Source organism: Pituophis catenifer, unplaced genomic scaffold, assembly GCF_029215685.1.
Source record: "Pituophis catenifer annectens isolate HBS135680 unplaced genomic scaffold, rPitCat1.0.hap2 SCAF_11, whole genome shotgun sequence".
Taxonomy (NCBI): Eukaryota; Metazoa; Chordata; class Lepidosauria; order Squamata; family Colubridae; genus Pituophis; species Pituophis catenifer.
The window spans coordinates 12,548,200-12,692,378 of NW_027256891.1; the positions used below are offsets into that span (position 1 = coordinate 12,548,200).

The 144,179-nt window shown below is 42.1% G+C and overlaps 3 protein-coding genes across 7 annotated transcripts; all 3 read right to left on the bottom strand.

Moving 5' to 3' along the window:
• Window positions 1-19,440: 19,440 nt before the first annotated feature.
• On the bottom strand, window positions 19,441-20,340 carry LOC139322914 (syntaxin-3-like). Its single transcript, XM_070952173.1, has one exon. The coding sequence runs from the start codon at window positions 20,338-20,340 to the stop codon at window positions 19,441-19,443; it is 900 nt and encodes a 299-aa protein (XP_070808274.1).
• A 23,729-nt stretch (window positions 20,341-44,069) lies between these two features.
• Window positions 44,070-99,654, bottom strand: BRWD3 (bromodomain and WD repeat domain containing 3). Of its 2 annotated transcripts, none has more exons than XM_070951666.1 (40): window positions 99,587-99,654; window positions 99,419-99,477; window positions 99,259-99,288; window positions 97,645-97,704; window positions 91,624-91,774; window positions 89,764-89,862; window positions 87,699-87,859; window positions 87,092-87,313; window positions 86,463-86,563; window positions 85,201-85,271; window positions 83,634-83,734; window positions 82,104-82,144; window positions 80,117-80,221; window positions 79,540-79,693; window positions 79,035-79,169; window positions 78,305-78,433; window positions 76,831-77,056; window positions 75,287-75,454; window positions 73,444-73,627; window positions 72,189-72,282; window positions 71,097-71,246; window positions 70,149-70,225; window positions 68,980-69,157; window positions 68,727-68,843; window positions 66,608-66,715; window positions 64,263-64,387; window positions 61,671-61,753; window positions 60,666-60,777; window positions 60,158-60,219; window positions 59,225-59,380; window positions 58,189-58,309; window positions 56,915-57,040; window positions 55,244-55,325; window positions 54,889-54,945; window positions 52,719-52,859; window positions 50,995-51,147; window positions 48,759-48,934; window positions 47,410-47,507; window positions 46,218-46,382; window positions 44,070-44,821 (listed from the first exon to the last, which is right to left on the bottom strand). In XM_070951666.1, exons 1-40 carry the CDS (start codon window positions 99,615-99,617, stop codon window positions 44,070-44,072), a joined length of 5,361 nt encoding a protein of 1,786 aa, XP_070807767.1. In that variant the 5' UTR covers window positions 99,618-99,654. The 2 variants fall into 2 exon arrangements, with proteins under 2 accessions (XP_070807767.1, XP_070807766.1); XM_070951665.1 differs by having other exon boundaries at window positions 50,995-51,168.
• Window positions 99,655-134,145: 34,491 nt separating this feature from the next.
• HMGN5 (high mobility group nucleosome binding domain 5) lies at window positions 134,146-143,819 on the bottom strand. 4 transcript variants are annotated; one of them, XM_070951979.1, is made up of 6 exons: window positions 143,230-143,819; window positions 141,372-141,401; window positions 139,848-139,883; window positions 138,420-138,470; window positions 135,430-135,573; window positions 134,146-134,873 (listed from the first exon to the last, which is right to left on the bottom strand). In XM_070951979.1, the coding sequence occupies exons 1-6, from the start codon at window positions 143,242-143,244 to the stop codon at window positions 134,826-134,828; spliced, it is 324 nt and encodes a 107-aa protein (XP_070808080.1). In that variant the 5' UTR covers window positions 143,245-143,819; the 3' UTR covers window positions 134,146-134,825. The 4 variants fall into 4 exon arrangements, with proteins under 4 accessions (XP_070808080.1, XP_070808081.1, XP_070808083.1 ...); XM_070951980.1 differs by having other exon boundaries at window positions 139,854-139,883; window positions 143,230-143,815; XM_070951982.1 differs by lacking the exons at window positions 141,372-141,401; window positions 143,230-143,819 and adding an exon at window positions 140,636-140,870 and having other exon boundaries at window positions 139,854-139,883.
• Window positions 143,820-144,179: the final 360 nt, after the last annotated feature.

Genomic DNA, 144,179 nt, shown 5'->3' on the forward strand with positions numbered 1-144,179 from the left:
CAATAAAAAAAAATAGTCACGAATGGCATGTTGTTAAGGCCAATTTGTTGGATTCTTGTTGTGTAAGTCAATAATACTGATTCCAAATGCCTTCCAAAATAAGTTTTTAACTCTGGTCCTCCACAGGATTTAATTTAGCCTTAATTCAGCATGAATTCTATAAACTAGGAGCCATGACTGAAAGTCTATATGTTGTGTAGTTATCGAAGACTTCTGTATGATAGTGTAGCCCAATTTATAATAAGGGAAGTTTCCCATGCTCCTGCTTTAATAAGGGAAGTTTCCCATGCTCCTGCTTTCTCACTATAAATAAAATCTGTACATGCTATCTAATCTTCCTTACGTAAGTAAGATGTTTGCAGACAAAGTGCTCCTGCTGAAGAATATAACAAAAGCTACTTGTTTGCTTATTCTTTTCCAGGATTAATTTCAGCTGTTGCTCAAGCGTCTCACCTTGTCCCTAAATTCTTAGAAAGATTGAAAAGTAATATAATCTCTGCCTGCAGGCTCAACATGTAACATGAATGAGGAGGTGATTTGAAAGCATTTTTGGCAGATGCAACTTTTTCAGGCAGAATTCCCACAAAGCATCTTTAGCAAAATTTATTGAGAGGGATGCGATGAGGTCACAAGAAACAATTAAATTATTTTTCACTCAGAAATAATAGGTCCTTATATGCATTATTGTAGAGATTTCCTTCCTTCCTATCTTCCTATCTTCCTTCCTTCCTATCTTTCTTCCTATTTCTCTTCGTCCCTTCCTTCCTATCTTCCTTCCTTCCCCCTTCCTTCCTATCTTCCTTCCTTCCTTATCTTCCTTCCTTTCTATCTTCCTTTCCTTCTTCCTTCCCTCCTTCCTTCCTATCTCCCTTCCTTCCTTCCCCTTCCCCTTCCCCTCCCTCCTTCTCCCTCCCTCTCTCCCTCCCACCCTCCCTCTTCTCTTACACAGAGAGAGGGAGAGAGAAGGAGAGGGAAAGGAGGGCGGGGAGGAAGAGAAAGAGAAAAATCCTAAATGGACCCAAGATTACAGAAATGGGTTTGTTGCAAAGAACCGGGAAGCCTTACATATAAAGAGATTGTGCGTATGATACCATATAGAAAATCGGCCTGCCATTTTAAACCTGCAAAGACCTGCCTTTTTGTTTTTTTGTTTATAAAACAGTTCTCTTAGCTTAAGAATCAGGAGGTTCAAACTGAGCAGCTTAATTCCAGGGACAGGAAAATGTGAAGCAGAAATCCTTCTCAACTGACACGAATCCCCCATCTGCTCTGATAACATTTACATTAAAAAAAAGAAAGAAAAAGAAATTTAAAACAAATACTCTAAGCCCCCTGGAATAATACCGAAAGCGAAAAGGCCATTTTGGAATGGCAAGGGAGATTATGGCACAACATTAGCTTGATTGATTCACAATTTTCTCCCCTAGAAATTCCAGTCGCTTCACTAGCCAGATCATCTTTCCATGTGACGCAGAGAACCAGCCAAGCAGATGGCAAACAGTACGGAAAACTGCAATATATCTCCACAGCAAAAGCTCTCAATTGTTCCTTCTGACGTATACCGGTTGTTTTACTGGTCCTATACTGCTCTGTGTGGGAGTTGAAATGAATTCAATCTGAACATTACAAAACATTCTCAAGCAAACAGTAAAAGGAAAGGAGAGAGAGAGAGAAAAAAAACACTGGGGGACGGCTCTTTTCTCTAAACCAATGAACTTTGACATCTCACAGTAGAGAGTTTTAGAGCAAACAGACAGTTAGTGCAGAAACTCTGCTATGTACTTTCAGGTGGATTAAAGGAAATTACTGTGGGATAAGAGGGAATGGGAGGGGAAAGGAGAGGAGAGGGAGAGGAGAGGAGAGGAGAGGAGAGGAGAGGAGAGGAGAGGAGAGGAGAGGAGAGGAGTAGAGAAAGTGAAGGGAAGGAAAGGAAATTAGGGAAGGGAAGGGAAGCGAAGGGAAAGGAAGGGAAGCGAAGGGAAGGGAAGCGAAGGGAAGGGAAGCGAAGGGAAGGGAAGGAAGGGAAGGGAGGGAAGGAAGAGAGAGAAGAGAAGAGAAGAGTGAGGGGAAGGAAAGGAAATTAGGGAAGAGAAGGAAGGGAAGGGAAGGGAAGGGAAGGGAAGGGAAGGGAAGGGAAGAGGAGAGGAGAGGAGAGGAGAGGAGAGGAGAGGAGAGGAGAGGAGAGGAGAGGAGAGGAGAGGAGAGGAGAGGAGAAGAGAAGAGAAGAGCAGAGAAGAGAAGAGAAGAGAAGAGAAGAGAAGAGAAGAGAAGAGAAGAGAAGAGAAGAGAAGAGAAGAGAAGAGTGAGGGGAAGGGAAGGAAATTAGGGAAGGGAAGGGAAGGGCAAGAGAAGAGAAGAGAAGAGAAGGGAAGGGAAGGGAAGGGAAGGGAGAAGGAAGGGAAGGAAAGGAAAGGAAAGGAAAGGAAAGGAAAGGAAAGGAAAGGAAGGAAAGGAAAGGAAAGGAAAGAGAAAGGGAAAGGAAAGGAAAAGGAAAGGAAAGGAAGGAAAGGAAAGGAAAGGAAAGAAAGGAAAGGAAAGGGAAAGGAAAGGAAAGGAAAGGAAAGGAAATTAGGGAAGGGAAGAGGAGGGAGGAGAGGAGAGGAGAGGAGAGGGAAAAGTGAGGGGAAGGAAAGAAAATTAGGGAAAGGGAAGGGAAGGGAAGGGAAGGGAAAGAGAAGAGAAGAGAAGAGAAGAAGAGAAGAGAAGAGAAGAGAAGAGAAAAGAGAAGAGAAGAGAAGAGAAAGAGAAGAGAAGAGAAGAGAAGAGAAGAGAAGAGAGAGAGAGAAGAGAAAAGTGAGGGGAAGGAAAGGAAATTAGGGAAGGGAAGGGATGAGTAATGGCATAATGGCTCATTGCTTAAGACACTGGGCTTGTCAGCTGGAAGGTCCATAGCCTTCATTCAAGATGCAATCATCACGGTGATAGGGTGAGCACCCATCTTCATCTAGCACCTAGCAGTTCAAAAGCATGTAAATGCAAGTAGATAAATAGGTACCACTTCAGTGGGAAGGGAGCAGTGCTCTGTGATGTTATGCTGGCCATATGACTATGGAAATGTCTTCAGACAGCACTGGCTTACGGCCTCGAAACATAGATGAGCGCTCCTCCCTAGAGTTGGTTTGATTAGCAGAGTAAAATCTGAAGGGACTCCTTTCCTTTCCCATATTTAATATAAATTAATTAACATTAAATAATTATTAATTAAACATTCAATAATTAAAACATTCAATAATTATCACATTATAATGTAATATAGGCTGTATCCTGGATCTCACTTATAGACATTAGTTAGGTTGTTTTATAAATGTATTTTAATTCCAGCTTAAATTTTATTTCATTGATTATCTGTACAAATTTTAAAATTATTTTTATCAGATTTTAGTAATAATTAACCAATGGAGCAAAAATACCATGTACTTCTATTGGTTTGGTGTGCACAACAGCCAATTCTGTCCAAGTAAAATTGGCCAATGCAAAGCAAGATAATTGTGAAGGTGAAGGAATCCAGTAGAAAAAGCTTCTTCCTCATGGATCTACAAGGATCTCATACAAATGTGAATGGGGAAGGAAGGCAGACACTCACTCAGAACGATGCTTCTCATGAGTTCCATTTAAAATACAGTTGAAATGGGCTTCAGAATAACAGAATAAGAGTTGGCAGGGACCTTGGAGGTCTTCTCCTGCTCAAACAGGAAACCCTATACCATTTCAGGCAAATGCTGGTCCAATCTCTTCATGAAAGCCTCCATTGTTGGAGCACACACAACTTCTGGAGGCAAATTGTTCCACTGATTACTTGTTCTAAATTTCTCCTGAGTTCTAAGTTGCTTCTCTCCTTGATTAGTTTCCACCCATTGCTTCTTGTCCTGCCCTCAGGTGCTTTGGAGAATAGCTTGACTCCCTCTTCTTTGTGGCAGCCCCTGAGATATTGGAACACTGCTATCATGTCACCCCTAGTCCTTCTTTTCATTAAACTAGATAAAGGTAAAGATTCCCCCGCACATGCGTGCTAGTCATTCCCGACTCTAGGGGGCGGTGTTCATCTCTGTTTCAAAGCCAAAGAGCCAGGGCTGTCCGAAGACGTCTCCATGGTCATGTGGCCGGCATGATTAAATGCCAAAGACGCACGGAGCTCTGTTCCCTTCCCACCAAAGTGGTCCCTATTTTTCTCCTTGCATTTTTTACGTGCTTTCGAACTGCTAGGTTGGCAGAAGCTGGGACAAGTAACGGGAGCTCACCCCGTTATGCGGCACTAGGGATTCGAACCGCTGAACTGCCAACCTTTCGCTCGACAAGCTCAGCATCTTAGCCACTGAGCCACCTTTTAATTTGACATAGATGGCCTCTTTAACCCCTCTTTCAAACCAGCGACCCTCAGTTCATGACTCTTCTCCCCCATAGATCAGGGTGCCCCCAACTCCCGGGCTGTGGACCAACACTGGTCTGAAGCCTGTTAGGAACTGGGCCATGCAAGCAAGCAAAGCTTCATCGGCACATGCAGAGGATCTAGGTAGCACATTAAATCATATCTCCTCCCCTCCCCCGGTCCATGAAAGAAAGAAAAAATCCAGTTCCTGGTGCTTGAAAAAGTTGGGAACCCCTACCCTACAAGGAAAAAATGGGGGAATGAATGGAGAATGCATAGCCACTCTACTGCACCCAGCATGTCTGGTTTCTGCCTTTCCTGAACTCTCCAAAGAGTTAAAATATAAAGACAGGGGAGTTATTTCTGCATTAGCCACTCTCCTATGTTAAAAAAATAAAAAAAAAAGTTTTATGCAGCTGCCGGGGGTGAATGCGACATCACAATGCAAACCCTTTTGTGTCGTGTCTTTTCGAAACAGCTTTCTGGGCAACTGGATCGTCTCTCATTTATAATCATTGAAAGTTGACATTCATGGCTTAGGGAAGCCTGATTCATTCTGACTCATTTCTCTGGTTTTGCATTGCCTTGTTTTTAAATTTACGCATGTGAAGAATGCTGCAGAGTCCACACTCTTGAGGAAAAAAGGCACGCGTGTTCTCTGTGAACATTTGTGGAGTTACACGCTCTGCCTTTTGAGCTCGAAGCTTAATGAAGAGTGCAGAAAGGATGATGAAGGGACTGGAGGCTAAAACATACAAAGAACAGTTGCAGGAATTGGGAATGTCTAGTTTAACGAGGGACGTGGTAGCTCATTGGCTAAGACACTGAGCTTGTCGACCAGAAGGTTGGCAGTTCAGCGGTTTGAATCCCTAGCACATATATGTGAGGGGAACCTTTAGCTTTACCTATGTCAAATTTGAACAGCCCTCTCTCAACAGAGGGATATGGCATCATCTATCTCCAATCTACAACACAGTCCTTTCAGCAGCCCCAAGAAGGCTCCACATCCATTTGCACCACTCAGGTGACCCTGAGGACACAGATAAACCTGCAGGTGGCCTCAACGACCCACTAAAAGAATGCAAATGACCAGCTGTCTGCAAGGAACATAAATCCTTCCGTTCCCCACCATTCAGTCAGAATTGAAGAAGCTTCTTGGATGAGAAGTGAAATGTCTTCAAAGTAAAAAACCAGAAAGCCCAGTTGGCTCTTGAAAAAAAAAAAAACACCTTTGGGACAACCAGGAGGACTGAGAATCTCCATAGACATTGAGCCATGAAGTGCTAAACTAGGTGATGCGTGATGATATTTTGTGTTTGTGTGTTGTTGAATCATAGTTGTAGAGTGAGGGTAATGAGGACTGTATCCATGTTACATGAAGAGGGAAGGAATTGTTTCCATACATGCCACTCCTGTCTCCTCCTCCGGGACCAGTAACTCCAACCCTTACTTGCAGATCCCATTCAAAAATTCCAAAGTTCCTAAGAAACAACCTCAGTCAAAGTTGTTGTTCAGTTGCTGAGTTATGTCTGACTCTCTGCAACCCCATGAAACACAGTGTCAGCGTCTCACTGCTGGCATAGAGAGGAGAGAGATAAGCCCTGAACTTTTGCCTGCTAAATCCCTTTGAAGCCCGGTTGTCGTGGAAATGAGGAGGGGGGAGACATTCCTCATGGGGTTGCAGAGAGTCAGACACGGCAAAAACAGGCCGTGGAGAGGGCACACCACCCCCCTGCACCCCATTTTGGGCCTAGTACACCTCCTGGGAGTAAAAACAAGCTGCAGGGGGGGTGCTGTTCCCCCTGCACCCTGTTTTGGGCCTAGGAAGCCTCCTTGCACTTACCTGGGGGCCAAAATGGGGCACGTGGGGACTCCTGGAAGGGACAGGCAGCAATTTAACTACCGGTTCACCTGAACTGGTCCGAACTGGCTGAATCCCACCACTGGTTGTCATGCTGTGTTCAACGCATCATTGCGTTGATGACACTATCTAACCATCTCATCCTCTGCCATCCCCTTCTCTGCCATCCCCTTCTTGTTTTCCAACATCAGAGCCTTCTCCAGTCAGTCCTCTCTTCTCATTAGGTGGCCAAAGTATTTGAGCTTCATCTTCAGTTATTTGTCCTTCCAAAGGACAATCAGGATTGATTTCTCTTAGGATTGATTGATTTGATCTCCATGCAGGTGAATAGTTTCTCTCAAGAGTTTCTTCTCCAACACCACAATTTGGAAGTAACCTCAGCCAATAGCACCACTGATTTACATTGACAGGACTAAGTCATTCAATAACAGCTAAGAATCTCCATCATTTGGATGAAGCTGCCCTGGATTAAAATAGGAAGTCCATTGTAAACTGGGTCTCCAGAATACGTTGTGCTATGAATCCTAACAGCCTGAAATCCGCATGATCAGATTGTTAAGATTATGAGTAAGGTAGTTAGAGGGGATATTCAGCCGGTTTGTGCCAGTTTGCGTGAACTGGTAGCAGAGATCACGGGTGGGCCTGCCCACACGCCCCGGCTCTTTGCCATCCTATTTAGGCACATTTTCGAGGCCGGGTGTATGCGCGGAAGGCCGGGTGCATGCACGGAAGGTGTGCACAGCAAACCAGTGGTAAGAATATTGGAAACCCATCGCTGAAGATAGTCCAATTCATATGGATGGTATCAGCATTGTTAAGCATTGAAAGCCTAAAAGTGAGGCATATAGTTATTCAGAAAAGTTTTTTCAAGGACAACCTCCAGAGTACACAATATGGGGGAACTAATGAGCTGTGAGACATCTTCTCTGGTGCTCGCTAAATTCCCTGCTTCGTCTGATTTTGAAGAATCCACGGGGAAAAAATGTGCTTCTTACAAATACTTTCCTCCCAGTGGTAGCTCAATCAGACCCCGAAGGCCACAAACGTTATGACTGAGTCAACTGTATGACATTTCACACTAGTGAAACAGCTCATTCACTCCAGAATCCACCGATTATCATCAGAAGGGTAGACTGAAGCTGATTTGATATGTATTTGAATAAGACAATTGGGAAAGATTTTGCTTCAGAATGTGTATGCATTCCTGTTCTGCTGAACTTAGCTCAGCTTTCACTGTGTTCCACAGTCAAGGTTTAAAGATGGCTTTATCTAGGCTGTGCATAATTAGGAAGATCTGATCAACATTCCTGAAGGACGTCACTGTAATGAATTAAGATTTTCAATGAATGACTTCTCTCAATGTGCATTATAAGCTCATTTATTTCTTTGTTTCATTTATTCAGCTATTCAGCTGCTGGTTGCAACTTCAGAACTTTGGGTGAACTTACAAAGATACAATCAAAATCTCCATAAAACAAAATTAATAGAGATAGATGATAGATAGATCATAGATAACTAGATAATAGAAGATAGATAGATGATAGAGATAGATAGATAGATGATAGATAGATAGATAGATAGATAGATAGATAGATAGATAGATAGATAGATAGATGATGGATGATGGATGATGGATGGATGGAATGGATGGATGGATGGATGGACGGACAGACAGCATAACACTAAAAAAGAGGCTTTACAAGGACCTGGAAAATAAATATATATTAAACTTTTTCCTAACTGTAGTAAGAAGGGTTTCTCTCTGCTCTCCTGCATCACTGCTTAATTCGTATAAAATTTTACTTATTTATTCAATTTCTATAGCCACTCTGTTCAACCAAATTATAATTAAAGTTCCAAAATAGGCTTAATATCTTTTTTTTTTTGGTTGTTCATTGAATCACTCAATTAAAAAAACAAACAAGCAAGAAACCCCAAAATTCTGGTTCTACCCATGTAGGTAATAGTCCTGGCCATTTTATATCCTGGACCTGTCCCTTGCAACTACTATGTACAGTAGGTCCCATCCCTGCTCTGAGTAATATCAGAGGGATAGAATCAGAGGGATAGAATCAAGATCACACGAAGTGTGAATACCACTTTATAATGCCTTGGTAAGGCCACACTTGGAATACTGCATCCAGTTTTGGTTGCCACGATGTAAAAAAGATGTTGAGACTTTAGAAAGAGTGCAGAGAAGAGCAACAAAGATGATTAGGGGACTAGAGGCTAAAACATATGAAGAATGGTTGCAGGAACTGGGTATGTCTAGTTTAATGAAAAGAAGGACTAGGGGAGACAGGATAGCAGTGTTCCAATATCTCAGGGGCTGCCACAAAGAGGGAGTCAAGCTATTCTCCAAAGCACCTGAGGACAGGACAAGAAGCAATGGGTGGAAACTAATCAAGGAGAGAAGCAACTTAGAACTAAGGAGAAATTTTCTAACAATGAGAACAATTAATCAGTGGAAGAACTTGTCTCCGGAAGTTGTGAATGCTCCAACACTGGAAGTTTTTAAGAAGACATTGGATAACCATTCGTCTGAAGTGGTGTAGGGTTTCCTGCCTAAGCAGGGGGCTGGACTAGAAGACCTCTAAGGTCCCTTCCAACTCTGTTATTCTATTCTAGAATGTATCCTGGAGAATATTAGCTTTCTCCATCTGCCTGCTTTACTCCTGAGAGCAGAATATGAAGTATCTATGGATATCTATGGATGACATTGTTTAAGAGCAATAGGAAGCAGATGTCCCAATCTTATCCTGAATACAAAGAAGTTCTAATCCAATAACACAGTTTCTCAAGCAGGTGGAACTGATTATCCACATTGCCTTGAAAGCACATTGGCACTCATATCTTTTGAGTTAACTTTCTTTTAATGCACCGTATTGTTATTCAGTGGTAGAACCACCCCCCCCCACCGTCCTTCTCTAAAATTAATTAATCTAAGGCTTTGAGCAGTGCATATTCCACTTCACTTATATGTCATGGAGGGATTATGCAAAGTTTGGATTTAAGAAGAAGGCTTGCAATGGTTGGTTTCCAGAGTGATCGAAGTTTAAGGAGGCTGTGACGTAAAAGAAAAGCACCTGCAATCTGCTATGTTTTCACTGAAGAGACCCTCCTCTTCACGGAATCGTGGTTAAGAAAGAAAATAAAAGTATCTCTAACCTCATGCATACAAGGCTAAAATTGGTTCTAAATGGGAAGTTGCTGGAATTCTTACAACCCCATCTAATGGGGGTGGGTGCAGGGAGGGGCTTCAAAAGTTTTAGCAAGTGGTTCTCTGCCCAGTTGCTGGGTGGTCATGACCATGGTGGGCGTGGCCTAGTCGGCCTCCTGCACCACGGCAGGGGGGGATGTTTTTTCCTTCCCTGGGCTCCAGAGGTTTATTCGAGCATCCGGGAGGGCAAAAACAGCCACCCCAGGCTCCAGAGGCACTCTGGAAGCTGGAAACGGACCCGAACTTCCGGTAGGCCCATTTTTTCGCCCTCCCTGAGTCTCCGCACATGTCCTACACTTACCTGCATCCAAAACAGGCCACGTGGGGACTCCTGGGAGGGGCCGGGAGGGCTGGGAGGGGCCAGCCAGGAGTGGGATTTGGGGGTTCTCCGAACTGCCCAGAATCTTAGCTAGGGGTTCTCCTGAATCCCTGCAAACTCCCAGCAGCCCACCCCTAGGTGGGTGTCAAAATCTTCAAGAAGATGGATGGAGCATTGAGATGCGAGTTTTTTTGAACTTCTTTTCACTGGATATATTTGAACACCTGTCTCTAGAATTTACTCTGGTTACCCAAATTCAGCTTGGGATTGAAGCTCAATCTCTTTCTAAATCAGGGGTCTCCAAACTTGGCGGCTTTAAGACTTGTGGACTTCAACTCCCAGAATTCCTCAACCAGCTGGCTGAGGAATTCTGGGAGTTGAAGTCCGCAAGTCTTAAAGTTGCCCAGTTTGGAAAGCCCTGCCCTAAATTATTCTTAGAATCTCTGTGTTGGACTTTGTAGTTCTCTCCAGTGAGTGGAAAAGAGGAGTAAGGAAGCCATCGGATTAAATTTCGCTCATATTTTAACTGTCCTCCATAGGCTTACACACTATTCTCATCCCTTTAAAATTTTGAATTGTTCATGTTCTCTGCAGTCTGTCCTCTGAGTAACTCATGATGGGCAGAGGAGATCATAGTTTCTCCTGGGAAAACTTGATTTCTTTAGAATGTCTTCCCCCCCCCCTCCTGCTAACATACACCTTTTAAAAATCTTCAAGCCATTTCCAAAGGACAATTGGCCATTGTCCCCCACCCCAACAAGCTGAATTATTAAAGGTTCCGCTTGTCCATGTTGAATGAATCAGCCAGACAGGCTGGACAGGAGAGATAATACAACAAAAGCTAATGACAGCTAAGCAATGCCTCTGAAGCCAAAAGAAAGAAAGAGAAAGAGATGGAGGAAGAGAGGGAGGGAGAGAAGGAGGGAGACGACTGCTTCTCATGAACTTCAGTGTGGAGTTACTTCAATGAGACTTGAAGTACATGAACGTTTTTAAAAACGGATACAATCAAGATCAAGGGAGGTACTAATACCACTCTATAAAGTCTTCGTAAGACCATACCTAGAATACTGCACCCAGTTTTGGCCAGCACACTATAAAAAAAGATGTTGAGACTCTAGAAAAAGTGTAGAGAAGAGCAACCAGGATGATTAGGGGACTAGAGACTAAAAACATACGATGAACAGTTGCAGAAACTGGGCATGGCTAGTTTAGGGAAGAGAAGGATCAGGGGAGACATGACAGCAGTCTTCCAATATTTGAGGGGCTGACACAGAGAGGAGGGGATCAAGCTATTTTTTAAGGCACCTGAAGGCCAGACAAGGAACAATGGATGGAAACTGATCAAGGAGAGATTCAACCTGGAAATGAGGAGAAATTTTCTAACAGTGAGAGCAATCAACCAATGGAACAGAAGTTACCTTTGGATGTTGTGGGAGCTTCATCCCTGGAAGCTTTCAAGTAGAGACTGGACTGCCATCCATCAGAAATGGTGTAGGGTCTCCTGCTTGGGCAGGGGGTTGGACTAGATGACCTACAAGGTCCCTTCCAACTCTGTTAATCTGTATCAAAATAAAAAGTAGGTACAGATAGTTCTCAACCTACAATCATTCAAAGGGACTGTTCAAAGATTCACTGGCACTGAAAAAAAGTTGCTTACAACAGGTCCTCCTCGCGCTTATGACCATCACAGCATCCCTGCAGTCATGGGAACAAAATTCAGGAGCTTAGCCTCTGGTGTGATTTTTACAATGATCCTGAGATCACGTGATCACCACTGGCTATCTTCTCAGGTGGCTTCTGACAAGCCAAGTCATTGGGAGAAGCTGGAGTTTCTGGACAACTGTGTGATTCACTTGCGGTGATTCACATAAGAAGCATAGCCAAAAAAAAAAAAAAAACCCAATAAAAGGGAGCATAAAATCAGACAAGACTCATTTACCAAACACCTTGCTTAGCAATGAAAATTCTGGCCCCAATTGTGGATGTAATTTGAGAACTTGAGAAAAATGTATTAGGAATCTTGTAGCCTAGAAATTCAGATAGCTAGATAGATGATTGATAGATGGGAAAGAGAAAGAGAGAGACAGATAAATAGATAAATAGATCAGTGGTGGGTTTCTACCCATTCGCCCTGGTTCGGGAGAACTGGTAGTGTTGGCGGTGGGAGGCTCCGCCCACCCACCCGGATGTCATCATGGATGCTCTGCACATGTGCAAAAACACAAAAACGCACACACGTGCTCACAGTTCCGAACCGGTAGTGAAGGTAAGTGTAACCCACTACTGAAATAGATGATAGCTAGCTAGATAGATTATAGATAATTAGATATAGCAATAGCACTTATATACCGCTTCACCATACTTTAAAGCCCTCTCTAAGTGGTTTACAGAATCACATCTTGCCCCCAACAATCTGGGTCCTCATTTTACCAACCTCAGAAGCATGGAAGGCTGAGTCAAACTTGAGCCGGTGAGACTCAAACTGCCAAATGGCAGGCAGCAGAAGTAGCCTGCAGTACTGCACTCCAACCACTGTGCCACCATAGCTCATCTAGACAGATATTGTAGATAGATAGATAGATAGATAGATAGATAGATAGATAGATAGATAGATAGATAGATAGATACTGTAGATAGAAAGATACTATAGATACAGTAGATAGATAGATAGATAGATAGATAGATAGATAGATAGATAGATGATAGGTAGGTAGGTAGGTAGGTAGGTAGGTAGGTAGGTAGGTAGGTAGGTAGATAGATAGATAGATACATAGATAGATAGATAGATAATTATTTTTTTTATTTTTTTTTATTATTCACATTTCTATGCCGTCCACTCTCCGAGGATTCTGGGCAGCTTACACCAAAGACAGTATACTAAATAGCATATTGCCCCCAACAATCTGGGTCTTCATTTTACCCACCTCGGAAGGATGGAAGGCTGAGTCAACCTCGAGCTGGTGACATTTCATCCGCTGATCTGCTGAACTAGCAGTCAGCTGAAGTAGCTGCAGTACTGCACTCTAACCACTGTGCCACCTCGGCTCTTATTAGATAGATAGATAGATAGATAGATAGATAGATAGATACTGTAGATAGAAAGATACTGTAGATACAGTAGATAGATGATAGATAGATAGATAGATAGATAGATAGATAGATAGATAGATAGATACTGTAGATAGAAAGATACTGTAGATACAGTAGATAGATAGATAGATAGATAGATAGATAGATAGATAGATAGATAGATAGATAGATACTGTAGATAGATACTGTAGATAGAAAGATACTATAGATATAGTAGATAGATAGATAGATGATAGATAGAGATAGATAGATAGACAGACAGACAGACAGACAGACAGACAGACAGACAGACAGACATGCCTTCTAACCTGAGCACCAAACTCATAGGGGTGCTCTTTCTGCGGTCTTCCCCCTTGATGTGGCTCACAGTTCAGTAAGTAAGAACTGAGCCTTCTCCATGAAAACCTCCCAAGTAAGGCACTTCAGAGGGGAAGAAGAGAAGAAATACAGCTGCCGTCTCTCAGATAAGAAATTCAGGAAGTGCTTAGCATACATCTGTGGGATGCCTGCTGAAAACCCATCTGTTAACTCAGTCCTTCCCTGTGTGAATGTTGAATATCCATGGTTTTTATTCCCTTCTCTTTTTAATGAGAATATATCAGGGCATTGTTTACGCCTCTTTTAATGAGCTGTTTATGATGTTATTGCAAGTCACTTGCTTCAACATAGGCAGCAGAATATAAATAACAAAAATAGGAAGAGAACAAAAATGAGGACATAAGAAACGACACTTCCAACATGTTGAACATTTTAAATCCCATTGTATCCACCGTTCGGCTTTTGTAAACAAAAGAGAAGGGACAAGGCAATTGCTGTCCAAGAAATGAGGCATTGAGGAATGAATGAAAAGTCTTGATTAACTTTTATGTTATGGAAATTGAAAAAGCTCGCTTTGTCAAAGGGCAGCATTTCAAAGTGCCAGAAAACTCTGGGCTGATCCTCCATGGAATACAGGAAGTTTTTATTTAGAAATTAGCAGAGGAATGTTACCCCTCCCTCCAAAAACAAAACCCCCAAAAAAGGTGAATGCCATTGTAGATTCTCCAATGGAAGAAAGACATTGTTGTTTCACCACAAAAAGAGAAAACTGGAATGGACGTTTGAGCTTCCTGGTAAAGCTCAAACGTCCATTCTTTGCAATCCTTAGGAGAAAAAAAATGAATGAAATGCAAATGATGAATGTGACTCTGTTGAAGGACAAAAGATATCACACGGTCCCTGCTATTCTCGGTAAAATGAGGAGCTGAAGGAAATCCGGAAAACCAAAGGGGGCAAAATTCAAGTTCAGCCGGACAAGTGGCCAAGAACTGGCACTTTTGGTCTGCAGTACCAGATTCTGTGATCTGTACTCAAGAATCATTCAGTAATTTCAGGAAACTTCAGCTGAGTGGGTATAATGAGGGGTGGGGTTTCAAAAATTTTAGCAAGGGGTTCTCTGTCCGGTTGCTGGGTGGGCGTGGCCATGGTGGGCATGACCTAATTGGCTTCTTGCACCATGGCGGGGGTGGGCATTTTTGCTCTCCCCAGGCTCTGGAGGCTTTTCTCGAGCCTCCAGGAGGGCGGAAAACGGCCTCCCCAGACTCCAGGGGCCCTCTGGAGGCCAGAAATGGGCCTATTTCTGTCCTTCCTAAACTTCTGGTAGGCCCGTTTTTTGCCCTCCCTGAGCCTCCGTGCGCGACCTGCACTTACCTACATCCAAAACGGGCCGCATGGAGACTCCTGGAGGGGAGGGGAGGGGAGGGCGGGGCCAGCCAGGAGTGGAATTTGGGGGGGTCTCTGAACTTCTCTTAATTGTTTTTAATGTTTTAATTTTTAATGTTTTTATATATGGTTTTTAAATGCATTGTAAGCCGCCTTGAGTCTTTGGAGAAAGGCGGCATACAAGTTGAACAAATAAATAAAGAAATAAAATAAACTGCACAAAATCTTAGCTAGAGGTTCTCCCGAACCCCTGCAAACCCCCAGCAGCCCACCCCTGGGTATAATCCTGACAGTTCAGGTTAGAGACTGGAATCTAGGATATAAACTCTGCCAGCTGGAGACCTACCCAATGTTGAAAGCAATCTTTTCATCTGCTGAGCAGAGGCCAAACCTGGTGCTGTGATCTTGAGGACTGGCTGCTTGGCTTGTGCACGAGCTCTGTTCTCTTGATCCCTGTTCTCCTGATTCAACCGTGAGCTTCATATAGTCTCTTCTAATGATTTTGAGAGTTTTTTTTTTTTTTTAAAAAATGAGATTGGTGGCAATTACAAGGATGCTAATGTAGGCTTGCAATGCTAAATCTACAATTCTTTTTGAAAAGCACCTTTGGGTGCGTGTTGGATAAGTTGGCCACCTTGAGTTATTTGTGAAAAAATCATAAAGATGGGATACAAATGGAGAAATAAATCCCTTGCTTTTATTCAATTTCCCAGCGGTGAGAATTATAAGACAATTCCTCCACTGGAGTATTTTCAGAGCGGGAATTGGAAATTATTTGGGAGACCCTGAACAGTTGCTGAACTATGGAAAGGGATGTGACTGAAAACAGCCCCAGCAGTAATACACCTTCAGCTACTTCCAATAATCCAAGTCACAAGCAATAGCACTTATATACTGCTTCACAGTGCTTTATAGCCCTCTCTAAGCAGTTTACAAAGTCAGCATCTTGCCCCCAACAATCTGGGTCCTCATTTTATCCACCTCAGAAGGATGGAAGGCTGAGTCAACCTTGAGCCGGTCAGGATCGAACTCCTGGCAGTCAGCAGAATTAGCCTGCAATATTTCCTTCTAGCAACTGCACCAGTGGTGGAATTGACATTTTTTTACTACCGGTTCTGTGGGAGTGGCTTGGTGGGCATGACAGGGGAAGAATACTGCAAAAGCTACATTCCCACCTCACTCCAGGGGAAGGATACTGTGAAATCTCCATTCCCACCTCACTCTGGGGCCAGCCAGAGGTGGTATTTGCCGGTTCTCTGAACTACTCAAAATTTCCGCTACCGGTTCTCCAGAACCTGTCAGAACCTGCTGAATAGCACCTCTGCACTGTACCTTTACAGCTCTTATATAACAATAGCACTTAGATTTATATACCGGTCTCTAGTACTTTACAGCCCTCTCTAAATGGTTTACAGAGTCAGCCTCTTGCCCCCAACAATCTGGGTCCTCATTTTATCCACCTCAGAAGGATGGAAGGCTGAGTCAACCTTGAGCCGGTGAGAATCGAACTGCCGAACTGCTGGCAGCTGGCAGTCAGCAGAAATAGCCTGCAATACTGCCTTCTAACCACTGTGCCATCATGGCTGCACCAAAACAAATAAACATGAATTTTAAAGCTTCCTAAGAATGGAGCAAAAAAACAAAGGGAAAAAAAACACAGATAGAAGGCATATTTTGGGGATATTATTATGCATCTTATTAAAAACTGTATGAAAAAAGGCAGCATGAATTTTTGTAGAGAGGACTTATTACTTTGCCTGCTTTGTTCTGAAATGGGCACATTTGTAGAAGTAGGTTAGATACAGGCAAGGTTAAAGTTTTTCTGCAAGGCAGCAATGGTGGGATTCAGCCGGTTTGGGCCAGTAGTTATATTGCTGGCTGGCCCCACCCCTTCCTGCCCCGCCCCTTCCAGGAGTCCCCACGCGCTCCAATCTGGCTCCCAGGTAAGTGCAGGAAGGTCTACTAGGCCCAAAATGGCCCCTGTGATCCATTTTCTCTCCCAGGAGGCTCCAGGGATGCCTCATAGGCCCAAAACAGGGCACAGGGGGTGCGGCACATCCTCCCCCCCACGGCCCACTTTTGCTCCCAGGGGGGTGCAGGAAACCGAGTGCTGCCTGTCACATCCCCTGGCCACGCCCACCATGGCCACGCCCACCCAGCTGGTCATTAGGGCAGAGAACCGGTTGCTAAATTATTTGAATCCCACCACTGCAAGGCAGGAATGATCAGGCATAACAGCTCCGTCAGTGAAACTGTCTTAGCTTTTCTTTCAATATAAACTTGTACCAAATTTAGTACCCTTTGGGGCTACCGTGGAACTGAATGATCAGTCAAAATTCTCTGACGTTTTGCCGTGCAGTCTGTTGATGCAAAATATCACAGGGAAATCTGAACAGAAAGCCCCCCCCCACCTATTCCTGAAAAGAACCTACAGGTGGGAAGACCTCCCAAATAATGCTTTTTACAAGGCAGAGTTAAAGAAAGGTGTAGAAAACCAATTTTAATGGGATTGTATCAGGGGTGGGTTCTACGTACCTTTACTACCAGTTTGCAACGGGGCCACGCCCACACACTCGCTTTGCACACACGCTCACTTTTGCGCATGCGCAGAAGCTTCCTGATGACACCGGGGTCGGTGGGCGGAGCCTCCCACCGGTTTTACTACCGGTTCTATAGAACCTGTCCGAACCGGGGGCAACCCACCACTGGATTGTATCCTCATCAACTAGCATGAGAATAACCCGTTTCCTTCTCCTTCCAGAATCTTTGAAAGTTGAGATCCCAACATTCTGGACTGCTGGAGACTAGAGAGAATTTCGTGATACTCACCTGAGCTATACCTGAACAGTTCAAATAAAAACTAGGCATAAACAGAACCGTGTGTAAATTCTATAATTCAGCATTGTTCCCGCAGGGTTTGGCCTTCAGGCCAGTGGTTTTTAAACTATTTGACCCAATGAATTCTTTTCCCAATCTTGAAAAAAAATAAAATAATAAATCCAGACTTACACAAGCTTGGCAGTATCAGTCCCAAATTAAATTCTAGACAAACAAACAGTTACATTTTTTTTCCCTTTATGCAGAATGGATTCCTGTCTTAGGAACCTCAGTTCTAAATCACAACAGTGTCAGCTTTGGAAGCTATATTAGGCCGGAAGCTTCCATGCTGCCACCTTCTCATGTGTGGGAAATAGGAGGGGGGATTTAGTAGAGTCCATCTCTCCTCTCTGCTTTTCAAAGAAGCACATTATAAAAAAAAAAAGAAGAAGAAAGCAAACACTGTGGAAACCGATTTCCTTTCTGCAAGATAGCCAAGAATCTGTGATAACACACACACACCTTTTAACTTTCTTGTAACTCCTCGACACCCTGAATTCACCTTCCACGTTATGCCAACTGTGTGAGATAACACAGTTGTAAATTATTTGGGTGAAATGTACGGTAAGCCAAGGCCTAAAACCCTGCATTACAACATCCAGGAACTGAAACCAGCAAACTCATTCATTATTTGTGTACACTCTGACACAGTGATCTCATTTTCCAGCTGAGGAAAAAAGATTGCCTGTTTCTTCGCACGAGCATAGATTAAAATCAATAGGAGATGCATTGCAAGAATATTAGGAAATCTTTTAGGCAAAAACAGTACGGTGAGAGGTGGGGTAGGGAAAACAGGGAGTAAGGGGATCCAGGATTGCAAAGATATTGTTTGACTTTAATACATTTTACAAATACATGCGCGCGTGTTCAGCTTCAGCATTTCAGGGAAGTCAGAAATAAGCGCTATTGCCACAGAACCTGTTTTGCAGCTCAGTATATTTTCTTACTTCTTGGGTGTCCTTCACCATCTGCTAAAACCAGTGTAAGATTGTGTTGAAGCCTTTAGATCAGGGGTGAAATCCAGGAGGTTCTGACAGGTTCTGGCGAACCGGTAGCAGAAATTTTGAATAGTTTGGAGAACCGGCAAATACCACCTCTGGCTGGCCCCAGAGTGGGGTGGGAATGGGGATTTTGCAGTATCCTTCCCCTGGAGTGGGGTGGGAATGGAGATTTTGCAGTATCCTTCCCCTGCCACGCTCACCAAGCCACCCCCACAGAACCGGTAGTAAAAAAAAATGTGGATTTCACCACTGCTGTAGACTCCACGACCTGCGTTTTGCCTGAATTGCGCCACCTGAAGCAGCTTGCTTCAATCCTGAGCCTTTTTTGAAAAAAGAAGGTCTTATTTTTAAAACACACAAAAGCATCAAAGACAGGAGAGAGAGCATCTGAGATCGCGCAGGGGCACTTTTCTGTCGTGGTTGGATGATTGTCACCTATCCAGGAATGTCAAAAGTCCTTCATCACAAATCCGGGCTTCTCACTTGTGGCTCAAGGGAACGGTCCAGGAGCTGATGAGACAACAGCTTTTTCATTGCCCTAATGACCTAGGGATGAACCTCAATGCCAAAACAGAAGACGAGAAGAACTGATCCGTTTGCTACGGTTCACCAGGTGGAGCAAAACAGAAGCTCCTGGTGTAGAAGGCAGCTGAATGCTAGTAGTTAAAACCTACAACTAGAGCCTGGGATCATGAGAGCTTGCATACCAATAGTCCAGAAGCAGTCGTGGGCTGCTAGAAACAAAACTGGAGCTGAGCTCTGCAGAAACCCATGTCCTATTTCAATAAGTCCCTTCTTCTGCTTTGCAAAAAATAAAGCAAAATATTCCACTCGACTCAAGCCCAGACTGCCTTTTTTGGAAGCTCCCATCAGCCCCCTTTATCCAGACTGACTTCTTCTCAGCGGTCCATCCAATGCTCCATGATGGTCTTGGTCATCATGGGGTTTCTCTTTCTCCTTGAAAGAAACAGCTCTGTCTTGGTTTGTTGTTGTTTTTTTTGTTCAGCGCAACACACTTGGTGTTGCCATGCACGATAGGCATGTACAACAGGCACAAAGGCCTACGAGCGCTGACAAGAGGGCGGACAACCGGGAATGGCGCTGATATTTGATGGCTTTCTTGACCTCCTCGTTGGACTGGGAAATGTAATCAGTGGTGTGCAGGACGTTGTACTCGATACTGTCGAGGATCTCCTGTTGTTCCAAAACCAGGATCTCCAAGTGCAAGAAGAGGGAATGGAGCTCACCGATCTGGGCCTCCAAATCCAGCAGCTGCTGGTGGCGAACCTGGGCCATGGCGAGGTGCTGCTTGGCTTTGAGCACTTCCAGGTCTTGGCCAACAATGCGCGGCATCGTAGGGCTCTCCACCAGTCGCTTGATGTCCTCCTCTTGGAGATGCAAGCCTGCCAGTTCCGTCTGTCTCTGGATCTGCTCCTTCAGCTTCTCCACATAGTGGGTTTCCTTGGCATAATGGCGGGTGATGATCTCACAGTAACGGTTGACTAGCACCGAGAACTGGCTGTAGCGAATGCGGCTGATGGCCAGACTCTTAACACCATCCTTGGCCAGGGTCTCCCGGATGTCATTGAGCCTCGGCTGGAGAGCCTTAGCCTCCCTGGTGAAAATGTCCTTCATGGTGCTCAGCTCTTTTTTCTCCTCGCCAATGCTCACTTCGGTGGTGCAGCAAAGCACCTGCTGCTGCTTCTTAGCGATGTTCTCAGAGGATTGCTCCAACTTCTCCAGAGCCAAGGACAGGCTGCTTATTTCTTGGAGAACCTTACTCACGGGACTGCTCTCGTCTTCTTGGAAAACGGGATTGTCGAAGGAGAAGGCCTCTTCCAGCTCCAGGGAGTCCCCATTCTCATACATGCGTCTCCTCAGTTCCTCCAGCCTGTCCTTCATCTTCGGCTCTCCTTGACGCCTGAAACATTTGCAGGGATGGAGGTGAGCAAGATCCACCCATCGGCTTTGAGAAAATTTTCGAAAGCAACTCCAGAAAGGTTTTGCGTCAATCTGAGCCGCTGGGGCTGGGAAGCCGGCAGAAAAAGAAAGTTAAGAAACAAACAAACAAAAAAAAAAAAAAAGAGCTCTTCCCTCCCTACAGCTACTGCAAATATTGACCATGGCAATCTGATTCTAAGCCAGCATTTACTCCAGCATCACATGGCCAACTCCAACCGGCTGGACAACATTCCATGCCAAGGGTGGGTGGCACAAAGCCCAACAGTAGAAGAGGAGCTGCCAAAATGAATCTCCAGAGAACAGGTGGAAGAAACGGCAGCCCAAAGGAGAGGTTTCGAAACAGGGGGAGCCAACTCCAAAGGTGACCCTCTGAACTCCTCTTATCCACAGCCGTTCTTGACCCTTAGAACTACTGGCGTGTGCAATCCGTGGGATCTATTATGCAGGAAGATGTTTCCCTTGGTTGAATATATCAGGTTTTTCAAACTGAATAGGCTTTGCTTGCTTTAAAAACCAAAACCCCAAAACAAAACAAAGCAGAAATCCAACCCCCCCCCCCAAAACATGCCGTTAGCTCTTAAGAACCTTTGGGAGGAAGAAATTAGATTCTTTGAAATAATATAGGTTCTCCTGCTTTTTTCTTTTTTCTTTTTTTTTAAATTTGATTTATATGCCGCCCTTCTCCGGAGACTCAGGGCGGCTTACAGTGCGTTAAGCAATAGCCTTCATACTTTTATATATTTTATACAAAGTCAGCTTATTGCCCCCCAAACTGGGTCCTCAATTTACCTACCTTAGAAAGGATGGAAGGCTGAGTCAACCTTGAGCCTTGGCGAGATTCGAACTTACTTTAATTGCAGACAGCTGATGTTAAATTACAGTGCTTAGTCTGCAGAGCTATCCAGGCTCTGGATAGAGCAGGGAGCTGGACTAGAAGACCTCCAAGGACCCTTCCAGCTCTATTCTGTCCTGTCCTGTCCTATTCTATTCTTTGCCCATACCTAAAATTTGTGCAACCTGTCCTCTCCCAAATGCCTTCAGAAGTTGTAGGTGCTTCATCACTGGGGGTTTTTAAGAAGAGACTGGCCAGTCAATTGTCTGAAATGGTATACGGTCTCCTGCTTGAGCAGGGGGTTGGACTAGAAGACCTCTAAGGTCCCTTCCAGCTCTATTCTGATGGATTGAATCAACTGATAAATAACTAGGCCTCGTGCAACCTGGTGGCACAATGATTAAGATACAGGTAACCCTCAATTTACAACCACAATTGCCCCCAGCATTTCTTTTGCTAGGTGAGACAGTTGTTAAGTGGGTTTTGCCCCATTTTACAACCTTTCTTGCCATGGTTGCTAAGTGAATCTTTGCAATTAATAATGCAGTTGTTAAGTGAATCTGGCTTCCCCATTGACTTTGCTTGTCCAGAAGGTCACAAAAGGGGATCACATGACTCAGGGAAACTGCATCCGTCATAAATACAAGTCAGTTGCCAAAAGTCTGAATTTTTGATCACGGAACCGTGGGGATGCTGCAATGGTCGTTAAGTGTGAAAAATGGACACAAGTCACTCTTTTCAGTGCCGTCGTAACTTCAAACAGTCACTAAATGAACTGTTGTGAGTCGAGAACTACCGTACTAGATGAGGACTGGAAAGTTGTAAGTAAGCCACGAAAACACGTTGGGTGACTTTGGCCCAGCCAATCTCCAAATCAGGATGGTTGCTTCAGGGGTAACATGGAGGGGAAATCCCACACTGTTTTCCACTAATGGGGGAAAGGTGCAATATACATCTTAATAGCACTGTAAAAGGAAGAGCTTTTGAAAGGCTGAGTGGTGCTACCTTTGTTTTGCTTTGACTTAGGGTGAAATGCAGAGGTGGGCTGCCGGGGGTTCGCAAGGGTTCGGGAGAACCTCTAGCTAAGATTCTGTGCAATTCAGAGAACCCCCAAATCCACCTCCTGACTGGCCTTGCCCACCCCTCCCCTCCCAGGAGTCCCCACGCGGCCCTTTTTGGATGCAGGTAAGGGCAGGGCATATGCCGCAGCTCGGGAAGGGTGAAAAACGGGCCTACTGGAAGTTCGAGAAAGCTGGAAACCGGTCCGTTTCTGGCCTCCAGAGGGCCTCTGGAGCCTGGGGAGGCCATTTTCGCCCTTCCAGAGACTCGAGGAAAGCCTCTGGAGCCTGGGGAGGGCAAAAATGCCCCCCCTACCATGGTACAGGAGGCCAACTAGGTCACACCCACCATGGCCACACCCGGGCAGAGAATCCCTTGCTAAAATTTTTGAAGCCCACCCTGGTGAAATGTGCATGGAATCCCTGTGCTTTGTGAACAATGGTTTACCATGTAGCATTATATGTGAACCACCCCCCCCTCCTCCATGGCTTGTTCAAGAAATCATCATCAAAACTCAACATGGCAGGCCAACCAATCTCATCTAAGGAATTCACAAAAATCCAGTGCACACTGGAGTTGGGAGATCATTATTGGCCAGAGAGGAAGCTCTTTCCAACTGTTCCTGGACAGCATGGGCCGATGGTAATGGTCAGTCTGTGAATACAGGATTAATGCAGAGTCACTAATTGGGAAGAAATTGAAGATAGTGTCTCCATAACTTCCAGCAGCTGACAGTTTGCAATTTTAGCATGTGAAAGCTTCAGGCCCCTGGGGCACGGCTCTGAGTAATGTTCCATAATTAGCTTGTTACAATTCAGATTAGCCCCTGGGTAGCACCAAAGAAGGAGTCCGTAGTGGCATTTGGAGGTGACCTTGGGAAAGAGGAAGAAGGGCTTCAGCCTAGACCAGGAGCCTGCAACCTTAAACTCTCAAAGAGCCATTTGGACCCGTTTCCCAAAGAAAAGAAAACACCGGGAGCCACAAAACCCTTCCTGTGCTGACTATTTCTTAAACGGCCACAAAACTAGCATATGTAGTTGAATTAAACATTCTGTTTCCTTCTGAAACTTTTCTTTTCTTGGATTTATCCATGGTTGGTCTATCAGGGGTTGAAAAGCTCAATAAATCGCGTGTCGGAGGGGGTCGCACATTGGCAGTTGTGATGCATATTTTGAGTGACAGGGAGCCGCAGCAGAGGGGTGAAAGAGCCACATGCGGCTCCAGAGCCGCAGGTTGCTGACCACTGGCCTAGACCAGTGATGGCGAGCCTTTTCGGCACCGAGTGCCCAAACCAGAATGTGCATGTGCACACTGGAGCACCAGAAAACCAAAGACCAGCTGGCCGGCACACGCATGCCTGTTTTTTGGCCGTTTTTGGCCGTTTTTCAGGCAGTTTTCAGACCGTTTTTGGAGCCATTTTCGTACCATTTTGGGGCCGTTTTCAGGGCATTTTGGGGTTGTTTTCAGGGTGCTTTGCAGGCATTTTTCAGGCCAAAAACACCCCAAAAATGCCCTGAAAACAGCCTCCAAAAGCCCTGAAAAACGGCCTGTTTTTTGGCTGTTTTTCAAGCTGTTTTCAGGCCATTTTCCGGCACCCGCGAAGACCAGCTGGCTGGAAACCAGAAGAGCAGCTGGCAGCCGCATGTGTGCCCACAGAGAGGGCTCTGCATGCCACCTCTGGCACGAGTGCCATACGTTCGCCATCACGGGCCTAGGCCATGAACAGATAAGAGGCAGCTGAGCCCACAGTAAGAATGGAAGTGTGGCAAACGTCTCAGAAGGAACTCTCCTTGGTGTTTTTTTTTTTTTTTAATTTTTCATTAAAGATAGACAAACATAAACAAAGTTTATAAGTTTATAAACATAAACAAGGTTTCTTAAGTACTGTAAAGGTGAAGGGGAGAGAGGTGTACTTTCAGATGTACAGGTGGCCCTCATCGAGTCCAAACTTTCTGTTGCTAAGCAAGACACTGGTTAAAGTGAATGTGGCCCCATTTTACAACCTTTCTCGCCAAAGTTGTTAAGTGAATCACCACAGTGGCTAAACCCAGTAACACGGTTGTTAACTGAATCCGGCTTCCCCATTGACTTTGCTTGTGAGAAGGTTGCAAAAGGTGAATCACGTGACCCCGGGGACACTTCAACCGTCATAAATACGAACCAGGGGCCAAATGTCTGGATTTTGATGGCGATTTTCAATGAAGCCAAAGTTCTAATGACAAAGTTAGAGAACTAATATTCCTGAGTGTGCTTTTAATTGGGACTATTTGCGAGACCGACAGCCTCTACCTGTGGCGTGAACAGTGGTGGGTTGCTACCGTTTCGCACCGGTTCGGGAGAACCGGTAGCGATAATTTGTCATCGGTCGCCAAATTGGTAGCGATGGCTGGCTGGCCACACCCCGAAACTGGTCCCCTGGTCGCTGCTCACTCACCCCGGCTGCCTGTTCATCGCCGCCATGTTCTTCACGCACGCACATCCCATTGCCTTGCAAGTCCAATGGGATGCGCATGTGCGAAGAACATGGCGGCAACACCAGCAGCTTTTTCCGGCGGTATTTTTCAGAGGCCTGCGGCCAACTGCTGCAGCCCCAAAGCAGCTCCCAAAGGCTTTTTCGCCAACCGCTTTCCACCAGTGGCGGCTGGCTGGGAGCCACCAAAAACTCCGGTCAGCTTGCCTTCTGGACTCTGGACCAGCTGCCGTGGAAGGTAAGCAGCCTGAACAAAGAGGCAGTGGTGGGGGAGGAAGTGGGGCTAGGGCCGGGGGTCACTAATAGAGGGGCGAAGGGAGGGTGGGGGTAGATAGGTGGAAATTCCAAAATTATTCCTACCTTTTACTGTGTGCGTGGCTAGGTGGGGGGGTGTCATGTGACTGAGTGGGTGGGGGCATAAGTGATGTCAAGTTAGCCACACCCACTCAATCACATGCCCCCACCTAGCCACACCCACTGAACTGGTAGCAAAAAATTTTGAAACCCACCACTGGGCATGAATTATTGCAAACCGGATGTGATAGTCCTGACCAATGGGTTAGAAACCACAGATGTTTCAAAAAGGGCCTTTTTTGGGGGGGTCCAAAGGGAAGTGAGAATGAGAACTCGGGGGATGACTGCTTTATTTAAAAGGCCTCCGTTAAGAAGAATACGCCAGTTCCATTTTTCAATGCTAAGAAATGTGGATTAGGGGCCAAGGGGTGTGGTGTGGACCAGATGTGATCAGGTGACACCACAAAGCAAACAGCTCACCTTTCCCACCTGACGTAAGAACGCATGACAGGAATCGACTTCCTCTTCTGAATAGGGTTCCTTGGCTTATCTAAATGTGCGTAATAGTCACAAGGAACAATGTGCAGCCATTCATTTCCAGAGTGCCACTAAGTCCCGGAACAAAAAGTTGGCAGATGTCCAGTTGTTTAAACTCTTTTAAATCCCAAGCTTTGATTTCCTTTAGGGCGGACAGTATTCTCTCCATGTTAATGATGCAAACTTACCACATCATAAGATTGCATTCTCTCTCTCTCTCTCTCTCTCTCTCTCTCTCTCTCTCTCTCTCTCTCTCTCTCTCTCTCTCTCTCTCTCTTCTCTCTCTCTCTCTCTCTCTCTCTCTCTCTGTCTCCCCTCTCTCATTCTCTCTCTCTGTCTGTTTCTCTCTCTCTCATTCTCTCTCTCCCCCCTCTCCCTCTCTTGTTCTCTCTGTCTGTCTCTCTTTTTCCTTTTTCTCTTTCTGACTCTTTTCTTTTTCCTTCTGTCTCTTTCTCTGTCTGTCTGTCTCTGTCTCTGTCTCCTGCTCCCTCCCCCTCTCTCTCATTCTCTCTCTCTCCCTCCCTTTCTCTCTCTCTCTGTCTGTCTGTCTCTCTCTTATTCTCTCTCATTCTCTCCCTCCCTCCCTCTTTCTCTTTCTCTCTCTTTCTCCTTTTTCTCTTTCTGTCTTTTCTTTTTCCTTCTATCTCTCTCTCTGTCTCTCTCTCCCCCCTCCCATCCCTCCCTCCCCCTCTCTCATTCTCTCTCTCTCTCTCACTCACCCTTTCTCTGTCTGTCTGTCTGTCTCTCCCTCCCTCTCTCATTCTCTCTCTCTCTGTGTATCTCTCTCCCCTTTCTCTTTCTCCTCCTCCCCCCTCTCTCATTCTCTCTCTCTCTGTATCTCTCCTTTTCTTCTCTCTGTCTCTGTCTGTCTGTCTCTCTCTCTAATTCTCTCTCTCATTCTCTCTCTCCCTCTCTCTTTCTCTCTGTCTGTCTCTCTCTTTCTCCTATTTCTCTTTCTGTCTCTTTTCTTTTTCCTTCTGTCTCTTTTGTCTGTCTGTCTTTCTCTGTCATTCTCTCTCTCTCCCCTCTCTTTCTGTCTGTATGTCTCTCTTTTCCCTTTTTCTCTTTCTGTCTCTTTTCTTTTTCCTTCTGTCTCTTTTCTCTGTCTGTCTGTCTGTCTCTTCTGTCTCTGTCTCTCTCTCAACAAAATACAGTGGTACTATCAAACTCATGTGAATAGTTTATTGCTCTATTTATTGCTTGCTATATCATATTCAGGAACCAAATCATGGGTCCCTCATGCAGAGTGTTATATAAAACTCTGGAGCAGAATATGAGCTGATGGTTATTAAATAAGTCCAATCATTTTTTTCTTGAATAAATGTAAGGTTGAAAGAAATATATAAAACATATGCATCCATCCTTTCTCTTTGGTCCTCATTTGGCTGAGGACGAATGTCTTTCAATAAAGGAGAATACAGTGGTATCTCAGTACACATCGGGAATTGGTTCCGGGTGGTGTGATGAGTACCAAACAAATTTTTCCCATAAGGAATAATGTAGTGAATCACAAGCCAGCTGACACTGAGAAATTCTAGCTTGTGTGTTGAGTACTAAACAAACGAGTATTGGGGCAAAATGTTAGCATCCATGTGTGTTGAGTACTAAATTTGATGAGTTTTAAAGCAGTTGAGTATGAAGGTACCACTGTAAAATAGAAAGGTTTGATGGTATTTAACTATCAGGAACATAAGGTTGGGCTACACAGTATGTCCATACTATATACAACAAATTTATGTGCTGATTAGCAGACAAAAATGACTTAGAATAGAATAGAATAACAGAGTTGGAAGGGACCTTGGAGGTCTTCTAGTCCAACCCCTTGCTTAGGCAGGAAACCCTACACCACTTCAGACAAATGTTTATCCAATCTCTTCTTAAAAACTTCCAGGTTTAGAGCATTCACAACTTCTGGAGGCAAGTTGTTCCACTGATTCATTGTTCTCACTGTCAGGAAGTTTCTCCTTAGTTCTAGGTTGCTTCTCTCCTTGATTAGTTTCCACCCGTTGCTTCTTGTCCTGCCCTCAGGTGCTTTGGAGAATAGCTTGACTCCCTCTTCTTTGGGGCAGCCCCTTAGATATTGGAAGACTGCTATCAGGTCTCCCCTGGTCCTTCTTTTCATTAAACTAGACATGCCCGGTTCCTGTAACCATTCTTCATATGTTTTAGCCTCCAGTCCCCTAATCAAATTCAAAAAATAATCTTTTTAAGAAGGAACTGGACAACTATTTGTCTAAAATGGTATAGGGTCTCCTGCTTAGACTGGAAGACCTTCCAACTCTGTTATTCTGTTAATCAGACAAATTAGGGCTGAATTTAACAGGGGTGGGGGTCTGTCAGGACTAGTGACAAGGGTGATGTAAAGTATGTGAGGAAAAGATTTGGCAGGATGTGTGGGTGGGTGTCTTTTTGTGTATTAACACTAAGAGTTACTGTGATCAGTATGTACTGTGGCTAGTATGTACTGTTGTGTAAAAGTAAAAGTAAAAAGTTGAGGTTGTAATGTTATCTTCTACTGTGATAAAGAGAGTTGGAAGTTGGTGCTTTTTTTCTTTCCTTTTCCCTCTTTACACCAGAGGTCTCCAACCTTGGCAACTTTACGACTTGTGGACTTCAACTCCCAGAATTCCTCAACCAGCTGGCTGAGGAATTCTGGGAGTTGAAGTCCAGAAGTTGTAAAGTTGCCAAGGTTGGAGACCCCTGCTTTACACCATATTTTCTCTTTTATTTCTCCTCCCCCAATGTGAGAAATGAGGCATTGTCGGAAAATACTTTTGGAGGCTGTCAGGGATGGGCTTCAAAAATTTTAGCAATTTAGCAAGGGGTTATCTGCCTGGTTGCTGGGTGGGTGTGGCCATGGTGGGTGTGGCCTAGTTGGCCTCCTGCACCACAGCAGGGGGGGCATTTTTGCCCTCCCCAGGCTCCAGAGGCTCTCTGGAGACCGGAAACTATTTCCAGTCTTCCCAAACTTCCGGTAGGCCCATTTTTTGCCCTCCCCGAGCCTCCAGGTGCACCCTGCACTTACCTGCATCCAAAAGGACTGCGTGGGGACTCTTGGGAGGGGCGGGGTGGGGTGGGCAGGGCCAGCCAGGAGTGGGATTTGGGGGTTCTCCAAACTGCACAGAACCTTAGCTAGAGGTTCTCCCGAATCTCTGCAAACCCCCAGCAGCTTACCTCTGGAGGCTGTATGGATCCAACTCCCGACCCCTTCCCTCAAATGTAGATCCAGGACCATATGCCAACTAGAGCTGCAGATAACCGACATCTGATTTAAAAGGACTGACATCAATGGGCCTGGTGGCTCAGCAGACTAAAAGCATTGTGATTAACACCAGCTGTCTGCAATTACTGTAAGTTCGAATCTCACCAGGCTCAAGGTTGACTCAGCCTTCCATCCTTTCTAAGGTAGGTAAAATGAGGACCCAGTTTGTGGGGGCAATAAGCTGACTTTGTATAAATATACAAAAGTATGAAGGCTATTGCTTAATGCATTGTAAGCCGCCCTGAGTCTCCGGAGAAGGGCGGCATATAAATCAAATTAAAAAAAAAATACTTTGAATGTTTGTAGCTCACTAAATCAATTTAAAATGAAACTGCTCCGAAGCCTATCACTATCTTGGTAGGTTGATCATTGGGATTTAATGTTCGTCCATGGGTAGGCGCTTAGATTATTTTAATGATTCTTCTGAGTCAAAAGATTAGTTTGGTCACAGCCTAATTCGCTTAATGTTATTACTGTCTCTTCATTTTGGAAAGGGGAAAAAAATCTGGAATTATCCCTTGTTTTACAGTGGTAAAAGATCAGGCAGCACATCTGACATTAAGCTAAACCTTGTATACCATATTGCAGGGATTTTTTTAATAATAATAATAATAGTAATAATAATAATAATAATATCAGCATTGAAAGGAGGAGAACCAGAAAATTCAATTTAAATGCCCTGGATATGATATAGTGATGCCCATTTTTGTAATTAGATTTTAGCACCATTAGGAAAAATGTAGAAATCGCAGTATTTCTCATGATCTTCAGTGGCTTCAGTGAAGCCATGATCTCATGGCTTCAGTGACAGCTAAACTGGTTTTTGTTTTGTGCAGAAAGAACTAAAAAAATTATTCTATTCTATTCTATTCTATTCTATTCTATTCTATTCTATTCTATTCTATTCTATTCTATTCCTTTCCCTACCCTATCCTACCCTACCCTACCCTACTCTACTCCTATTCCTATTCCTATTCCTATTCTATTCTTATCCTATGCCTATGCCTATGCCTATGCCTATGCCTATGCCTATGCCTATGTCTATCCCTACTCTACTCTACTCTACTCTACTCTACTCTACTCTACTCTACTCTACTCTACTCTTATCCTATCCCTACCCCTATCCCTATCCCTATCCCTATCCTTATCCCAATCCCTACTCTACTCTACTCTACTCTACTCTACTCTACTCTACTCTACTCTAAACTCTTCTCTTCTCTTCTCTTCTCTTCTCTTCCTCTTCCTCTTCCTCTTCCTATTCTTCCTATTACTATTATTAGGCTCTTCTCCAGTGAGTCCTTCCTTCTCATTAGGTGGCCAAAGTTTTTGAGTTCCATCTTCAGGATCTGGCCTTCTAAAGAGCAGTCAGGGTTGATCTCCTCTAGGACTGACCGGTTTGATCGCCTTGCAGTCCAAGGGACTCACAGGAGTCTTCTCCAGCACCAGAGTTCAAAGGCTTCAATTGTTTGGTGCTCAGCCTTTCTTATGGTATTTAGGGCCAATAAATTTTCTTTCTGTTTTTTCCTTCGCCGTTTTCCTAAACCTTGCCAGACACCTCTCCAAATCTGTAACGTTTCTCTTTTCATTCCTCCTGTTGATTTCAACAATCAGTTTTATAGCCCGTTTTCCTGTTTTGGAATGTGTGACTAATTCAAAGAAAAATCTCAAAGCACTTGTAGTTTAATTAGGTCACCTGCTCTGGAAAAAGTTCAGGTAAATCATTCACAGAAACTCAGAATGAATGAGCGCTCTGACATCATTTGGAACAAGTGGGCAAGTGGGGAAGTTACTGATCCAGAACACAAAACATTTTGTCTGTCAGGTCCGGAATACATAAAAGGAACAAGAATACTGAAACATTTGTTAATTAGCAAATCTTTAACGAGATGAAACATTGAAATTCCTTCATGGCTGTATGAACTGTGCCTTCCATTGGCTTTTTTCCCAAGGGCAAATAGCTTTTAGTTCAGCTGACAGCAGTCCATTCTGGCCACTTCTGATTTCACTGCTGAGTCTACATTGCAACCAGTCCTTCTTGTATCCTTTCGAAAGAAAGAAAGAAAGAAAGAAAGGAAGGAAGGAAGGAAGGAAGGAAGGAAGGAAGGAAGGAAGGAAGGAAGGAAGGAAGGAAAAAATAAAGAGAAAGAAAGAAAAAAGAAAGAAAGAGGCAGAGAGAAAGAAAGAAAGTCAGTGAAAAATAAAGAAAGAAAGAAAAAAGAAAGAAAGAAAAAAGAAAGGAAGGAAGGCAGTGAAAAATAAAGAGAAAGAAGAAAAAGAAAAAAGAAAGAAAAAAAAAGAAGCAGAGAGAAAGAAAGAAAGGCAGTGAAAAATAAAGAAAGAGAAAGAAAGAAAAAAGAAAAAAAGAAAGAGGCAGAGAGAAAGAAAGGCAGTGAAAAAAAAAGAAAAAATGAAGAAAGAAAGAAAAAAGAAAGAGAAAGAAAGAAAAAAAGAAAGAGAAAGAAAGAAAAAAGAAAGAGGAAAGAAAAAAGAAAGAAAAAAGAAAGAGGCAGAGAGAAAGAAAGAAAGAAAGAGAAAGAAAGAAAGAAAGAAAGAAAGAAAGAAAAACAGACAATGAGGAGGAAGGGGAAGAAAGGGAGGGAGGGAGGTGAAGGGAGAGAAAGGAAGGCAAGAAATGGTGGATGGATGGATGGAAGGAAGGAAGGAAGGAAGGAAGGAAGGAAGGAAGGAAGGAAGGAAGGAAGGAAGGAAAGCTGACATGCATCATAATGAAGTTGAGTGCAATTTTTGAGAATAAACATTAGGTACAGAAGTACATAAGAAGTCAAAGAAATTGGAAGCACCGGGGGCCATCAAAAGAATAACGGCGTCATGAATTGCATCCAAATTTGCACACTGAACGTATGGAAGGGCTGAGAGGAGAAAACATGCTTAGGAGACATCACGTGAGGTCTCACACTTCAGCTCTGAACAAACCAGAGGTTGGAAAGGCCAATCCTAAAAAAACGATTCTGTCTTTGCTACAAAGCAATTAGGTGGAGTTGTTTATGGAAACCAGCCTTTCAAGTCAAGGCCAGATGGAAGAGACAGGATGTCAGAGGTCCAGGAAATCGGCACTAGCACCGTTTCTGCCTTGGGGCTCAGGAAGATTCAGGCTTCATGGCAATGCAGCTATCTGCAGAATGAATCATATTCAGTAACATGCAGTCTGGGAAAGCTGATACGAGCAAAGGGTTTAGGCAGGCTGCAGGAGAAGCCGGAAACCCCTGCAGGTAGCATGTGAAGGAGAGACTCAACCCGGCAATCTTCTCCATCTAATCTTCAGGCCCCGTTGGGCAACTGAATCTTCTGTTTCTGGTACTCAGGAAGGTGTGCAGAAAAACCTTCCTGCCTCTTTCCTTTTGTTTTTTCCCCCCTTCCTTCTGGTTTTTCATTCCATTTGATGGAAGGCAATTTGCTTTTGAAATATCTTTTGGAAGGAAATCCCAAACTGGATTTCTTCGAGGGCCAGATCAGCATTGTAGTTCCCCGCGGGCTGGGGGGGGGGCAGGGGGGCACGGGGAGCGGGGGGGGGGGTAAAGATGGGACGGATGCCTCCTGCAGCACCCTGATGGCCAAAACGGGGGGCAGTGGTGAAATCCAAATTTTTTTTACTACCGGTTCTGTGGGCGTGGCTTGTTGGGCGTGGTGTGGCTTGTTGGGTGTGGCTTTGTGAGCGTGGCAGGGGAAGGATACTGCAAAAGGAGCCTTGGTAGTACAGTGGTTTAATGCACCCTGTTATTAACACAACTGCCTGCAATTTCTGCAGGTTCGAATCTTACCAGGCTCAAGGTTGACTCAGCCTTCCATCCTTTCTAAGGTAGGTTAAATGAGGACCCAGTTTGTGGGGGCAATAAGCTGACTTTGTATAAATATACAAAAGGATGAAGGCTATTGCTTAACGCATTGTAAGCCGTCCTGAGTCTCTGGAGAAGGGCGGCATATAAATCAAATAAAAAAAAAAATCCCATTCCCTCCCCACTCCAGGGGAAGGATACTACAAAATCCCCATTCCCTCCCACTCCTGGGGGAAGGATATTGCAAAATCTCCATTCCCACCCAACTCTGGGGCCAGCCAGAGGTGGTATTTGCCGGTTCTCCGAACTGCTCAAAATTTCCGCTGCCGGTTCTCCACAACCTGTCAGAACCTGCTGGATTTCACGCCTGGCGTGGAGACTCTGCAAGGCCACCATGCGGCCCGTTTTCGGCCTGAGCAGTCTCCTGCAGCACTTTGCTGGCCAAAACAGGGTGCGTGGAGGCCCCACAAGACCCTCGCGAGGTTCCTTTTCAGCCTCCTCGGGCTCCAGCAGCACTCTGCCGGTCCAAAAACGGGCCATCTGCCTGAGATCGATTGGAAAACCAGTTGGAGCCTTTTCTTTTTAAACTGGGCCCGGTGCAGGTACCAGCAGCAGATCCTTAGGATGTACGACAGACGCCAGCTCCGTCTTTTGAGATTTGCAACCGCCTGGGTAGAAAAGACCTTTAGGTTTTTGTTTTTTGTTTTTTTTTTAATTTGATTTATATGCCGCCCTTCTCCGAAGACTCAGGGCGGCTTACAATGTGCTCAGCAATAGCCTTCATCCTTTTTTGTATATATTTATACAAAGTCAGCTTATTGCCCCCACAAACTGGGTCCTCATTTCACCTACCTTAGAAAGGATGGAAGGCTGAGTCAACCTTGAGCCTTGGCGAGATTCGAACCCTGCAGTAATTGCAGACAGCTGGTCTTAATAAGCTTAATAACAGGGTGCCTTAAACCCTTGTACTACCAAGGCTCTTGTGGTTGTGTTTTGTGTGCGTATTTTCTCAGAGGTTGTAGCCATCGTCCTGATCTCAGGTGTGTATTGGGTACAAAGGTAGTCCGATTCTATTTTTAAACCTGAGTTTTAAACCTGTTGCTGATTTTATTAATTAGATTTTTTTTTTTAACTTTCCATCTGTTTCTCCCACCTGTTGCATGTCACTATGTCATCAGCAGGAATATAAACGGCTCGGTCCTAATCTCCTTGGATGCAGCCTGCGCAAGGGGTGGATTAGGTTTGGGGAAGCTCATTGTGTACCTAAAGAGCAACAAGAAAAACTCGCTGTTCCCCTTCGGCCCCGCCCTCTTCCCCATTAAGCCTTCTGAGAATTGGTAACAGGTGTCACGTTAACTCGTCTTCCGAAGTACATTTGTGCTTTGGGAGTTACGTCCTTTTAGTCCGGATACAGGTGTTTGGTTGACATCTTTAAATGTTGTTTTGGTTTCCTGACCTTTCTCTGCTTCTCTTCTCTTGAGGGTGGGAGAAATAATAGTCTTTTTTTTTTTGGACCTACCAACCAGGATGGGCTATGGAAATAGCGGGCTCGTTTTCACAACGTCCTTGAGTGTTCAAATGCTTAGATGAATCCAGAACTCCACCGGTGAAAGTCAGTGTAAAATAAGAGTGTGGGTAGTCCTTGACTTACAACAGTATGTTTAGTGACCGTTTGAAGTTACAATGGCACTGAAAAGAGCGACACGATCATTTTTCACCCTTACGGATGTTACGTCCCTGTGGTCGCTTGGTCAAAATTAAAATGTTTGGCAACTGGCATGTATTTATGACGGCTGCAGTGTCCTGGAGTCATGTGATTCCCCTATTGCGACCATCTATCTAGATCCATCCAGATCCATCCATCCACCCAGATCCATCCATCCTGTCTGTCTGTCTACCATGTTTCCCCAAAAATAAGACATCCCCTGATAATAAGCCCAATCGGGCTTTTGAGCACATGCGCTAAAATAAGCCCCTCCCTGAAAATAAGCTCTCCCTGAAAATAAAACTTCCCCCCCAAAATTTAAATGCATGCGCAGCCAGTCCCCGCCATTTCCTCTGGTTAGACAGAGCTGGAAATCAGGTAAGACGGTAAGAGAAGTCCCATATTGCTCTGTGCACCCCAAAATAAGGCCTCCCCAAAAATAAGGCCAAGCGCTTATTTCGGGGTTCAAAAAGTATAAGAGAGTGTCTTATTTTGGGGAAAACATGGTATCTATCTATCTATCTATCTATCTATCTATCTATCTATCTATCTATCTATTCACTTATTTCACACCCCTTTAACCGCCCATCTGCCTCAGATAGGGGGTCTCTGCTTCAAATATCCTCTTTTGCTTCCCATGAGGGCTCCAAACTTCCCTTTTCTGAAAGAAGGCAGAACATCCGAGAACATTCACTTTTAGCTAAGACCCCTGGCTCACTTTAGCCCTTATTTCTAGTCAAAGCTGCCCTTGGAAATCATTTGCCTTCATTGAAGAAGCTGCAGCCCTTTCTGTGGGTTGGAAGACACATTTGGCCATGATGCTACAGAAATCACTCCTGCACCCCCGGTTTTTATACAAGCTCCCTGAATCACTAGCTGTAAATCTAATTTCCTCTATTGGGCAGATTAATTAGAATATTGACTTTTTTCCCCATTGAATGATTGTCCTCAGTAGGAGTAAGAATTTCTGGTGGTTTCCTTTACTTCTTTACTTTACAGTTCTACAGAGGAATTATTGAGTCTGTCATCTGCACCTCCATAACTGTCTGGTTTGGTTCTGCAACCCAACAAGACAGACACAGACTTCAGAGGATAATTAGAACTGCAGAAAAACAATGGCTACCAACCTGCCTTCCATTGAGGACCTGTATACTGCACAAGTCAAAAAGAGGGCTGTGAAAATATTTACACACCTCTCACATCCTGGACATAAACTGTTTCAACTCCTACCCTCAAAACGACACTATAGAGCACGGCACACCAGAACAACTAGACACAAGAACAGTTTTTTCCCAAACGCCATTACTCTACTAAACAAATAATTCCCTCAACACTGTCAAACTATTCACTAAGTCTGCATTACTATTACTATTACTATCATCGTTCCTATCAATCATCTCCTCCCACTTATGACTGCATGACTGTAACTTTGTTGCTTGTATCGTTACAATTTATATTGAGATTGTTTCCTTATTGCTTATTTGTACCCTGTGACTATCATTAAGTGTTGTACCTTATGATTCTTGACAAATGTATCTTTTCTTTTATGTACACTGAGAGCATATACACCAAAGACAAATTCCTTGCGTGAATTCTATTCTATTCTATTCTATTCTATTCTATTCTATTCTATTCTATTCTATTCTATTCTATTCTAGGCAAAATGTTCCATTATTATAGAATTATAGAGTAATTTATAGGGTAAAAGTTCCAATCCCAATTGAGGTTGTAGACTGTCTCTTTCCATGTCTCTAAAAAAACATTTTGGCTTTTTGTGAGGGTCTCCCATATCTTGAACTGACGGCAAATAAGAGGCATTTTCAGGAGTGGCAAGTTTAACGTCAATTATTATCATTACCTTTCTTTTGTACTCCAGCATTAACAAAGTACAAGAAAGCAAAATGCAAAGAATGAGATGATTTTTTTTATTAAGATAATCCCAGAGCTGGAAAATGAAACATCCTAAATTACATTGTGACATTCCTCGCCCTCCCAATTCATCCCCATCCCGTCTTTTACCCACCCCCAGGAAAAAAAAAAAAAACTCTAGGAAAAAAAAAATCTTTACAAATTTACATTTTTTACAATACAAAAAAAACGAATAGTTCATTGCATATAAATATTACATTTGGTCTGCCATTCTCAAGTGGCATTAAAAATCCCTGAAGCTTTTATAATTTTAAAGGGACCTGAGATAGTGGATGCAAAGGTATGAACTTTAGGAACCAACCCCTGAAATCAAGACAAAAAAAAAAAAAAAAAGCAAAATAGAATCAGTTTAAATCATGTGCACCTTCTATTTTTTTTTTTTTTCGTGGAAGGATTTGGGGGATTGGCAAAAATATTTCACAAAGTTAAGAACACAATATCCATGCAGGAGATCCTTCAAACGGCACTATTTTCCATACAACTCAAAAGTCAACTGCAGAAAACCGGTATTTCTAAACAAAGCTTCCGTGATGCTTTAATTTAAAAAAGAAAACGGGGAAAGGCGATCGACATGAGATTAAAACAAAATAGCCCGAAAGGATGAAAATAAGCTTAATACCACTTCATTAAAATTCACTTCCATCACACCTCAATACTGACAACCATTATTGGGAAGCACCACAGCCAACTCATCAGCCTCATCAACTCACAGCCAACTCATCACAGCCAATTCGCTGCGGGACAAGGGTTACACTAATATCAAAGAAACGGTGGAATAAAAACATTAAAGAAAGGGTGCCAAAAGGAGGGACAGAATGAAATGGGAATGACAAAAATTAAAACAATTTTAAAAATTATTTTAAAAAATTAAATCGAATTGTTGAATTCTTCCGCGGTGAGTTGGCCATGTTGAGTTATCTCACGGCGAGTTGGTCATGGCCAGTTTCCCATTCTGCCCCAAGCGCTCTTAATCCTACTCTGACATAACATCCTTCATAAGTGAGGATGGGAAACTCAAGAGATCAGGAGCCATTATTCAAGCAAGGTTGAGATCTACTAATCATATCGGACTGTTCAGAGCTGGAATACTTGGATCGAAATGTTTTTTTTATAAAAAAAAATCGACTTAAAGAGGCGGTGTGCAGGATTATTACAGTTTCCAGTTTCTTTGTTTTAAATGCTCGACTCGAGTAACAAAGGACACACATCCATGCGTAATTGCGTACACACATATTTTTAAAGCACCATATTCTACACTGTGAAGAAGTTAAGGCGGTTAGCAGTTCTACTGAAAAATGAAGCAGAGGAAGTCGGCCGCTCGGGCGTGTTCCTTTAAGATCAAGAGACTGAGTGCTTTTGGTTCATTTTTTAAAAAGAGAATTGACCAATATGATTGCAATAATATTTCTTGGCGATCCATTAATATATGGATGGCATTGCTGCAGGCCGGCATTCAGTATTCAAAGCTATATATATATCTATATATATATGTATGTATGTCTCTGTGTTTGTGTGTTCTTTGTGTTTCAATGTTCTCAAGAAATATAATTGCCAAAAAAAAAAAAAAATTCTGGATTGATATATTACATTTTTTTAAAAAAATAATATAAACATCTGATCTAGCCAGAGTTGGGGGGGGAAATGATCTCTTGTAAATGCAGTCATTTATAATACATATTTTAAAAATAACATCATGAGTCCTCTTTAGGAGTCTTCGACTATTTGATCACCTTTGGGTGTCAAATGGAGCTTTTTATCTATAAATATTAACACTATTTTTTTTTAAATTGAAAGAAAACATTCTCGTGACATTTTATAGCATAACTTATGAAGCCAACGCACAAATCTTTAAAAAGCATTTAGCATTATAATATACACTCAAGCAAAAGCAGTCCTCTATAAGTTGCTGATGCACTTAGCCTAAAACTAATTCATTCTTTAATTCATTCTTTTGTTCCAATATGTTATCAGCTGCTCTAGGATAAATTATTCAAGTTAACCTCTATTTTTCTGAATTCCCCACCATCCCTGTCCCTCCCCGAAAAAGGAACCAAAACAAAGACATAAAATTAAATCCCTGTTAGTTTTACATGATTTGGATTGTTAAGAAATGTCTTGAAACTAGTTTCTAAGAGCAAGAGGCAGGATTTTATAGGCAATCATATTCCTCCCTATATAAAATTATTAGAGCACATGAGTTGGCTGCTATTTAGGGATATAGGGCTACATGGGCATAAGAAGGAACTTATCTTATTCTAATTGGGCAAGAAGGCTCAAGCAGCATCTAGAAATTAACCACTTCAAAAGATCAAGTCTCTACTCTTCACTCTTACGGTCTTGGTTGCTAAAAACTCATTTATTTTTCTAAAGGGATTCTGGCTTTTGTGAAGAAGATCGTGCTTATTAGATGGTGGGGCTCATGAATTTGTGAGGTGGCCCACCCTTATTATTAATTAACACACACACACACACACACACACACAAACCACAAGCCCTTTGTTTCTTGACAAAAAAGAACCAGAGAGAAGAAACTAGTGAAGATCTTAATAGATTGGATCTCTCCAATCTCCAACTTCAAGGAAGCATCTGTTATTGCTGTTGAGGGTAGCACAAGATTTCATGTAATCACAGAAAGCACGTATATAACAAGTCAAAAGTATCTCTTGCCTTAAAGCAGGTAGGCAGTAATCAAATCTCTTTAATTATGGGGTATGTATGTATGTATGTATGTATGTATGTATGTATGTATGTATGTATGTATTTCTCTTTAGCCAGGTTCTTCCTACGTAAACCAAGATTTTTATGCAGCCCTAGTTCAGTGAAATCACAATCTACTAGTTTCTAGTCTTTTTTTCAGGCAGCCAGCAAGCACCCTGCTGCCCATTGGGAGACTAAGGAGACTAAGATAGATCTATTTCGGACTTTGGACTATCTTAGTCTCCTTAGTCTCCCAATGGGCAGCAGGGTGCTTGCTGGCTGCTTGAAAAAAAACCTAGAAACTAGTGGATTGTGATTTCACTGAACTAGGGCTGCATAAAAATCTTGGTTTATGTAGGAAGAACCTGGCTAAAGAGAAATACACATAAAGGCCTATGAAAAGAAAAGACAAGAAATACACACACACACACTCATGCTGGTTTTTTTGTTTTTTGTTTGCTCAAGACACTAATCACCGTTCTCCCTAATGAAGATAACTTCTAAAATGCACATGCCAAGTTGCAGTTCAGGGCCCCCGGTCTCCACTTACAGAATTGCTTAAATCTACTTTGCCCAAGTATTTACTGGCCAGCTATCTAACACAATCAGGCACAATTCCCAAAGCAAGCTTCGCTTTGGATCAGGGGTGCCCATTACCTTGGCAACTTTAAGACTTGTGGACTTCAACTCACAGAGTTCCCTAGCTAGCCATGCTGACTGGTGAATTCTGGACATTGAAATTCACGAGTCTTAAAAGACGTAAAGGTTGAATACCTCTAGACTGCTGTTGTTGAACATCATATGGTATCACTGTTACTAAATTATTAGTATCTAATGGACATATTGGTGTTACTGGAAATATCACTTATTAATTCAAAGAGCCAGGATACACGGCTTAAGGAGAGGTCAAAAGACAGCAGAGAATGGAACAAAGCTAGAATGATCTCTTAGAGAATAATAAAAATTTGAGGAATACCAATTACAGCCTATAAAACTGAAATTACTAGATCATCAAAGATCTTAGGAAGAGACTGCGACAGAGACGGAAAACCAAGAGGTAAAATCCAAGCAAGAACTACAATTCCCAATTAATAGTTGTTTGGAATGCCTTGTTTGATCCAACTTTTCTGACTTTGAATTTCCCCCGAGTAACCAGAAGAAATAGCAAGAGAAAGATCTCAATGAAAGTTCCCCGCTAAAATAGTTACTACTACCCTTCTTCCTGACATGGTTACTTGCAGACATGGAGTAAATTAAAATAATTCTCTTTGCTCCTTAATTATGTTGGATATGCAAACCAATTCCAACTAGAATCCATCCAGTGGCCATATTCAGGACTTGGCTAAATAAAACATGCTATATTGTCCATTTATTTCTCCATCCCATTCCTGAATCCACACCAGAACCCCAAGTTTCTGTTTAAAAAACAAGAAACTTTCTCAGCCCAAGAGCCTATAAATAGGGGAAAATTGGATTTTTCCTTTCGCATGCTTCATGCCAAGCCCTTTCTCAGTCATGGATGTTCCTCTGGATTCAATTCCAAAAAGGGGGTGTTAGACGTGAGAATCATGAACCTGTCAACAACTCTTTTAGAGCAGGATGCCTTGGTCATGGGTAGCTGCAAAAAATGTTCGTGTGCACTCAAGAAAAAGATGTGGCAGCTTTAAAGAGTTGTCAGCAAGTGTTATGTTCCTGTTTTTTAGCTGCTCCAAAGTAGATTTTCCAAATTATTTCCAGAGCACTGCATTGTCCTAATTAACACAGATCCAATTAATACTTAGTTCCTAATAAAGTAGTCCTTTTTACTGCCACCTCCAACCTTCAAGGAGATACATCTAAACAAAGAGATTGACTTGCCTAAATCTATACCTATGTTTTATGAAGGAATTAAACCATTTCACTGAAAAATTCAGCCTACTCAATACCAGTACGATTCATTAGGAATTTGAACAACGAACATAAAACATCTACCGTTAGATACAACTTTAGTTATTTGGAATAATGTTTATTTGTCCTGTGGGTAATTATAAGACTACGGGATTATATCTGCTTGAGATAATCATAGTGTCCTAAAGAAAAAAAAAAATCAGAGATTTCTTTGAAATATACACACTTGCCCTCTATGTTAAGAAACACATCCTGAGTTATTCCTCATGTAGAAGGACGTCCCTTGGGATGAAGAACATTCCTCCATTTGAATAAATGGAGCAGATGCACATTAGCAGAAGATCAAATACTTCCAAACACATAACTGATGGAACTGCAGCAGCTGTTCAATTAAAACTGGCTATAAGATGGTTCCCTATGCTTCATTCTTCACCTATCCCTTTTCAAGATTTTAATACACCACACACAATTTGGTAAGCACCTTCCCTATTGTCTAAAATACAGCATGGATTTGTGTACGTGTGAGGTCTTGTCTGTGCTTCGGTATGATTTTAAACAAATGCTTCAGCCCTTGCAGGAACAGAGCACCTCTCTACTAATACCTAAAGCAGCCACGGACATTTCTGAAGCTTCCGAGGAGCTTTAAGGAGTCAGTGCATTAAAACAGTTCTAAAAACTCTTCCTTCAAGGTCATTTAAGGAAAAGTAAGGGATGCTACACTCGCATGAGTTCCAAAGCACTTTCTCCGAATCGATTTCGAATCGCCCAAAACCCAAGTATTGAAGTATATATTGCGTTACAGAAGATCTACGCTGCATCTGTGTACAGTCTTTTTATTACATTATTATAGATCCTACTGTTATTTAGCGAAGATCAATCAACACTAATGGTTGATCTTCCCTCCTTGCCCTCAAGAAAGCACCTGATCACGAAACGAGAAGAAAATAGCTCTTCCTCCTCCTCCTATAGAAGGATTGCTATTAAGAATTCGAATATATGCACCTTGTCCATCTCAGAAAAGAAAACACCAATGTATTTTAGGAACATTGAACACGCTACGGCTGTAAGGGAAATGAAACATTTCTCTCTCCCACTGGGTGACATAAATTGAATATACTTTTAAATGCAAATATAAGAGCCCCCTGCAAGCCTTTTTTTCCCCCAGAATTAAGCAGTACATGTCATTATTTTTGCTCCAAAAATCCCCACAGAGCCAAAATTCATAGTAGATGTTCCACATTCCTCTATATGTCAATGGGAGGGGGGGGGGAATGACAGCAAGTCCAACAGAAGAAGAGAGATTCAATCAGCTCCTTCATCAGGGTGGATAAAAATCAATGATTTTTTTAAAAAAAAATCAGATTTTTTTTATTTAAATCGGATTTTTTTTTATTTTTATCGAATTTATTTTAATACAAAACTTTTGAGGTAAAAATCTATCGTAAGATAGTTTTCTATTTAAGATACATAAATAATTTAGTTTATTCAGCCTGAAATGGAGCTCAGTTATGTAGCATGAGGCTTATATTCTGCAACACTGGGACTATCGGTGAGTCAACAGTGGGTCAAAGGAGTAGCAGAGATGACAGTTGCTCTTTAAAAATTATGATTTAAATCGAGTTGATTTAAATCAAGCCTTTTTACTAGTGATTTAAATCATGATTTAAATTGTGATTTAAATCAACTTGATTTAAATCAAATCCACCCTGTCCTTCATTGAAGCAAATAGAGAAACTAGAGGAAGCTTCTATGTTATGTATCTCTGGGTAAGGATGCCTAAATTCTTTCCTGGAACACATCATCGGCTTTCATGACTTAAAACAAGGAAAAGCCAAAGGGGGGGAAAAAAAAGGTACAACAGCACGTACATATTAAATGAGCCAGCAAGGATACCTCAATGCCTATAAATGGAAGTGTGAACGGTTTAAGAAACAAATAAAAATATGATAATAATGCAATGGCCGCACCGGGGAGACGAAGGACAGTCCATCTCCACCAATGAAGTCTGTGAGAAGCACCTGATGACTGATTGTCAGACTGGAGACCAATGAAATTATTTCTGCAGTTTCTTGAGTGATTTTGTTCCTGCCACATCGTCTATTACAATGTCATTATTGAAGAAGGAAACAAAACTAAAGCTCAGAAGTCTGGAGGTAGCTAAGCTACTAAAGAAGAAACCTTTCCATATTGATGTTAACCCCTGGAGACCATCTCAAGGGGATGCTACAAAAATACAAGGGGAAGCAGGAAAAAAAAGAAAAGAAAAAAAACAGATGCGAGGGTATTTCTGCGTTTGGCACCTGGTGTATCTTAGATAATCCTAGTTCTCAAGTATGTCGTTCGTAATAACATTAATGTAGGTGTTAAAACATCTCACATCTTTGATTTGCTACATTATATACAAGGTACCACCCACCCACCCTCTCCCTTTTAAAACATAAATTAAACATTAAAAACCAATGGGTGGGGGGGGGAAGGGAGGGAACAAAGCATATCAGAACATCCATATGGGGGACATATTTCAGTATCAATCACAAATTCATGAACATTTGGCCAGGGGGAGGAGGAGGGGGGGAGGAGGGAAGAGATAAAAAGCAATCCGGATCCTGCGCATTAACAGAGAAAACTGTAAACATTTTATAGCTGCCTTTTTTTTTTAGGATCTGTGTATTGTGCAAAAGTTATTATGAGAAGGAAGGAAGTTCATGGCAGACAATGTTTTAAAAAAAATCTGGGTAAGAAGGTGCTGCTTCTATAATGCACACACACACACACACACACACAAACAACAACAAAAAAGGGGGGGAAGGAAAAAGAAAACAACAAGGAGAGACTTCGTAAGCACACATTTATCTCCCACAAGTCCTGGGACCAACTCAAGGTTTAGTGTGATTAAAAAAAAAGGGGGGGGGATTTCTGCAGGTAATAGGATGTGCAAAGAAGACTTTCGTAGCCTGCGTCGGCCAGCAAGCAGAAGCCTCCGAACACATGAAAACCATATGAAAAGCACCAGGGGGAGGTGAGGGGGTGGGAATCAACAGATTCCCTCCCCCACAATTTGCTTAGCAGATTTTCTGGCGTGAAATCCCTGCAGTTTAAAAAGCCTTGGAAGTCCTAACGTCGCTGTTCAGGGTCTCTCCTCCCCTGCCCACACCGCCAATACCCCCCCACCCCCCCGCCACCACCAACCACCGTGTCGGGGGTCAATAATTCCATCCCATGAGATGGCTAACCCTGGCTTTCTCTGTCATTTTCCGTACCCTGCCCGACCTGGAAGTGCCAAGGTTCAGGGGATCCTCGGTGTGCACGAAAGTGTCATTGTCCGAATCGTCGTTGTACAAAACGGTTCGCCGGCCTTCGTTCCTGGTTTTAATCCGAGGGGGCCGGCTAAATCGTCCGCCGAAGGTGTTCTCGTTGAAGCGTCCGCCGAAAAGGTTCTCGAACTCGTCCTCGGCCATGCGGGGGCGCTTGGCCCGCGAGCCTCCTCTCCCTCGGCCTCTTCTTCCTCCTCTGCCTCCTCTTCTTCCCTGGCTGCATCCTCTTCCTCCCCGGCTGCCTCGGCCCCCTCGGTTCCACCTCCCCCACCGGCCCCAGCGCCCTCGCCTTCCCGTCCCCCTGCCTTGCCAATTTTTTCTCCTGCCGCTAGAAAGGTTCCTTCGGATTTTTCTTTTCGGTTTCACTTTTACAGATTTGCTGTAGTCATGGTCTCCGTCGATGTAGTCTTGATCTGTCCTAGAACTGGATTCTGAATCCGAGTCGGAGCCACCTCTGCTTTCGGAACTGGAGCCCGAACGGGAGTCTCCGCTTTCGGACGATAAACCAGGCTTATCTTTCGGTTCTCTCTTCTCTTGGCTGCCCTCGTCCTCCTCTTCAGAGGCGCTGGAAATTTTTCTCTTGACTCCCGTTCGAGATTCCTTCCCGTCCCCGTTCGTCAGAGGCTTTTCGGAAGGCTGATCTAGAGAGATCCAAATCGACACACATGTGAATACTAACACCAAATTATCACCAGTAAGTGGCACATTGGTGAAAAAAACCCCAAACTTATGTGAACAATTTTACTTACTACGTTCGCTAACCAATAACTGACATGTTGTCTGAATAGATCATCCCACAATATACCATACATCTCTAGTATAAGACGCACTTTTACCGCCCCCCCCCCCAAAGTGTGGTGCATCTTATACACCGAATGTTGTTGAAGCCCCACCCACCCACCGGCCTCCACCCTTCGGCCATTTTCGGCCTCCACACATTGTATTTTTGGCCTCTGCACGACCGGTTTTAGACCTGTTCCAGGTTGTGGGGATTACCACAGCACATCGCCGCCTTCGCGTGTCGCATTTTTGGCATCTGAGTGTCGCATTTTTGGCCTCTGCACGCCCTGACTTTGGCCTCCATGTGTCACATTTACAGCCAGTTCCAGGTGGCGGAGATCGGCAGCGCGGCAATTCCCGCTGGCTGGAACTACCCGAAAATGCAATGCGCAGAGGCCAAAAATGGGGTGTGCAGAGGCTGAAAACATGACGTGCGGAGGCAGTGATGGGCTGTGGCAATCCCCACAGCCTGGAACAGCTGATTGGCGGTATTCCGGGAGGCCGATCCAACCACCAATCAGCTGCTCATGCTGAATCAGGCTGCAATAACATGCTGAAGCTGTTTGCTGCAACGACACTAGCCAGATGAATAACGATGAATGTTGGTAGGCAGAGGAAGATTTTTTTTTCTTGTTTTCCTCCCCAAAAACTAATGTGCGTCTTACACTCAACAAAATACGGTATATTGGGGTAGAGAAAAACCCAACCCGGAATATCTCTGCAACAGTGGAATGCTGCATTTTTGTAGGAATACAACACGATACAATCGTTGCAGGCCATCTCACGTGCTTAGCATCAATGTAGCATGCCATTTCTAGAGTCATATTCTTGGGGCTGCTTCAGTGCTGATCGAAGTGGGAAGAGTCCCTGCTAATTTTGCTTTTCTCCATTCCCAGGGAAAACTGAGTCCCCCATAAGCTACCATGTTATTAAAGCAAAAAAGAAAAAAAAGAGAACACCCCCCCCCCCCACAATTCACTTCTAATTTAGGGCAATGTTTCTCAATCTTGGCAGCTTACAAGATGTGTGAACTTCAACACCCAGAATTCCCCAGCCAGCAGCACGTAGAACTTAAAAGCATATTGCTTGGGGAATTCTGGGAGTTGAAGTCCACACATCTTAAGGTTGCTAAGCGTGAAAGGCACCAATTCATGAGAGTTTATGTGAAGAGGTTAATCAACAAAAGGAAAATCTGTTTATATGGAGGGGAGAGTGGGGGAAAGGAAGGGACAAACTTTGATTTATGCAGTTTCCTACCTTGTTTCACTGGTGTGGATTTATTTCTCACTGGCTTATTTTTTCCTGCTTCGACATCGTTTCCGCTACGATTCTGGCTGCTGTTGGAGCCAGATGAGGAGGAGGAGGGCTGCCTTTCCATCTCTTCGGCAGTAGCTGAACCAGGGGGTTCCTCTGTATCTGAAACTTAAGAGCCGTGGTGGTGGAGTGATTAGAATGCAGTTGTGACTGCAGGTGACTTCTGCCGACTGCTGCCGACTGCCAGCAGTTCGATCCTGACCGGCTCAAGGTTGACTCAGCCTTTCCTCCTTCCAAGGTCGGTAAAATGAGGACCCAGATTATTGGGGGCAAAATGATGACACTGTAAACTGCTTAGAGAGGGCTGTAAAGCACGGTGAAGCAGTATATATGTCTAAGTGCTATTGCTATTAAGAAGATGCTCCGCAATGGACCCGTTTGGGGAAAAGTATCAAATAAAAATGAAACTTCAGCCTAAATCCTAGAGAGGAAGGGTGTTTTTTTTCCAGAGCAAAAGCTATTTGCAGGGGCCACTCTATATTGTTCAAGGCAGCGAACTCTCTGATGCTTAACATCAGCCTGCAACAGATTATGGATTTGGTAGCTTTCTTCTAATTACAGGTAGTCCTTGTTTAATGACCAGTTGTTTTACAAGTGTTCATTCTTACAATGGCCACAGAACGAGAGCTTTATGGCCCTTAAAACATCCCTGGTCATTATAAAAGGTTGCGCTGTCTCCCCTCAATCATGCGAGGACACGTTGGGTGGGTCATTTTTAAGACCAGTTTTACAATTCGTGCTTTTTGCTAAGTTTAGGCAAATATATATATATATATGCCTATTTAAATGAATGGTCCCTCGGGGAGGTATTTATGGCCACACTGAAGCCTACTGACCCCAAATATCTCTCCAATATCAATTCTAGGGTAACACAGAGCATCCTTGAAAATAATTTGATATTTACTGATCTGAACTGAATCCAGCTTGCAGGAGTAAAAGTTGATGGCATGCCCACTTGAAATATGTTTTTAATTTATTAAGGTGGTTTGCCCTCCAGAGTCCCTTGCCAAGGTGGTTGGCTGTACAAATTGATTGATTGATTGATTGATTGATTGATTGACTGATTGATTGACTGATTGAATGAATGAATGAATGAATGAATGAATGAATATATGAACCAACTAATCCTACTTACCATGAGATGAAACTGAAGAATTAGTCCTAGTTAAAGGCAGTGAGGTATTCAAGTTTGTTTTAGGCTGCATCTTCAGTTGCTTTTGTTTTCCTTTTGGGCTGAAGGCATGGAAGAAGGAAAACAAATTGAACGAGGTATTTTTTTTCAACGCCTAGAAACCTGGTTAATCATAGGGAGCTTTCTACAGATAGATAGATACTGTTCTGGCCCTTCTTTTTCTTTTTCCACCTTACAAAGTCTGGCCTGATCTGCAGATCTTTCCCTCTGCTATATCTTTTGTTGCACGATGCATTGCAGGGTCTTAAAAAACTGCTTTCTCCTTTCCCTTCTAAAATCTTCCCATTGATTTTCTTGTGGGTGCAAAGGGCTGCAGAATGAGCAATACAGAGGATTGATGGCCACAATTAAGAAAGGAGGAAGACATAGAATAGGATAGGATAGGATAGGATAGGATAGGATAGGGTAAGGTAGGCTATTATAGGTTAGAGTAGAATAATAGAACTAGTATAGTATAGTCAGTATAGTATAGTATAGTATAGTATAGTATAGTATAGTATAGTATAGTATAGTATAGTATAGGATAGGATAGGATAGGATAGGTTAGGATAGGATAGGATAGGATAGGATAGGATAGGATAAGGAGAGGAGAGGAGAGGAGAGGAGAGGAGAGGAGAGGAGAGGAGAGGAGAGGAGAGGAGAGGAGAGGAGAGGAGAACAGAACAGAACAGAACAGAACAGGAATAAGAGGAGTGGAGTGGAGTGGAGTGGAGTGGAGTATAGGGTAGGGTAGGGTAGGGTAGGAAAAGGAGAGGAGAGGAGAGGAGAGGAGAGGAGAGGAGAGGAGAGGAGAGGAGAAGAGAAGAGAAGAGAAGAGAAGAGAAGAGAAGAGAAGAGAAGAGAAGAGAAGAGAAGAGAAGAGAAGAGGAATAAGAAGAGTAGAGTGGAGTGGAGTGGAGTGGAGTGGAGTGGAGTGGAGTGGAGTGGAGTGGAGTGGAGTGGAGTGAAGTGGAGAGGAAGGGAGGGTAGGGTAGGGTAGGGTAGGGTAGAGTAGGACAGGACAGGACAGGACAGGACAGGACAGGACAGGACAGGACATGAATAATAGAATAGGCTAGACTAGGCCAGGCCAGGCCAGAATAGAACAAAATAGAACATAACACTTTATGTGGTCAAGTGTGATTAGACACACAAGAAATTTGTCTCTGGTGCAGAAGCTCTCAGTATACATGCAGAACAACGGAGTAATAATAATCATAACAATGATACCGACAAGAAGGGATAGTAGAGAAGATGAGAAGGACAGTAATAATATAAGCATCATTTCACAGGCAACAAACTCATCTTGCTACCTTGGCGCTCTGCTGCTGCTAGAAGAAGAACCGCTGCTACTGCTTCTCAGCCGTTTTCGGTACCGTAACCGCGGCCTTCGCCTCTTCTGACACTGAACAGCTGACTTGTACTCGGAAATGATGGTTTTGATGTGGTTTTCGAATAAGGCAGAAAGTCGGAGTGTCATGCTATAGATCTGTAAAAGGAAGGAAGGAACATCTGCATTCAAGAGTGATGTGGAGCAGAAAGTTTGCCAATCTTACATTGGTTTGCTTTTATCCATGTTCCAGTAGAAGCTAATTCCTCAAGTATATCCATGGATTTAATAATAATAATAAAAAAAAAAACAGCTGGACAGAAGTGTTTTCAGTAGGGTGAAAAAGCTTAATAATGTGCAACCAAACAAGAAAGGAATCTTTTAGCTAGAATGCCTGATATTGACAATGTATTTTTCAGATTTATTACAAGTAATCCTCGATTTACAACCACAATTAGGACCAAACTTTATGTCGTAGAGCAGACTAACAGAGTTGTTGGAAGGGCCCTTGTAGGTCATCTAGTCCAACCCCCCGCCCAAGCAGAAGACCCTACACCATTTCTGACAAATGGCAGTCCAGTCTCTTCTAGAAAGCTTCCATTGATGAAGCTCCCACAATTTCCGAAGGCAACTTCTGTTCCATGGGTTGATTGCTCTCACTGTCAGAAAATTTCTCATTTCTAGCTTGAATTTCTCCTGGATCACTTTCCATCCTTTATTCCTTGTCTGGCCTTCGGGTGCTTTGGAAAACAGCTTGACCCCCCTCCTCTCTGTGGCAGCCTCTCAAATATTGGAAGACTGCTATCATGTCTCCCCTGGTCCTTCTCTTCACTAGACGAGCCATGCCCAGTTACTGCAAACGTTCATTCTATGTTTTAGCCTCCAGTCCCCTCATCATCTTGGTTGCTCTTCTCTACACTCTTTCTAGAGTCTCAACATCTTTTTTATAGTGTGGTGACCAAAACTGGATGCCGTATTCCAAATGTGGTCTTACTAAGGCTTAATTTTATCATGGATGTTCAGCTTCATTTTGTCAGAAACTGGCTGGGAAGGTTGGAAATCACAATCACCTGACTGCAGGATGCTGTAACCGGTCATAAACTGTATCTAAATCTAAGTGCTATTGCTATTGTATAATAGTTATTAGCAAACAAGTCTTTGCCAAGAGGGCATCCCTGATGAGGTAAATAACAGAATTAAGAGGATTGGTAAAAAAAAAAAAACTCTACCTGGAATGAAGGAAACTAGCAATTGTTTTCAGGTAAGCTCTGAATTTTAAAACATGACACTATTTAAAATCCGCAGGGTTGTGGTTTTTTTTTTTATATGCATCTTAATGTCAGACCTGGAAGCCATATTTCTATCTTTGTTCCTTCAGGCTTCAGGCCTGCCACAAATCCTACTGTGGGAAATGGGGAGGGGGGACTGCATAGAGGGAAGAAGATATGTAGTCACAATGAAATTCTTTATAGAAAGTCAAGGCCATTGTGCCCTGCAGCTGTGCTGAGGGGAATGAGGAGGTATCTTCTGTTCCGGATGGTGTCTGATTGGTTCATGTGATGGACATGTGAGTGAGGGGCAAGGTCTTGAACTTTCTTTTGGGTGAGGAAAACCTGGAAGCTCTCAGATTCGGGTTTCCCCAGATGTGCCAATATAGAATAGAATTTTTTATTGGCCAAGTGCGATTGGACGCACAAGGAATTTGTCTTGGTGCATACGCTCTCAGTGTACATAAAATAAAAGATATGTTCATCAAGAATGATAAGGTACAACACTTAATGATAGTCATAAGGTACAAATAGGCAATCAGGAAACAATATCAATATAAATCGTAAGGATACAAGCAACAAAATTACAATCATACAGTCATAAGTGGAAGGAGATGAGTGGTGGGAACGATGAGAAGATTAATAGTAGTGCAGACTTAGTAAATAGTTTGACAGTGTTGAGGGAATTATTTGTTTAGCAGAGTGATGGCGTTTGGGAAAAACTGTCCTTGTGTCTAGTTGTCCTGGTGTGCAGTGCTCTATAGCGTCGTTTTGAGGATAGAAGTTGAAACAATTTGTGTCCAGGATGTGGGGGGTCTGTATGACATCTCTAATAAAAGATAGCTTTGAGGAACTTCAAGCCTCGGAGTTTGATTTCGTTGGGGGTGTTACTTGCAACCCTGACACAGGAGACGAATAGAATAGCTATTGGTTACATTTTTCCCATCTTACCCTTGATTTCTTATTTGGAGTGTACGCTTTGGAGTTGTAGAATATCAAGCGGACGTCTTTGTAGAATTCCAGAGGGTTCATATAATTACCCGCTTCCAAAGTTTCTTTCACAGTGCTGAAGTCCATGGGAGTGTCCACGATATCTCGATAGTCCTGAGAAGAATGTTTGTCCACCTATGAAAACTTCAAAATCTAACAAAGCGATCTGAGGGACAGGCTGATTAACCCAATAGCAATGCATTCACCCGGTCTGACTAAGGAGACACACCGCCCCCCACATTTTTCATCCCGGATGTTAAAGGAAGGATATTAAAACTTCCTTCCCCAAAGTCTCATGGAACATTCTTACTCCAAAATATACTTCTTCTTTGGGGTTTTATGGGGGGGGGGGTTAAAGTTTTTTTATTTTTAAAACATACATCAATATCATCAATATCCTTGCATGGACAGTGTGGTGTCTGAGTGTCATTCATTTTGATACAAAACCAGTATTAATACAAGTAAAAAGTACTACGTTGGTCAATTTTATTATACATATTGATATCAGCATATATTCCTTCATTTTTCAATTATTCAATATTAGCTGCATCCTTTTAATAGTCATAACATTATTCTTGAGCATATCTGATAAGATCCTTTTTCAAAATCTAATCTTAACCTCTAACATTCACTTTAAATATATATTTTTATGCAAAAATATGCATAACAATATTCCCCCAATTCTAATTTCTTAATCTATTCTAATTCTCAGTACAGCCAATCTTGTGGTTTTTTTTAAAAGATCCTTTCTATCCATCATCTCTCATCCTCTTGGAAGTTTCACTTCTCTTTTTAACTTGCCTCCCATACTCCTCCCTTGGGTCTTCATCTACATCCGTGATGGCAAACCTGTGGCACACGTAGCCATATCGGTGGGCATGCAAGCTCAGCTCCGCTGATTTTCGGGCCTTCTGGGCCCACCAGAAGTAAGGAAACAGGCTGTTTCCTGCCTCCGGAGGACCTCGGGGGTTGGTGAGGAAGGCTCATTTTTCTCTCTCCCCAGCCTCCAGAGCCTTTCTAGGAGTCTGGGGAAGGCGAAAGGCCATTTCCCTCCAGAGGCCGGAAATGGCCCGTTTGCCAACTTCCAGTAGGACCGGAAGTCCCGTTTTTTGCTGTCCCGAGCCTTTCTAGGAGTCTGGGGAGGGCGTAAACAGCCTTCCCCACCCCCCACCCCCCTAAGGCCCTCCGGAGGCCAGAAACAGGCCATTTTTGGCCTCTGGAGGGCCTCCGAGGGGGATAGAGAAGGCCGTTTTCGCCCTCCCCAGACTCCTAGAAAGGCTCTAGAGGCTGGGAACAGCAAAGAACGAGCCTATCGTGCCATCGTGTGCCAGGAGCGGGGGGAGGGCAAAAAGAACGCGATGGCAAAAAGGTTAGCCATCACTGATCTACATTCTTTGTTTTCAACCCAACCATTATTTCCATCTCCACTATTTTTTGCTGCCAATCAACCCACGGGTCTGTCAAATCCTCTGTCTTTTTTCCAAAAATATTTTTCAATTTATTGAATCCAAAATATACTTTGAGCCCAAGAATCAGCTAGAGTGTGCCAGATGCTTTTTCCACCCTGTGTTAGTTGCTGGAAAAGCCAAACTCTGGGTGGAAAGAGCCTCGGAGACAAGATGACACCTTCTCAGGCAGTTTTTTTTAACTGTCCTCCCAAACTCAGAAAAAAAAGCAAAACTTACAGGGTAAGAAAAGAGATCAACGGGTTGTCGGAATGGCTCAGAGTCTTCACGTTCATAGATCAGGCTTAACAATTGCTTGCAGTGGTTTTTCCAGGAATCAACACATCCTTTGGAAGGTTGTCTTTTCATTTGCCGTTTGACCTTAAGATTTTTTTTTTAAAAAAAAAACGGAACATATAAATTGAATAATCTCTAAAACGTTTGTTTTCATCTCATTTAACATAGGCACCAGGTACCCAGAATCACAGTAGAACAAATGAGTTGGTTTTTTTGAAAGAAAGAGATATGCCCATAAGATAGCTAATCTTTAATCGAGTTTTTTACAGGGGAAAAACAAACAAACAAACTAGTTAGAACATCTCAAGTTGGTTTCTATTCCTCATAAGTTACCTCTACGCAATTCTATTTATATTAGTTGAAATCTTGAAGCTTTTATTATGGCCAAAGACCAGGGTTTAACAATACATTATGAGAGGGTATAGAAGTATTAAACTATAATAGCAAAGAAAAGAAGAATTGGGGTGACATGATAACACTATTCCAGTATTTGAGGAGCTGCCACAAAGAAGAATGGGTCAAATTATTTTCCAAAGCACCAGAGGGCAGGACAAGAAACTGTGGTTGGAAACTAATCAAAGAGAGAAGCAACCTGGAATTAAGGAGAAACTTCCTAACAGTGAGGACAATTAACCAGTGGAACAGCTTGCCACCAGAAATAATGGGCACTCCATCACTGGAGGTTTTTAAGAAGAGACTAGACAGTCACTTGTCTGAAATGGTATAAGTTCTCCTGCTTGAGCAGGGGGCTGGACTAGAAGACCTCCAAGGTCCCTTCCAGCTCTGTTCTATTCTATTCTATTCTATTCTATTCTATTCTATTCTATTCTATTCTATCCTATCCTATCCTATCCTATCCTATCCTATCCTATCCTACTATTCTAAACTATTCTAAACTATTCTCTTCTCTTCTGCATTCACCAGATTAAGGTTCTTCACTCAATATCTGTTCATAAATTTAGCATCATATCCCAGGCAAGCTGAGTTGTCGCAGTCGGGCACAAAATTCCCTCTTCTACACTCAATAATACTAACCCCTAAGATTTCCTTTGCTATTGGACTGACAAGCAATAAAATTGATCTTCCAATCAGCTAAATATTGGCTGGCAAGCCATGTTCTGACCTTATATTATTCATCAGGGCAAGGAGGAAGATTTATTCTAGACAGAAAACAAGAACTTTTTTTTAAGAATAGAATAGAATAGAATAGAATAGAATAGAATAGAATAGAATAGAATAGAATAGAATAGAATAGAATAGAATAGAATAGAATAGAATAGAATAGAGCAGAGCTGGAAGGGACCTTGGAGGTCTTCTAGTCCAACCCCCTGCTTAGGCAGGAAACCCTACACTACTTCAGATAAATAGTTATCCAACCTCGTCTTAAAAACTTCCAGTGTTGGAGCATTCCCAATTTCTGGAGGCAAGTTGTTCCGCTGATTAATTGTTCTATCAGGATATTTCTCCTTAGTTCTAGATGTTGCTTCTCTCCTTGATTACTTTCCATCCATTGCTTCTTGTCCTGCCCTCAGGTGCTTTGGAGAATAGCTTGACTCCCTCTTCTTTGTGGCAACCTCTGAGATATTCGAACACTGCTATCCTGTCTCCCCTAGTCCTTCTTTTCATCAGACTAGACATACCCAGTTCCTGCAACCGTTCTTCATATGTTTTAGCCTCCAGTCTGTCATGCCTGGAAGCCATATTACCTGTGTGCCTTGAGGATCTAGGCCCGCCACAATCATACTGTGGGAAGTTGGCAGGGGGGATTACATGAGTGAAGTAGAGACAGCCATAACAAACTTCTCTCATGCAATCCTTGATTGCTCTTCTCTTTTTAACCTGGCTTCTTCCTCCACCTTTTTCTTGGTGCTCAATTCTGAATGCTGCTTCTACTTCTGCAATGGCCGGGGAATATGAATGCATTTGTTCATGAGAACTGGACTTTGACTTTTTTTTTTTTATGGAAGAGAAAGCAGCTTGGGTTTTCTAACTTCAGAAGCATTACATCACACAAAGAGAAATCAAGGGGCATCGGATGGCCACGTATCAATCAAAGTATTTTTGGAGAAAATTAAGTGCACAGCTAGGCTTGCAAGATAACTCAGTTACTTACTATTCGTTTTCCAGAGGAAGTTCCTGGGCCCTCTGAATCAGGAGATGCTTCTGCCACCTACAGCAAAATGTGATTACTACATGCGAGAGAACAAATTAATTCAAAATACACGCACGCGTGTACACACCCTCCTGAAAATTATGGCCTCGGGGCAAGATCTTAACATTTGGCGAGATTACAAATCAACCATGGGCTTTTTGAGGGGTAAGACAAGATGCTAGTTCTGCAGTTTTCTTGGCCAGGTTTTTCAGGTGGTTTGACACTGCCTCCTTCCTAGAACCCTAACTTTTGAGGTCGTCCCCCCCAAATTCACTTCCTGTCCAAACCAATCCCCAAAAGAACCATTTCTTTTTACCTGCTCTTCTTCCTCTGTGCTACTCAAGTCTTCTGCTTTCACTTTGTTGTAGATCTCCAGAATATCTGTACAACTCTGATCCCTAAAGAGTTGGAAGAGGATCAGCATGAGGGCTAAATAGAGATTTTTTTAAAAAAACATAATAAAATCCCCTCCCCAAAGGTTATTACGGCCGTTGATTCCTAGAGCAAAGATTCCATTAAATGTTCATGGATCGCCTAGTAGAGTTTAATCAACACCAAAGTTTCATCAACATCAAATACGACCTCATAGATGACCCTCACTCTGTCAAGAACCTAGGAGTACTCATCTCAAACGATCTAAGCCCCAGAGCTCACTGTAACAGCATTGCCAAAAGGGCATTAAGAGTTGTTAACCTAATTTTGCAAAGCTTCTTCTCCGGTAACACTGTACTGCTAACTAGGGCATACCAAACCTTTGCCAGACCAGTTCTCGAATACAGCTCGTCTACCTGGAATCCACACTGCATATCAGACATTAACACAATTGAACGAGTCCAGAGGTATTTCACGAGAAGAGTCCTCCACTCCTCTACTCACAACAGAATACCTTATGCCACCAGGCTTGAAATTTTGGGCTTGGACAACCTGGAACTATGCCGCCTACGGTCTGACCTAAGCACAGTACACAAAATTGTCTGCTACAACGTCCTACCTGTCAACAACCACCGTATTTTTCGGAGTATAAGACGCTCCAGACTATAAGACGCACCTACCTTTTTTGGTGAGGAAAACAAGAAAAAGAAATCTGCCTCCGCCTCCCAGCAATTTTGCCTCATTGCAGCAAACAGCCTGCTTTACTTTCATTTTCGTTTTCAGCATAGCTTGATTAGCACAAGAAAAAAAAATCTGCTCCCAGCAATTTACCTCTTTGCAGTAAGCAGTAGAGGTCCGCACAGCAATAGACAATGGCAATCCCTGCAGCCTGAAACAGCTGAGCGTCGGGAGGCTGATCCAACGGACAATCAACTTGTGCTAATTAGGCTGTGCTGAAGCTGAAATGGGCTGTTTCTTCTTGCTGTTTGCTGCAAGGAGGTAAATTGCTGGGAGGCAGAGGCCAAATGATGGGGGCCAGTGGGTGGGCGGGGCTACATTCGGTGTATAAGACGCACCCAAATTTTCATCCCCTTTTAGGGGAGAAAAAGGTGCATCTTATACTCCGAAAAATACGGTACTTCAGCTTCAACCACAATAATACACGGGCAAACAATAGATACAAACTCTAGGTAAACTGCTCCAAACTCGACTGCAGAAAATATGACTTCAGCAACAGAGTGGTCAATGCCTGGAATGCTCTACCCGACTCTGTTGTTACTTCCTCAAACCCCCATAGCTTCAACCTTAAACTGTCTACTGTGGATCTCACCCCATTCCTAACAGGTCTGTAACGGGGCACACATAAGCGCACCAGCGTGCCTACCGTCCCTGTTCTACTGTCCCCATGTATTTGTACTCATTTCATGTGCTCTTGTCCATGTTTATACTTATACCTGTTATCTCGTACATGTTTGACAAACTAAATAAAATAAAAATAAAATAAAATAAAATAAATTCATCAACAGACATGCACACAAATTGAGACAGGGGAGGAAAAGATCCGATCCAGGCAAGTTTTCAGAAAAGTATTTCCTTCAACCGCAGGACTGCTTACCCAATGTAGTGCAGTAAAACATCCGTGACGATTTTGGCTGCTTTGACAATAGGGCTTTCGGGCTCATTGAAAGTCCTTGCGTTATGTTCGATGTATCGTACCTCCCACATTAATGCTGATATTCTCCTGAAAAAAGAGAGAAGACAAAGACACTTGTCAGAGTGTTTGCAGCATGACTACTATTTTGAGACAGCCCAGGAGTAAAATACAAGACACATAGGTTTGTCTTACAAACAGTGGTTTATATACAAGACTTCTATATATAGACATACAAGTGGTAGGCACATACCAGGCAAGCAATCTATCTTCAACTCTACACGGAGAACTACAATGCAGATAGAACACAACGAGGAGAGTGATACACGAGGAGAGAGAGCTACGCCCTCTCATGGCCTCCCTTATATCAACACTCTTCTGGATTATCTAGGCCAGGGGTCTGCAACCTTAAACACTCAAAGAGCCATTTGGACCCGTTTCCCACAGAAAATAAAATATCGGGAGCCACAAAACCCTTCCCGTGCCTGACTATTTCTTGAGCAGCCACAAAACTAGCATATGTAGTTGAACTGAACGTTCTGTTTTCTTCTGAAACTTTTCTTTTCTTGGATTTATCCATGGTTGAAAAGCTCAATAAATCGCATGTCAGCGGGTATCGCACACTGGCGTTGTGACACATATTTTGAGTGACAGGGAGCCGCAGCAGAGGGGTGAAAGAGCCACATGCGGCTCCAGAGCCGCAGGTTGCTGATCCCTGATCTAGGCAACTGAAAAGGGTTGGACAAGATACACTGTACATGGGTTCTGCATAAGGTTTTTAAGAGCAATTCCATTTTTTAAGAAAGTTTTAATAAGAACAACTATGTGTTATGGAGATAAGAAAGCATCCTGGTCCAAAATGCCATCACACAGAACCCTGGGCATCATTCCTTTCAAGAAAACCCTGAACCTCAGGATGGCATGCCAAAGTTGACTGAAGTTATTCACTGTTGTTAAGTTAATTAAAATAGTTTTGTTTTAAATCAGCTTTGGTGGACTGCAAAACCTATTTATAAATACAGAAAACACCTAGCTACTGAAGGTCACACGTCCCAAATTCAGACTTGAAAAATTAAAAAAACCTTTGTGTTTGCTAGCAAATTAGTCAGTCCCATCAGAAGAACTATGGTTCCCTTATTTTTTAAAAAAAAAAATCACTAGAAGTTGCAGCAGAAGAAATTTAGCACAAAACCAAACAATGATAAACTCTTTTATATATTAGCGACTATTAATCCAACCTGTAAAATCTGTTTTCAAGTCTTCTCCTTATTGTGGTGAGGTCAGTTGGATAAGCAACAACAGTGCAATACAGAGGATAGGCACTAAGGTCAACTGGAACTGCAAAGGGATTAGAAATCTCTGCAAAAAAAATAAATAAATAAAAAATAAAGCAAAGGTGAACTGAATAAAACTTTTAAGAAAGGTGGTAGAAGCATTATGTATTTAGGGGGAAAACCTCTCTGATAATTAAGGTGAAGTTTGACTTTATATAAATATTACTCTAAACCCTAAAACCAGGTGATGCCCCCAAGATATTCTCCTAATTCAAATGTTGACAAGTAAAAATCAGATTTTTTCTGTTCGTGTTATATTTCAGGCAGCCCTGCAGGCATGGAAAGTCGATTGTTTTTTTTAAGTTTTGAAAGATTATTCCAAGGAATTACAAACAGGAATAACAGATGCCTCTTTAATGTACTGCAATTGATAAGAGTCATTTGTTTTCTTTTTTCTTTCTTTTCTTCTTTTTCTTTGCTTTCTTTCATTCTTTCTCTCTTTCTTTTTCTTTCTTTCATTCTCTCTTACTTTTTCTTTCATTCTTTCTTTTTCTTTCATCTTTCATTCTTTTTCTTTCTCTCTTTCATTCTTTCTTTTTCTTTCATTCGTTCCCTTTTTTTCTTTCATTCTTTCTTTTTCTTTTCTTTCATTCTTTCTTTTTCTCTTTCTTCCCTTCTTTTTCTTTCTTTCATTCTTTCTTTTTCTTTCATTCTTTCATTCTTTCTTTTTCTTTCATTCTTTCACTCTTTCTCTTTCTTTCTCTTTCTTTCTCTTTCTTTCTCTTTCTTTCTCTTTCTTTCTCTTTCTTTCTCTCTCTCTCTCTCTCTCTCTCTCTCCTTCCTCCCTCCCTCCCTCCTTTCCTTCCTTCAATTTATATGCCACACATCCCATTTCCCAAAGTGACTCTGGATAGCTTAACAATTAAGAATTAACAATTCTGCTCATTCTAGCCCCAACAGAGGCAATAGGGGAAATCCAGACCTGGTGATGTTGCCCTACCTAGAGAAAGAAGCTGATCGATGCCTTGGAGAACCCGCACGCATTCTTCGTCTCGGGAATGGGAGCCCCATTCTCCTTCCTGGGGCTTGTATAGCAGAGAGGCCAATTCCTCGCTGGTCACTGGAACTCCAGCCCCCACCTCATCTGGATAAGCAGCTGCAGAGAGAAGGAGGGAGGGGGAGAGAGTGAGTGACTTGGATGTATCAGGTTAATTCATCGTGGTAATGATATATTGTGATGAAGTGCCTAAAACAACGCTATCCATCTTTCATTTAAGGCAATCTCTGCAAAACGCACCCCAAAACAAAATTAAAAAGTTGATACTTTTGACTTTCTCCTGTATTATTCAAATATATCCTGTAGAGTAATTGTTCTGGCAGGTCTGAAAGGGCTTTAATTTTAATTTTACTATGCTGCTTAAAAAAAACAAACTGTGTAAACTGAAGGTAGCCCGTGCAGTCAAGTTAAACATTATTGTTAGTTTAATTTACTGCAAGTTCAAATCTCACTGCAAATTACTGCAAGTTCAGATCTCACCAGGCTCAAGGTTGACTCAGCCTTCCATCCTTTCTAAGGTAGGTAAAATGAGGACCCGGATTGTGGGGGCAATAAGCTGACTTTGTATAAATATACAAAAGTATGAAGGCTATTGCTTAACGCATTGTAAGCCGCCCTGAGTCTCCGGAGAAGGGCGGCATATAAATAAATAAATAAATAATGTATTACTTTATTTCTGTATTACTTTAAGCTACTTAAAACTGGTCAATGAAATGAAGTCGTTTCAGTCCAATTCAAATTGAATTCTTTTTTATGTACAGTAAAGGCTTGGAAAAACCTACTCCGATTTGATCTATAATGCTGCTGTAATATTTTGCCATTATAAAAAAATAATCTCTATCAAAAGGAAGGAGGTAGGAAACAAGCACTATTTACTTCCTTCTGGAATTGGTTCCATGTCCCAGGGGCTCATGTTTTCTCTTTCGTTGTTGTCCCAGCTGTAAAATAATAACAATAACAACAACAGTAAAACATCTCAGAAATACCTTAGTCAAGTTAAAAAATGCACTGCAAGGCTATGGGCGAGAAAACTTGGCGAGATCCGGTTCATTTTTTTTTTATCAGTTTGTCCTCCCTATCCCCATCCCACTAAATTTGTTCCCATTTTGTCTATTTTGCCAGTAAAATCCTAACCCAGTATACATAAATTTATTTCCAACTTTCCACTGGGTGGAAGAGACTAAAACGAAACATAAAAAATCAATTGCTTTTCATGGCAATTGAGCAGAAATCTTGTAATTCTAAGAAACGGGATGAAAATATTTTCAAACCAGCAGATTATCAATGCTTGTGATTACTTAATTTATGTACAAAAACTTGTTTTTTTCTGGGGTTTGAGGGGGGAGGGTTGCATTAAAATTCCAACACTTAGATTCGTCCTTACTGAACACTGTAGCACTGGAAGGAACTGTCTGGATATTCCGCTTGGAATGGCTGTTGACTCTCTACGGTTCCAAACCACCACGCATCATCAATTATACTACGAAATCTATCCCCTGCAATAAGAGAGGCAGACAGAACAAAGTTAATACCTGCAGGGGCTTGTAAAACAAAGTTGAAAGGGACCTTGGAAGATCTTCTAGTCCAACCCCGTTCAAGCATTCCATACTCTTTACCATTCTGGGCCTATCTCTTCTTTAAAGAAACTCCCATGATGGAGCCCCCACAACTTCTGAAGGCAACCCATTATCCAGAATTCATGTTTTTTGGGGTATCAACCTTTTGAACGGCAGCAGGGATTTTAGAATGATTTGGTTCTCGAACCATTGTTCTCCTCACCCAAGTGATTGCAGAATATACATATACACAAGAACAGTTTTTCCCCCGAACGCCATCACTCTGCTAAACAAATAATTCCCTCAACACTGTCAAACTAGTTACTAAGTCTGCATTACTATTAATCTTCTCATTGTTCCTATCACCCATCTCCTTCCACTTATGACTGTAACCTTGTTGCTGGTATCCTTAGGATTTTTCCCTATGACTGTCATTAAGTATTGTACCTTATGATTCTTGATGAACGTATCTTTTCTTTTATATACACTGAGAGCCTATGCACCAAGACAAATTCCTTGTATGTCCAATCACACTTGGCCAATAAAGTATTCTATTCTATTCTATTCTATTCTTCTATTCTATTCTATTCTATTCCTATTCCTATTTCTTCTATTATTTCTATTTCTATTATTTCTATTTCTATTATTTCTATTATTTATTATTCTATTCTATTCTATTCTATTCTATTCTATTCTATTCTATTCTATTCTATTCTATTCTATTCTATTCTATTCTATTCTATTCTATTCTAATCTAATCTTATTCTATTCTACATAACATTGCAGTATCATATTAAACTGGGAAAAGCTTGAAGGTAAACAGGCAAACATACCGATCTGCCAGTTTCTTTCTTTGGCTTCATTGTAAAATTGATGCAACACAAGGAAGTCAATGACATCAGGCATGTCATGGTACCTGGGAAACAGAAATGAAACGATTCAGCCAAGGAGAAGATGGAGGTGGTTGTAATAATAATAATAATAATAATAATAATAATAATAATAATAATAATAATAATAATAATAATAATAATAATAATAATAATTGTAACTGGAGCCCTTGGAGCAATACCCAAAGGGCTACCCCGCTATTTAGAAATTCTAAATTTGCCGGACTTGAACATTTTGACTCTACAAAAAACCACCTTACTCGGAACAGCTTACATCCTCCGACGATACCTTAACAGTTCCTAGGTCCTTGGTTAGGACTCGAGCTGCTGAGCTATTAACCAGCCTCAAAGGCTGTGAATCTCACTAAAGATTAACCAATAAATAATAATAATAATAATAATAATAATGGTAAAGAGCCTTGGTACTACAGTGGTTTAAAGCACCCTGTTATTAACACAGCTGCCTGCAATTTACTGCTGGTTCGAATCTCTCCAAGGCTCAAGGTTGACTCAGCCTTCCATCCTTTCTAAGGTAGGTTAAATGAGGACCCAGTTTGTGGGGGCAATAAGCTGACTTTGTATAAATATACAAAAGTATGAAGGCTATTGCTTAACGCACTGTAAGCCGCCCTGAGTCTCCGGAGAAGGGCGGCATATAAATCAAATTTAAAATAATAATAATAATAATAATAATAATAATAATAATAATAATAATAATAATAATAGTAGAGCCGATTTGGTGGAATGGTTAAGGCAGGGGTGAAAACTCAAGGCCCGGGGACCGGATCTGGCCTATAGGCCCATGGTGCTTTAGCCCGGCCCAGACTGACCGGGCGCTGATCCATAACCTGATGGCGGCTGTTTTCATTGGCAAAGTGCTGCAGGAGGCTGTTGCAGCCAAAAACCAAGGTTGGGAGGGGCACACACGAGGTCCGTTTTCGCTGGCAGAGTGCTGCAGGAGGCTGTCGCAGCTGAAAACAGAGCACCCCTCCTGAGGTCCGTTTTCTCTGGCAGAGTGCTAGCAAAACAAACATAACTGCCCTCTGCTGTCTAGCGCAGTAGACAGCCTGCGCCGCCGTCCAGGGATCCTCCATGTGGCCTGAGAGGGACGGTGAGGCTCCTCTGGAGGACAAGGGTTTTTGGCGCTCTCCCTGGTCTCGCCTCCTCCACTAGAGACAATGGATCCCCCAGCCCCACCTGGGCCACCACAAGCACCCCTGACATGAGTGACGTCGAGCTGGCCATGCCCACCCCGGCCACACACACCCGGCCCCCTGAGGTCAAACACAACCCTGATGCGGCCCTCAATGAAATCAAATTTGACACCCCTGGGTTAAGGCATCAGGTGAGAAACTAGGGGACCGTGAGTTCTAGTTCCACCTTAAGTATGGTCGAAGGTTGCTGTGCATAGTTGGTGAGTAGAAGAAAAAAAATGAGACCTCCATTACGCGCTTTTGGGAAGAATGAAAGGCACATGTAGAGTCTCCCAAAATACCTAATTTAATTAAAGTACTGCGGCTGAGACAGCCAGTTTGGTGTACTGGTTCAGACACCAGGCTAAAAACTGGGAGATCTAATCTTGCCACAAGTACAAAACCAGTTGGGTGACATTGGGCCAGGAAGGCTGAAAGAAAACCAGTCCAGCCAATTGCCAGGAACTAAAAACTTTGAGTGTACCATCAAAAAAAGAACAATAAAAAGTAGCCGTCGCTTAGGGACTGTCTCCTTCAGCAACCGTTCACAGTTACGACGGTGATGAAAAAGTAACTTGGACTAATCCTTGCATTTACGACCTTCACAGATCTGTAAAGCAGAGGAAGTAAGAGCAAAGAGGTAAGTGCTTAGGGAGAAAGATCACTTAGCAATGATTTTTGCTTAAGGACTTGGTTGCCAGTCCCAATTGTGGTTGTTAAATGATAAAAATAATTTAAATATGTATAGTGGCCAATGACTCTGAGTGGTTCATAATGATCCAGAGATATTACAATGGAATTGTTAAAAGATGGCAAGTGCAATGAAGTGAGGGGTGTCACCAGGGGTGAAATTCAAAAATTTTCCCTACCGGTTCTGTGGGTGTGGCTTGGTAGGCGTGGCTTGGTGGGGGTCATGTGACTGGGTGGGCGCAGCCAACTTTTTTTTTTGTACTTTTTTTAGCATTTTTTAACTTTAAAAAAGTTGAAAAAAGTTCGGACAATCAGCTGTGACAATCAGCTGTGCCCGTGATCCTCGGAACCTTTTTTTTTTTTTTTTTAAAGCATTTTTTTACTACCAGTTCAGGCAAATGCTACCGGCCTGAACTGGTAGCATTTCACCCCTGGGTCTCACCCTCCCATCCTAAAATCCTGGGTGAAGATCCAGGTCTTCATTGCAAGGATATCAACATGACAGAATGATTGTTAATACTCCCCCACCTGCAACATTTTGGGAATCCCTGGCAAAAAAAGACATGATTGGAAGAAGAATGGGAGGGGAGGAAAGTCAAAAGCTCAAAAGCATCACCATGAAGTTTAACTAGAGCTTTAGCGAGCCACTCACTTTATGGAAAACGATTCCCCTGTCATTTTGCCCGAGATGGGGTCAAGAAAGGCAAGCTTCAAGCAGCACAGCGTAGGTGGTCCAACTTCGTACTTAATTCCCACAATCTTCACAAATTCTTGTTCCTGTTTGTCAAAGATCAGAAAAGGTCAACAGTTTAGGGTTGCTTCCTGTTTTGAATTTTAAAGCACACCCAGGCAAAGAGCATTTAAACGGACCGCGCTTTTGTTAAATTAGCATCTAAGATAGAAATGTCTTCATACTCCGATTCTAGCAATACCAGGAATGAAACATGGATGCCATCCCTGAATCCTTAGAATCAGAGTCAAATCAGGATAAGGTTATATATATACTGAGCCACTGTACCAGGGGTGAAATCCTACCAGTTCGGGCGAACCTCTAAGGATTACTGGCATCAGTTTGCCGAACTGGTAGTAATCACCCCTCGTTGGCCTCACTCACGCCCGGCCACCTCTTCCGGCCGCTCGATATTCCACAGAATTCAATGTTAAATGCAGCAGAGAGACTGCTAACTTTTCTCCCTCCATTCAGAATGGAGCTGCTGCAGCCTGTCCCTTTAAGGTAGTCCCCAGGAGGGAGCAGGACAGGAGGGAACCATAAAGGGAGCAGCAGCTCCGTTCTGAATGGAGGGAGAAAAGTTAGCAGTCTCTCTGCCACAGAATTCAATGTTAACTGCAGCAGAGAGAATGCTAACTTTTCTCCCTCCATTCACAACGGAGCTGATGCAGCCTGTCCCTTTTAAGGTAGTCCCCAGGAGAGAGGGGGACAGGGGAAGCAGCTGGAATGGAGCCGTTTTTGTGAAAGGCAGGAAAATGGGGAAGGGGATTTTCCTGCCTGTCATCCATTCCTCAATCTCAGCACAGACTGAGGGAAGGATGGTAGACAGGAATATTCCTCTCCCCATTTTCCTGCCATTCACGACAAGGAATGGCTGGGAGGGAAGGGGCCGGTGAGGAGTCCCTCGATGTGACTGATGTCGAGTTGGCCACGCCCACCCAGTCACATGACACACCCCCAACAAGCCACACCCACAGAATCGGTAGAGGAAATTTTTTAATTTCACCACTGCACTGTACTGTTCCTTTGCTGGGGGCTTAATAAACAAGGGAAATTCCCACCCCCACCCTCAATCACAGCTTACGGTTTTAAGCGGAGTCCTTTATTGTTTCACACCTATAGACAGAATCTTGCCAGTTCTTTATTGTGTGAAACAATACAAATTTTTGGTTTGGAAGAATTGTCCAACACACACACAGTGGCCTATTTTCCTTATATCATGATATACATAACTGGAGTCAGGATTTATTATTTATATTTATTATATTTATTGTCAGGGGTGGGCTGCTGGGGGTTCGCAGGGGTTCGGGAGAATCTCTAGCTAAGATTCTGTGCAGTTCGGAGAACCCTCTGGCCCCGCCCACCCTGCCCCTCCCCTCCCAGGAGTCCTCACGCGGCCCATTTTGGCTGCAGGTAAGTGCAGAGCGCACAGGAAGGCTCGGGGAGGGTGAAAAAGGGGCCTATTGGAAGTTCAGGAAGGTTGGAAACAGGCCCGTTTCTGGCCTCCAGAGGGCCTCTGGAGCCTGGGGAGGCCCCGCCCACCCTGCCCCTCCCCTCCCAGGAGTCCTCACGCAGCCCATTTTGGATGCAGGTAAGTGCAGAGCGCACAGGAAGGCTCGGGGAGGGTGAAAAAGGGGCCTATTGGAAGTTCAGGAAGGTTGGAAACAGGCCCGTTTCTGGCCTCCAGTGGGCCTCTGGAGCCTGGGGAGGCCGTTTTCGCCCTCCTGGAGGCTCGAAGAAAGCCTCTGGAGCCTGGGGAGGGCAAAAACGCCCTCCCTGCCATGATGTAGGAGGCCAACTAGGCCACGCTCACTATGGCCATGCCCATCCAGCAACCAGACAGAGAACCCCTTGCTAAATTTTTTGAAGCCGACCTGTTTATTAGATATTTATTTATTTATTTATTTATTTATTTATTTATTTATTTATTGGCTAAGATGCACTACAGAAGATAATCAGGCAGATATGTTCACATCCTATCAAACTCCTTCATCAAAGACAGGGCTGTTTTCAAGAGCTCTTTGTGTACAGCCAGTCGCCAGGCTCAAATCACAGCATCTCCAGACAGGACTGGGGAAAACCTGGAAACTATTACCCGAAAGCTGCTTCTGAATAGCTGGCTGGGGAATTCTGGGAGTTGAAGTCCACCTATCTTAAAAGTTGCCAAGGTTGAGAAATGCTGGGGTAGACTAATGGTTGGACATGATATATAAAGTACATTATGGCCACAATCAATAACCCACCATAAAATTCTCTCGACTGCTTACCCTGAGTTCCATTTTATTCCATGGCTGCTTTTGTATGTTAACACTATAAATTTTTGCTTTCCGAATTGCACGCACGTAAGCTTCGTGCCCTTGCCTGAAATAGATTATCTGGAAAGAAGGAAGATGAGAAAACAGGGCTGTTTATACACTGGAAAGCAACTTCCATTAAAATGTTTCAAATACTGAATCCTAAAAATAAACCCTGTTTATTGGTTAAATTACTGCTCATCTTTGGAACTCTGGAAAGTACATCATTTATATATTACAAAAGAAAAGGATGCCAGAACTAATATCTGCTAATGAATCGTAACTTCGCATGTTCAAAGTCCATCTGCTTCTTTCATTAAATCATAGGGGTGAAAAAATGAAAGTTTTGCATGATATCCAAATCTGGAGTCATAGTCTGTTGCATAAAGTAGATGGTAAGTTGTGTTTTGATCAGAATTCACAGCTGCCTAAGCAGGTGAGCGGTTTATGTATTCTGAACACGCAAAAGAGCATTGGACTGAGACGGCAGCATAACTGACACTGAATTCTAGTCCTTGGGGAGACTTATGGTTCCACTTGAGACCTCTGCCAGTGTGTCTGTAAGCCAAATCAGAAGATCAACAGGCCTGAAGTGTTTTCCAGTTTTACTTGCAATTCATGAAAAGGACAGCGAACTCAGAAGGCCTATTTCTCAGAGTTCTTATAGGAGAAGTCATACTACCAAACTTACTTACTTACTTACTCTTTTTCTTTCTTTCTTTCTTTCTTTCTTTCTTTCTTTCTTTCTTTCTTTCCTTTTTTCTTTTTCTATCTATCTATCTATCTATCTATCTATCTATCTATCTATCTATCCATCTATCATCTTATCTACCTATCTATCCATCCATCCATCCATTATCCTATCTACCTACCTACCTACCTACCTACCTACCTATCCATCCATCCATCCATCCATCCATCCATCCATCCATTCATCCATCCATCCATCATCTTATCTACCTATCCATCCATCCATCCATCCATCCATCCATCCATCCATCCATCCATCCATCCATCCATCCATCTATCTAACAAATCTATATAGCTGCCCAACTCACACATAGGTGACTCTGGGAAGCTTACAAAATGTTAAAAAAAAAAAAAATTAAAAGCTCAACATATAATAAAAAACTTCTGCGAAATTCCAGCCTTGCAATAAACTCCTCCCCACCCACCCAAAAGTACTTAAAATACTTTTCGTATAAATACTTTATTCCAAATAGCATTCTTTGTCTTGACATAATTATTACGATACTTTGAATCTACTCTAGTCATTCCCCAAGGTAAGAGTCCGACATGAAATGAGATCGTGCCAGCATGTCTGAAAAGATTTATCCCTTCAGTTTTATTATGGATGGCTAAAATTATTTCTGTGAACTTTACCGGACGGTAATCAATCAATCAATTTTTACTATGCTCACAGATCATCACTATAAATAAAAGTGTTGAAAATAATAAAAATAAATAAAAGACAAAATAAAGTAGTGGTGGGTTATCAGTGGGTGGTTAAGAGCCTGCCCAATTTTGCATATGGCATGGCCACATTCAAAGAAACTACTTCATGTTGACCTGATAAAAGTAAGGTACAGGTAAAGGTTCCCCTCACACATATGTGCCAGTTGTTCCTGACTCTAAGGGACGATGCTCATCTCCGTTTCAAAGCCGAAGAGCCAGCACTGTCCGAAGACGTCTCCGTGGTCATGTGACCAGCATGACTCAATGCCAAAGGCGCACGGAATGCTGTTACCTTCCCATCAAAGGTGGTCCCTATTTTTCTACTTTCATTTTTTACGTGCTTTCGAATTGCTAGGCTGGCAGAAGCTGGGACAAGTCACGGGAGCTCACCCCGTTACGCGGCGCTAGGGATTCAAACCGCTGAGCTGCCGACCTTTTGATCGACAAGCTCAGCGTCTTAGCCACTGAGCCACGCATCCTTTTTGACCTGATAAAAGTAGCTGTACATAAAAGACATCAGTATTTCCTGAATATTTTATTAGATGAGGTGTTATAAATTGAGTCTGTGAGCTCTCATAGAAGATGCAGAATAATTATTGGAGGTTAAACTGAGCCAAGAATTGAAGTCTGTGAGTACCTCGTCTCCCATTTGAGGGACAAAAGGAGAACGCCGTGGGATGGTGTCTAAGATCCAGTGAGGAGCGAACCATTCTTCTGTAGGCTCGGCATCCATTGACAGCAATCCACTGGGTTTCTTAAAAAGGGAAACATTTCTAAGTTTGAATACAAGCAGAGAGACCGAGTAACTGATGCACAGATCGTAAGGCGGTGGTGAATGACCTTGCCTTAATCAAACACTTCTAGGGGTGTCATTTTTGAAGCTTGCTTACCTTTTTCCGAGCCTGTTTGGGTTTCTTGCGCTTCTCCTCCTGTCCTTTTGTCTCTTTGACATGTTCATCCTCAGAGCTGCTGCAGATCTGGCGAGCCGCTTGTCTTGTCTGTCTTTTCGGAGGCTGGAGATTAATCCCAGCGTCGGCCGTCCAGTCGGAATATTCGCTGGACGAATCGCTGAAATGGTCACGTGAAAAAATAAGGAGAAACAACGAGTAGGGTTAAACGCAATTCGAAGGGCTTCAAAGGGAAGTTAGAGCTTGTTGCCTACCTAGAAGTAGTCATATAAAGGGAAATGTTACCCTTCTCAAGTTTATTCCTTTCTAGTTTAACACTAGGTGAATTTTTCTAGTTTACCAGTAATTCTAGTTAAATTGTCATTTGCCACTAAATTCTATTTTTTTTCTCTTTCCGTTCAACTGTGCCAATTCTCAGAGACTGCTTGGACAAGACCATGAAGTTTTCTTGGCAAGGTTTTTCAAACGTGGCTTGCCATTCCCTCTTCCCTAGATCTGAGATTTAGTGGCTGGCCCAAGGGAACCCAGCTGATTTTGCACCCAAGGCAGTATTAAAAGTCAGAGGAGAATGTAATTTAAAAAATATTAGATTGTCCAGAAATGGATAGATTAACACTTGCTATTAAGGATAAAAAAAGAAACTGAATATTTTTTGATATGGGACACATTTTATCAATGGCTAGATAATAGAAACAGAAGTTAAAACGGAAGAGATATAAAGGAAGGAAATGGTACCGAGGAGAGTCATTAAAGAAGACGATGTTAAATGTTAAATATTAAAGTTATTATACTATAATGTTATTATATTATTAATTTGATGGTGATGACTAAATATAATGAAGATGTATAAATATGACCATCTCTAAACATAATTGTACCAACAATACACACAGTTTGATGAAAATTGAGTGTTACATAAATAAAACAAATAAAACATGAAGAAAAAAAAAAGAAGTCACAGATAGTTTATCATAGAATACGCACACTTCTGCTCGATAGTATTCTAAGGCCCAGGAAAGAATGAATGGATGGATGGATGGATGGATGGATGGATGGATGGATTCTTTCCTGGGCCTTAGAATACTATCTAGCAGAAGTGTGCGTTTTCTATGATGAACTATTCTCCTGTTCATGAAGAGTAGTTAAAATACCTGGAGCTGCTTTCGCTCTGCCATGCAGCTACGTTGTCATCTCCAGAGCCATCGCTGGTGCCCACGGAATCAACTTCCTGAAATGGAGACAAAAACCCAAACGTTCTTCAAGTCTGTAGAGATTCTCAGTCATCCAGGTCGTGGTTGCCCCAAAGGTGTGTTTTCAGGAGGCAACTGGACTTCCTTGTTGTTGTTAATTTTTGAAGACGTTTCGCTTCTCATCCAAGAAGCTTCTTCAGCTCTGACAGGATAGTGGAGAATGGAAGGATTTATATTCCTTGCAGACAGCTGGTCATTTGCATCCTTTTAGGGGGTCGTTGAAGCACTTGGAGGTTTACCTGTGTCCTCAGGGTCACCTGAGTAGTGCAAATGGTTCCTGTACTCTAAAGGAACCAGGAGATCCTGAGGACACAGATAAACCTTCAAGTGCTTCAACAACCCTCAAAAAGGGTGCAAATGACCAGCTGTCTGCAAGGAATATAAATCCTTCCATTCCCCACTATCCTGTCAGAGCTGAAGAAGCTACTTGGATGAGAAGCGAAACGTCTTCAAAGAAAAAACAAGGAAGTCCAGTTGCCTTCTGAAAAAGCACCTTTGGGACAAGCATTCTTCATTTCTTTTCTTTTGGGTGAGGTCTTCCTAAATTAAGCTTACCAATAGAAATAGAAAGCTTGGTCTTAAGTCAAGGACTACCTGTATAATTGTTGTTGTTGTTGTTTTAAACGAAAGGGAAATAGCAAAAGAACAGAACCTTAGGCAACCACACACTAAAACAGAGGTCTTCAAACTTGGCAGCTTTAAGACTTGTGGACTTCAACTCTCAGAATTCTCCAGCCAGCTATGCTGGCTGGAGAATTCTGAGAGTTGAAGTCCACAAGTCTTAAAGCTGCCAAGTTTGAAGACCTCTGCACTAAAGCAAACCAATGAAAAAAGCCCGGATGGTCTCACCTCTGAGGAGCTCTCCGAGTCTTCCTGGGTGTGGGAACTTCTCCTGACACTTTGTGAGTGACGGTCAATGGTGGAACGCGTCTGGTAAGCGTGTTGCCGCCTGCGCTGGTTTCTGCGCAAAGACCGCCCACTACCGGGTTGATAGTCGCTCTTTTGAGAATAACCAGGAAAAAAAGGAGATAGAAAATTTCAATTTGGAAGGGGGAAGCGTTTGCTGCAAGAAAACGTTTTAAGGTGAAGCAAGTTTTTTATGTTCTTGAACGTAGCTATGAATGGCATCGCAAATTCTAGGCACACATGTCTGCCTGCCTGCCTGCCTGTTTGTTTCTTGTGCAAACATTAACTGCAACTACAAATTTGGAAACATCTGCTTCAATTTTGTTTGAATTCAGGTAACTCTGTTATTTTAAAATTTTGTTGTTGTTAGTTGCGAAGTCGTGTCTGACCCATCGCGACCCCATGGACGACATTCCTCCAGGCCTTCCTGTCCTCTACCATCCTCTGGAGTCCATTTAATCTCACGCCGACTGCTTCAGTGACTCCATCCAGCCACCTCGTTCTCTGTCGTCCCCTTCTTCTTTTGCCCTCAATCGTTCCCAGCATTAGGCTCTTCTCCAGTGAGTCCTTCCTTCTCATTAGGTGGTCAAAGTATTTGAGTTTCATCTTCAGGATCTGGCCTTCTAAAGAGCCATACATTGCAACTGGGAAAACCATAGCCTTGACTATATGCACTTTTGTTCGCAGGGTGATGTCTCTGCTTTTTAGTATGCTGTCTATATTTGCCATAGCTTTCCTCTCCAGGAGCAAGCATCTTATTAATTTCTTGGCTGCAGTCCCCATCTGCGGTGATCTTGAAGCCCAGGAAAATAAAATCTGTCACTAGATTTCAGAATTTAAAAAAGCCGAATCGTGTTCAAATACAATGCTTTTTCCATAGGCCTCGTTTCTTTCTACCAATAATTTCCCTAGATCTAAATCTTTCTTTTAACGTATTCCATCATCCATCCATATATAAAAGGGCTAAATTTCCAACTAGTGAAGAGGGCCTGCACCTGGGGGAAAAAAAATCCCGCTTTTGAAAACATTCCTCACCCTCTGCAAAGTGTGCGATGGCTTCCTCTTCTTTTCAAGGGTATACAGGTAGATTTCCAATTCACCTTTGGCTGCTCGGCATTCTTCCTGAACTCTTTCAGAAGAAAGATCAAATTTGGGTTATTGTCCAAATATTTTCAAAGATCTCCTGTTACTTGGTTCTAAACCTTTTTTTTTCCTTTTAGGAAAGAAGGATTAGTAATTTTACCTACTGTCCATGGCAGGGGTGAAATCTAAAATTTGTTACTCCCAGTTCTGTGGGCGTGGCTTGGGGGGGGTAATGTGGGTGTGGCCTCTTTTTTTTTTAAACTTTTAAAACCATTTTTTCTACAACCTCTTCGGCTAAGAGGTTGTAAAAAAATGCTTTCAAAAGGCTCTGACGATCCAAGCTGAGTTCCCTGATCAGGGAACTCAGCTTGGATCGTCAGAACATTTAAAAGAAAAAAAAGGGTTTTTTCCTTTTAAATGCTCTGCCGATCTGCCGATCAACTCAGCTGGGATCGTCAGAGCATTTAAAAGAAAAAAAAACCATTTTTTTCTTTTAAATGCCTTTGACGAGCCGCACGATCATCAGAGGCTTTTTTTGTTTACTTTTAAAAGCATTTTTTTCGACTGAAGTTGTAGAAAAAAATGCTTTTAAAAGTAAAAAAAAAACTTCTGATGATTGTGCGGCTCAGCTGGGCATGGGGGCGGGGATTTTTGCTACCGGTTCTCTGAACCACCAGTCTCCATCGCTACTGGATCGGGCAATCCAGTCCGAACTGGGAGCATTTCACCCCTGGTCCATGGCTGAAGCAGACTTTTGTTTTTCAACCTTTTGGAACTTTAAGAAATGTGGACTTCGATTCCCAGAATTCCGCAGCTAGCATGCTGGGCTAATTTCACAAGGTGCTAAACAGCCTATAAAAGCAGTCCTCGACTTAGGACCACAATTGGGACCGGAACTTCATGGAAGTGAGGTGGTCGTTAAGTAAGACATCCCATCACTATGGTTTTACAACCTTTTCGGGCACAGTTGTTAAGCAAATCTGGCTTTCCCTCCCTACTTTGCTAGCAAGGAAGATCTTCCCCTGGGAAGATCACAAATGGTGACCATGTGACCCTGGGATGCTGCAATGCAACGGGTTGTAAATACATGTCAGTTGGCAAGCATCCAAATTGTGATCATGTGACCAAAGGGACAGTGTGATGTGAAACCCTAAGCAATCATTTTAAGCAAGCCCCAACTTCCTTGACACAACCATTTTTTTTTTACCTGCTAAGTCCAGGAGGCAGCTCGTTTACTACTACTCTTCTACTCCATGCCATGAGATCTCTCTCTGTGGCGATCTGACTTCTCGGAGCATTGTGGTGCATCTGACGGACACCTTCAATCTGACCACTCCGTCTGAGCCCGACATTTGTGGGGGAAGCCATATCCAAGCTTGGGCTCCTCAAAACTACCAAAACAAGCAGAACAAAATCAGAGCAATAACAGAGAATATTTGCAGCTCGGAGCTGAAATGAGGGGTCCTTGTTGCTTTCTGAGCTTGGTGGTTTTCTCGAAGACTACAGATTAACAGAGTTGGAAGGTACCTTGTAGGTCATCTAGTCCAGCCCCTCACCCAAGCAGTGTAGCAGTCACCCTACACCAGTCCAATCTCTTCTTGAAAGCCTCTAGTAATGAAGCTTCCACAACTTCTGAAGGCAACTTCTGTTCCGTGGGTAGATTGTTCTCACTGTCAGAAAATTTCTCCTCATTTCTAGGTTGAATCTCTCCTTGATCAGTTTCCATCCATTATTCCTTGTCTGGTCTTCGGGTGCTTTGGAAAATAGCTTGACTCCCTCCTCTCTCTGGCAGCTCCTCAAATATTGGAAGACTGCTCTCATGTCTCCCCTGGTCCTTCTCTTCAGTAGACTAGCCATGCCCAGTTCCTGCAACCGTTCATCGTATGTTTTAGCCTCCAGTCCCCTAATCATCCTGGTTGCTCTTCTCTGTGCTTTTTCTAGAGTCTCAACAACTTTTTTTATAGTGTGATGTCCAAAACTGGATGCAGGATTCTAGGTGTGGTCTTACTAAGACTTTATAGAGTGGTATTAGTACCTCACTTCATCTTGATTGTTAATGTAGCTTAGAATTCCATTGGCTTTTTTTGCTGCTGCTGCACACTGTTAGCTCATATTTAACTGGTCGTCCACTAAGTCTCCAAGATCCCACTCAATATTACTGCTATTAAGCCTCATTTCACCCAGTCTATATGTGTACTTTTGGTTTTTCTTGCCTAAGTGTAGGACTTTACTTTTCTCTACATTGAATTTAATTTTGTTAGATAGGGCCCAGTGTTCAAGTCTGTCAAGATCCATCTGGATCTTGAGTCAATCTTTCAGACGTTTCATACCCAACTAGATACCATCAAACTAGGTACCTTAAAGATGCTGAGAATCTAGAAAGAGTGCAGAGAAGAGCAACCAAGATTATTTGGGGACTGGAAGCTAAAACATTTGAAGAATGGTTGGTTGCAGGAACTGGGCATGTCTAGTTTGATGAAAAGAAGGACTAGGGGAGACATGATAGCAGTGTTCCGATATCTCAGGGGCTGCCACAAAGAAGAGGGAGTCAAGCTTTTCTCCAAAGCACCTGAGGGCAGGACAAGAAGCAATGGGTGGAAACTAATCAAGGAGAGAAGCAATTTAGAACTAAGGAGAAATTTCCTGACAGTTAGAACAATTAACCAGTGGAACAACTTGCCCCCAGAAGTTGTGAATGCTCCAGCATTGGAAGTTTTTAAGATGATGTTGGATAACCATTTGTCTGAAGTTGTTTAGGATTTCCTGCCTAAGCAGGAGGTTGGACTAGAAGACCTCCAAGGTCCCTTCCAACTCTGTTATTCTATTCTATCATCAGGGCTAGCAGTTATCTAGTTTGAGTAATGAAATGTCTGCAAGAAAACCACCAAGCTCAGAAAGCACCAAAGACCTCTCAAAATCAGAACACACCGAGCTAAACCGCCCCCCTCCCCCCAAAAAATCTTCTACCGTTTTTGCTTTATTAAAAGGACAGTGGAGAAAGTTGCAATTTCCCACATTCTCGCAGGAGGACAAGAGGAGGGGACTCTTACCGTGCACAGACTGCAATCTGTTCTGCGGGGGGTTCGGCTGCGCTTCACTTTCGCTGAGCCTTCTCAGGTCTTGCTCCCGTTGTAGCTCCCGGATTATCCCATCCAGGATGCTCCCTTCTTGATCGTTGGTCTGTTGTCCGATCACTTGCTCCACCACTTCGCCATCGCCTTTGGGAGACCAAACATAGCATTAAGCGGAGAGGAACCAGCGGCGGCTGGTCCTCGACGTACAACAGTTCATTTAGTGACCCTTTGAACAGCACTGAAAAAAAAAAGTGATTTAGGACCATTTTTCACACTTATGACCGTTGCAGCATCCCCATGGTCACGTGATCAAAATTCAGATGCTTGGCTTATTTATGACCGTTGCTGTGTCCCAGGGGGGTCACATGTTCCCCTTTTGCAACCTCCTGACAAGTAAAGACAACGGGGAAGCCAGATTCACTTAACAACCGTGTTACTAACTTAACAACCACAGTGATTCACTTAACAACTTGGCAAGAAAGGTGTTCTGACCTAGGCTCCCTTAAAAAGCAGGAAGCAGAGTCTTGGTCCCAGCAAAACCTGTTTTATTTACACGACTGTGAATTCCTTTTATTCACAGTCAGCAAGGCCTGTCCAAACAGTTTTTCAAAGGAATATTTATCAACACAGACCTTATCTCGCTTGGCAAGCTGCCACGTAACTAGTTTCCAAGCGCAATACAAGGCAAAACGTGGTACAGAGTCTCTGAGAGTCACAGAACAAATTGTTTCCTGCAAAAGCCCCCTCCCCATTCACTCCTCTTTTGTTTCCTATGGGAGGGGCCAATCACCTCCAAGGTGTGGCTTTACTCCCAAGTCGACCCTGCTTTCTTAGTTGTTCTTCTGGCAGCTCTGTGCATGCACACACTGGGAATGGGCTCCAGCTGTTCCTCTGCCTCACTGCTGTCTAGCTCCCTCTCAGCCTCCGACGCAGAGCCCTCGTCCGAGCTTTTCCCAGCCCCCAGGACTGGCCCATGTTCCTCCCCAACTTCCTCACTGTCTGACTCTGCTGCCAGCTCTGCTGGCCGCCAGCGGGCCACAACAAAAGGTTGCAAAATAAGGCAGAACCCACTTAACAAATTTCTTGCTTAGCAAAATAATTCCGTTTGGATTTGACAATTCAGTTTGGATGTACACTGTTATAATTTTAAACTGTTTTAACTGGGGTGTTGATTTTAATTTTATTTTATTGTGATTTGTATCGGAAATTGTCATTTTGTAAGCCGCCTTGAGTCCCTCGGGAGAAAGGCAGCATATAAATCGCAATAATAAATAAATAAATAAAATAAATGTTGGGCTCAATTGTGATTGTAAGTCGAGGGCTACGTGTATTGCATTCCAAATGTACAAAGTGTACAGAGGCATTTTTAAAGAAACTACCATTCTGGGATCATGACAACCAATAACCATGTTACAATCTCTGGGCCATTTTCACAGGCCGTCCCACCAACGAGGCCTAGATGATGTGGTAAGTATCCCCACCGCCACCAGATCATTTCAGCTCTGTTAGAAATTCTGTACCATTTGCTACGTAGCCCAGTTGAGGGATAAGTTGTTCGTCTTTGCAATTTTCCCGCCCGGGCACCAGTCGCTGGTATCTTGTGGGGTGAGGGTTCCCATCCACATCTACCAAGAAGGGGGGAGGCATGAGATGTGGGGCTTGTTGGGTTTGTTCATCGAGCACATAATTGTTAGCATCACGGATCAGCGGCCGATAATCTGTATGGAAGAACATCTGATCTGGAATCTACATGAGACACAAAGAGTGCAGATATATATATGATAGATAGATAGATAGATAGATAGATAGATAGATAGATAGATAGAATAATAATTATTATTATGAATATAAAAAACAGAGCAATAGTCTTCCCTTTAATGTTGTATGCATGTGAGAGTTGGACTCTAAGAATGGCTGATCAAAGTGTATACAGTTTCACATACTACAAGAATTGAGATCCCCCGCCACCAAGTAATAGAGAGTTTCCTCTGACCTTCGAGGAACTTCCCTGTTCCTCTTGGTCTTCCGAGGTGCCTCTCTTTCTTCCCCGTCCCTGCAGGACGGTTCTGGTCCGAAGACCCAACGGCAGCGGTTCGTCAGTCTGGGTTTTCGCGGAGCTCAACGGAGCCCGCTAATTCCCCGACTGTCTCGCCGCAACGCCAAACCAGAAGCTACTCTACTGGTTTCTGTGGGTTCTTCTGCTTCTGCTCACCTAGGAAAGTGATGGTGAACCTTTTCGAGTGCCCAAACCGGAACGTGCGCACGTGCACATGCGTGCGGGTGCTGTGCCGGAGCGCATGCACACCAGCCAGCTGGTCTTTGGGTTTCTGATGCGCTGGTGTGTGCACACCAGTTTGGGCACTCAGTGACGAAAAGGTTCGCCATCACTGTAATAGCCTATCAATTCTTCAGGAGAAAGAACTATATTGTACTTATTTTTCATAACCCATTTATTTCCAAGACCTATTTAAGGTATGACTGGCAGAAATTATATGTGACCTGCAATCCAACGTATTCTAAACACAACAGGGGAAGGAATCTATGTTAACTACCCTGTTTCCCCGAAAATAAGACCCTGTCTTACATTTTTTTGAACCCCAAAATAAGCGCTTGGCCTTATTTTTGGGGAGGTCTTATTATTTTGGGGTGCGTGGAGCAAGATGGGGCTTCTCTTGCCATCTTACCTGATTTCCAACTCTGCGTTTAAATATTTTTGGGGAGGGTTTATTTTAGCGCATGCGCTCAAAAGCCCAATTGGGCTTATTATCAGGGGATGTCTTATTTTTGGGAAAACAGGGTATTACAAGTATCACAAATCAAAAAGGACAAAGCTAATTTATGGGAAGCTTCTATTGGCTTGAACAGAGCCCAAAGGACGTGCTTAAGCTTATCCATACATTTATAATATTTATAAGAGTTTAATCTGAATTATCTAATGCACACGCTAAGCTTATGTCCAGTGCAAATAACAGCTCTAGAAATGCTCAGCCTTACCTTTTCAAAGTATTTATTGCACCCAAAACCAAAGAGTAAGAGGTGTCCGTGTGAATCTGTGCAAGCAAAATGCTGACCATCTGGGGAGAATTTGCAATCAAACACAGCACCGTGACCCTGGCCCTCTATCTGTTAAAATAATAATAAAAAGAGAGAGGAGGGAAGAGAAAGACGGCACGTTTACAACCGTTTGAAAATGTTTCATTTTCCAAACCAAGCCCCTCAATGAGGTCTACCGGACTTGCTCAGTTTCAAAACAAGATGAGAGTTCCCTTAGTTAGAGGAGTAGCCATGTACAACTGAGAAATAAAGGCATGCCCAAGACCAGCGGTGAAATCCTCTTAAGTCTGCTACCTGTTCTGTAAGTCTGCTACCGAGAACGCGCTTTGCCTGAGGCGTGCCCGCGCAGCGCTAAGAAAGGAACGTTTTGAAGCCTTCCGAGTCTGCAAAGGTAAGTAGAACAGCGAGGGGGGAAGGAATCCGCTGTGTCACACGATTTAGATTAGCTAGAAAGCAGGAAATCTGACAATTCTAGCTGATATAAATCGCGTGTCACAGCTGATCGTCGGAAACACCGGTTGGCTTGAACCGGTACCATTTTTTTACAACCGGTTTGCCCAAACTGGTCCGAACCGGTAGCATTTCACCCCTGCCTAAGATATTTATGTAACTTTCTCCACTGGTGAAAAAGCCAACCCACTTGACGGAGACATCCCATGCCAGGTCTTACCATGTTGAAGTAATTGCGAATTTTTGTTCCTTTCTCAAGGTCCCAAATGAAAATGTTCCCATCGTGGCCCGCAGACAGCATGATCCTTTGGTCAAATGGGTGAGCCTCTAAAACGAACACTTCATCATCGTGGCCCTGTAACAAAGGTAAAGATACAGGTAATCTTCGACTGACGACAACAGTTCATTTAGTGACCGTTCAAAGTTACGACGGCACTGGAAAAAAGGGACTTAGGTCCACTTTTCCCAGTTATGACCTTTACAGCATCCCCGTGATCACGTGATCAAAATTCAGACCCTTGGCCACAGTCTCATATTTATGACGGTGGCAGTGTCCCAATATCACATGATCGCTTTTTGCAAAGCAAAAGTCCCTGGGGAAGCCAGACTCACCGTGTTACTAATTTATTACAACTGGGGTTTCAAAGTCTGAAAGGCCTACAGAACTTTAAAATGTCGATCTCTGTAACAAGCCAACTTGGGTAGTTTTTTTAAAAAAAACTTACAGATAAAGTATGGAGAAGCTGCCCGGTAGAAGAATTCCACACTTTCAGAAGGAAGTTGTTCACTGCTGTAATAACAGTGGCATCGTATCGATCCCAGGCTACCATAGTCACCTTCAGCTTGGACACTTTGTCTTCTCCAGACAGGACATTGTTCCTGGGAAAATTAAAGCTACAACAGTATAGCAAAGGGCAAAATATCCATAATGATAAATTGATCGATACTGAACTAAAATACCGATAGAAGAGAATATTTGTAGCTCAGGGTTGACCCCAGTGGGTTCCTTGGCTTGATGGTTTTCTTGCAGACGCTTCATTACCAAACTAGGTAATATCATCAGTGCTAGAACGAAATGGGGCTTGCTCTTATTTTTATTTAGTAGTGGCTTGCCCCATTAGTGTTGGTGGGAGTATTCTTGCCCGTTCCTTGGTCAGACTGTTGTTTAGTGTTAAATTGTTGGTCTGCATTTGTCTTTCCTGATTGGGGTACTGTTTACTTGATTGTTGGTCTAATGTTTAATCTTGGTTTTAATCTCTGCTTAGCAAAAACAAAAGCTTTTGATTTGATTTGATTTTTTACCCAGTCATTTTAGTGGCCATATCCAGGACTACGTTCTTCCATTCTTGCTGCTGGTATTGCCAAACTCTGGCTGTTCCATCTCGGCTTCCACTGACAAATCTTAGCCTGCATTTCAGAGTAAAAAGAACAATTACTCGATGCTGCTTGGGCCAGGCCCTGCTTTATCTGTGTTCATTTCAGCCTCCTGTCATTTTCTTTCTTTAAAAAAAAAAAGTATTTATGCATTTTTTTTAAACATACATAAGACCAGTTCGTTCTCACAGGGAGGGACTACTCAGGATACCATCAGTCAAATTATGCCGACTGGCGACTCCCAGGGGGAGGGCCTTCTCTGTGAGGGCTCCAACCCTTTGGAATGAACTGCCCCCGGAGATACGGAATATCCCTGATCTCCGTGCTTTCCGCCGTGCCCTCAAGACCCTGATGTTCCAACAGGCGGGGCTAAAGATATGAACATGTGAATGATTTTTTAAATGTGATCTAATTCTGGGTTTTATTTAATTGACCAAACTAAGTAATAATTTTAATTAGCAATTTTATGATGTTTGTGTGTCTATATTTTTCTTGACTGTACACCGCCTTGAGTCCTACGGGAGAAAGGCGGTATAGAAATATAATAAATAAATAAATAAATAAATAAATAAATAAATAAATAAATAAATAAATAAGTGCTTAGTAAACAGTGTACTGTCTGGGTCAATTTAGTTATACATAATAATTGTAATAATAATATTTACTTGTATATAGTGATATTCTTCCAATTCTAATTTCTAGCTATATTATCTAACCATTGGTAAAACCAATCCCAAGTTTAAAAATATTCTGTGTCTTCTTTATCCTTTATATTTAATGTTAATCTATCCATTTCCGCACAATCTAATATTTTTAATTACATTTTCATCTGTAGGAGTTTCCTCATTTTTCCAGTATTGTGCAAATACAATTCTCGCTGCGGTCAAAACACGTTATATTAAATATATGTTAGCCTCCTCTCATTTTCATGCTCAAAGCCCACCCAATAATCTTCCCATCATTCTTCAGCGAGTAACTATATATAAGCTAATATCAAAGAACGTTAGCTTTGTAGCTGGGAACTAGCCACAAAGTATTTTTTTTAGGGCTATAATGTATATCAATATATAAATCACCAGAGGATTGCAGCAGCCAGCAACCTCTGACATTTCTTAAAGGTGGATGTTTTACATGAGACTCTAGAAAGAGTGCAGAGAAGAGCAACAAAGAGGATTGGGGACTGGAGGCTAAAACATATGAAAAACGATTGCAGGAACTGGGTGTGTCTAGTTTAATGAAAAGAAGGACTAGAGAAGACATGATAGCAGTGTTCCAATATCTCAGGGGTTGCCACAAAGAAGAGGGAGTCAAACTATTCTCCAAAGCCCCTGAGGGCAGGACAAGAAGCAATGGGTGGAAACTAATCAAGGAGAGAAGCAACCTAGAACTAAGGAGATATTTGTTTCTACAGCTGTTGTTTAGTTTAAGCATCCACATATTGTGGGTATACTGGCTGGGAATTCCAGAAAACTGCAAGGGGGATTAGAAATATAACAGAAACAGAGTGGGGGGGGGGGGGAGAGGGAGGGAGACAGAAGGAGAGAAGGAGGGAGATAGAAAGAGAGAGAGAGGGAGGGTGATTGAGAGGGAGAGACTTCATGCAATGAAATGCATTCAATTGCATATTTAATAACTACGTACTATAAAATTAAGGATGAAAAGCTACCCATATCTATTACTAACTTACATTTTAATTTAGGGATTATTTAACAGCTCATGCATTTAATGAACGTTGGTTGTTTAATATTTATGGAACACGTAAGGTGTTACAAAAGGTAGGGAGAATATGTATACCATCAAACGTTTAGAACTGGACCTTCCAGTTGTTTCTGCTTCTTAATCACTCTAAGTTTTTTTTTTAATAAAGCACTTGAGAAAAATAGCATTCTAGTAGATCATTTTAAGAAATCCTTACCTGTCTCCATTGTTGCAGAACTGAATAGCAACAACCTTGTCCTTTAGAATAATAAAACAATGGTTGTAATTAACATCTTTTGTTTCAGTCAACTGTTCAATATCTCTTCCCTCTGCTCCATTCCTCCCTCAAGTATTTCTCACAGTTGATGCAACCCAATTAAGGTAAGTATCCTGAACTGCATTAGCCGCAAAAAGCAGGAATGACATGTAGCAGATCTTCCAAGCAAGTTTCTTTATTGTTCCACACCTACAGACAGAATCTTGTCAAACTGAAGCAGACTACTATCTACATCAAGCACATGTTCTGGGAACCATTAGGGAGGAGCTGTCTCTACCCTCTTTCTTTCACACAAACTATCTAAACTGAGTTGCCTCTTGCTCTAGAACAGTGATGGCGAACCTTTTCGGCACCGAGAGCCCAAACCAGAATGCACGTGCATGTGCCTGTGCATGAATGTGCATGCATGACTGTGTGTGTATGTGCCTGAGCACTGGAAACTTGAAGACCAGCTGGCTGGCTTGTGCATGCCTGTTTTCCAGCCCGCTTTCATGCCGTTTTTTCATGCCGTTTTCTGGTGGCTGGCGCCGGAGACCAGGTGGCTGGCGCCGGAAACCAGAAGAGCAGCTGGCGATGGTGTGCGTGCCCACAGAGGGGACTCTGCGTGCCATCTGTGGCACACGTGCCATAGGTTCACCATCACGGCTCTAGGACATACTCCCCACCTGAGAATCCAACCCACTACATTCTAGCACAGGTACTCATTGACCGTGATTACTGAGCATTGATTTGTGGTTTGCAGGTGGAACATTCTAGGACCAACAGTAGAAACTGATGATAGTGCAGCCAGATAGCTTTAAACACACACACACACATACACACACACACACGTATGTATGTATGTATGTATGTATGTATGGTCAGCCTTGTGACCTTCAGTACCACCAGCCACCTGGTGAATTTATTACTCTCAGAAGCTAGTGGCACATAAACCATCAGTCATCTCTCTAATAACACTTCATGAACCTTCCCCCCAAACTTCCAAATGTGTGGATTTAAACTCCCAGGATCCCCAATGCGTACGCTTTTGGAAATTTTGGGATCTGAATTCCAAGTATTGGAAGAATGTCTCGATCAGAAAAAGTTGCTATGCATTGTCGAATTATAAAACATGGCATCTCCGTATTTTCTTAGTTGCTGAATCGTTAGCTTGCTGGGATACCTTACAATGATTGAAATGGCTCATAACATGAAATCTTTCTTTACTAATCAATGAGCATTCTAGTCCTTTGAAGAAGCTCGACACATGCGTTGGTAAGCAAATGTTATATTTTTTAAAAGAAAAGGTTTTCTATAAGATTTCCAAAAGAACCAGGGAAAGTGCCTCTTCTAACTGGGAAAAAAATGTAGGCTACCCAAGAGTTCTTCTCTAAAATTGTGTGTTTGGGGGCATCTCTCACACACAACACCAAAATCTTCTCTTCAAACTGAATAACTAAACCCAAGTTTCTCCTTGGATTTAATCCTTACCATGTGAGATTCCAGCTCTGCTATTTTTTCCGGAGATTCAGAGCCCAAATAATATATTCGGATCACGTGATCTGTGCTTCCTGTTGCAATAAACATGCCACCTTAAAAAAACATCAGAAAAAGAAAGAAATGGAAAGTTATCTTTAATATTTCAATCCGGAGCAGTTCACGCAGTCATGCCAGATTTCACAATTAGTTTTTCAAAGGAGCAACACATTTGATGAATTTTAAGCATTCTGTACTCTCCCCTAAAATCTTTCCCTAAAATTACTGTATCATTATTGCAATTTGAGAAAACTGGATTTAAAACAACCAATCAGCCTAGCATTTAGAATGCTACTACCATGGAAGTAAGGAAAGCCACCTGCATATTTCATTAATTAGTTTTAAAAAGGGAAATAACGAAAGAACGTATTATAGCAATTGTCTCCTTTAGAAGCATTCAAGGATGAAGATCTTTCCAAGGTAGTTTTGCATGTAAAGTAAATTGTTAGCAAAACCAGTTTGTTCCAAGGCTGAATATAAATGTATAAATGTACAAAACTTACATAGTCAAGGGATCTGTTATTACTCAATCAACCACCTCCACTGCATTGTTTTCCCACCGAGGCCCCAAGCCAACTGGCAAAGCCATATCTTTGGGCCCTTATGAAAAGATTGGAACGTTGAGGCCAACCTCACATTGGAGAGGAGCAGGATATTCCAGAGGGCAGGAGCAACAGCAGAGAAGGCCCACCTCCTAGACCCCACAAGCCGGAATAATTGGGCTGACGGGACCCAAAGCATGCCTCCTCTGCCCGCACGAGGAGGAGGAGCCAATCCCAGTGGGCTGAGATGGTACCTCCAGTAACCTGGACCTGAAGGGCTATTTCAGTAACAAACTGCTTTACGTGCATCTATAAATTATTGTCTCTGAACAAAAGTCAACTCATTTCCTAGCACCAAAATGCTTGCTGGATATTTTGGTCAGTGAAGACTGGAAACAATTAGAAAGCTTCCTGTCTATTGCAATGAAAAAAAATGTACAACACTGCTTTTTATTTTTTAAAGACACCTACCGTATTTTTCAGAGTATAAGACACACCTCTTTTCCCCAAAAAAGAGGATGAAAATCTGGGTGCGTCTTATACTCCGAATGTAGCCCTGCCTAGCTTCTCAAACGGAGGTTTCAGAGGCTGAAAAAAGCATCAGAAACGAAGCTTCAGAAAAAAAGCCCCCAAACAGAGCTTCAGAAAAGAAGCCCCCAAACAGAGCTTCAGAGGCTTTTTTTCTGAAGCTGTTTTGGAGGCTTTCAGAGTCAGAAAAAGAGGTTTTTTCTGTTTCAGAAGTTTCAGAGGCAGAAAGCAAAAAAAAAAAGCAAGGCACAGAGCTCACAACCAAGGAACCTGTTGCTAAAATTAACCTCTGGGAACAGCTGATTGGGGGTATTCCAAGAGGCCGATCCAACCACCAATCAGCTTTTTCCTTATTTTTCTCCCCAAAAATTAAGGTGCGTTTTATACTCTGAAAAATATAGTATTCCCGATATCAATTTGCAAATTCCTATGTGATTTCTATTTATACGTACCCGAACTAAAAGATGAACAAGATATTTGAACACCAGGTCTGGATCTCTCTGTAAATTTCACGGGCCGATCCCTGAAGTTATGAGACAACATTTTAATTACTTTATATTAGATGATGCAGAGAGACTAAACCTGCAATTCTACACTCAATTTCCTGTATCAACAAACTCACTTTGGAGCATTCCTAGATTGTATTACACTGTTAGCTGGATTCCTTAAGAAATCAAGATTTCATTGTTTTTGGGAGTCTCAAGACTCCAAATGATAAAACTTCAGTATGATTGTACATTAGCTGATCAGTTCTGCTGAACAGAGTTACTTTCGAAGAATTTAGCTGGTCTTTTTGTTAACTTCCTTAATTTCTCCTCAGAAACATCTCATTCTGCCTAACATTTAGATGTGGCACGCCTGGGAGAAAAAAAGATTTAAAGCTTCCATTTGAATAGGGACCATTAATTAATTGTGGGAACCATGCTTTGCAGGGGAAAAGCCCCAAAGCAAATCTTACCCTCGGTAAGATCCTGCTATGAAGAAATATACAAATGGGATCAAGGCAGTCAAGTTAAACTCCTGTGACTCAGTCACAGGACTGAGAAATCTGTCTCAACTGTAAGATCTAATTACTTGGTTCACACGTTGCACTAAACCAGAGTTTCTCAACTTTGGCAACTTTAAGATATGTGGGCTTCAACTCCCAGAACTCCCAGCTAGCACGCTGGGTGGGGAATTCTGGGAGTTTTAGTCCACCCAACTGAAAATTGCTAAGGTTGAGAAACACTGCACTAAACCAAAATTCAGACAAACAGATGGCTCAATGTATGTAATGCCAGCCAAATGAATTGGTAGAGAGAGACATCAATTTCAATTCTGCATTTTCCATCCAAAAGTACATAAAAGAGATAAACTGGATCTTTTCATTTGCTCAACAGTTATGCTTTCCATTTCCACATTCTTCCAATTTATCCGAGAGAAATTCTGTATCCTTCAGACATCTGGGATTTTAACATATGCCTTAGCCAGCAAATTCAGCAGAAAGGTTTATATGAGTTATAATCAGAAAGGTCCAGAAGAATTCAGATTGTTTATCTGTCTTCATTCTCAATGGATGCTACACTTAATTATAATGCACAGTTGTTTTATCTTTTATTTCTTTTATCGCATCATTCTAGGGATTCTAATAAATACTACTATCCCCCTTGAAATTTATATAGCATTGCTGCTCAGTTGCAAAGGCCAGCAGAATAGATTAAATAAAACAACATACTTGAATTTCATTGTGTTTAAATGCCATTGCCAGAAACAAATTGTTCCATCAGCACCAGTAGAAGTGAGGTATCGAGTTGTTCCTTTTCTTGCAGGGGAAAACTAAAAATCAAAAGAACAAAAGATGTAATAAACAGGCAAAATACTTTCTTCATATACTTCTACAAAAATCTAACAGCGGCCATCTGCCAAACAAAAAGTTACTGTTTTGATATGGACCATGTTTACTTTCTTCTGCCAACCTAGCAGTTCGAAAGCAGGTAAAAAATGCAAGTAGAAAAATAGGGACCACCTTTGGTGGGAAGGTAACAGCGTTCCGTGCGCCTTTGGCGTTTAGTCATGCCGGCCACGACCACGGAGACGTCTTCGGACAGCACTGGCTTTTCGGCTTTGAAATGGAGATGAGTACCGCCCACTAGAGTTGGGAACGACTAGCACATATGTGCGAGGGAAACCTTTACCTTTACCTTTATGTTTACTTTATATTAAGAAAACTGACAGATCAGACAAGAATATTCAAAGAGCAAGTGAGGTGACAAAGCCAAAAATCGTTTGAAGATTATTAACCCAGATATAGCAAAGAAATGCAGTTTTAATTCTCGCTGTTTAGGAAATCCTTCCTTCTCTCACCTGTATGGAAGTAATGGAAGCCGAGTGGCCCAAGAGCACCGCCACTGGTGCACACGTTCGAAGACACCAGACTCTGACCACCTTGTCACAACTGCCTGCAGCAAGGAGGGTATTCTCATAACTGACAGCCATGTCAGAAATTTCAGCTGAATGTCCTCGGAGGGTTGAAAGCAAGCGCCCGTTATCAGTAGCCCAAATTTTCACCAAGCAGTCATCTGAACCCTAATGTTTCATGCAAAAAAACAAAATAAAAACAAAAACAGAATAAAAGAGTTGGAAGGGGCTTTTGAGGTCTTCTAATCCAACCCCCTGCTCAAGCAGGAAACCCCATGCCATTTAGACCATTTCAAACCCCGAAGTCTTAACACTTTTTCCCTAAGACTCTACAGGTCAAGAGTAACTAACAAATAACATTTATTTGTAGGATCCTGTATTTGAAACATTTTAATGGAAGTTGCTTTCTGAAGCCAATAATGATACAGGCACGCCACCCAATTTCAGAAAACATATTTTACAAATTCAAAATAAAACTCCCCAGTACAAGAAGCTATTAAAAAATAGCATAGCAAAATTATTCAATGGAACATTTCAGTTCTATTCCACTCACAGTGAAAATTCGTCTCCCAGCACGATCAAACGCTATACAATACACAGATGATAAATGGCCCAGAATTCTCTTGTGCATCTTGATGTGTTGATAAAAAGATGTTGGGAACAAATGGCTGAAACGTCCATATCCAGTCAACTGTCTGGCTCCTATTAGGGTCACTGCCAAATGAGAAAAATGCTGTTATCCTCCTGATATAGTTTTGGTCACCATACTATAAAAAAAGATGTTGAGACTCTAGAAAAAGTGCAGAGAAGAGCAACCAAGATGATTAGGGGACTGGAGGCTAAAACATACGATGAACGGTTGCAGGAACTGGGCATGGGTAGTCTAGGGAAGAGAAGGTGAGACATGATAGCACTATTCCAATATTTGAGGGGCTGCCACAGAGAGGAGGGGGGTCAAGCTATTTTCCAAAGCACCTGAAGGCCAGACAAAGAATAATGGAAACCGACCAAAGAGAGATTCAACCTAGAAATGAGGAGGAACTTTCTGACAGTGAGAACAATCAACCCACGGAACAGAAGTTGCCTTCGGAAGTTGTGGGAGCGCCATCACTTGAGACTTTCAAGAAGGGACTGGACTGCCATTTGTCAGAAATGGTGTAGGGTCTCCTGCTTGAGCAGGGGGTTGGACTAGATGACCTACAAGGTCCCTTCCAACTCTGTTAATCTGTTATAATACTTTTCTTTAATCGACCTCATTTTAATGGTCTATTCCTGTCCATCGGTAAAAGAGAGTATTAGCCTGGGTAAGAATTAGCCCTGAGTTAAATATCTGCTCTAGGAACATTTTGGGAAAGAGGTGACATAGGGGGAAAAAATTATCTTTGGCAACTTCCAAAGTGGAACTATCTAAAAATTTTGCCATTGCTTTAACAAATGATGAAAGGCCAATTGCAGGGTTAATGTAGAACACAACAGCCCAATGACATACCAGCAATTTAGGGAATTATCCAGAGAGAAAAACACGGCTAATGCGGAAATTTCTCTGTGTTTGTTTCTCAAACACACAGTAATGTTTATTCGCTCAGATGACCAGCAAATTCTTTTGAGCCTGAATTTGGGTATCTAAGTTGAAGTTACAATGAAGCACTGTCCTCATTTAATCATTCTGTTCCAGGTTGCAATCCTAAAATTATGATGGATCCTTTGTCTTAAAATAGCAGCCATGTTTTCATTATTAGGAGAGGAGAGAAAAAGAAATCCTTTTTATTTTAGCTTTGCAACAGTAGACCACCATTTACAAGCTGATCCACTGAAAGTTTGCCTACTGCGGTTAAGGTACCAGGCTAGAAAGCCAGAGGCCATAAGTTCAAGTCCTGCCTTAGCCATGAAAGCCAGCTGGGTGACTTTCAGCCAGTCATTCTCTAGGAAGCCGTGGTGGCGGAGTGGTTAGAATGCAGCATTTGCAGGCTAACTCTTCCCACTGCCAGTAGCTCGATCCTGACTGGCTCAAGGTTGACTCATCTTTCCAAGCTTGGTAAAATGTGGACCCAGATTGTTGGGGACAAGAGGCTGACTCTGTAAACCGCTCGGAGAGTGCTATAAAGTACTGTGAAGTAGTATATAAATCTAAGTGATATTGCTAATGTTCAATTCAACCAGTGGTGCTACCCGTTCTGTGGGTGTGGCTTGGTGGACATGACATGGCTTGGTAGGCGTGGCTTGGTGGGTGTGGCAGGGGAAGGATACTGTAAAATCTCCATTCCCTCCCCAATCCAGGAGAAGGTTACTGCAAAATCCCCATTTCCTCCCGATCAGCTGGGACTCAGGTGGCAGAGAATAGATGGGGGCGGGGCCAGTCAGAGGTGGTATTTACCGGTTCTCCGAATTACTCAAAATTTCCGCTACCGGTTCTCCAGAACTGGTCAGAACCTGCTAAAACCCACCTCTGAATTCAACCCACCTCACATATATTTTTGTGTGAAAATAGGAGGAGAAGGGTGTGTTGGATACGTTTGCCGCCATTAGTTATTTGTAAAGATAATAAAGGCAGAATAGATAGAAATAAATAAACAAAATATTGGAATATAACATTAGTATATAAGAAAGTTATTCCTTACCCACATTTGGTGGCCTCCCATAGTTTATGGGGACTTCGGGAGGTCTGCCCCGATGCAGGGCTGCAAATGCAGAACCCTTCCAGGCCGTGTGCCTGCATTCTGTGCAAACGGGATTAAGAGCTGATCAATCAATCAATCAATCAATCAATCAATCAATCAATTTATTACAGTCTTAGTCCAGAGACCAGAACAAATAAAAACGCTCATTAAATATACAATTAAACATTCTAGTATAAAATAGTAAATAACACCTAAAATCTATAATAAAATCCAGTCTGTCAATTATATACCGACTAACTATACTACAATTACAATCCATAAACTGTGTGGCCCATTGTAGGTTCGACGCTAAAAGGGAAAAGACTAAGCAGTGCAAAGGGTTTGCCATATTTGTTACGTAACATAACTATGGTGGAGAAGACAAGTGTTTGCGACGAATCCCCAGTGCTGCTGTGCAGAATCTGGCCACCTGTGCTGTAGTTATAGACCAGTGATGCCTAACCTTTTTGCCATCCCGTGCCAGGAGGTGGGGGGGAGGTTAGCAAGCGCGTGTGCCCACATCCATAATTCTATGCACCATGCCCGTGCAGGACCCCCCCTCCTCTCCCTGCTTCTGGCACGTGATGGTCTGTTAGGCCCGTTTTCTCTCTCACCTGGCTCCAGATCCTCTCTATGCGTCTGGGGAGGGTGAAAACAGCCTTCCCAGGCCCTCTGGAGACCGGAAACAGCCTGTTTCCCTACTTCTGGTGGGCCCAGAAGGCCTGAAAATTAGCTGGCCGGCGCGCAATGCTCAACTGGCATGCCCACTGATATGGCTATGCGTGCCACCTGTGGCACACATATCATAGGTTCACCATCACGGTTATAGACTGTTCATCCTTAAGCAGCCACTGAAGATAGGTAGTGTTGGAGCAGCCAGGATACCTAGCACTTATTGGCAGAATGTTTTCTCCTAATCTCTGTGTAAAAGGAACATCTAAGGAATATGTGACCCACAGTCTCCACCTCTCCTGAGCCTCAGGGACAGAATCTTTCAGTCAATGTATCCTTTTATGTTTGCCGTACAGGATTGCTAATGGAAGCGCATGGCACCGTGTGAGCAAAAATGCTTTCTGGCGGTTTGTTGATTCCAACTGACGAAGATAACTGGCAGGAGCAACGACGCATCTAATGGCATCTGGAGCAGTGGTGAAATCCAAATTTTTTTATTACAGGTTCTGTGGGTGTGGATTGGTGGGCATGGTGTGGATTGGTGGGCGTGACATGGTAGGTGTGGCAGGGGAAGGATACTGCAAAATCTCCATTACCTCCCCACTCTGGGGCCAACCAGAGGTGGTATCTGCCAGTTCTCTGAACTCAAAATTTCCACTACCAGTTCTCTAGAACCTGTCAGAACCTGCTGGATTTCACCCCTGTTCTGGAGCCAGAAACAGTGGAGCTTTCCCCTAAGGCCACTAAGAGTGGGTCAAAATCCTGCAGAGGACTTGGCCTCTGTAGTCCAGTTATTCTTTTTTTTCCTGCTCAAAACTATCAACACTAGTACCTCTTTCCTGCTCCTTCCCATCTCTTTCTTCTCTGTCAAGCTGTTTGCAGGAAACGGTTTTAGTTCCTTTTTCAAAAACCAAGACATGGCAGAAAATCCATGTTCCCAAAAGACCCCTTTCCATACCTTTTTAAGGTTTTGATTTACCCATTTATTTACACTGTTATTAACTTGTCAGAAGATGGATGTAGTTAAAAATAATGCTTCAACTGTTTACAGCCTGCAGTTCGTTCTATTCTATCTGTACGTGACTTTGTCTGCAAGTTGTTTTCCTTGCCTCTGTAAGATGGAATATAAATAAAAGAACCATGTCTTACCTTTGGCTGCCCTTAGTAAAGACTGCCGTCCCACTCCTAGTAAAGTTTGCACTCCGAGTACACTTTGTGGGATCTCCTTATCTAACAGAGGTCCAATTCGCTCACAAATTTTGAGGAGATAATCCGGGGGGATATGAACATTGGCTGCTACCTGAATATTTAAAAAAAAAAAAAAATTATGAGCAGGCATTGCTTACGTCCAATCTTAATTTGAGAGAGGCAAAGAGAAGTCAAGGTAGAAAGCATTACAGGTAGTCCTCGACTTATGATCACAACCGGGGCCAGAATTGCCATTGCTAAGCAAGGCAGTTAAGAGAGAAATGTCCAATTTTACGAACTTTTTGGGCAATGGTTGTTAAGCGGATCATTGCAGTGAATCTTATAGTTGTTAAAAGAATCAGGTTTTCTCTACTGACTTTGCTTGATGAGAAGCCCCGAAGGGAAGGTTACAAATGGTGACCATGTGACCCCAGGACGTTGCAACCTGTTGTGGCCCATCAGCGGCCTGTGCAGCTAGTAGCTGATTCCGACATCGAGGAGGTTGGTGTGGTGCTGTGCCAGCAGCCTGTGCAGCTGGCACTCAAGTCAGACAATGAGGAGGCTGGAGAAGATGTGGTGCCAGAGGCAGGGATTCAGCCAGGGCCTTCAGAACCTCCAGAAGCTCCCATAAGGGAAGAGGACGAAGAGGAGGAGCCTCTTCTCGATGCACAGGCGCGCAGAGCTGCCAAAAGGCAGGAGTGGCTCCTCAGGAGGAAGTCTCCTCAAGAGTAAGGCTTGGGGCTAATTGGCCACTCCCTGAGCCTATTTAAGGAAGGACTGAGGCAATTTGCAGGGAACAACTTCGTTCACTCTCCTTCATCTTGAACTTAGTTCTATCAGCTTCCTGCAAATTGCTTCTGGGCTTTCTGCCAACCATAGTAAGATTACGATTATTTATTCTTTGGATTCTTGTAGGCTGTTAAGAAAGTTAATTAACAGTCTTTGTTTGAAAAAGACTGATTTAATTTAGTAAACTAAGGTTTGTACAGACTTTGTGTGTGCTGCGTTCTTTGGGGTCCGTAGCTGGGGCAGAACACAACCTGTCGCAAATACATGCTGGATGCCAGGTACATGAATTTTGATTGTGTGACTGCCGGCGGGGAAGGGATGCTAAAGTGGACGTAAGTGCGAGAAGCAGCCGTAAGTCACTTTTTTCACTGCCGTTGTAACTCCGAATGGTCGCTAAATCAATGATTGTAAGACAAGAATTGCCTGTACTTCTCCATGTACTTACACATTTCTTAATATTTGTGAGTGACCCACCCACCCCTTCCTCTTGCACTGGCTCACTTCTATACCTTAATCAGAATAACAAAGCAGAAAGGAACATATTTATATTATGCTATTTCTTCCCTCTTGTGCAAATACAGGCAGTCCTCGACTTACAACAGTTCATTTAGTGACTGTTCAGAGTTACAAGGGCACTGGAAAAAAGTGACTTACAATTATTTTTCACAGTTATGACCTCTGTGGCATCCCCATGGTCACGTGATCAAAATTCAGACTCTTGGCAACTGACTCATATTTATGACGGTTGCAGTGTCCCGGGGGTCATGTGATTGCCCTTTTGCGACCTTCTGACAAGCAAAGTCCATGGGGAAGCCAGGTTCACTTAACAACCGGGTGACTAATTTATCAACTGCAGTGATTCACTTAATACCTGAGGCAAGAGAGATAGTAAAATAGGGCAAAATTCACTTAATAAATGTTTCGCTTAGCAACAGACATTTTGGGCTCGATTGTAGTCCTAAATCGAAGACTATCTGTATAACACTCTTAGCTAGTCAATGCTATGCTCAGTTTGTTGCGCAAATCTGGGAAAGGCACTCAGCTTGGCAGGGCTGGGCAGGACCAAACACACCACTGGTTCTCAACATTGAATTAAGAATTATTCTCTTATCTTGCCCTGTAATGGGGGTTTTCATTCGCCCTCCCAAAATTGACAGCCGGTCCCAAATGGCTGCTCCCCATTTACTGGAGTGCTTTAGATTTGTTTGCAGCTGGATCTCTTTGCTACAGGTTCAATTTACCTCGGGTGGCAGACTTAAGAGACAGGCCACACACTTTAATAGTTATTAGACCAGGGGTCGGCAACCTTAAACAGTCAAAGAGCCACAAACGTCCTAACCGGAAGCCCCCTGTTCAATTCTGGAGCCGACCTGAAGTCCGGTTCCCACACCATAGAGTCTCCGCCTAGTGCGGCATCCTTTTTCCTCTGCCAGCCAGAGATCTGATTCTCCCACCATAGTCTCCTCCTAGTATGGCATCCTTTTTCCTCTACCTGTCCTAACCGAAAGCCCTATCAATTGTGGAGCCGACTGGCGACAGGGAGCCGCAGCAGAGGGATGAAAGAGCCACATGTGGCTCCAGAGCTGCAGGTTGCTGACCCCTATATTAGGCACTTGGAATCTATGCATGCAGTAACTAACAGTAACATAACCAGAGAAAAGTTCTCCTAACATTCTTTCCTGAAGAAAAGGATAGCCAATGCTCACTTGAGGTTAGATAAAGGATCAGGGCAAATTAAATTTTAAAAAGACACATTATATGCATTATGTTGTATGAATTGGTCGAATTCGGCCTTCCGCAACTTCCCAAGTATCCATAGAGATGAGATTTCGATCTCATTCAAAGCACAGTTAAGGCAGCCAAGAAAGAAAGAAAGACCAGACGTCCATGTATTTCATGAATCACTGGACCAGGAGACCCCGCGCAAATGTGCCTTCAGTCATCATGCAGACTTGAGCCGGTCCCTTTCTCTCATATACAGAATAAACGTCTAAAAACGCAATGTGGAAGCTTTCCCTGCATTTTGGAAAAATGGATTTGGATTTGACCAGCCCTGGTCAATAGGGACAACACTGAACCGAATTTGCACTGGTTGTGACAGATGCTCAGATGCCCTCTATAAATAGGACAAAATACCATCACCGAATTGTGACTATGGGGCTGAAAAATAAACTATTTAACACATAGTGATAAGAGTATCAAAACAGAGCCTATAATGGAGATTTCGCTGATTTCCTGGCTGCAAGAAATGAAGTAAGAATTATATTTGCAACTTAGATGTACGTTTCCTGTTAAAAAGATCAGATTTTATATTCAATGGTTTGTATTTTACCCCCGTGTTTCTTTTTACTGAAATATGAAGTGCCGTAAGATAAAGAAATAAATAAGCTCCTAAACAGACTAGGACAGCCAAATGTTATAAATGCAATTCATTTGTAAATTAAGAACTACTTGATGCTGGCAGACAGGTGTTAATGGAGGGACATTAAGAGAGCTGGAGGTGGCAAAGTATCTTGGCTAAAGGCAGGGGGTTAACAAAATAATAAAGCTCCTTTGTGTTGTAAAAACAGCTGCAACCACAAAGAAGGGGAGGGCATTTTCACACCTCTTAGGAACAGTGTCCATTATTATTCAGCTGGTGACCAGAGTATAGCAGAGTGCCTTCTCAGGCCATCTACATTTTCTGCAAGCAATGCCCCATCATTGCTTTATGGCAGTTTTATTCCTAATTTAACTGAGCTGGGAAGCAGGCAAGCATGTACAGCAAATTGGATTTGCTCTTTGGTGCTCATCTTGTTCAGGTTCAAAAGTTACTCTGTTAGTCAAGTTTTTTTTCAGATTATAAAAGTGGAAGTGTGGATGGAATTGGAGGTGATGTTTTTAAACTCTTCATTGGCAACAGCTAGCATGGCAGTGATGTGGATTTTGGGAATGTTAATACAAACCAGGAAAAGAAACAAAGGAATCGTGAGAAGTCATACTGAAGAAGAACACTAAGTACTTTTACAAGTTTCTTGTGATTAATGGGGCTCAAGGGCTACAGTCTTAAAAGCTATACTTCATCTAAGATGTATTCAAAATCATTTCAGTCTTAGCTGATTAAAAGAAGAATAAAAAGGATAAATTATTAGAATGAGAGGAAAAACCTGCAATTCTTTATGCAGTTTCACAAATCTTACCTTTATCTTCCAACTGTGTTGGCTTATTTCAATTGTTTAATACTGGTATGAAATATTAAAACAAACAGGCTATTATATTAGAAAGGGCAAATAGGAAAAGAGTGCCCATTACAATTAAGCAAATCAAGTTTTAAGTAAGGTTTCATCTTCCTATTCACAGAGATTATTTCCTAGGAACTATATCCATTATTATTCCAACTTTTGTCCCTATTTAAACAGCAGTAATGTCAAAAGAAAGCTGCCATAATAAACATGCTGGAAACTTCCCAAAACTCAGGGGGAAAAAATATGCAAACTAATATTGGCTTTCTAAGAAATTATCAGTTGCAGGATAAAACTGGGATTATTCTGAATGACTAAGTAATTTCACTCTGCTCTCCACTGTATTTACACTTTGAGATAAAGGAAATTACTTCATAGACAGGCATGTCTTCTGGCCTATGACAATAAAACTGAAAGTTAAAGAGTACGAATGTAAATATTTTTCTAAGGAAAATCAAGACTGAAAATTGCAAAATCCCTAATCCAGCTCACAAGCACTCATCAGGAGAGGTGTTCAGTATTTTCGTTTACCATTGATCTGAATGGATAAATGCCTGCACACAAAATACAAAAATTCCGGGTTTTGAACTATTTCCTTACAAGTGTTCAAAACAAACCAAGCCTATGGAATCAACGTAGACAGACAATGAGCCAATAGTATTTAGTATTTTCTCCTATCCTACTCTCAGGTGTTCCCAATTTATATAAAAGCACCTGATACAGCCATTCATGCTACAAAAAAAAAGAAGGCCAGTACGGTGTAGTGTTTAAAGTATCAGGCTAGAAATTGGAAAACCGTGAGTTCTAGTCTCGTTTTAAACACAAAGCCAGCTGGATGACCTTGGACCAGTCCCTATCGCTCAGCTTTGGGAAGGAGGCAATGGCAAACCACTTCTGAAAAATCTTGCCAAGAAAACTGCAGAGAATTTGTGTAGGAAAGTGTCAACAATGACTTGAAGACACACACAAACACAGCAAAAAAGCTACAACTGAATGTGTATTCCCACTGAAGTAACCATAAAACACAAGCATAAACAATTGTGGTATACTGATTATCTTGTATCAAATGTACAGTAGTATTCACCTACTGTGCAGCTGATTTTCAAATCGGAACTGAAAAGGTCATCCCACATACTTTGCATCTAGCAAAATTAATCTGCACCAATGCATTAGAGTCTTGTGTTCAGGGAATAGCTGTCTCTGAACCCTATTTCTGTATTATTCTTTTACCGGAATAAAAAGCTATAATGAACAAATTCCAGTCAAAACTTTCTATCAAAGACATTTATTTATTTATTTATTTTGCTATTACTTGTTTTGTATTAATTGGGGTAACGACTCCCTTATTTCACAAGGAAACACAGGAGTTTTCTTCATTTAAAATTATATATGTGTTCTCACCTCTGCAAGCAAGATATAATTGTTATGTTTAAAAATTCCTTTACGTTTTGTCATCAGGGCCCTGAACAGACTTAAAATGTGGACTAAATATCACCGTTCCCTCAATAGGTTTTCTTTATAACTCTTAACATGACAGGTCTGTGGAGAAAAGGGATAATATTTTTTTTCCCTTACTAATACAGAAAGAAAAGAAGAAAAAAAACGACTCCTTCCCTCGGTTCCTGTATTGAAAGATACAACCAATCAGCTGGCACCTCTCATCACCCACAAGGAAGTCCTATCTGATAGACGCAGCACTATTGGTCCGGGCTGAAACTTCTTGTACGTGCCCTCAAATAACCCTCCCTGCTTTCTCGATGGTAGATTTTCTTAGGAGGGAAAAAAATAAAAATCACACAGAGAAAATTCCACAAACCAGCCAACAACCGACTCCTAACATCCACACACTTTTCCTTTTTCCAGATTTTCTACTGCAGCTGTGAAACAAACAAACAAACAGGCTTCTCTCCATCCCAAGCCAGCTCCCACCAGTAAAATAAATGCAGAAATTTAAAAGCCAATATTCACTCACCAGATCCTCAAAACTTCTTCGGTGTTCTTTTCCCTGCCAATCCAAGCGCCTCGGGATCAGCTAGCAAAGAGGAGGGGGAAACAGTTGGCTCACTGTGAAATACTGTGCGAAGTGGAAGGTCAAACAAATCCCTTCTCTCTCTCTCTCCCCACCCCACCCCAAAATTAAGGTTTTTGCTAATCCATGATATACACAGAGGTTGCATTTACACATTGGATGCAGCTGCGCTTTCTTGAAACTATGGTTTTAGTCCATAAGCTGCCACATATGCCAAGCTAGGAACTGCAGCTACAAAGGAAGGGTCCTCCTAGGCCATTCCATCAAAACCCAACCACATCTTGGCTTACTTCACAAACGGGAATGTCTCCCCAGGGCCGCCTGCGCTTGATTTTTGAACGGGGTAACTCCCCATCCAAAGCAGACATCTAGGAACCATTTCTGGACCCAAAGGTTGAATTTGCACTTGGCTTGTGTCACACGGGTCTCCTAGCCTGGCTAGGTGGCTCAGTGGCTAAGACGCTGAGCTTGTCAATCAGAAAGGTCAGCAGTTCGGCGGTTCAAATCCCTAGTATAGGTCTCCTGCGTGACCCAGGGGGTTGGACTAGATGATCTCCAAGGTCCCTTCCAACTCTGTTACTATTATTATTATTCATATGGAGCTAATCCCTTGTCAACCCCTCTTAAGGCTTTGCCCTGTGAGAACCAACACAAAGGCTGTCCCACCAACCAACCCTGGTTAAAAGGGGGGGGGGAGTGGTTTTTTTCCCACCCTCTATCCCACTGCTGCCTCCCCCATCCACCTCCTAACAATCCCATAGCAGAAATGAGCAGGGTCAATCTAGAGATCTAGAAAAAAATTCCAGAGGGTCTTGAAAAGCCGAAGAGGTCCAATGATTTGGATGAAGCCCAACAGGCAACCTTGGGGGGGGGGGGGGGAACCCACGTTCTTCATGGTCTCATGCATGTGTGCATGTTTGTATGCACACATCTTATATAGATGGAAAGAGAGATGCAGGAAAGATGCGCAAACATTTTATAGAAGGGAGAAAGTGGGAAGAAGGAGGAGGAGGAGGAGGAGGAGGGAAGGAGGAAGAAGAAGAAAGAGGAGGAGGAGGAGAAAGAGGAGAAGAAGGAAGAGGAGGAGGGGAGGAGGAGAAGAAGAAGAAGAGGAAGAGGAAGAGGAGGAGGAGGAGAATGAGGAGAAGAAGGAAGAGGAGGAGGGGAGGAGAAGAAGAAGGAGAAGGAGAAGAGGAAAAGGAAGAGGAAGAGGAAGAGGAGAAGGAGAAGGAGAAGGAGAAGGAGGAGAAGGAGAAGGAGAAGGAGAAGGAGGAGAAGGAGGAGAAGGAGAAGGAGAAGGAGAAGGAGAAGGAGAAAGAGAAAGAGAAAGAGAGAGAAAAAGGAGGTCCTTTCGCGGATTTGGGACCCTTCCCATTAGGAATAAAACACGACCTCAGGGGTCCCGCATCCGGATGAATCCCAAGGGGGATGACTCCCCCATTAGCTTTAAGCCGAGGGTCCCACATCAGGACGACCCCCCCTCCCTTTACAAGGAGGCACTCCTTGGGGGGGGGAGGACCCCTCCCCACCCCCACCCCCATTTTTAGCCTCCCTTACCTGGTGCTCCTCCAGCTCGGCCACCAGCACCTGCGGAGAGGAGAAAGAGAGTGAGACAAAGGGGTGAGGAGAGGGGGGGGGGTGTCCGCGACCCCAGCCCCAACTGGCACCCCATTCTTTTCCTTCCCCCTCCCATCCCCCACCCCCCGGGACCCCTCACCTGGGCCGATTTCTTGCAAGGTCCCGACTGGAGGAAGCGGGCGATCAGGTAGTAGAGCTCTGCGGGCGAAGAGGCGGTCAGAGAAGGCCGGCCAAGACCCAAAGACCCCCCAACTGCCCCCCCCCTCCACACAAACCAACCAGCCAGCCTCCTTTCCTCCCTCCTCACCGGCTTCCAGCTGGGTCGGAGCCCCCGCCATCCTCCGGCCAGCCCGGAGCCGCAGGCCCGTCAGGAGGGGCGGCGGCGGCGGTGGAGGGTCCGAAGCGGGCGGCGCTTCTCTGTCTCTCTGCCTCGGTCTCTTCTCTCTCTCGGTCTCTCTCTCTCTCACGGCCGCCGCCGGCGAGGGGGGCGAGGAGTCTGGGCGGCCGCCTTCGCCCTCCGCCGCCGCCGCGCCGCCGGCCCCATGGAGCTCCGCTGGCCGCGGGACGGGCCGCCCGGCGACGCGCTCCCACCGGCTGCGGGAGGAGGAGGAAGAAGAAGAAGCAGAAGAAGCGTCGTCGGCGTCGTCGTGAGGGAGAGCCGGCGGGGCTCTCGGGCGGAGGAGCCTCGGGGAGCCTCCGGCCGCGCGGGGGCGACGAGCGGGCCTGGCGGGCGAAGCCTGACGGGCGGGCAGGCCGCTCTCGGAAGAGGCGGGGAAAGAGGCCGCGGCCTGCGCCCCAGCCACGCTCGCGCCGCGGCCCTGCCCAGCCCGGCCCTGCCCTGCCCTGCCGCGGCCTGACGGGGAGGGAGGGACGGGCGGTGGCGGTGGCGGCCTCCCTCCCTCTCACAACAGCCCGGTGAGGTAGGCCGGGGCAGGAGGAAAAAGCTCGAGACCCGCCCCCCATTTGGCCTCTTCCCTCAGGATGATATATGTATGGGGGGGAATTGGATTTTAATTTTTTTAAAATATTATTATTATTACTATTACTATTATTATTATTATTATTATTATTATTATTATTATTATTATTATTATTATTATTATTATTGCTGTTGTTGTTATTTATTCTCCTATTAAACATGAAACTCAGTCAGCTGGACATTCAAAAACATCACAAATATTATTGATGGGTGCTAATGGTTGATACGGGTTGCTGCCAGCGTCCTAGGTATCAACCAAGTACATCATCATCATCATCATCATCATCATCATCATTATTATTATTATTGTTATTATCTTTTATTCATTAAACATGAAACTCAGTCAACTGGACATTTAAAAATGTGTCACAAATACCATTGACTGGTGCTAATGGTTGATACGGGTTGCTGCCAGCATCCTAGGTATCAACCAAGTACATTATTATTATTACTATTATTATTATTATTTATCATCATCATTATCATTATCATTTATTCTCTTTTATTCATTAAACATGAAACTCAGTCAGCTGGACATTCAAAAATGCGTCACAAACATCATTGACAGGTGCTAATGGTTGATACGGGTTGCTGCCAGCGTCCTAAGTATCAACCAAGTACATCATCATCATCATCATCATCATCATTATTATTATTACTATTATTATTATTCTCTTTTATTCATTAAACATGAAACTCAGTCAACTGGACATTTAAAAATGCGTCACAAATACCATTGACTGGTGCTAATGGTTGATACGGGTTGCTGCCAATGTCCTAGATATCAACCAAGTACCTTCTTAAGATGTATGATGTTCCGAGTAGCCCAATTTTTTGCAGTTCCGCTGGTGTTATTGCAGGAAGATGCAATTTGCTGATGTATGTTATAAAATTCTTGGACATGGTACCAAGTGCCCCGATGACAATGGGTATCACTGTGACATGTTTCATTCATAGCCGTGTAGTTGCGATGGCCAGGTCGCGATATTTCATGATTTTTTCCAGTTCTTTTTCTTCGACTCTGGCATCTCCTGGTACCGCGATGTCAATAAATTGTACGTTTCGGTTTTCGACAACTGTGATATCTGGCGTGTTGTGTTCCAAGTGACGATCCGTCTGTATTCGAAAGTCCCACAAGATCTTCACCTTCTCATTTTCTATAACTTTTTCCACTTTATGTTCCCATGACTTTTTGGATACAGGAAAGTCGTATTTTTTACATCATGACCAGTGGACTAATTTAGCAACTCGGTGGTGTCTAGCTTTGTAATCAGTTTGTGCGATTTTGCTGCATTCACATATTAAATGTGAATTATTACTATTACTATTATTATTATTTTGTCTCTGTTTGCCCCCTTCTGATTTAGTCCCCTCCTAAGGCTGCTCCATTTCCAGGTGGTGTGGGTCCAGAGATTGTGAAGTATTCTATATACTGCACGTATAAAAACATGATATATGTATATAAACACATACACAACCGTACACACACAAATACATACAGAAAAATATCTACACATACACATAAACATATCTTACATACAAACACACATGTTCTATATATACACAAATACATATATAGATAGGGCTATAGTGAGGGATGTCTCCCACTAGACTGCAGCAGCATAGAAGTGCTAGTACGTAAGTAAACAAGCAAGCAAATGAACAAACATGTATATACATACATTTACCCATGTTTCCCCGAAAATAAGAGCCTGTCTTATATTTTTTTTGAACCCCGAAATAAGTGCTTGGCCTTATTGCCATGCGCTCAAAAGCCCGATTAGGCTTATTATCAGGGGATGTCTTATTTTGGAGGACACAGGGTAGATAGGGATATAGTTATGGATATCTCCCACTGGACTGCAGCAGCATAGAAGTGCTAGTAAATAAATAAATAATAAAATAATAAATAAATAACAGCCTGGAGTTACTCGGAATTGGAGGCATATACGGTAAGTGTACCAATAAAGCAACATATGAATAGCTCAAGGTTGAAATGAGGGATCCTTTGTGTTCTCTGAGCTTGGTTGTTTTCTTGCGGACATTTCATTACCCAACTGGGGAACGTTATCAGTACTAGAGGTGAGAATTTAAGCTCTCTGCTTATATTCAGTATAAACAGTTCTGATTGCCCTTTGTATATAAACAGAGAGCAAACCCTAGTATTGATGATGTTATCTAGTCTTAGTAATGAAACGTCAATAAGAAAACAACCAAGCTCAGAAAACAAGAAGGACCCTGTATATAAATGTAATAAACACACGCACACACAGACACATACATACATATACATACTGTATTTCTCTGTGTGCATACGCACATCTTAATTTATTTACTAGGGGTTCTATGCTACTCCAATCCAGAAAGCTGGGGAGGGGAAGATGATTACAGTTATTATCCTGCCTTTTTACTATTTATATATAACTCAAGGTAGTGAACATGCCAGATATTCCTGCCTTCTGTTTTCCCCACAATAACAACAAAAGTTCTGTGAGATGGGTTGGACTGAGAAAAAGTATATATGAAGACACATTTCTGTGCATAGTTATATATTCTGTATACATCTCAAAGTTTGTGTGCTACCATGCAGACACCCAAAATATATGTATGTACAAGGAACCTGCCTAGTATTTGGATACACACTCTTTAGAAAATCTCTAAGCAGTTGTCTGGTGTAGTGTTGGAAGAAATACCGTTCTGGGTTCAGGAAGCAGTAAAATGTTTCCACACACACACACCAAAAAAAACAAAAAAAAAAACAGAAGCAAACCATTCCATTTTGCTGCCCAAATACTTTGGAGAATTATCACCCCAATAGAGGTCAACATGAGTTTGTGTTTATTTTTCCTGGGACTACACCAAATGGATTTTGCTATGATTGAAATTATAATTCATTGGGTCATTGTTTTGTGCTTTTGATAGGCACCCAAGAAGAACCTCCTGTGTTCTTGAGGTCCTTTCTGTAAAAAAAGGTGGTGGGTTCACCAATCTCTGTGTTAAGCTTAGTAACTTTTCGGGGAATAATTTTGATTGTTTGTTTCGGCCTTCCTAAACCAAGGTAGGAATCACAACCCCATGAGCATTACTTTATTGTAAAGCTATATATTGACAGAATCTTGCAAATCTGAAAGTACAGTTCTCTTCTCTCCCACCCACCCCCCAATTCCTTTACAGCCCAAGAAACCCCTTGCCCTGCCAGTTATCCAACTTTAGGCTACTGTAAGAGATGACAGCTATGCTATCTCTTATCTGATTGTTCCCTTGGCTGTATCTCTTTGCTTTGTCTTCCAAGGCCATTCCCACACACCACTACAAAGGGGAATTGAAATTTAGAAACTAGGGAAGGTGCCTTCTGATCCTCTTGCCCCTCCCATTATCTAGCAGCGGGCTATGCTGTCCCTTATCTGACCATTCCCCTGGCAGTGCCTCTTGTCTTAATCTCCCAAGGTCTTTCCCATAGTTCTAGGTTGAGAACCAGATAGGAATCACAACCAGATGAGCTAATTCTGCTTTACTGTAAAGCTACATTGACAGAATCTTGCCATGTGGCGGTTTCCTTAGATCTAGGTTGGTTCTGAAGGAGAGAATCAACCAGGAGAAATTTCCTGACAGTTAGAACAATGAATCAGTGGAATGGTTCGCCTCCAGAAGTTGTGGGTGCTCCAACACTGGAAGTTTTTAAGAAGAGACTGGACAATCACTTGTCTGAAATGGTATAGGCCTGTGATGGCGAACCTATGGCACGCGTGCCAGAGGTGGCATGCACAGCCCTCTCTGTGGGCACACATGCCATCACCCAGCTGCTGTTCTGATTTCCAGCTTGCACATGTATGCCATCCAGCTGGTCTTTGTGGGCGCTGGAGCACCAGAAAACAGCCCGAAAACGGCCTGAAAAACGGCTAAAAAACAGGCCATTTTTCTGGCTATTTTTCAGGCCGGTTTTAGGCCATTTTTCGGGCTGTTTTCAGGTCATTTTGGGGGCTGTTTCTAGGCCAATTTTGGGCAGTTTTCAGGCCGTTTTTCTGACCATTTTTGTCCAAAAAAACAGCCTGAAGACGGCCCGAAATACAGCCTGAAAACAGCAAAAAAAAACGGCCAAAAATGACCAAAAAACAGGCATGCACGTGCTGGCCAGCTGGTCTTCGGGTTTCCGGCTCACGCATACATGCACACACATGCACACATGTTCCGGTTTGGACAATCGGTGCCAAAAAAGTTCACCAACACTGGTATAGGCTCTTCTCTGGAGCAGGGGGTTGGACTAGAAGACCTTCAAGGTCTCTAATAACTGTTATTCTGTTGTATACCATTACAATATGCAAGCGAAAAAAACCTAGCTTGCTTACAGGGTCATCTCTCCTTGCTTGCATCCACGTGTGGGACAAAACCCATTGCTCAACTATGTTGAATGACAGAAGGTAGCTTTATGAACTTTTTTCCAGCTGTTCTCTTTTTTATATTTTTCTATATCAATCTGAAGGGACCTTGGAGGTCATTATTGTTGTGTTTTTATTGTTTTTAATGGGGTAAGATGCCCAGAGTTAGGTGTGTGAGACAGACAGTTGTGGAAATCCTTTAAAATAAATAAGAATGTATTTATTTATGGGGGGAAATAGTAAGGGAACATTGGTTATCTGCCATGACATAGTGAGAAAGGAATTATTTTCAAAATATTTTGAGACTTTGCTGTTGGGACTGAACTATCAGAAACGTATTATCATTGTGTATAAACAAATAAACAGCAGTTACTTACTTTCAACTCCTGAAGTATTTGGTGCAGATAACTGATTATTTTATTCTAGAAACAGAGGGTGGGGAGGAAATATTCAGTTTAAATTTATTGATATGTTGTACGGGGGAGGAGGTGTATCCTAAGAAAGTTATTATTTATAGTAGCACAAAGAGGCTAAAAGTTACAAGTTTAATTGAAATATAGATGATCAATTACCTATTATGCACTTCTGTACAAGACAGCCCTGTGACATTGCCAATTTTTTTCCCCATTTATTTATTAAATTTATGTGCTGCCCATCTCACTATCAAGCAACTCTGGGCAGCATTGGTATACAAAGCGAGTTTATAGCCACTTTTTTGTCAAGAGGGAAAGAAATTTATATTGATGAAGAATGTATAAATGATTACTCTTTTGGGATACTATCTGAAAACAAAAGGCACGAATATTTGTAGAGTTCAACGCAGCGTCCGTGTAGTTCTGTGAACATTCGTTTGATCAGGGTTTTCCAAAATGTTGGTTTGGGAAGGTTTAAGCTATTGTTCAGTCAGTTCCTTTCAGATTTGTAAAAATACAATTAATAAAACTAAAATAGATCATATGCTTGGAAAGGCAGTGTTTCTCGACCTTGGCAGCTGTGCGAACTACAACTCCCAGAATGCCCCAGCCAGCCATGCTGGGAGTTAAAAGTCCACACAGCTTAAAATTGCCAAGGTTGAGAAACACTGCCTTAAGGTATTTTATATTATATTAAATATCAAAGACTCTCTCTTTTAGGGAGATAGGTGCTTCAAAAACGTGAAAAATAATATATATTATTATATTACATTATATATATATATATATAAAGCAAGGTCATTATTCTCTCAGCAGATGGCAGCACTAAGCCAGCCTTGGCTGATCTTGAAAGTTAAACAAGGTCAGCCCCCATTAGTAGTTGGATGGTACATTTTGACTAGCTGGGAAATCCTAGGATTGTAAGCTAGACAGAAATCTGGAAGAAACAGTGACAAATCGTTTTTGTAACACTGCCTTGAAAACTGCATAGGTGCGGCCATTTAGGAACTGAGTCTGATTCTAAGTTATCTTCAAGGTTATTATTTAAATTACAGACTTTAATGTCTATATGTTTTAGGGCAGTTTAAGTGTCAGGATACACATAAGCCATACTGAAGTCATGTGTAGAATATGGCTTTGCTTTTGAGATGATCATCATTTCCGGAAATTATGCCTGCACTTGTGTTAAGAAACAAGCAGTGCAACTTCTCCTCCACCCTCATAAGGAAGTATTTAAGGAGTGGCCAGGAGAAGGAGTGACTCAGCTTCTGACACACACATTATTTTATTTTGCTGCCTTCCTAATCTTTCTCATCTGCAACTTATTAGGTAGCTTAACCTTGCCTTCCTCCGAGCTTTGTTAACCTGATAAAAGAGTTAAATTCCCAAAGCAGCATACCATGGGATATTTTCCAAACTACATTAAATAAATCCTGGTTTGGCATCCCATATAACAGTATCCCCCAGCTAATTCTGTCTCTCTGCTGCACGTATCTCTGATGGTACATAGTTTTCTCAAAACAGCTGTTCACTCGCTGACACATATCCTTAAAATGCAGTACAGTATTGTACAATAAAAGCAGCCTGATTTCCTGATTGTATTGTGTTCTTTTATATTTTTTTATTACCTAACTTTTAAATGAATATTTTAAATATAACATTGGGTAGGAATAATTTTATAGAATGCAGATAGCCCTTGATGTACAGCAGTTCATTTAATGACTGTTTGAAGTTACAATGGCACTGAAAAAAAATGACTTATGGTTGAATTTCACCCTTAGGACTGTTATAGCATCTCCAACGTCACGTGACCAAAATTCAGATGCTTGGCGATTGACTCATATTGATGATGATTGCAGTATCCCCGGGTCTTGTGGTCTCCTTTTGCGACCTTCTGACAACCAAAATAGGTGTGACAGTGGCTACATTGAGTGAGCTACTGGACCTTTTATGTGACTAGGCCTCAGTCGTTGCAATTCCTTACCCATTAGGGAGGGCTGATGTAGTTTAACAAATCTGATAGTTATGCTAAGCGCAAAGGACCTTGAATTCAAATCCTGGTGGAGTTTGCACATCTGTGCTTGATGAATCCCACTAAATAGGAAGCTAGATATGTAGTGCCTCCTGTTGGTCAGGAGCAATTATTAGCATCCCCAAAGTGTGTTGCATACAGGACAGGTAGTCCTTGACTTGCAACAGTTCATTTAGTGACCATTTAAAGTTACAACGTCACTGAAAAGAAGTGACTTATGACCATTTTTCACAGTTAACAACCTTCGTAACATCCCCAGGATCGTGTGATCAAAATTCAGATGCTTGGCAACTGGTTCATACTTATGACCATACAACTGGTTCATACTTATGACCATACTTATGACCGTCCTACAATCCCCTTTTGTGACCTTTTGACAAGCAAAGTCAGTGGGGAAGCTGGACTCACTTAACAACTAGGTAACTAACTCATCAGCTGTGGTGATTCACTTAACAACTCTGGCAAGAAAAGTCATGGAATGTAGCAAAACTCACTTAACAAATGTCTCATTTAACAACAGAAAGTTTGGGCTTAATTGTGGTTGTAAATTGAGGACTACCCGTATTTAGAGTCAGCAACAAAACTCTGATATGTTTTGTTTTTATTTTGCTACTGTCTCTAATGTGTTGCCTATAAAATAGAGACTGATGACACCTCTCTTGGAGAGGTCTTTGATGGTCTCTGAGTTTGGTTGTTTTCTTGCAGACATTTCATTAACCAGACTAGGTAACATCATCAGTGCTATTAGGGAGTGGGATTTGCTCTCAATATATATTCCAGTGGTTTGCCCTGTTGGTTGTAGAAAGTTAGCACCCACCTCCTACCCTCCTAGAAGAATGAAATATTCTAGGAAATATTAAAAAGGCAGAATATTATATTTCCATGAATGAGAAATGGAGAAACATGTTTTTTGAGGCAGGAAGCCCTCTTAATAGCCCCCACCCTCCTCAATAGCCCACAGCAGACGTCAGCACTTTAAGAGATAAAGAGATGTCTAGGTCTATTCATAGCAAATATCCAACGAAGATAGGATTAGCCCTCAGTCACAATAGGAATTGCCCAATGCCCCTTCATTGCATCACCCAGCACATTTATGCCAAACTTGACTCAGACAAACATGATCCCACATGGCCCCATGGGAGTCTGACAACAGCCAATAGGATACATGCCCTTGCCACAGGAACAGGAAGCTCAAGTTCAAACCCAAGAGAGAGTATAAATAACACTCACTTTCCACTCCATGTGTTCAGCTACACCAGGACCATGTGCTTAATGGTTCTGCTCCATTAAACCATCTTTCCAATCAGCCTCCATGTTTCCAGTGTCTTTCTTCCCTTTTGGAACTGAACCCAGATGGATATTTCTTCCAATACAGTGTTAATGGGAGTGATCTTGGCAGTTCTTTGATTGGGCTGTTTACTGTTAGTTTGGCAGTTCCTTGATTGGGGTATTCTTTACTTCTTGATTGTTGGTCTGATGTTAATCTTGATGTTAATCTATGCTCATCTGGGTGTTTATTAGTATCTTTCTTAGAGCCTACCAGTTCCTTTGCTGTAGTTGATTTTTTTAAAAAAATATTAACAGCATGCTGCAAACCAGTGAGAGCACCTTGAAGGAAGCAGAAATTAAGGAGTATCTAAGTGAAATGGTAGTGGGAGGTTAGAAAGAAGTGAGTAAACTTTCATGATATCTATGGATACAGTTTTATCAAGCATTTGTTAAGGCTTAACAATCAAAGCCAGAAAATAGTAGAAAATAGGATATTTTTTGGGCTGGTCATTCTCTTAACCCAACTCACCTTACGGGATTGTTATGAGGAAAGTAGGAGGAAGAAGGAGTATTGTGTGTTTTCACTGTCTTGAGTTATTTATAGAAGAGAAGAGAAGAGAAGAGAAGAGAAGAGGAGAGGAGAGGAGAGGAGAAGAGAAGAGAAGAGAAGAGAAGAGAAGAGAAGAGAAGAGAAGAGAAGAGAAGAGAAGAGAAGAGAAGAGAAGAGAATTCTTTATTGGCCATGAGTGATTGGACACACAAGGAATTTGCCTTGGTGCATATGCTCTCAGTGTACATAAAAAGAAAAGATACATTCGTCAAGAATCATAAGCTACAACACTTAATGATAGTCATAGGGTACAAATAAGCAATCAGGAAACAATCAATATCAATATAAATCATAAGGATACAAGCAACAAAGTTACAGTCATGCAGTCATAAGTGAAAGGAGATGGGTGGTGGGAACGATGAGAAGATTAATAGTAGTGCAGACTTAGTAAATAGTTTGACAGTGTTGAGGGAATTATTTGTTTAGCAGAGTGATGGCGTTCAGGAAAAAACTGTTCTTGTGTCTAGTTGTTCTGGTGTGCAGTGCTCTATGGTGTCGTTTTGAGGGTAGGAGTTGAAACAGTTTATGTCCAGGATGCGAGGGGTCTGTAGATATTTTCACAGCCCTCTTTTTGACTCATGCAGTATACAGGTCCTCAATGGAAGGCAGGTTGGTAGTAATTGTTTTTTCTGCAGTTCTAATGATCCTCTGAAGTCGGTGTCTGTCTTGTTGGGTTGCAGAACCAAACCAGACAGTTATGGAGGTGCAGATGACAGACTCAATAATTCCTCTGTAGAACTGTATCAGCAGCTCCTTGAGCAGTTTGAGCTTTCTGAGTCGGCACAGAAAGAACATAAAAAAATTAAAGGTCAGGTAGAAATAAATAAATGTGTCTTAAATTTGGTGAATATGTACAATATTTAGAGAGGTGGCATTTATGCTGTCAATTTTGTCTGTTTCTATGTTACATTGTAACATAGAAATCAAAATAAAAACACAAACAATACCTGCCTCTGGTATATTACTCAAAAAATAGACACATCTAGCTTGTAACTTATGGGTCAAAATACAACCACAGGATCGGTGCAATGGTTCACCAGGTAGCTGGTGAGTTTGCTGTTGCTACTTTCCAGGGGCTGAAAAACATTGTAAAAATGGTTAAGTTTTGTTGGCATGGTAGAAATGGTTTGAACCTCTTACATTACTCTTTGTTTTTGTTTTCTCCCCACATCTGATATGGGTTTCCCCCCCCCCTGCATTATTGGGGGAGAAGTGATTTATTTCACACACTCCTCTATTTTGTGTATAAAACTACCATCCAGAAAAAGTGCTTGTGTGTGTGTCTTGAACTGTACCATCGAACATTTTTTGTCGTCGTAAAAGCCTTGCCACTCCTTCTGTTAATTTGTTCTTTGCTGATCGCTGACCCTCTCTCAGCATTTCAAAAGCGCCATCCTGCTTTGCCTTGTAAACACAGTTATCCTCGTTTATTTTGTAAAACGAGGAACTCTAGAAAAATGCTGTGAGCTTCATTGATCTGTCAATCTGCATCAGTCGAATATTTCCTCTAGGTGGCGTGCCATAATCAGAATTGCAATAAATTTGTTAATTCTTTTTTGGTCTTTTTCTGCATGATTTCAAATATCTATTGCGTATTTTACTCTAAGTAAAATAGTTCATTGATGGAAAAAGAATTCATATACTCTGTCCAAAACCAAACCCAAACAAAAGGTTGGGAGACTGAATCAAGTCTGGAGTCAACTCGAGTTTTTTTTTCCTCTTTATGTCTAATTTGTTCCCCAGTTATTCATTATTTAATATTTAATTCATCAGATCAATAGAGATTTCTAGTAGAATATTTGTTTTTCTTGTTAAAAAATTCTATATTGACAAAGCAGTAAAGTTCATGGTAATATAACAAATACCATAAGAAACAGTAAGTTACAAATAATGTCAGTATACTATTCTAATGCTTACATACTGTTAATCAAAAACATATAAAAAGCTGAGAGAGCAAACCTTCACCCATATATAAAAATATCTGTTTTTCAATATAAGTATGTTCAGTCCTCCCTCTTTTGATTTTATATATCTTCTTGATGATAATAGATAAACCTGATTGATCAAATGAACTTTTGAGTGATTTGGTATACATAAAAGTTCTCATTCTTCCTTTTCTAGACTGCGTCCTCTTATGCTCTTCAAATCATCAAGAAACCCACCAATCTTCAATAGCAATCTATATATATATAAAAGTGAAAACCACTCACACATTAATCATGAAATCTCCAGAACCTTAAAGCCTACAAACTTGAAATTTGCCACGTATTCTATTCTATTCTATTCTATTCTATTCTATTCTATTCTATTCTATTCTATTCTATTCTATTCTATTCTATTCTATTCTATTCTATTCTATTCTATTCTAGATGGGTTCAAATACTCTGATATTATCTGGTCTTTGAGTCCTGAGCGTGTGTATCCCTTAAATTCCTTTGTGCAAAGTTTGTCCTGTGTAAACTCAGGAGTGGGGGGGTGTATCTAAATCAAATCAAGTTTATTAACAGTCAAAAGTCCAGACACCAGAACAAATAAAAAGACTCAAGGTATATATCCAGTTCAAAATTCTAGAATATTTGATTTGATTTAGATAATTGTCATTTTTTATAACAACTGTTAAATACTTCAAGTGAGGTGTGTGTGTGTTAGTCACTTTGAAGGACGAGCATGTGATCTATTCTTATCTGTAGGCATCAAGCCTAACCGATCTATCTCCTAATATGGGGTATTAGAATGTGCCTGTTAGAAATATGTCAGTTTCTTCTGTAAAGCAGAGCAGGATTTACACAGAAGTTTGGTGATAGCAAAATCTATCATCAGGATCAAGGGTCCCCAATCCCTGATGCGGCCCACTAACAGGCCGCGGCCCATTTGGAACTGGTCCATGCAAATGGCAGATGAGCGTGCACGCACATACAGCCTACTGCTCGCATAGAACCATCCTGTCTCCCCTCCGCCAGTCCGCCAAGCCAGCCGGCCTAGGTAGCAAATCTGACCAGTAATATGTACAGGTAGTCCTCGACATATGACCACAACTGAGGCCAAACTTTCTGTTGCTAAGTGAGACAGGTTAAGTGAATTTTGCCCCATTTTATTGCCTTTGTTGCCACAGTTGTTAAGTGAATCACTGCAGTTAGCAAAAGTTGCTACAGTTGCTAAATGAATCACTACAGTTGTTAAGATAGTAACATGGTTGTTAAGTGAATCTGGCTTCCCCCCACCCCATTGGTTTTGCTTGTCAGAAGGTCACAAAAGGGGTTCGCGTGGCCCCAGGACACTGCAGCCGTCATAAATATGAACTAGTTGCCAAGCATCCAAATTGTGATCCTGTGTCCATAAGTGTGGAAAGCAGTCATAAGTCACTTTTTTTCAGAGCTGTTGTTACATTGAATAGTCAGTAAACAAAAGGTTGTACTTTGAGGACTACCTGTAGTCCAGGGTAGAACCAGGTGGGTTCTACTTACCTTTACTACTGGTTTGTAGCGGGGCCGCGCACGCTTGCTTTACTCACGCAGAAGCTTCTGAGCATGCGCAGAAGCGTTTTGAGGACGTCGGGGTCGGTGGGCGGAGCCTCCCGCCGGTTTTACTACCAGTTCTATAGAATCAGTGCGAACCGGGGGCAACCCACCACTGGTCCAGGGCAGTGGTGAAATCCAATTTTTTTTACTACTGGTTCTGTGGGTGTGGCTTGGTGGGCGTGGCTTGGTGGTTGTGGCAGTGGAAGGATACTGCAAAATCTCTATTCCCACCCCCCACTTCTGGGGAAGGATATTGCAAAATCTCTATTCCCACCCCACTCTGGGGCCAGCCAGAGGTGATATTTGCCAGTTCTCCAAACTACTCAAAATTTCCGCTACCGCTTCTCCGAACAGCTCAAAATTTCCGCTACTGCTTCTCCAGAACCCGTCAGAACCTGCTGGATTTCACCTCTGGTCCAGGGGTGTCAAACTCACATCATCATGGCATCGTCATGTGACCTATTGGGACTTTTCCTCCCTTCGCTAAACTTGGGCGTGGATGTGGCCAGCGCGTGACACATTCGGCCCCGCGGGCCAGGAGTTTGACAGCCCTGCTGTAGTCCTTTAAAATATTTAAAAGTAAAATGATTTGGGGGATAGATGGTATGATAAGGATTTTTTGCAGGATCCCCCCCCCAAAAAAAAGTGATTTCAGACAGATCCGAAAAAGAGGATTTTTTGCAGGATCCAAAAAAGATTCATGAGGAATTTTTTTGTTGTTGATTAACTAGAATAATTGCTGCTTCTTCCTTTCCCTTTGTCCCTTAGCAAGGAGGAAAGGCATGCCACCTGTAAACAGTAAAACAGATTAACAGAGTTGGAAGGGACCTTGCAGGTCATCTAGCCCAGCCTGCTGCCCAAGCGGGAGACCCTATATCTGCCTCTACCTAGGATCGAACTCACAACCTCCTGATTATGAGGCAGGAGCTCCACCTCTGGATTTCCTCCTAGCACTTGTTTTTTCTCATATCATCTACCACAATTGAACATTTTAGTTATTTTTCAGAGCTGGGCTCAGTGTATATTCCCATGTAAAGATGTCTTTTATATTTTCACAAATGAAATTTCTTAAGGAAACAGTTGCCTTGACAAAAAAAAAAAAAAAAAATCACTAACCAGACAAAACAAACTTGCTTCTGTCAATTGCTTCAATTAGGAATCCAGCCAAAGTAAAGAGGGTTTCCTTTTTTTAATTGCCAAATGAATACTTTATTTCAGTGGGGTAAATGTATCATGGAAAACTTTATGAAACATTTTGTGTGTTTGTTAATGAAAAATGTAACAATACGGCAAAGAGTATTGCGATCCTTTTCAGCGTATAGACATTATGTTAGTTGTTGGAGGACTATGTTAGCATTGGATTGACAGAAACTAATAAAATGTACTCCTGTTTCATTTCTGAGCCTTAAAGTCCAATTAAGTTTTTCTCCTTGCTCTTTCCAGCTTCGACATTCTAGCCCCCAACTATAAACAGCACATCTTTTATTTATTTTTTATTTATTTATTTTGTCAAGCATGTATTATTTATTTATTTATTGGTTCGATTTATATGCCGCCCTTTTCCAGAGACTCAGGGCGGCTTACAATGAGTTAAGCAATAGCCTTCATACTTTTGTATATACCTGCTTAGTAGGGCTTTCGGGCCCCACCCCTAAGCGGTGTTCTTTTTTTATACAAAGTCAGCTTATTGCCCCCACAAACCGGCTCCTCATTTTACCTACCTCAAAAGGATGGAAGGCTAAGTCAACTTTGAGCCTGGTGAGATTTGAACTTGCAGTAATTGCAGGCAGCTGGTGTTACTTAACAGTGCTTTAGTCTGCTGTGCCACCAAGGCTGAATTAGATAACAGATATAAGTATAAACATGATTATGAATACATGAAATGGATACGAATAAAAGGGGACATTAGGACAGGGGCACATTGGTGCGATTATGCACGCCCCTTACAGACCTGTTCTGTTGATTTTATTTTTTTTATAAAAAGTTTTTTATTTTTCAATTACAAAGATAAACATTCCATCTTTCCTTATGCTGTGTGTTGTCTAGGTACAAACATCTCTGTGCAACATCGTTCCACATTTGCCACATCTTTCACATTAACATTCATATTATTTCTTTAAACCTTTTTTTTTTAATTTGATTTATATGCCGCCCTTCTCCAGAGACTCAGGGTGGCTTACAATGCGTTAAGCAATAGCCTTCATACTTTTGTATATTTATACAAAGTCAGTTTATTGCCCCCACAAACTGGGTCCTCAATTTACCTACCTTAGAAAGGATGGAAGGCTGAGTCAACCTTGAGCCTGGCAAGATTCGAACTTACAGTAATTGCAGACAGCTGGTGTTAATCACAATGCTATCAGTCTGCTGAGCCACCAGGCCCTAAACTTAATATTATAATACATTTAAACATTGTAAAACTCTCCATTTTCTTCTTAATATCTTCTAGTGATGATACCATATTAACATTAAACATCATTATTCTCATCATACATATACTAACAATTTTCATCTTATTTATATCTCTACCTTAATATATTTTCTACTTATTCTTTAGCCTTCTTCATTTCCAAACTCCTTTTTTATTCTCCAACCATTGATAAAATACTTCTCATATCATATAATATTCAGTTTGCTCTTTCTCCTTAATTGCTAATGTTAATCTGTTCATTTCTGCACATTCTAATATTTTCCTTATCACCTTCTCATCAATGGGAATCTCTCCACTTTTCCAATGTTGCGCAAATACAATTCTAGCTGCAGTTAATACATGAATAATTAAATATACATTCTCTTTATTATAAATTTCAGGTAAAATTCCTAGCAGAAATATTTGTGGTTTCAACTCAGTACATTGTTATATCATCTCTTCCAACCATTTTTGCCCAATACTTCTTTGTTTTTCCACATATCCACCACATATGATAGTAAGATCCAGGTATTTGGTGGCACTTCCAACATTTAGAGTATGTTCTGTTGATTTTAGACTGGACCTGGACCATAAAACATGGCATTCTCTTTTTCAACATCTTGGACAATAAACATAGATAACTGTGATATTAAAAAGTTACATGTGAAGTCTAAGCAGTATTAGTAGTCATTGACCACTATATCTAAATATTGTGTGCTATATCCTTTCTAACTATGAAAAGCAATGCCTTTCCTTCATTTTGTTTTTGTTTTTGTTTTGTGTCTATCCTGAGTAATAAATAATATGGTGTAAGTGAGAGTATTCAATTTCATGTTTCTTACATTCTGGGTTCCCACTATAATTCTGTTGCTTCAGATTTTCTGCATGGCAACATCAGCAATTAGACGGTCCAACGGTTTTTTTCATCTATAGTTTTTCCTCCTGAAATTCTCCATCTCTAAAATGTGGCTGTTCTTTTAAGGTCAATAGGACTATATTTGCATGTAACATGACATTTAGGACTTTTGAGAGATGTCACAGATTCTACCAATAAAAGCTCTATATCTGTACTTCACAGTTGGTTGGTTGCTTGTTTTCATTATGATTAAAACAATGTAACAAAACCCCAGAATTAGAACTATTTACATTTTTTATGCCCACCCCATTTTCGAAAAATGAAAGTTGCTTCTTTCATATTTTTTTAAAAAATCCTTGAAATGTGTTTGGAACCTTAAATCTCTTTTGTGTATTGAGTAAGTTTATGTCAGATTTTATACCAAGCACAGCAATAAACCTAGATTTATTGCTTCAGCCCATATACAGGAATTTGCTTATAGCAGAAATGTCACATATCCAGCATAGCTAGATAAGTTGTTTTATTGCAGACAAGATAGAAAATATTGGGGGGGGGAGGCGGGGGAGTGGGAGAGAGGAGAAAAGAGAGAGAGAGAGATCAGTTAAGCTATATATACAATATGCATGTCTGTTCAATTACATTTTAAGCCTTTTCTTTCAGCTTTTCCAGCTTGGCCATATCTGGACCTGAAATTGGGAAGCATCTGGTCAAACCTTACAGAATGATTCTCTCTAACCTTGATGTCACGCACCTGGGAAATCCAGATATTCAGGTAGTTCAAATAAGTATGATGATTTATTGCAAGCTTAAACTCTCTACAAGAATCTGAACTACTAACAATCGAGGGAAATTAGTGGGAGTTAAGAATAGAAGTGAATTCAAAGTGGGTTGGACTTAGATCTCTTGTGGGAAGCAGGAACTCATGACTGATGATGCCTTTGACCCTTCCCTCAGGCCCAGCCTGGTCATCTATGTTTGGTAACTTTAAAATGTGTGGACTTCAACTCCCAAAATTCTCCAGCCAAGCTGAGGAATTCTGGGAGTTGAAGTCCATGCATCTTAAAGTTGACAACATTTGGAAACTCAGCTCTAACCTGACAACTTCTGATTCCTGGCTCGCCAGCTTAAGCATTTATTATTATGCAACTGCTGGTTGCTATTGCTTCGTGCCCCTATAAGAGGGTTAAGAGAGATATCTTCATCCAACTTAATTTAACGAGATTCTTACCCTAAACCGAATCAAATCAATGTACAGTATTAACATCATCAGTAGCAGATGTAAGTTGAATTGCAGAAATGAGAGGCTTGCCCACACATCACAGTTCCATCTGCTGTGTTTGTTTTATTGTTACTCTTATAGCTCTCTCTTTTGATTCAGCTCTCTTTATTCCATCTCCAAAACCATTTTTAGACAGTGGGACCACAGGGAATTGAAGCCCTGATAGAAACACTTTCTCATAGAGATGGACTAATTGCACAAGTTTAAAAAAAAATGATTCCGTCACACTGGAAATCCAAAATGGAAAATAAATAAGATGGTAAAAAAAATGATTATTTCTATCCATGGAGATGGTTTTGTTTCCATATCCTTCTTTCTTTGGCAATTGGCCAGGCACTATAGGAACAAGAAGTCAGGGCTGGATAAAAATTTTCACTACCGGTTCTGTGGGCATGGCTTGGTGGTCATGGCTTGGTGGGTGTGGCTTGGTCATGTGACTGGGTGGGCATGGCCTGGTGGTTATGTGACTGGGTGGGCGTGGCTTGATGGTCATGTGACCGGGAAAACCAACTATTACACTTTACACAAAAATAACACAAAAGCTACACAACTGAATCACACACAATGCAAAAGCAGCTGGACTTCACAAAAATGGCCCCTGCAATAAGCAGGAACCTCACAGAGTCACAGAGAGATCAAAAACAAACTATCACACTTTACACAAAAATACCGGTTCGGGCAATAGGTAGTAAAAAAATGCTTTAAAAAGTAAAACAAAAGTTCTCACGATTGCACTGCACTGCTGATTGTCACAGCTGATTGTTGGAACCTTTTTTTTACTTTTTTAAAGCATTTTTTTACTATCTATTGCCCGAACTGGTAGTAAAAAACTGCTTTAAAAAAGTAAAAAAAAAGTTCCGAGGATCAGCTGTGCCGCGTGATCGTCAGAACTTTTTTTTTTACTTTTTAAAGCACTTTTTTACTACCAGTTCGGGCGAACCAGTAGCATTTTCACTACCGGTTTGGGAAAACTGCCCCAAACTGGTAGCATTTCACCCCGGGTTAGTGTTTAAATGACCAATTTACTCCATCAAGCCAAACTCACTCATGACTTTGACTTAAAGCTGAGTTAAATTTGGCATAAAAGGAGCTTTCAACTCAGTCCCAAGTCATGTTTAATTTAACAGTGATTTCTTGAATATGCCAAAACTGGATGGTTTTACTGAAAACTAAGCCATAAACCTTGATTTCCAAACAATGGTAGCTGGTAGTACACGTCAAACAAATAGCATGGCTTCCTAATTCCGGTTGGGATGTATGCTATGATGTTGCCAAAAGAGTTTTAAGCTTGAAAGTTGCTTTCTGACTTTCAGAATAAAAAAGTAGCTTTCTTTTGCTTATTTTTAACCTTAACTGTGACGAATCTTCCTTTCAATGCACAAATCTGTTATCAAATCTACATGGGTGGTTGCTCTTATATAGGTGGTTTATTAGGGCTTGTTGTTCTTGCTTTTTGTGGCATAATGCTACAACTATAACTAGGCAGAGCTACATAAATTCTTGTTTCTAGAGATGCCAGATGTTATAATCCATTTCTCCTAATGAAACTGTACTTAAATGATGCTACCTGTGAAAAGTATTAGAAAGTTCCATTGTTCTACAATCCTGGGACCAGGCTATTAACTGGGGCCAATTAAGGTTCTGTTGTTGTTAGTTGCGAAGTCGTGTCTGACCCATCCCCATGGACAACATTCCTCCAGGCCTTCCTGTCCTCTACCATCCTCTGGAGTCCATTTAAGCTCACGCCGACTGCTTCAGTGACTCCATCCAGCCACCTCATTCTCTGCTGTCCCATTCTTCTTTTGCTCTCAATCGTTCCCAGCATTAGGCTCTTCTCCAGGGAGTCCTTCCTTCTCATTAGGTGGCCATAGTATTTGAATTTCCTCTTCAGGATCTGGCCTTCTAAAGAGCAGTTAGGGTTGATCTCCTCTAGGACTGACCGGTTGGATCGCCTTGCAGTCCAAGGGACTCACAGGAGTCTTCTCCAGCACCAGAGTTCAAGGTCATCAATTCTTTGGCGCTCATCCTTTCTTATGGTCCAACTTTCACAGCCATCCATTGCAACTGGGAAAACCATAGCCTTGACTATACACACTTAAGGTTCAAACTTAATTAAGGTTCTATTACTGGCCTTATCACAATTTCACTGAACACCTTGCTGTATCTGGGCCTAATTTAAAGGGCTAGTTGTGACCTAAATAATTTGGGGCCAAGTTTCTTGAAGGATTATTCTCCTTCCCCAAGTCTCCTTTGGGCTTTGACATATGGTGGAAGCCCTTCCTTTGAGCGGTGGCTCAGTGGCTAAGACACTGAGCTTGTCAATCGAAAGGTCGGCAGTTCAGTGGTTCGAATCCCTAGTGCCACATAACGGGGTGAGCTCCCTTTACTTGTCCCAGCTTCTGCCAACCTAGCAGTTCAAAAGTACATTAAAAATGCAAGTAGAAAAATAGGGACCACATTTGGTGGGAAGGGAACAGCGTTCCGTGTACCTTTGGTGTTTAGTCATACTAGCCACATGACCATGGAGACGTCTTTGGACAGCGCTGGCTCTTCGGCTTTGAAACGGAGATGAACACCGCCCCCTAGAGTCGGGAACAACTAGCACATATGTGCAAGGGGAACTTTTACCTTTACCTTTACAGTCTTCTTCAGGTTTATTATTGCACTTCCAATTCATTTTAAAATCATTCTCCGTTTACGTAAAATGAACACAACCCTCTTGATAGAATGGTGATGATGGTGGATCAAGTAAACCTTTAATATCCCAACTTTAGAATTCAGATCCTCCTCAGAAATCTATTTTGTTTCTGTGTGCAGACAGCATTTTCCTGATTAAACTATGCCTCTTATTTTTCTGTTCTGATCAAGTAACATTTTTAGATGCTAAAATGTACCACTGCTTGCTGTTCCTCCTGTGAATGCTGAAGCTCTTGATTACATGGCTTAAAATGACAACATACTTCAACCTGCTGTAGCTGTCTGAGATACTGGGAATAAACACTGGGAATGGCCTCCTTCTCCAGACATGCAATAATCATGTAGATAAAAACAGAAAGCCGCAAAGAAGAGAGGCAGTATGTGCCAGGCCAGTTGTTCTCAAATAAATAAATAAATATTATCCTCCTCTGCATTAGCCGGTGGGAGAAATGCATTCAATGTTCTTTACCATCAGTTTAATTGTGCACTGCTTTTGGACTAATTAGGACCATGGCATGATCTGAGGTCAGAAATGGAACAAATGGTTGTTGTTTTTTAATCTGACCCATCCTCTTTCTCTCCCCCTTCCTCTCTTTTTTTAAAATGCCATCTGCCATTACTGTGACAGCACATTTTGCTTTCTTTCCCCCCACTTTACTCTAATAACTAGAATATATGCAAGGTAATAGAGCCATTTCCTTCCCCCAGGAAAAAAAAAACAAAACACAAACCTAAAACTGCTTCCATTCTGTTTCTTCCCTTTATCCTTTTCCAGAAGCTCGCAATTTAAAAAGAAAATTGCACCGAAGGAACAAAACAATGTTTTATTTTAAAATCATAATGGTACTAACTCAGCTCCCCATTTTATCATGCAAGCAGCTGCAGAAGCGTTCTCTTCCAAATGGTGATGCAAGAGCATCTTTGTCAGCCAAAGCTGTAATGAACAAAAAAAACCCGAGATCCTAAATCCCAGCAATATTTGAAGAAGCCTGTAAGGTTTTTGGTACAAGAGACAGAGCTGCTGAATTCAAGCTTTGTAGGGTTGAGATGAAAACAAAGAAGTTAAAATTCCGTTTTAACAGAGTCTTGCAACCTTTTTTTTTTAGTTTTTCCTTCAGATGGCAGGAATGGATGTGTTGAAGCATCAAGCCTCAAATACTTGCCTTTCAACTTTTCCATTGCATGTATAAGAATATTTCCTATTCTGCATCTTTGCACCAAAAAATATTTCATTTCATATGGGTAGTTAGATGTAGATCCATTTTGAATTCGTGACGGGTGTACCCTTTTTCCCCAAAAATAAATCGTTGGCCCCCATGGAGAGGGCTCGCAACTTGGGTGTCCTACTGGACTCATGGCTGTCTTTAGAAGAGCATTTGACAGCTGTGGCCGGGAGGACTTTTTATCAGGTCTGCCTGATTCGCCAGTTGTGTCCCTTTCTGGATTGGGACTCGTTACGTACGGTCACTCATGCCCTCGTCACCTCACGCCTGGACTACTGTAATGCTCTCTACATGGGGCTCCCCTTGAGGAGCACCCGGAGGCTCCAGCTGGTCCAGAATGCAGCCGCGTGGGTGGTTATGGGAGCAACGTGGCGCTCCCATGTGACTCCCCTCCTGCGCGAGCTGCACTGTCTCCGGTGGTCTTCTGGGTGCGCTTCAAGGTTTTGGTCACCACCTTTAGAGCGCTCCATGGCTTAGGACCAGGATACTTACGAGACCGCCTTCTACCACCAGTAGCCTCTCACCGACCAGTAGAGAGGGGCTCCTCAGGGTGCCGTCGGCCAAACAGTGTCGACTGGCGGCCCCCAGGGGGAGAGTCTTCTCTGTGGGGGTGCCTGCCATCTGGAATGAGCTCCCCCTGGAGATACGGAGGATCCCAGATTTACACACTTTCCGCCGCACCCTCAAAACATTTTTATTCCAGCAGGCTGGGCTGGCTTGACTCTCCCTTTTAATTTGCTTTTAAGTTTTATACAAATTGGGTGTTTTTAAATTCTTTTTTTGGGCCAAAATTATTTAATGTACTTTTAAATGGTTTTTAACTTTTGTATGATGTATTTTTATTTTGTGGCTGTTCACCGCCCTGAGTCCTTTGGGATTAGGGTGGTATATAAATAAAATAAAATAAAATAAATAAAATAAGACATCCCCTGATAATAAACCCAATCGGACTTTTGAGCGCATGGCAATAAGGCCAAGTGCTTATTTCAAGATTCAAAAAAATATAAGACAGGGTCTTATTTTCGAGAATACACGGTAGTAGTCTAAGTTCCAGTATTTTTTAAATCTGTGTAATAATGACTAGCAAGATCCAGTTTGATGTAGTGGTTGAGGCACCAGGCTAGAAAGCAGGAAGCTGTGAGTTCTAATCCCACCTTTAGGCATGAAGCCAGTTCCCTTTTCTCAGCCCTAGGAATCAGGCAAGGGCAAACCGCTACCGAAATCTTGCCATAAAACTGCAGGAACTAGTCCTGGCAGTCGCCCAGACTGGCATGCACGTACACAATGAGGAATGCCTAGTAGATGAAATTCAGCAGAAGGTGAGATAGAAACTGAAGGACCAATAGAAATTTAGCTAGCTGTGACCCTTTGCCTTCTGAAGTGATTTCCATCTCAGCTGTTTGTTATACAGTATGCACCATCTGCTATTTTTCCTCTTCCCTCTCCAATATTCTTCCTTTTATGCTATCTCTTTTAATTAGATAACTTTTGCTGGCAATTTGTTTCTTATCTTCCGGAGCTTTTTCTATTAAACAGTAGGTTAAATCACACAAGAAAAAATGAGCAAACCCGTTTTTCATGATCAGCAAATTCCAAATATTTTTACCCTTCTTGTACCCCTGTATAACAAAAGGTTGCTATTAATGTGTGTATATAATATTTGAAGGTATGCGGTGGCTCAGTGGCTAAGACGCTGAGCTTGTCGATCGAAAGGTCGGCAGTTCAGCGGTTCGAATCCCTAGTGCCGCCGTGTAACAGGGTGAGCTCCTGTTACTTGTCCCAGCTTCTGCCAGCCTAGCATTCGAAACCACATAAAAAATGCAAGTAGAAAAAATAGGGACCACTTTTGGTGGGAAGGTAACAGCGTTTCGTGCGCCTTTGGCGTTGAGTCATGCCGGCCACATGACCACGGAGACTACTTCAGAACAAGTGCTGAGCCCCTATTGTAGAAAGGGCCTGGTGGCTCAGCAGACTAAAAGCATTGTGATTAACACCAGCTGTCTTAAGTTCGAATCTCACCAGGCTCAAGATTGACTCAGCCTTCCATCCTTTCTAAGGTAGGTAAAATGAGGACCCAGTTTGTGGAGGCAATAAGCTGACTTTGTATAAATATACAACAGTATGAAGGCTATTGCTTAACGCATTGTAAGCCGCCCTGAGTCTCCGGAGAAGGGCAGCATATAAATCAAATTTAAATAAATAAATAAATAAATAAATTGTCCATCCATTGGAAAAATATTCATAAGGAACAGATGTTTTTCCTGATTACTTGAAATACTTCCTGTTGCTTGAAATTGTACATACGATATTGCTTATGAGGCCCTAGTGTTGCTACATTTGTGAAATCTTCATTGAGTACCACACTCTTGGTGTATTTCATAGATGACTCAGTTTAATATATTTCTAAGTATGTTTCTGATCCAGTTAATCATATATTGGGACTGATATAAAAATGCCTAATTATTTGTTTTGAAGATTAGTGATGGGAAATTAGAAGCTTATGTAAGGACATTTTAATCGTTTTAAATATTAAGATTGCCGTATTCTATAGAAATCATTAGAAGCAGACTTCTGTCTTGGTAGTATCTTTAAAACATTGCTCTGACATTCAAGAAAGATGGAGATATCTGAATACAAGCCAGATGCAGTGTTTACTCATCTTTTACTTTATTTGTTGTATTTTTTTTCTTCCCAGAAGAAATTGCGTATTTTTAAATCAATCCAAAACTGAACAATCAATCCACCCACTGGCTTATTATTTTCTACCCTTTCTCTGAGTTATGACAGCTGATAAGCAAAGAAAATTGAACTTTTGTTGTTGTATTTAATCTGCCTTTTCAAATGCAATCTTTTCACATGCTCCTTCAAAGAGGTTGCCTATTTTTTAACCTTTAAGACCAAAGCCATTTTTCCAACTTTATAGGCAACAGTTAATCAAAAGCTAAATAAATAAGTTACTATGGTTGCATAATTAGCAATGCTTACAGTCTTCCTTATTCAATAATATATTGATTAAGGAGAATAACATCTGGTTAGAGAGAATACCATCAGAAAAGCTGGAATCTCATTATGTCTGCAAAGGGTTTGGATTTTATTTTTATACTTTGCCTCCTGAAACAAGGCAACTGCCTAAAGAATAGTGGGCTAAAGAATGATGAACCAATTAATTCTTCAAGGTTATAAATTACATCCTCAATCCAAGGCGTGCTGTGCTATTTTCAAGCAGTGGAATATGAAAGAGCTTAAATTCTGTAGGACATCCACATTACAGTTAGTCCTTGACTTACAACAGTTCATTTAGTGATCATTCAAAGTTACAGTGTCACTGGAAAAAAAATGAATTATGCCAACAAAAGTGGGTATAGTCAAGGTTATGGTTTTCCCAGCTGCAATGGATGGCTGTGAAAGTTGCACCATAAGGAAGGCTGAGCGCCAAAGAATTGAGGCCTTTGAACTCTGGTGCTAGAGAAGACTCCTGCGAGACCCTTGGACTGCAAGGCGATCCAACCGGTCAGTCCTAGAGGAGATCCACCCTGACTGCTCTTTTAGAAGGCCAGATTCTGAAGATGAAACTGAAATACTTTGGCCACCTAGTGAGAAGGAAGGACTCACTGGAGAAGAGCCTAATGCTGGGAAAGATTGAGAGCAAAAGAAGAAAGGGACAGCAGAGAACGTGGTGGCTGGATGGAGTCCCTGAAGCAGTCGGCGTGAGCTTAAATGAACTTCAGAGGATGGTAGAGGACAGGAAGGCCTGGAGGAATGTTGTCCATGGGGTTGCAATGGGTCAGACACGACTTCGCAACTAACAACAACAAATGACTGTTTTTTACACTTACCATTGTTGTAGCATCCCCATGGTCACATGTTCAAAATTCAGATGCTTGGCAACTGACTCATACTTATGACGATTGCAGTGTCCCCTGGGCATGTGATCAGCTTTTGCAACCTTCTGACAAGCAAATTCAATGGCGAAGCCAGGTTTAACCCCAATGTTTCATAGGAAAATTCAAAATCCACCATGCCTCCTTTTTAGCTTTGACTTCCACGGGCAATGCTGGGCTTCTGAGTAAAACTAAAAAGAAAAGCTTATTTCTGATATTTTGTTTTCACTTTTGTCCAAGCACTTGAATTTGTTTCTAGTGTTGAAAGTAAAATGTAGCAGCTTTCTTGCACAACGCATAAGAAGGAATTCACTGCAGAAAAGACTTGAGACCGCACTTAGTATTGATCTCCAATTTGAACTAGAAGTGGAAGAATAGGAAATATTTTTTTGTGTGTACAGCAAAGGAAAGGGGGATGCGATGGCTCAGTGGCTAAGATGCTGAATTTGTCGATGGAAAGGTCGGCAGTTCAGCGGTTCGAATCCCTAGTGCCGCATAACGGGGTGAGCTCCCGTTACTTGTCCCAGCTTCTGCCAACGTAGCAGTTCAAAAGCACATAAAAAATGCAAGTAGAAAAATAGGGACCACCTTTGATGGGAAGGCAACAGCGTTCCGTGCGCCTTTGGCATTTAGTCATGCCGGTCACATGACCACAGAGACGTCTTTGGACAGCGCTGGCTCTTCGGCTTTGAAACGGAGATGAGCACCGCTCCCTAGAGTTGGGAACAACTAGCACATATGTGCGAGGGGAACCTTTACCTTTACTTTTAGTTTAATGAAAGGAAGGACCAGGAGTGATATGACAGCAGTGTTCCAATATCTAAGAGGCAGCCCTCAGAGGGTGTCAACCTATTCTCCAAAGCTCCTGAAGGCAGGTCAAGAAGCAATGGATAGAAACTAATCAAGGAAGGAGGAATTTAGGAAAAAAAGAGAAGTTTCCTGACAGTGAGATCAGTAAATCAGTGGAACAACTTACCTTCAGAAGTTGTGGGTGGTCCATCACTCGTGGTTTTTAAGAAGAAATTGGACAACCATTTGTCTGGAATGGTATAGGGTCTCCTGCTTGGGCAGGGGGCTGGACTAGAAGACCTCCAAGGTCCCTTCCAACTCTGTTATTCTGTTTCAGTACAGCCCTCAAGTATGAGGAATGTCAAACTCATGGAATGTCAAATGTTTATCCCAGGAATGTCAAACTCGCGGCCCGCAGGCTGGATGCGTCACGTGCTGGCCCCGCCCCCGCCCGATTTAGCGAAGGGGAAAGAAGTCTCCATATGTCACATGACGCCACTGTGACGATGCAAATTTGACACCCCTGGTTTATACTGACCATTTGGTCTATCAGCTTCTGCTACTTTCCATTTCTGGTGGTGATAGTATAGCAGGAATGGAGAACCAGCCTACATGAAAACTATTTTCAGGCAAGCTTACCTTGCATTATTTAAAGAAGGGCCTGGTGGCTCAGCAGACTAAAAGCATTGTGATTAACACCAGCTGTCTGCAATTACTGTAAGTTCGAATCTCCCCAGGCTCAAGGTTGACTCAGCCTTCCATCCTTTCTAAGGTAGGTAAATTGAGGACCCAGTTTGTGGGGGCAATAAACTGACTTTGTATAAATATACAAAAGTATGAAGGCTATTGCTTAATGCATTGTAAGCCGCCCTAAGTCTCTGGAGAAGGGCGGCATATAAATCAAATTTAAAAAAAAAAGTCCAAATAATGATTAAAGGACGTAATGTGAAGCTTAAATATTTTAGTCAGCTTAGGATATTAGTTAAGAAACAAACACGCACAATGGAAAAATGAGCATGTTGCCTTTATGCCAAACCAGGTGCTATGAAACTTATAAACTGTTGTAGGCAATGGTGAAATCCAATCTTTTTTACTACCGGTTCTGTGGGCGTGGCTTGGTGGGTGTGGCAGGGGAAGGATACTGTAAAATCTCCATTCCTACCCCACTCTCGGGCCAGCCAGAGGTGGTATTTGCTGGTTCTCCGAACTGCTCAAAATTTCCACTACCGGTTCTCCAGAACCTGTCAGAACCTGCTGGATTTCACCCCTGGTTGTAGGAATTCTGTGGTTTATCCTCAAGTTCATAGCACTCTCCTGTTTAGAACCAAACTATTTAAATTTTTATTAAGAGCTCTATCATTTTTTGATTGAAAATACTCTGGATAATTATTGTCTTAAAGTCGCAGCACTACATTGTATCATAAGATAGATGGATGAAAACCTATAAGCAATGCCACTAATCTTTCATTCCCTCCCTCATTTTTTAATTAAGCATTTTGGAAAAGATTCATAAAACTAAGAAAGAGAGATAAAAGAATAACATACAGATAAATAGTGACTAAATGAATAAATAAGGGATTTACAAATGTCATGGAGGCTATAGTTTTCTGATACAACATTAGTTAATGTAATTAGTTAATCAGTAATTGAATGTGGTATGCTATATTGTTTTAAAAGACAAACATCACTATTGAGCTCTAAGCAAAAAGTGAATATCAATACCCATGTAAATCATTGAGGGAGATTACATTCTACAATAAATTCTATCCACATTGCTAAAAGCCTGCTCTGATTTGTAAATCCTGTAAAATTAAAGTATAGCCTTTACACAATAGAAAATCCAAATTTTGGATGTGGTACAAATCCATGTATTATTAGATTGTGGTCTGAGGATGATTGCCAATTTGAGTTGGGTTCTGTATCAGATTTTATGTTAAGGGAGGGAGATGTTTTAGAGATCAACACTTATTCCCACAGCTTGGTTAGCCAGCATTCCAAGGATCAAATGATTTTCCCAGTTAAAAAAAAAATCATTTAATATCCTGGCAGAATTAGCAAATAAAATGCTTGTTCAGTATACAGTACTTTGAGGGAATAGTCTCTCTCCCACTCTCCGTGTCTCTTACCCTCCTCTATCTTTCTCTCTCTCTACCCCCCTTTCTACCTCCACCCCTCTCTCTCCCTCCCTCTCCCACCCGCTCTCCCCCTCTCCCTCCATACCTCCACCCCTCTCTATCTTCCTCTCCATCTCTCTCTCTTCCCCTCTCTCCCTTCCTCTATCTCTCCCTTCCCCCCCACCCCCGTCTCGCTCCCCCCCCTCTCTCTCCCTCTTCCTCTCTCTTTTTCTCTCTGCATGTGCGTGAAATATTACAGGTTGAAATGGGAGTTTAACTTTTAAAACCAATGCTCTTTATAGAGTTAATGCAATGGGAGTTAATATAATATAAAAGCTAAATCGTTAGCAGTTGTATAATTAGCATTGCAGCTTAAAAGCAGAGGTATGATGTGGCCATCCTGTGGTAGAGCCATTTTGGTCCGCATTCTGGCATTCTGGGTCAGCTGCAGTTTTTGCAAGATCTGCACATGTCCCTGTTTCCCGAAAACAGGGACACGTGCAGCTGGCAATAAGATGAAACTGGGCCAAGGCCTACCTGGGCACAGCTGCTACCTGTTCCTTGAGTAGGAACTGTGAGTTCAGAGAAAGGGGGAAAAGCAGGCTATTAGCACCGCATGGGCAAGGGCACCCCATTTAGGGCTGATGGAAAGTCTTTGGGATCAGGGGCCCGGATACAGGTACTTCTTGATTTAACTACAATTCATCACACCTTTTAACGACCCCATAATCCCTTGTGGGGTGGAGTCTGGGCAACTGAATGGAGCTAGCAAAGTGTTGAATGGCCGGATGCCCTTCCTATCGCCAATGCGGAGTTTTGTTCAGCAGAGATTTACTCATTGTGCCCAGAGAGAAATATCTGGCTCTACCTAGGATTGAACTCACAGCCTCCCGATTGTGAGGCGACAGCTCCACCTCTAGGCCACCATTCCACTCCTTCTTGACTTAACTACAATTGCGCCCAAACTTTCTGTTGCTAGCAAAACAGTTGTTAAGTGAGTTTTGCCCCATTTACAACCTTTCTTGCCATGGTTGTTAATCAAATCACTGCGGTTGTTAAGTGAATCCTGTGATTGTTAAGCAGATCTGGCTTCCCCCATTGACTTTGCGTGTCGGAAGCCAACGAGGAAGGTTACAAAATCGTGATCCCATGACCCCAGGACACCGCAACTGTCATAAATGCATGCCAGTTGCCAAGTGCCCTGATTTTGAATGCATGACCCTGGAGAGACTGCCACAATTGTGTGAACAACAGTCGTAAGTCACTTCCTTCAGTAATGTCGTAACTTCGAACGGTCACTAAAAGAATAGTTGTAAGTCTGGGACTAGTTCTATTCATTGATATTTGGTCAAGGTAGTGTTTGAATCTGTTCGTCCACCATCCAGGCCCTCACAGCTTCCAGACCCTGGAAAGAGATTTTAACAGCATCCTTCTGGTTTGACCCCAAAACAATAGAGATAGTCCTCGAGTTACAACAATTCATTTAGTGACCGTTCAAAGTTACAACGGCACTGAAAAAAGGGACTTATGACTGCTTTTCAGAATTACAACCTTTGCAGCATCCCCACGGTCACGTGATCAAAACTGCAGGTGCTTGGCAACTGGTTTCATACTTACAACCGTTGCAGTGTGCCAGGGTCATGGGATCACCTTTTGGTGACCTTCTGACGAGCAATGTCAGTGGGGAAGCCAGATTCACTTAACGAACAAGTTGCTAATTTATCAACGGCACTGATTCACTTAACAACGGTGGCGAGAAATGTTGCAAAAAGGGGCAAAAGCTCACTTAACCACAGAAATTCTGGGCTCAATTGTGGTCGTAAGCCGAGGATTACCTGTAGATGTCTTCAGGTAGACATTCAAACAAAATGGGTGAGAGCATTAAGCCCTGGGACATCCCCCAAATTATGAGCTTTTGGCTCAATTTCTCCCACACTGCCCAATACCATCTGCCTAAGAGAGAGAGAAGGAGGACCAGTGGAACAGAACACCTACTCCCATCCCATAATCTCCCTTACCTGGGAGAAAGCTGAGCTTTTATGCCACCCAATAACTTATTTCCAGGGTATTTGATCCTGAAGCAAGTGTCTAACCATGCAGTGCCTTCAGAATCTGCATCAGCTTTGGAAAAACAATTCTTCAGGCTTAAACTGAAGAGCCTTGATAGTACAGGGGTTTAGTGCACCCTGTTATTAACACAGCTGCCTGCAATTTCTGCTGGTTCGAATCTCTCCAAGGCTCAAGGTTGACTCAGCCTTCCATCCTTTCTAAGGTAGGTGAAATGAGGACCCAGTTTGTGGGGGCAATAAGCTGACTTTGTATAAAATATACAAAAGAATGAAGGCTATTGCTTAACGCATTGTAAGCCGCCCTGAGTCTCCGGAGAAGGGCGGCATATAAATCAAATTAAAAAAAAAAAAAACTGAAAATGATAGATGCTTTATTTATCCTTTATTTATTATTTTTTTATGCCCTATAAAATGAATCTTGACTGTTGTGACCTAGCCTCACTTAGTCATTACAAGACACAATTAGTCTCAAACAAAGCTATTTTATTATAACAGCTGAGAATTACTTCATTCCCAGCTTAGTCCAAATTAATTCCAAAACAAGTCCTTCAGAAAAAGGCCTTCGGGCTTATCACAAACCTTTATGTTCTTTGGCACCCTGCCAAAGGCCTTTCTTGGCAAAGCCCCACGAAGTTCAGAAACAAGAGATGCCGATTGGAAACAGAATTAACAACATTGCTTTCCTACAAAGAGCCCAAGAGCCTTTGCTGCTCTTTTAAGCCTTATGGGAGGGGCCAATCACCTCCTGGGCTTACTCCTGAGTCGTCCTTTTTGCTTTAGCTGTTCTTCCCTTCTGGCAGCTCTGCGCATGCGTGCACTAGGAACAGGCTCCTCCTGTTCCTCTGCCTCTCTGTTGTCCGACTCTGGAGACTCCGGAGTCCGCACATCACTCCCAGATGTCCCTGGCCCCATCTCTGCCTCCAATGCAGAGCCCTCATCTGAGCTTTCCCCAGACTCCAGGACTGGCCCATGATCCTCCCCAGCCTCTTCGCTGTCCTATTCCGCTGCCAGCTCCGCAGGCTGCTGGCAAACCACAACACTGACATGCAAGAGCAGGGAAGCCACTGTCACCACCATTTTTCTTTCCACACTGCATGATGCTCCATTATAAAAGACTGTTAAATATCATAGAGTGATATGTGCAATACTACACCCAATTCATTAGAAACATAAGAGGCCTTCTGAATGCACATTCATGATTACATAATGAAGAAGCCAAAGGAAAGTAAAAAATCATCAGTGATTCTGTAGGCAAGCATTGGCAGTACATAAGCACAATAATGCAAGGCGCGCCATGCAAATTGGAAAAAAAAAATTTGAGTGATTCTGCTATGAAGTAGACTGAAACGTAAGAGCAAACATCTGCTCTTATGCAGAGCCTAAATTGTTCCAAACAGTATAATTTTCAGAATTTAAAGGAACTTGGCAATTGCAAGCAATAGCACTTATCAATATACTTTTTTAAAAAAATCTGTTTAGCTTGTCATTTATTCAGCAGCATTCAAAATCCTAAGTCTTATGGCCATCGAAAATGCTGGTGTTGGGGGAAAAGGGGGGAGTTTGTTTATTGCTTTTTTAGAGGCAGCTGCTGCCCACTCGGAAACAGATGGCAGGAATGTTCTGAATAAATCTGATCATTTAGCCTTTTTTTAAAAAAAGGTAAACACATGGTTAAGCATTGCATGCTATTACATGCATGCCACTGATCTAATGGGTTGCACATCCTATATTAATTTGCAGGGCTGTTGATGAGTGTCCATCTTTGAAAGCAGCTTTCAAGAAATGTCTTTTAGATGTGTTGAATTCCAGTTCTTATCACCTCCAGCTTTATAGCTGCTGAGATTTTTTTTGCTGGTTTGTGTTTTTCGTTGTCCCACTCCCTCCACTTTATAAAATGATTTGCTACACGTCTTTTAAAAAGTCGTTTAAATCATTTGTGAATATTCTTAAAAGTTTTGATCAGCTTTAGGTAGCCTAAGCAAGACATTCGCTATAATTACAGCTAAAATTAACCTGTTCTATTTGCCATATAAACATCCTCAGCTTTCCTTTTTCCTATATTCATTACAGTTGTGAGTAAAGTTTTTACATCGTTTTAGTGCATGTCAGAATGATGTGGAAATCACAAGATTTCAAATAATGCACTGACTAGATGAAAGCACAGTATGGTGGCTAACTGGTATTATTAGCTGGATTTTTAATATTTGCAATAATAATACTATATTTGCATTTAGACCAAAATCAGTAGGTCAATAATGTAGTATATTTAGTGGGTCACTTTAAGAATGACACAGCCTTACTATATGTTAAGATGAATTTGTTTTTGACATGCTAATCCAGCCAACTGTAATTTATTATAGACACTGTTAAGCAAGCATACATGATTCTGGTTTAAATCTGCAATTAATTCAATATTGACCCTGTTAAGAAAACAAAATAACTTTCTTAACTCATGAACTTTGAAATTATGTTTGAGAGTACTGTAATGTTTGACAGCTTAGCAAGATAGGAGACTGGAAGAGTTGTGACTGAAACACAACTGTATACATCTTTTCAGTCTGTTTCAGAATTCAGTGTTCAGAATTTGTTTTAAGTAAAGTGGCCTACATAGGCCTGCCTATAAAATTCTGCCCCACATTTACTTAAGACAGTGTTTCTCAACCTTGGTAGCTTGATGAAGTGTGGACTTCAATTTCCAGAATTCCTAGCTGAGGGAATTGCCTGAGGAATTCTGAGAACTGAAGTCCACATACCATGAAGTGTTCAAGATTGAGGAGAACTAATTTAAAACCTTGGCTTTCACTGAACTTTTACAAATGTACCATTGTGGATTCCTTATGCTTCCTCACTTAACTTGCAGATAATCCTTACCAAATAAAAATGAATGATTTCCATCTGGAGGATACAAAGCTGTCTGATGGTAGCTTCCTTAGAGACAACCATGTTCCACAGCTCACCTGTTAAAAGCTCTTTTTAACCTTCAAAACAAGGCCTGGCACCGACTTTCTCTACAAGACTGCTAGCACTAGTATTTAAAACTTACATTCCACCCCCCCAGTAGTTTACAGCCCTCTTTAAGCGGTTTATGGAGTCAGCCTATTGCCCCCAAAACTCTGGGTCCTCATTTTACCGACCTTGGAAGGATGGAAGGCTGAGTCAACCTCAAGCCTCATCAGGATCAAACTCCAGGCTGTGGGCAGAGTTTGTCTGCAATACTGCATTCTAACCACTGTGCCACCAGGGTTTCTGGGTGGCCAATAGTTAGCAGGAGTCTTAAAACATACAAGGATGCCTTTTAATACAGCCATGTTTTGTGAAAGCCCAAACCTTCACGGCAACCATTTTTGGGAATGAGCTATCAACTGTCCCCACACAAGAACAGTTCGACCCCCAACCATTTCTCACCATTTCAAATGTACCTACTGAACCAAGAATCTTGAGGGGTTCTCCACATATGTAGCACATCTCTTCTTTCTCTCCTGCTCCTCAGTTTACAAGAAGATGCTATTGGTTGACAAAAATTTGTACCGAGATTCATATCTGTTGACAGTGACGAAGCAAATTAAAAGGAGCCAGGCTCGGAGCAAGATAAATGGGAAACCATGTTTTGCCAAGATATTAAAACACGATTTGGGTCTCTTAAGAAAAGTCAGAACCGAAGATCAAATCCCCAGTAACATTAAATGTAATCCCAGTAAGTATATTGCCTTGCCTGCACAAGGGAAAGGAACAGCCTTGGTAGTACAGGGGTTTAAGGCACCCTGTTATTAAGCTGGTTATTAAGATCAGCTGCCTGCAATTACTGCAGGGTTCGAATCTCGCCAAGGCTCAAGGTTGACTCAGCCTTCCATCCTTTCTAAGGTGGGTGAAATGAGGACCCAGTTTGTGGGGGCAATAAGCTGACTTTGTATAAATATACAAAAGGATGAAGGCTATTGCTGAGCACATTGTAAGCCGCCCTGAGTCTTCGGAGAAGGGCGGCATATAAATCAAATTAAAAAAAAAACAAAACAGAACCCCAAAGCAGGGGTGAAATCCAGCAGGTTCTGGAGAACTGGTAGCGGAAATTTTGAGCAGTTCGGAGAACCAGTAGCGGAAATTTTGAGTGGTTCGGAGAACTGGCAAATACCATCTCTAGCTGGCCCCAGAGTGGGGTGGGAGTGGAGATTTTGCAATATCCTTCCCCCAGGAGTGGGGAGGGAATGGAGATTTTGCAGTATCCTTCCCCTGCCACACACACCACGCCCACCAAGCCACGCCCACAGAACCGATAGTAAAAAAATTTGGATTTCACCACTGCCTCAAAGGCAGAAAGTATAGCTATAAACATAATGCAGCCCAAAATCATGAATCTTTTGAGGAGACATTTTATTAAGATAAATCCAGCAAAATTCCTAACAGTGGGTATATTCAGTCAAACCTGTCCTTCTCTTTTTTAAAAGTTTTTTTTTTTGTATTTCATTTAAAAACATGATTACATATTTTAATATTATTCTCCAAAATGTGACAAAATAAAACTACATTTGGGATACAACAAGTTTCCAGCTTCTTAAGATTTTTCATGAAAATATCTCACCTTCTTTATAAAAGCAAGTCACAGAACCACCGGAATGTCTGACGCAATTGTGGTTTTTTGTGTGTATTTTTGTTTTAGACCTCCCCACGTTAAGAAACCATACAACACGCAACAAGGGTAAAATTAAAATCTGAATTCCGTATGACTGACACACAAAGGGATTATATACTGATAGAAGTCAATAGCTACCACCACTGATTCTTTCCGGGTACCATACAAACTATGACAATCACAAAATTTTAAAAACAATGATTTTCTTTTTCTTTCTTTTTTCTTTTTGTTGGTTGGTTGGTTGGTTTTGAAGTCCAAGTAACCGAGATGAAGATGTTCCATGATTAAATTCATGCTAAAAAAACCTGCATTTATAAAATAGTTGATAAAAATATTCCTCTCTTAACAATACAGTATGGAGGTACGAATACCAAATGATGGAAATGAAGAGGGTTTATAATCTGTTACTCGGACTTGGCTTCCTTGACATCAGATACTTCAGCAGCTGGTGCCTGTTAGTATTTGAGAGAAATAGAAATTGAATTAGGCTAGGAAGAAAATCCATTGGAAAGGATACTGGGCGTAACAGTAGATCAGTCCCATACACAATGAATTCTGCAGAGTTTACCAACTTCCGTTCTTGCACACAGCAGCAGGAGGAGACTCCCCAGCTTTTGCTGATTAGCTAACTCAAGCGCCAAACTGTATTTTCCCCCCTAACTTTGAACTCTTATGGCACAATGCCCATCGGTCGATAAGGAAGCCATCTGAAAGCATGAGGTGGTATGGCTTCCATGTATGCCTACCCTGTCCCATATGCACAGAAGACAGCTGCTGAATTTAAAGAGGGGGAAAAAAATCCCCATAACAAAAAGGTCGTAAAATTGAGCACAACTGACTTAACAATTGTCTTGTTTTAGAATGGAAAGTCTGGTCTCAATTGTGGTCATAAGTCAAGGACCACCTATATATAAGGGCTGGATACAAAGTGGGAATTGTTGAGAGCGGACTTTCCAGATTCCCTATGTATTTGAAAATGGTTCTCGGGATGGCGGGATAATACAATACCTCGTTAGTTTTGGTATCTCCGTTCTCAGAGTGGTTTTCTTCTTTAGCATCTTCTTGCTTAGTTTCATCTTTTCCTTTGGCTCCTTTCTTCCCTTTTGTTGCTACCTTTTTGTCCTCCTTCTTATCATTTCCCCCTTTTTCTTTCTGTAGAGAGGGAATCACAAAGAGAGAGACAGTAAAATCTCACTTGCTCACCAATCCTTTTTCAGTGGCCAGCCTCAAAATGTCATCGTCTAAAACTGGCACTCCTATATAAGATTAATATATTTTATCTGTTGACGGTAGAACAATAGTTAGTCCTTGTTTTGCGACTGCCTCTTTTAGCAACCATTCAGTTACAACTGATGAAAAAGTAACTTTTTGACCAATCCTTGTATTTTTGACCTTTTCAGGACTGCTACTTTTCTATCTGTGCATATTATCTTTAATTTTAAAAAATTCAAAAAAAAGAGGCAGGGTATTGGCAATCTCATTCTAAGGTATAGATACTACTAAAAAATCATTGCCTCAAATAATAAAGTATATATATGATTGAAGAAAACTTTTATCTGTGCTTTCAGAACAAGATTATCATATTTCGATGCCAGGCAGGGAGAACAAAAACTTGAGAGATCAGTGTTTATGTTAATGCTAATAAAATGTATCCAAATTTTAAAGAAGTTTTCTGTGCCAGGATTCCCAGATAATTTCTAAGAGACCCTGACTTATGCAGACTGGGCATATCTTTTCAATTGGATAAAGGTTTTATTTATTTTTCAATACAAAATAAAATATATAAAATATTTAGGCAACCCTTGGCCTGACTTGAACTCATTTCCGTTGTACATTGTAACCTAGGAAGAATGGTTATTTAGAAACATGGTCAATCTGAGTTTCTAGGATACGTTGTATACTGCAAGTAACAATCTGCACATGTAAACCAATTTTAACCTAGAGAAAATGCCAACTACAAGACTAATTTATTTCATATGAATTAGCTAGAACCTCTTTCTTTCTTCTTTCTTTCTTCCTTCCTTCCTTCCTTACTTAGTTCAATTTATATGCCGCCCTTCTCCAGAGACTCAGGGCGGCTTACAATGCGTTAAGCAATAGCCTTCGTACTTTTGTATATACCTGCTTAGTAGGGCTTTCGGCCCACCCTAAGCGGTGTTCTTTTTTATACAAAGTCAGCTTATTGCCCCCACAATCCGGGTCCTCATTTTACCTACCTTGAAAGGATGGAAGGCTGAGTCAACCTTGAGCCTGGTGAGATTTGAACTTGCAGTAATTGCAGGCAGGTGGTGCTACTTAACAGCAGTTTAGTCTGCTACGCCACCAAGGCTCTTTGTAAATTAATGTAACTTTCTCTCATTTCTTCCTCATTGCCTCCACCACAAGAAAATGTTAAAGTGACATTTTCAAACTTTTATTTGCAATCCAATATCTTCACTGAAGTTCTGGCCGAGTGCAAAATCATTACAAAATCCAAGTCAATATAGCACAGGGCTAAAATCAAATGCCCTTCTAAATGCATTGGATTTAGAGCTCCCAATCCCAAAATAGGAAATTTGGTAACTTCTCCATAGTTTTCTCCCTTTAACAAATTCACAGGAAAATCATGACTATAACTGAATAACAGAGTTGGAAGGGACCTTGGAGGTCTTCCAATCAATCCCTGCTCAAGCACAAGATTATTTCAATCAACTGGTTGTCGATTCTCTTCTTAAAAACCTCCAGTGATAGAGCATTCACAATTTCTGGAGGCAAGTTCTTCCACTGATTAATTGTTCTCACTGTCAGGAAATTTTTCCTTAGTTCTAGGTTGCTTCTCTTTTTGATAAGCTTCCATCTTTCCATTGTCGTCTTGACCCCATCTTCTTTGTGGTAGCCCCTTAGATACTGGAACACTGCTATCATGTCACCCTAGTCCTTTTCAATATAGGTTCCTTGTTCTCCTTTCGAGGTAACTCTTAAGAAAGTTAAACTGAAAGTGACCCAGTCAAGTTAGCAGTGACCTTTAAAGATAATGAATTAAACTATCCTCCCACCCAATGAAGTTTCACAATTGAACCATTATGTATCATTCAATTACCCCCATCTTACTCAATAAATCTTCTTTTCTATGGCTTACGTGAATGACAATCTACAGTGTTTTCTTGAAAAGAAGACCTTCATGGATAATAAGCCCTGCCCCCAAAACAAGCCCTACCTGAAAATAAGCCCTCCCCGAAAATATTTAACCGAATGCACAGCCGGACCCCACCATTTAGGGTTAGGGAGACAGAGCTGGAAATAAGGTAAGACAGCAAGAGGATCCTTGTCTTGCTCCACACACCCCAAAATAATAAAACCTCCCCAAAAATAAGGCCAAGCGCTTATTTTGGGGTTCAAAAAAATATAAGACAGGGTCTTATTTTCAGGGAAACACGGTACCATCTTCAGATACAATCTGATCACGGCAGAGATTTTACTTGGCTGCCACAGATAAGCGGCCTAGAAAGTGCCTTGGCACCATGTTTTGGGTTGCTAGGGATGTTCCCCTTCTAAAACTGTCTGTTACGGTGGACAACAAAACTGCTCAGGGGAAGGAACTTTCATTTAAAACTCCAGGGTATGTGTACCCTCTTTCACATCTGCACATCTCTAAGGTGTGTGGTTGTTCATCCATTTTTTTTTCCTTTTAGATACGTCTCAGCTACTAGTTAGTTCCTTGACTTAAAACAGTTCTCTTGAAGTAAACAACTGACTAAATACAACAAGGCTGGATTCTCACATCCATATAATCAAAAGCTACTAAATCCAACCTCTCCAAATATATTCCCCCCCCAGTAAAATTAGATGATAGATCATCATCATCTTCCTCATCATCACCTATATCATGTCATCAGTATACATAAAAAAGAAAGAAAGAAAAAAATCAAGACTTCTTTAAGGGAATAAGAGTCCATTCTGACATCGGAGGGAATCCTCAAGTCAAGGCATTCGGACACACAAGCATGTAATTCATTTACCTTCGGCGGCGCCTTTTTCGGCTTTGGCTCTGGTTTGGGTGGAGCAGGCTTCTGTAAGAAAAGCACAGAGATACGTTGTTAAATAAACACAGCATTCTTGTTAGTTCAATTTGCTCAGACCTCTGTGGTCCCTTATAAAACGTCTGAATTTTCTGGTCCTTAGGATTACAATGGTAGCCTTAAAATAAAAATAGCAGCTATAATTTCATAAACCACCATTGACTCTGGAAACATTTATCCCAATGCAAAAGTTATTTTTATACAAGATTTCTGTTTTGGATCTGGATATTGCCTTTAGGTATTGTAAGCTACCCGAGATCATATATTTGAGATGAGCAGCTACTGAAATAATAATTCCCCCCCCCCTATTATGACTGAAGTAAAATATGCATGTACAAAGAGAACAAGGTTCTAGATCAGTGTTTCTTAACCATGGCAGCTTCTTCTTTTTTAATTAATATTTTTATTGCGTTTTTACAGATAAACAAATATTACTCATCTTATGCAGAACTGCGAACATTTACATACCATAACATTTCAATTCAAATACACGCTATACATTTTTACTATACATTTAATTCTACTTCTGTTTTTCTGTTCTCAATCCAATTGTACCACTTCTCCCATATTGCGTAGTATTCTGAATCTATTTGTCCTTTCAGTTCAATTGTTAATTTATCCATTTCAGCACAGTCAAATACTTTTTTAATTATTAAACCTTTGGAAGGTATATTTGTATTTCTCCAACATTGCACGAAAGCTAACTTTGCTGCGGTTATTATATTTAAAATGAAATTTATTATTCTTTTATCGTATTTCCTTTTAGCTATCCCTAGGAGAAATAGTTCCGGGGTATATTCTATGAAATAGTTCCAGGGTATATTCTATCCTGTTAGTTCCTGTAACCATCTATGTATTTTCTTCCAGTACTTCATTTCAGGACACAACCACCATGTATGATAAAAGTTACCTTGTTTTTGACCACATTTCCAACAGTTTGGGCTTAAATTTGGATATATCTTTGCTAGCCTAGAAGGTGCCAAGTGCCAGTGACAGAACATTTTATATTGGTTCTCTTTGTATTTTGCCGATTTAGTTATCTTATAATTTCTATTTCAAATTTTCTCCCAATCCTCCAATTCTGCAGCTTCTACTTTTATGGTCTTCAATTCCCAGAATTCTTAGCTGTGGCCATGCTGGCTCAGAATTCTGGGAGATGTGAAGTCCATCTATTTAGAAGCTGACAAGTTTGGAAAATACTCGAGATGTGGCTTATCATGGTGAAGCAATAGTGTCATGTATTTATTTAGAGTAAATATATATTTAGACTTGGAAGTAATTCACAGGAGGCTACTTGAGTGATACTTTGAAAGATCTATTGATTGTAACAGCTTTAATGTAATATGGATTTTTTAAAAAGAGTCGTACACTCACAGCAGACAGTCTAGCCGATCGTCTCTTTGGCTGCAGAAGAGAAAAACAAATTACTAAAACCAAACATCAGTTTTCTTAAAAGTAGAATTCACAGAAATTCAAAACAACATACCTCAGGCAACCATGCTCTTTGTCAGCACTAGAGTAAATGCTCTTCTCATTTAACACGAAAATCCCACTACATTCATTAAGACTTATTTTGAAAAAAAAAAAAAAATGCATCGGATACAGTTTTGCAAAAGTGAAATGTTATATTGAAGACTATGGAGCTGGTTTGTAACTCTTACAGCCTAATAAACCATAGCTGATTGGAACAGAAACAGGCAATTATGTCTACATATTTTCTTCTCTTGGCACTTTTCTTCATACAATAAACTCTGCGGTCTCTTAAACTAGGATTGCCTTACAACCAAACTGGGATATTCTAGCTTATCTGGTGACTACTTATCAGGATGTAGAAGTTAGTATGGTTAGCTTTATTGCGTGTAAAAAAACCAAAAATGATACAGATGAATGACAATATTTGTTATCTGCCCAACTAAACACATTTTGTTGGATAGAGATGTGAGTATGCTACTTTGGTGTGGTAATGAAAGCACCAGGAGACCATGAGTTCTAGTCCCACTTTAGGCCAAAGCCAACAGGGTGGTTGTGGGAATCTTAACTGTGAAAAGGCAAGGGCCAACCACTTCCACAACTGTTGCCAAAAAAACTGCAGGGAGTGTTCTGTGTAGTCGCCAGGAATCGAAAGTGATCTGAAGACAAACAAGAACAGAACTAACCATTTCCTGGGTTCAGTTTGTATCTCCATTCTCCCGATACTCCCGTGGAGTTCATTTTAGCTTTTGACCAACTGTAGCTCTCTGTGACATTGAAATCTGGTTCGAAAAAAAGAATTGATCCCAAAGTCTAATGTCGTCATCCTGGCCCTTTCTCTCACTACTCATAAACTTGAACAAGCTACAAACTTTTGACATTGGGGCAATAACAATTGAAATTGAAAGGTAGAAGTCTCTTCCTTCCAGGCCCACAGATGAAAAGGAGGAACGGAGCCCACAGTGGAAGACTGGTTTCTTGTAACAAACTGAGGCAGAATCCTAAGCCACACTGTGGTTTGCAATCCATGGCTCAAAGATTGATGTACTGAATGCAGCCAATTATGATTGATAGCATGACAATACTATAAAGAAACTATTTTGGGATGGAGGGGGAAACCCCGATGTTCTTACTCAGTGATTTTCTCTTTTAAGCAAGTCCAACTGCACAGATTTTTTTCATTGCATGTAAAAAGAATTCTGCCATAGATTTACTCGGCATATAAATTGTGTGTGCGCTGATCAGTTGCAAATTCTTGGCAAATCAATCTTCCCAACATCCTTGCCATATAGATTTAAAATCCTACCACATGCTCCCATTGCGTGTCAATCCTTGTGGCACATGTTTTCCCAACTCCTTTGAAGACTCACTTCATCTTGACAACTGAATATATATATATATATATGTATGAAAAAACCTTACCTCCTCCTTTATTTCACCTTCAGCTGCAGCCTAGTTTAATAAAAAAAGAAACAAGCACAATATAAACTACTTACTTTTGTTCCAATTTTATAAAAAGAAATGGATGCCAAGAAAAACTGGCGGTGCATCTCATTGACTAAAATAAATGGCCTAGTAAACATGAGACAGTAGACATTGTTAACATAAAAGGTGAGAAAAAGCTTTATTGGTATCCATCCATCAAAACTGACAAATGAAGGCAACTGTATCTTGCATCAATCAAAACCGTCTTGAATTCTGGAGGCAAATGATAAAAAAAATAACTGAGCAAGCAGCTAGAGTTACACATACAGCAGTGCAAGAAAACTCCAAGAACTGACCAATTTATCAATCAATTCCACCTTCTAACTCTTCCTGTTGTGTTTCAGTAAAAAAATAAAATAAAAAAAAATAAAATCCCAATCAAATATAGCGCAGGCTGCGTTTTTTTTTAAAAAAAATTAGAAACGGATCAGATTCTTCTGCCAACAGCTGCAATTTTTAACAGTCCCGCAGGCTTCTCTCTCTCTCTTTTTTTTTTTACATTGTTTGAACACTCTTCCAAACTCCCCGGACTACACATCCCACAATGCTTCTCGGGGCGGTCCGTTTTGCTTGACGTCATCGCGTCCCAACTTTAAAAAACGGGAGGCAGCCCAAAAAAAAAAAAAATCCCGCCAAATTACCTGCAAGAACAAGGTCGTTTGCAAAAGACCTGTAAAGGGCGTGGAGCCTTTTTAAACGCATCTCTCGCTTTAGCCCCCACCCACACCCCACCCGGGAAGGCGGGGACATAAAGCGAATCGGGGCTCCTCTGCTTTGCCCTACAAAACTCTCTTGCACACAAGCCGACATCACCCCATTTTTTATGGCATGCTTTCCCCTCCCCCCTCCCCCAGCTCCTTATATAGCTGCACTTTCCAAACGGGAAAACCTCCCCTCCCCCTTCCCATGGGTAAATCTCAAGGATCGGATTTGCAAAAGAATAAAACAATAAATAAAAAAAAAAAAGAGGAGCGGGGGGGGGAAGCAAGAGAGAGAGAGACGCCTGCTTGTTTAAAGTTGCACCGAATTGGGGCTTCGGAAATCTCTTGCCACATCTCAAAGCCCCCCCCCCCCAAAATATGGCAAAGCTCTGCGCCCCCTACCGGCTCCGAGTCGCCACTGCACCACCATCTGGTATGACAAGTAGGAGGAAGGGCCGGGAGAACGAAGGAAAAGTGGGGGGAGGAAGGAAAAAAAAATAAAAAGAACAAAGGCAAACGCAGGAGAGCCAGAGCTTCCCCCGATCGTGGGGGTGGGGGGGGAAAAGCCTCGGCCCGAACAGCCTCCGATGGCTTCAAGACAAGCCCCGGAGGCTCGGCAGGGGGCTTTGCATTTTGGAGGGGAGAGAGAGAGGAGGAGGAAGAGGAGGTGGGGCGCCTGCGGTCAGCAAGCGGCACTATGGCTGTTTGCAATCCAGCATGGAGACGCACCGAGCCAGGCTCCGTTCTGCAAACAAAAAAAAAAACCCCAAAAGCCAAACTCCACTCGGCTCAGCAGCTTTTCGGCGGGGATTGCCGATCGCGGCTGCCAAGCGCCCGCCCTCGCTCCCAAGCGCTCGCTCGCTCGCTTGCACGAGAAAAAAAGCTTTCCACGAAACCCCCGCGCACACACACACACACACACACAAAAACACACACCGAGCACACGGGCGCGCGCGCGCAAGTCAAAGCCATCTTTCTCTCTCCCCCCCCCCCTCTCTTTTCTCCCCGCGCAAAAAGGGGCTTTCGCGCGTCTTTCCCGTCCTCGGTCCGTTGCAGCCCCCCCACCCACCCTTCCACCACGTTCGCTTGCTTACCTTTCTTTTGGGCATAGTTGATCCTTTTGAAAGTGTTGGTTGCAGATCAGAACGAGATGCGGATCTTTGCAAAGGGGGAGGAGGGAAAAGGCGGTCGCCCTCCCCTCGAAACAAATGCAAAAGATGAAGGTGGGGGGGGAGAAAAAAAAAGGGGGGGAGAATCAAAGCACCGCGCGCAAAACAAAACCCGCTTTTTTTTTTTTTTTTTTTTAGAAAAAAAAGGCCTGATTTTGGTTGGTTGGTTGGTTAGGTTGGTTTTTTTTTAAAAAAAACAAACAAACAAAAACAAAAAAGTCTCTTTCTTTGCAAAACTGTATCAAAACACCACGAGCGAATGGCAGCGGCGGCAGCAGCAAAAACAAAACACACGCACACACACACACAAAAACCCACCCTGAACCTTTTCTTTTTTTTAAATTTAAAAAAAAAAAAATTCCCCCCTTCTTTATTGCAAACAGTAAAATACACCAACACTCAACCAAACTGCATGAATGGGAAGCGCGAGGAAAGTCCTGGGCCGAGAATGACGCGCGCCTGAACCAATAGAAAGCTCGGGCCGGACCTGACCAAAGGCGCCGATTGGTAGGATTCGGACGGGAGGCGGAGCCAGGCTTCTTAGCGCGAGAGAGGCGCTCGCGCGCGTCGCCCAGTGCTTTTTTTGCCGTCTGCGCAGGCGAGCGGCCCTTAAAAAGCGCTTCCTGAAACACCCCCCCCTTTTTTTTCCTCCCCCTCCCTCCAACTGGACGAAATGGCCCAGGGACTCCAGGGCCAGCCCCCCTCCTTTTATGCCCCCTCCTTTCCCCTGCGCCCCCTCCCCTTTCTTGCAAGCTTGCACGACCCTCGTCGTCTCTCCTTGGCGCCCAGCCCCTTGGGGCAAAGGAAAGGAAACCCCCTCCTCCTTCCCTCCCCGTGCAAATTTACGCCTCTTTGCAGCGCCCCCTCTCCCTTTG

Coding starts and splice junctions, on each gene's coding strand:
- LOC139322914 (XM_070952173.1), bottom strand. CDS start 20,340: ATGAAGGACAGGCTGGAGGAACTGAGGAGACGCATGTATGAGAATGGG.
- BRWD3 (XM_070951665.1), bottom strand. CDS start 99,617: ATGGCGGGGGCTCCGACCCAGCTGGAAGCCG. Junction 99,478..99,586: donor TCCGACCCAGCTGGAAGCCG/GTGAGGAGGGAG, acceptor CTTCGCCCGCAG/AGCTCTACTACCTGATCGCC. Junction 44,822..46,217: donor ATCCACACCAGTGAAACAAG/GTAGGAAACTGC, acceptor GGATCTCTCTAG/ATCAGCCTTCCGAAAAGCCT.
- HMGN5 (XM_070951979.1), bottom strand. Junction 139,884..141,371: donor AAGGTGAAATAAAGGAGGAG/GTAAGGTTTTTT, acceptor TCTCTTCTGCAG/CCAAAGAGACGATCGGCTAG. Junction 135,574..138,419: donor CGAAAAAGGCGCCGCCGAAG/GTAAATGAATTA, acceptor CCCTCTCTACAG/AAAGAAAAAGGGGGAAATGA.